The sequence below is a fragment of the Odontesthes bonariensis genome, chromosome 24 (assembly GCF_027942865.1).
Source record: "Odontesthes bonariensis isolate fOdoBon6 chromosome 24, fOdoBon6.hap1, whole genome shotgun sequence".
Lineage (NCBI taxonomy): Eukaryota > Metazoa > Chordata > Actinopteri > Atheriniformes > Atherinopsidae > Odontesthes > Odontesthes bonariensis.
Genome location: NC_134529.1, coordinates 24767656 through 24911834, shown reverse-complemented (window position 1 = coordinate 24911834; position 144179 = coordinate 24767656). Strand labels below are relative to the sequence as shown.

The 144179-nt window shown below is 43.0% G+C and overlaps 1 protein-coding gene and 1 pseudogene across 2 annotated transcripts; both read left to right on the top strand.

Moving 5' to 3' along the window:
* Window positions 1-30961: 30961 nt before the first annotated feature.
* On the top strand, window positions 30962-87822 carry LOC142375510 (uncharacterized; annotated as a pseudogene).
* Window positions 87823-89136: 1314 nt separating this feature from the next.
* Window positions 89137-108698, top strand: cfap206 (cilia and flagella associated protein 206). Of its 2 annotated transcripts, XR_012768964.1 has the most exons (13): window positions 89137-89493; window positions 89736-89819; window positions 94621-94711; window positions 95327-95515; window positions 95775-95942; window positions 96687-96901; window positions 99512-99631; window positions 101569-101767; window positions 101921-102061; window positions 102632-102825; window positions 103112-103255; window positions 103628-106992; window positions 107763-108698. XR_012768964.1 is itself a non-coding variant. In XM_075459498.1 (12 exons), the coding sequence occupies exons 1-12, from the start codon at window positions 89386-89388 to the stop codon at window positions 103844-103846; spliced, it is 1872 nt and encodes a 623-aa protein (XP_075315613.1). In that variant the 5' UTR covers window positions 89137-89385; the 3' UTR covers window positions 103847-108698. The 2 variants fall into 2 exon arrangements, 1 of the variants encoding a protein (XP_075315613.1); XM_075459498.1 differs by having other exon boundaries at window positions 103628-108698.
* The last annotated feature ends 35481 nt before the right edge of the window (window positions 108699-144179 follow it).

The following is a 144179-nucleotide window of genomic DNA, read 5'->3' as shown; positions in this document are numbered from 1 at the left end:
ACAAGCTGTCCCTCCTGCAGTGGCAACTTCCGCACACGTTGGGCATGAAGCCGCTGACGGTCCCGTGCCTCGCTAAAGGCAAGATTGAGTCGCCGTTGATGTTCCACTATCCAGTCATTAACGGTGCCTGGCACAGGATTGGCCACCCTACCCAACAGGAAGTCCACAGGCAGTTTGGGGTCTTGATCAAACATAAGGAAGTATGGTGACTCTCCATTGGACTGGTGAGGGGTCGTGTTATAACAAAACACCATTTGGGGCAGTGCAGTAATCCAATCGCCTTTCTGAGCAGCAGGCAAAGTCCGCAACAGGTTGTGCAGCATTCGATTGAACCTCTCGCACTGGCCGTTACCGGCCGGATGGTAAGGGGTTGTTCGGGACTTTGCAATGTCATACATCTGGCAGAGCTGCCGTATTAAAGCACTTTCGAAGTTTCGGCCCTGGTCGGAATGGACACGACTGGGGACCCCCAGCTTGTAAAACCATTCGTTGACCAGGACTTGGGCCACGGTGGCGGCGCGTTGGTCTCGGGTAGGGATGGCCAGGGTGTACTTGCTGAAGACGTCCGTCATCACCAGGACATTTTCAATGCCACCGCGGGTAGGCTCCAAGATGGTAAAATCTAGGGCCAAGATTTCATTGGGACGGGAAGCCAGCAGATGCCCCCTAAAGCTATGAGCCACTGGCTGTGTGTCCTTACTAACCTGGCAGCGCTCACACTCCTGACACCAGCGCTTAATATCGGCAAACATCCCCGGCCAATAACACCGCTGCTGCACCAACCGGCCAGTCCTCTCAATGCCTTGATGGCCATGATTCTGGTAGAGCTGAGTCAGTACCACCGAGTACAAAGGGGAGGGCAGAACTAGTTGGAAAACTTCCTCCCCGCCATCTGGCCGAAAGATCCGGCAGTGTAGCACGCCATCCTTTTGCACCAAGCGATCCCACTGGCGTAGCAATGCCAGTGCCTTAGGCGACAATGAACTCCGTTCATCCGCATTTGGGCGCTCCTTCCTCTCCCAGAAGGCCAATATCGGCCGAATGACAGGATCAGCCCTCTGCATTTCCTGCAAGTCAGAAGTGGAGTGATTGGGGAGGATTGAGATCGAGGATTGTGCTGCCACCACAGGATCTGGACCTACTTCCACTTCTTGCAAGGGGATGGGGAGGGGTGTTCCACGTACTCCCTCTGTGCCAGTGCCCGAATCCACATACTGCCGTGATAGCGCGTCAGCATTTCTGTTTGTCCGTGCCGACCTATGTTTGAGCTCATAATCAAAGGCAGCAAGCTGAGCGGCCCACCTTTGCTCTGTGGCACCAAGCTTAGCCTTGGACAGGTGACGGAGAGGATTGTTGTCCGTATACACGATACACTTCTGACCGAGAAGGTACTCGCGGAACTTCTCCGTCATAGCCCACTTGAGCGCTACAAATTCAAGCTTCATAGAGCTGTAGTTTGACATGTTTCGCTCAGTGGGCCTCAACCCACGACTCGCATACGCAATAGGCCGAACCTGTCCGCCATGTTCCTGGGACAGAACAGCGCCAAGGCCAGTATAACTGGCATCGGTCTCCAAAATAAAAGGCAACGAAAAGTCAGCATAAGCAAGCACAGGTGCCTGTACCAGCTTACTTTTCAAGCCTTCAAAACCAGCTTCACATTCTGCTGTCCACACCGATGACAAGCTCCGACCAGAGGCCTTCCGCGACTTGGTACCCGCCAGTTCCGCCACTACCTTATGCAAAGGGGCAGCCAGCTTGGCGAACCCCTCAACAAAACGTCGGTAATAGCTTGCAAAGCCCAAAAATGACCGGAGCTCGGAAACCTGGGTGGGGCGTCGCCAGTTAGCCACCACATCAACCTTTTTAGGGTCGGTGGAGACACCCATATCTGAGATCACATGACCGAGATATTCTACCTCCCTCTGGAAAAATGCGCACTTCTCCATCTTTGCTTTTAATCCCTCCTGCTGCAACCGTTCAAGCACCACTGTTAGCCACTGCAGATGCTGGTCGACAGAAGAGGAAAACACCATGACGTCATCTAAGTACAGCAAGAGTGATTGGCACTGCTGGTCCCCAAAGACCCTCTGCATGAGCCTTTGAAAAGTGCTCGGTGCGTTGCAGAGCCCGAATGGCATCCTGTTCCATTCAAACAAGCCAAATGGGGTACAGAAAGCAATTTTTTCCTTATCTGGCTCTGCAACGGGGACCTGGTTATACCCGCTGGCAAGATCTAAGGTTGAAAACCAACGGGCACCAGAAAGTGCATCCAAAGTTTCCTCGATACGTGGGAGTGGAAACGCGTCCTTGCGGGTTTTGCTGTTCAACTGGCGATAGTCCACACACAGTCGTGGGCTTCCATCTTTTTTTCGAACCAGGACGATGGGGGATGCATATGGGCTGCAGCTTTCGCGGATGATTTGAGTCTCCAGTAACTGCTGGATGTGTGACTTGACAACATCGTATTCCGAAGGAGGTAGTCGACGGTACCGCTGCCGGACCGGGACCTGGTCAAGCAAAGGAATCTCGTGGGAGATGAGGCTAGTACACCCTAGGTCTCCCTCATGGGCAGCAAACACGGAACGATGTTTCAGTAGGAGGGAGCGGACTTGGTTCTGTTCCTGGTCACTCAAAGCTGATAGGTCCAGGGCCTCGATTTTAGACAGAATAGGATCCACCAGATCCTGCGCCTGGACAGAGGTGCACGTTGCCCTAACCTCAGCAATGCCTGGAGGCATGGAAGTAACATTAACATCAGCTAGACTGCCCAAAACAGTCCGCGGATACAACAAGACATCGTTGGCGCCGACATTGACCACCGGAATGTATGCCGTGCCCTGGAACACAGAGACTAACGCTGGGGAGGCCAACAGCCCCCCGGGCAGTCCAGTGGACAGCGGCTCAAAGAGTGAAGACGGGCCAAGGCCAGAAGTAGAACATGTCGCCGCAACAAATTTAAGTGTGCCCCCCCTGATGCGATGCGCCCTTTTACCCCGCAGGCGAACAGTCCGGTCAGTTGTCATGGAATCGGTTACATGTGCTTGATGACATTGTTGCAGGGCCTCAAAGACGGGGCTTGGAACCTGGGCCGACGAGAGAGATTCAACCGAGAATGCAACGTCCCCACCAAATAATTCATGGTAACATTTGCCGATAATATTCATCCCCAGAACACCAGGGACCTCCAACATGGGCCCGCCAGGAGGGTCACTCACTACCAGCACCCCGCACCCCGGGATGACCTTGTTGCACAGTGTTACATCTAACTCCAAGTAGCCAAGGTATGGGATTGCCAACCCATTTGTGGCTTGTAGCTGCAACCACTGGCACTGTTGGAGGCGGTCCTGCCCCTAAGGTGCAAAATGCTGACGGAAGAAAGACTCTGTAATGGTTGATACCATTGAACCTGTGTCCAATAAGCATAACACTTTCACACCCCCCATGTCTACCTGTATATTCGGGCATGATGACAATAAATGTGACAAGACCCCAACTTCGCCCTTTACCCTCTTTGAGCCCTTAGGAGCCCCACCCGAACTGCGACTCGACAGATAGGTGGGTGTTAGTTTTCCTGCACCTGAGTGGAGGGTGTAGGACCAGAGCGTGGCATGGGAGAGCTGGAGGGGACGCTCTCCACCCGGGAACGCGGTGGGCGCCCCTGGCCACTGCAATCACGCGCAAAATGTCCTGGTTGCTGGCACCGCCTACAAATCAGGGGACCAGAGAAAGGCAGCCTAGTAGGGGCCTTAGCTTCCTGAAGGAGGCTAATGCTACGGGTAAGAAGGTCCAACTGTTCTTGCTGGCGCTTTAGAATCTCCTTCACGTCATCCCAATCAGGGGTTGGCGCTGGCCTAGTAGCTACCGGGCGGGGATCGCCCTGGACACCGTACACCAGGCCATACGCGGAAGGTACAGACTGACTTCTGGCCCTCATGGCCACTGGCATGCCTTCACGCTCCCACCTAATTGCCTCCCCTCGAACATCAAGCAATGTAGCAGTCGGGGTACCTCGAACGAACTGCTTCAAATTCCTGCGCAAGGCTCCATCCATGACGTACTCTATAAATTGGTCTCTCAACAGAACATCTGCGTTTGGTACTGCATTTGGTGCAACCTGCTTGATCTTCCCCATTAAGCTCATCAGCCCCAAAGAAAATTCCAGCAAGCTCTCACCCTCCTGTTGCTTTCTCGAAAAGAAAGCTTCCTGTAGTGCCACATGTGACTGTGAGCAGCTCACACAAAATTTCCAAAATCTTATCAGGGTCTTTCCTCTCACCTGCAGGCCTATACTTGATCTCCTCCCTTGCCTCCTCTTCGAAATGGTCGAATAAGAAGTACGCTTGATCAGCTGGAGCTAGATGGCGGGCCCTCATGCACGCCTGCACTTCCTCCCTCCACTCATCATACCTCATACCGCTCTTTCCCGAAAACATGGGGCACTTTTTATCACGAGGAATAAATACAAATCTTTCAGCTGACCCACTCGTGGGCTGAGACGCAGAAGCTGAACCTGACCCCCCATTCTGCTGTTGCTGCCAGCGATTTTTCTCAGCCTGAAGCTGTGCAATCTGGTCCCGCAGCTGCTGCATCTCGTCCACGGCTGCCACATTGCCGTCCTGATTCATGTTGCCAACACTTACCGGGACTTCCTAAGTGACCAGTGAATCACTTTTCTCCTCCAACAAGTATCTCCTTCTCAGACTGCTGCTGTTTTGTCCCACGGCCACTGAACTCAATCACACAAACACACATACAATCATACACCAACTGGGATGGAAAACAAAATAATTAAACAGAGAACAAAAAACAACAACAAACAAACAAAAAAAAAAAAGGAATCCACGTCTACTGTGCGGTCCTGCCGACAACGCCAAAATGTAACGGAGTGGTAAGGACCGGAAAAGTTTTAAACTTTAGCTTTCAACGTTCTTCTTGCTTCGAACCAGACAACGCCACCCTGGGATAAGATTGGGAACTACAGCCCAGGGACTGTACAAGAACCCCTTATTTGACCCCCACACAAGTTCTACTGCATTAAACAGGAAACGTGGATTCCATGACTTTTTATTAACAATATGCACATATAAATATTAAAATAGACACTTTAAAATGTTTCCCAACCACTGCACACACAAATCTGTAGACAGGTAAGGGTCCTCGACACAGGGCAGGTGCACCTGGGAGGGGGGGGAAGTTATACTAAGCCCCCTGTACAGGCCTTGGGTAAGTACACACAAACACGCGTGCTCATGCACACACTAAGTGAAGGTGAATTATGGCACTCACTGCTGGAACACTCACATGAAGGTAACACTGCAATTCACTGCACACCACGTGACCGGACCCACCACCAGGAGCTAAGAGGACCTCCCTCCGGGATTACCTGCACCTGTTAACAAAAGAACAAGGGTAAATGAAAGAAATAAAAGGCCTGCCACTTGACCAACAAATAAAGACAAACAAAATCAATAAAGAGACAATTGCGGGATCAACACAAAATACTTGCAACCACCACTGGCCATGCGAAGTTGCTACAGGCAAAAGCCACACTGGTGAACAGTGGCAACAGCAGCAAGCCAGGGACACTGGTGTGTGAGGTCTACACACCCACAGGGAAGTTACAGACAAAAGGAAAATAAGACAAATTAAAATACTCAACTCAATCAAAAGAAAATATCAAAACAAGGAAAGAACATCCCACAAAGAAATATACAAAATAAACAAATGACTCGTGCTCTCACCATTATATGCCAGGACACTCACTTGCACAGACTAATAGTTAGCATTCATACACACACATTGACACATTGAACTCGGCCACAGTCGAACACCACTAGCGCAGGTTGAGGCTAGAACTAGCCCCACAATGGGCCGCAACAGCCTCAGAGTGATAACGGGTGACCGGCACCGCGTCACGTGAAGTCGAAGCAATTGCCCGGGTGGGACAAAACAGCAACAATCCCGAGAGAACTTGGAATCAGCAGCTACACCCAGGCGCGTTCCCAAAGCAGCAGGAGGAGAGGAGGGAGACAATACAGGCCGACGAGCAGAGGGAAATTCATAAACCCCAGCTGAGCCAGAGGGAGAGAGGCTCGGAACCCCGGCAGCTGACAGGGCAGCCGACAAACAATTGATGGCACCGAGCCAGTAGCTACACCTGTACGAGGCGGGGAGCGGCAGCACGCCAAGTTAAGCTTCGCAACAGATTGCAGTGCAAAAAGCAGACCAAAGTGCATGCATGGATGAATGAGGAAAGGCACGTTGACCGTCGGTTCTTCCTCCTAGCTCGCCAAAGCCGGCATCTCAGCTTGAATGATATCAGCTGTGGGATCAGCTGATGGGTCAGCGTGACATGATGACGCACGTAACATGATGGAAAAGGAGCGTCTATGCCCACCTTGCTACAATCGTTCCACATCATACCATTATTGTCCACTGGGTGGCACCGTGATGTAATTGGGTTCACACCAATATATGGGGGAACCTTTGTTCAGGTGACAGGTGTTGCCTGACGGAGGGGAACACATACAGTTTTGACCGCTGCACTCTGCGTGTGCATAATAGACTTCAGTCGTGTTTAATATGCGTTTAATCGACAAAAGTAATGGATGATTATTTTGGATGTACTACTACTGGATACACTTCAACATTGCAGTGAGCCACAATAAATTACGCAAAGAAAAGAAGACGTCAAGTTGTTTATAGTGCATACAAGTGATTCCACCGGCAGAGCAAGCGCGTCTGATTGGTGTCAAGTCAAGCAATGCCTCAGGGGCTTCAAGAGTAGCCTTAGCCTCTACAGTCGTGTTTTATTTGGCAGCTTGTTCATGCTTGAACTATTTTCTTAGCCACCTCACAGCTGTGGATAAACTTCCGCTCAGCAGTTGAATCTGAATATCAACGTACATCCAGTCTTCAAAAGAACTCAATGGGATTTACAAAATGTCAAATAAAACACGACAGAAGCAACTTTTCGCAACTAAATTTTATATGGATTACCAGGGCACACCAGTAACCACTCCGGTGAGTTGATGATTTTGAAAACAGACGTTTATGGTGCTTTTACGGACCTTTTTGGACATGCACATGACTTGCCATTCTGAAGCAGGTTGAGATGAATCAAAATTAGGCAAATACCGGAGACAGCAGTAAACATCAAAAAAGCGGTGAGGGGGGTTCTAAAACATTGCAGACGACTCAGAAAAGAGGCTTAATGTTGAAAATACCGCAGTTATCCTTTAAGGTCATAGTATTTTAGGACAGGGTGCTGTGTGACTAGCTGTTTGATACAGCGCAATGCTTCTTCATGCTGTGAGAGCCAGGCCCATTCGACATCCTTGTCGGTCAGACGCCTAAGGGGCTCACAGACATCTGACAAGTGGGGCAAGAATTTGGAGAGGTAGTTTACAAATCCAAGCAGCCGCTGCGTTTGTGGCGTTTGCATGTTCTGAACAGCAGCTACCTTGTCTGGATCTGGGCATAATCCTTCAGTGGTGAGTAAGTGTCCCATGTATGTCACACTAGGGAGCTTTAGCCTGAGTTTTCTTTTGTTTAGCTTTAGTTTGACTTCCCTGGCTCGTTGGAAGAGGGCTGTTAGGTTGTTGTCATGATCCATCATCGCTTCTTCATTGGTGTCACCACATCCATAAACAAGAATGTCATCAGCTATCACCGCCACACCTTTGAGTCCCTGCAACACGTCATGTTGTCTTCTCTGATACTCTTCAGCCGCTGTTTTGATCCCAAAAGGCATCCTGAGCCACCTGTAGCGCCCTAAAGGTGTCCAGAATGTGGTGAGATAGCTGCTTGCCTCATCCAGCTGTATTTGCCAGTATCCATCTTTTGCATCTAAGACTGAAAATGTCTTTGCCTTGGCGATTTCAGGCAAAATCTCCTCCTAGTAGATCAACCCTCATCTTACATTGAAGCTCCCAGATCAAGGAAGTGACGTCGACGCAGCTTTAGCAGCAGAGAAGCTATTAGGCTTGTGTTGATAATAATAAACTCCTGGACTATGTACAAACTTCCAAATGCATCGTTTTGTGAGTACAGACCATATTTTTACTACAGTAGAAGTTTGGTGTCATGGCATGTGATTTTAGTGTGGTAATTTTGGAGATACTGCCAGGTTCCATTAGCGCTTGTACTAAGCTATTCGGGATAACTCAGTAACTCAGCTGATGTTCAGCCAAGATCGAAAAAACTTCGGGTGGGCTACTTGGCTGGATGTCACGGTTCAAATGACCCTAGGGTGAATCTACTCCGAACTATCACTTTAAGAAACGAAAAATGAAAAAAGTCATTTACAAAAACAAAATTTGGTCCGTTATTTGATTTTGGTTTTTTGGTTTTTGGTTTTTTTTTTAAGACAACAAAATCCGTTTTTTCGTTTTTCGTTTTGACAGAAAAACGGATAAAGGGTCTGGTTACATGGAAACGTTTTTCACTATAACCGATATTTTTGCGTATCGTTTGGCTGTCGTGGCCATATGGAGCCGGCGTTCTGGGTACCCCAAAACGATATTTTTGGAGAATGGGTTTGTTAGATTCACACAACAGCTATAATAGCAAAACACCAGAATAAACAGACAGAAACCAAAAGTTGGTATTAATGTGCTTTTGCAAAAGGGAGAAAGCAGAGAGTGTGCCCTGTTGTCAGCTCCACTCACGGATTCTCTCTGCCTTCCCGCCCCGCTCTAGCCTTCTTTATTGCATAGTTATTCAGCGGTTATGCGACAAGATGCAACAAAATGTTTCACTGGGCATGGGAAGACCAGAGCACCCTGTTTCCCACAGTTCCCTTGAATTACTTTGTATCACACTAAGCAAAGTTCACACACTACATGTCTGTCTATAAAATGTTGTTTAGTTCGAAAACAGCCCTGCCATCATATTGTTAGTCATTGATTTAAGACAAGGAATAATGCACATTGTAAATAGGCAAAGCAGAAACCAATGAAGAAATTCACAGAGTAAATATGCTTGATTTCCTGCTCAACTAGTTTGAGCAGAGTCAGCAAATAAACAGAGTAATTAAGCTTGTTTTATAAGCACACAATAATAATTATCCTTACATTTCTATCCTGTTGTGCCTCATAAAACATCAATATACATTCCTCCAGCAGGCTTTAAATGCATACATCATAGGGAGGCTACGACAGGGAGAGAAACAGCAACATTTTGTCAAGGAGAAGGCGAAAACCAAAGCGTTTGGGAAAATTCCTTCTCGACCCTCCGTAGGAGCGGTCACAGGGGTGCCAAGACAAAAGGGAGAAAAGTTACATAGATACATCATCATAGGAATATTTATCAGGAGCCTGTCTGTTCAGCTGTTGGTACTGGACGTGTGCATAGTTTGTAAGGGCCTTTTCCATGGGATTTTGTACCATGCTCCGAAGGCATGGAATACAACAACCTAGGACAAAAACAATAAACAGGAATGTAACAATAATGGGAGTCATAAGTTTGAGCAGTATCTGAAACCAAGTGCCACTAGTAAACCAAGAGAAAACGTCAGGGTTGGAGTGTGAGTCTTGGGTCATGGCCTGCTTAAGGTTCTGAACAGTGACCAAGGCATCTGAAACATTAGTGGAGACCTCATCGGGGATGAAAGTGCAGCAAGCGTCTCCCACCATTGCACAGACGCCGCCTCTCTCTGCAGTAATCAAATCTAGCACCATTCTTTTTTGCAGAACCATTTGCCTCAAAGCGGAAATCTCGCGGTTCTGACCTAATTCAATATCTATGGAGGCGTTAACAAAAGCCTGGAACCTGTAATCAATAGTTTCCAGTCTCAAAGCATTTTTAGCCTGGCCCAGCCAGGGAAACAGGGCTAACATTGCTTTGTTGAAGGCGTTATGGTGTTTATACTCCGCAGGGACGTCGGAGCCGAAAATAGAGTCATGAGGCTTGAACTGGATGCTTCTACGTCTCCTGTGGCTACGCGGGCTAGGGGCAGAGAGGATGTAGGTGTGATCTGACATCCGGGCGGGAGCGCACAGTCCTGAGGCGTTGGTTGGGATCTGCGGGTAGACCTTCCACTCACAGAGCCACCAAATGCCGTCCAGGACTGCTGGAGGGGGTGATGTAGAAAGTGGCACAATAGTCTTACACTTAACCGGGTTGACGCGACCCAAATCCATACCTGAACCTGAAATATTCACACACAAAGGGTAACACAATGTGGAATTACATCGGACTAAATTATGGGTGGTTGTAGATGCATGGAGACCAATGGCAGTATTTGTGGCAGACTTCCACAATGCTGGGAACTTAGTGGAATTCAGCAGACCTTGTGTAGCATTAAGTGCGAGCACAGAGTCTGAGAGGGTCAAAGGTGCAGCAAAGACACGGGGCTGGCCTACTGAGTGTGGCATGTAGGAGCAAACAAAACAGTTAGAAATGCTCTCACGTTGGGCCACCAACTTAGCATACCTGTACCATACATTACTCATGAAGGGATGGGAGTGTTCTTCATCTGCTTTCATCCACTGTCCGTAAAAGTCATCAGGATGATCTGTAGGGCTTGGAGCATAAATTTCAACCTTTTGTGCCAACATAACGTCTCATCTCTGAGAAAGAAAAGGGTTACGAGCATCTGCAACTGGAGCCACAGATGGGGAAGTAAAACAAACAGTTATAGCAAACCAAGGATCTTCTGAAATAACGTCAGGTCTGATAAACAAATGAAGGCAGCCAGGTTGGTCAGATTTAACAGTCAGTTTCAGTGTGGAAGAGGAGAAGTCTCTTTTGACTCCAGTGATGATGTGTCCGACAGTCTTCGCCGAGGAGGAGAGAGACCAATGTGGGGTAGTGGCAGAGTGGGACGGGTAACTGGTATGGAGAACCACCTGCTCCCAACCATTGGGCCATTGGTTATGTTTGTTAGGCGCCTGCACGTACCAGCCCTTTCCCGCAAAGGATGCCCCATTAGCACTACGGTGTCTGTCATGGAGGGCGGCAAAAGGCAAAAGGCACATGGAGAGTGGATGTCATATTGACATGAGTACAATATATAGGGCATTTACCCGCTCTGGGACATTCACCGGAGGTGGGAGTGAACATGGGGGCGGTGGGTGCCGGCTGGGCACCCCGGATACCCGCCCATGTTAGCAAAAGGAGCCACAGCCAACTCATAGCTGGTGAGTAGGTATCAGTAGAGATCTTCGGCGGACAAAGGTTTGATACCGTCCGGCTTCCAACCTACTCAGAGTTTAAGAACTGTGTCACCTTTTTGCAATGGGATTGGTGGATCCAAGTGGTTCTCTCCGCGATCTTTACAGCAGTGGGTGTGGTCAGCTGCACGGTGTAGGGACCATCCCACTTCGGCGACGCCCAGTGTTTCTTCTTGATGACTTTAACGAGGATCTGGTCACCTGGTTTCAGCTGTGCCTGTGTAGGATGAGACAGAGGGGACAACGGTAGATCACAAGCATTTTGCACCGATTTTTCATTAAACACTTTACACATCCATGCAGTAAGAGGATCAACTCCATCTTCTGCCTTTTCTGACCATGGTTCCCCCTCCCACAACGGGAGGAGGAAGGGTCTTCCGTGGACTACTTCAAAGGGGGTTAAACCCGTACTGTTTGGTGTGATTTGCATGAATAGTTTGACCAAATGCAGGCACTCAGGCCATGTTTTTTTTGTTTCCATCATGGTTTTCTTTAGTCTGTTTTTTACTGTGCCATTGGTTCTTTCAACCAGTCCTGCACTCTGGGGGTGGTAGGCACAGTGGTTTTTTAGGTTGATTCCTAAATGTTTTGCCATGTTTTGCACTATGGCATTCACAAAATGTGCTCCATTGTCACTCCATATTACCCTTGGAATGCCATGATTGGGGACAATGTTTTTGCATATGGCTTTTGCCACGGACAGTGCGTCAGCTGTTTTGGTTGGTACTATCTCCACCCATTTAGAGAAGAAGTCCACTAGTACCAAGCAAAACTTGTGGGGGCCGCTTCTGGACAGTTCAATGAAATCCATGTGTATTATTTCAAATGGGTATGTCCCTTTTGGACATTGGCCCCTCTGGGATCTCATGTTTCCTTGGGCGTTGTGCTTGCAGCATGTTAGGCAGCTTCTACAAAAATTTTTAAAGTAGAGATTTAGTCCTTTCGGTATATGGAATACTTGTTGGGCTATGGTCATCATCCCTCATGTTGAGACATGGGTTTTCCCATGACTCAATTTAGCGACCATTTGGAACAAGTTTCTGGGTAGGCATGGTAGGCCGTTAACAGTGTAAAGGCCGTCTTCTCTCTGTTCAGCATTGTCCTTGATCCAGTGATCTTTTTCAGAGAGGTGTGCTAGTCTTTGCATTTCAATGAGTACTGAGGTTGGTATGGTGTCTTGGCTGGTGGCTTGAGCTGCTAGGATGTTGGAACTTTTTGCTGCCTTCTTGGCTTCGTCGTCTGCTTTGGCATTTCCTTTGCTTATTCTGTCCGTGGCTTTTGTGTGAGCTGCACATTTACAAACGGACACTTGGTGAGGAAGTTGAATAGCTTGGATTAGTTGTTTGAGGAGTTTGGCGTGTACCACAGGTTTGCCCGTGGATGTGGTCATGCCTCGTCTTGCCCACTGAGCGGCAAAGCTATGGAGTGTAGAGAAGGCATATTGGCTGTCCGTGAAGATGGAGACTGTCTTGCCTTCCGAGAGTTTACATGCTTCTGTTAATGCTATAATTTCGGCTGCTTGGGCTGACAATTTGGAGGGGAGTGCTGCTGACTTCAGCACCTCAGTGTCGGACACCACGGCATATCCAACTTGGTTCTTTCCTTCAGGGGATTTGGAGGCGGATCTGTCAATTTACACATACCGACTGTCAAGTATTGGTGTGTCCAGTAGGTCGGGTCTTGGTTTGCAAGACTCATTTGTTCTTTCCACACATGCGTGAGGGTCTCCGTCTTCTTCTGTGGGCAGCAAGGTGGCTGGATTCAGTGTATTGCATCTCTGAATTGTCAGGTGTGGTTGGGATAGCAGGGTCGTCATAATGGAGAGGTGTCTTGCAGGTGACAGAAAGGACATCTTTGTCGTTGTGATCAGCATGTCCACTGCATGTGGTACCTTTAAGGTTAGTGAATGGAATAGGACCAGTTCTGCTGATGCTTGCACGGCCAGTGCAGCAGCGCAGACAGCACGCACACAGTGGGGGAGGGTGGCAGCCACGGGATCCAGATGCTTAGAATAGAAGGCTATTGGCTGAAGTTTTGCTCCTGACTGTTGAGACAGGACGGATGTCATGAAGTTTCCTTTGCAGTCCACTGATTGGATGAAGGGTTTTTGGTAGTTTGGTAGGGCAAGTACTCCTGAGCCGGACACTGTTTCTTTCAGGGCGACGAATGCTTTCTCTGCCTCGGGGTTCCACGTGATGGGGTCTTTCAGGGCCATGTCCTTCTCATAGATAAGTGTCAGCAGGGGTTGACTCATTTCTGCATAATTGGCAACCCAGGCCCTGCAGTAGTTGCACAGTCCCAGAAAGGCCATCATTTGCTTCTTGATAGTTGGTCTCGGGCATGCTAAGACAGCTTTCTTTCTGTCGTTGGTCAGTTCTCTTCCCTGGCCTGACACTTTGTGTCCCAAAAAGGTGACTTCCTCTTGGCAGAACTGGAGTTTTTTGAGAGATGCTTTGTTTCCGGTGTCTGCCAGATGCTTGAATATAGCCAGTGCCTGCTGTTTGTTCTCTTCCTCCATTGGGCTTGCAATGAGAATGTCATCCACATACACCGATATTTGCGGGGTGGCTATGCTTTTCAATGCAGGCCATTATTTCTTGGGAGAAAATAGTTGGACTGTCCGTAAATCCCTGAGGGAGTCTGGTGTAGGTGTATTTCTTTCCTTGGAAGGTGAAACCAAGCCAGTGCCTTGCTGACTGATGCAGGGGTATGGAGAAGAAAGCATTACTGAGATCTATAACGGTAAACCACTTCTTATCCGGTCTCAGCTCATTCAGCAAGGTGTGGGGGTCTGGCACGCAAGGTGCTCTGGTTTGCACCGCTGCGTTGACTTGTCTGAGGTTGTGCACTAGCCTCCATGCTCCAGTGTCAGTTTTCCTTACTGGGAAGATTGGGGTGTTGCACTCACAGGTGGGGTCTTCGATGAGGATTCCTGCAGTGATCATGTCCATGATGACTGGTCTTATGCCTTCTATTGCGTCCTGCTTCAGTGGGTATTGTCTGATTCGCGGTCTATAGGAGGTCTTTGGGTGGACTTCTACTTCTTTTGCAGTTTTTAGCAGACCAACATCTGTCTTGGCAGCTGACCAAAAGGTTTCGGGTACGCTAGGGAATTCAGCTGCGGTGAGTTGGGTTAGGAGAGATCAGGGAGCCAGGTGGATTGCTGGGGTTGCCAAAGTTGACCAAAACAAGGCTCTTCTGGTGACCTTGCCGTATTTTGGCAGTTTGCATGTGGATTCTCTAGTGGAGATTGGGATCCAGGAATCATCTGGGACGTAAGAGCAGTATGCTGCCATTCGTCCTAGGCTCTGCCAAGGTCTTCCTTCTTTCCTTGCAAGGGAGACGTGAGCCACCTCTCCCAGTTCCTGGATACGCAGCTTTTCGGTCTCCGGGGTGAGTTTTGCTGTCACCACTGCGTCTCCTTCTTCTGTCGAGTATAGGTGTTGCAGCACCACCTTCTGGGTGCCCAAACCTTGGAATTGTCTATCATATTCGGCATTTGGCTTCCCATCGAACACGAGGGTGACGTGCAATGGGCAGCGTGTTTGTCTTTGTCCTCTGGACATCTTGGCTTGGTCTCGGAGATCTTTTACTACGGTCCTGGGACCTTCCTCCACGAGGTCCAGGGAGTAGAATGTTTTAGATGTTTTAGATGTCCATCAAGCACCTTGTGCTTGATGGACATTAACCTCTATGTCCTCACATTCTACTGCATGTACGCTCTCATGTTTTACAGGCTGCATTCCTTTGCTTGTAGGAACTAGGGCAAGCCTCAGTTTGTAGAGCAAGTCACGTCCCAGCAGGTTGACGGGGCACTTTGGACTCAGTACAAACTCGGCTTGGTGTTGGTTCTTGTCTTCATCTAGGATCATAACATTTTTGGAGAACCTTAGTAGTTCTCTCTGTCCTCCAGCTGCCACCACTGTGATCCACTTCAGTCCTGGGGTCACTCCTGGTATTTTGTCCCTCAGGACTGATTTGTCCGCTCCGGTGTCACAAAGGAACTTTACTTGCTGTCCTCCAATCTGCAGGTAATAGTAGGGTTTCTCTTCTTCTTTCATGCTTAGGGAATATATCTGTGTCAAGTCCAATACTTCGGTCCTTTCAGGTGATTCATGGTCGTCCGATGGCAGGTCTTGAGTTGGTTGGCGTCATGTTTCATAATCATCCTCCTGGTGGTGTCCGGGGTTATAGGGAAGTGGTCTCTTCCTCTCTTTCGGGGGGTCCGGGCAGTCTCTGGCGAAGTGTCCAGGTTTGTCACAGTTGTAGCACCGGTCATGCCTTGGTTTTAAACCCGATCTCTGTCCCCCTGATTGGGGTCTTCTTCCTCTGCCCCTCCCTCTGTAACCACCTTGGTAATAGGTTCCAGCTGACTGGGGTGTACTGGGAAGGGCTGCCAGAGCTTCGGCTAGGGCGTGGACTTGCACTGTAGAGGACTTTTTCCGGTTGGAGACTTCCTGTGCGTGGACCGCCCATTCCATTAATTCATCCAGAGTCTGGGTTCTGTGAGTCACGCAGTGTTTTTTTTTAATGAAACCTGAGATTTCTGGCCTGAAATTGGACATCAGGTATTGTTTCAACTGGCTCCGGTAAGGTCCACCCTCATTCGGGTCTTCCGGGAGCCCGCTGTTTTGGTTGAAAACATCTTGAAGTCTGGCTTTGAACACATGGACGTCTTCCCCTGGACTTTGGCGGGTGCTTTGGATCTGCCCATAATCAGGCCTTCGGGTCCAAATTCGGGTGACGTTCTCGCTCACTGCTGCCACTTGCTGCCTTAGTTCGAGTGCTTCTGCTGGCCAGTAATCTCCATTTGCATTTTTTGGATTGAATGTTCCTCTGACCCTGGCCCAGTTGTGTCCGAGGCAACACTTCAGTGCCTTTTCGGTCTCGAATCCATTTAGATGGTATGACTCTCTTAGCTGGATGAAATTTTGTGCCCATAATGCAGGTGTTTTTACAGGGTCCCCCAGCCCTTTACATGCCTCATTACTTTCTGTCTCCGTCCAGGGTCTGAAAACCCTGATTGTCCTGCTTTGGTCCCCGTCCAGGTTGTAATGTATGGCGTGATCTTTGTGCCACCAGGTTGAGCGCGCAGTGACACTGATTTGAGGGCACAGATCTATCTGAAGGAACAATAATTTTAAGCGTGTGCGTATGAATCTCACACACGCTCGCTCATAGGTGCTTGGACACGCGCTCAACTCTGACAAACTGCTCGCTCGAACGGCTCACTCTGCTCGCGCTCGGCTCTATCTCTCTGCTCGCTCGCGGCTCTGTCTCTGCGCTCGCAACTCTGTTAGTTGTATGTAAATGAGCCACACCACCAGCCAATCACTGCAGAGTCTGCAGACTCAATTGAACTTCTACCATCACCCTAAAGGAATTAAACTAGATGTTATATTTTTTTGTCAAACCAGTAACCATTACAGATTAAACCAATAACACAATTGATCAGTTTAAAGTTTAAAAGTTTAAAAAACCCACTGTGGGTCAGCTGCTATAGTTCATAACTTACTAGGTAAAAACAACCACTTCAATACTTCAAACATTTAATTTCCTAAGCTGGTGTAGTTTTATTTTTCTACCGTTTTAGATTTTGATCAAATCAAAATCAAATCAAATTTATTTGTAGCACATTTCATGTACAAAACAATTAAAAGTGCTTTACATAAAATAAAAGCATTGCAGCAGGGAGTGGAAGAAGCATTAAAATACATAAAAGAATATAAAGAGAAACAAATAAAAAAGTTGATGTTAGGTTTCTTTCTCTAAAATATTTGTGACACCCTACAACAGTAATCAGTAGGCTAACTAGCTAGCACCCAACTACACCAGTTTTAACATGATTATTACAATTCTTCCTCTTTATTTTTTTATTATTTATCACACAAATACCAGTCTGTGAAAACTACGTTCAACCTGGTGGCACAAAGATCACGCCATAGTAATGTGGGTTGGCCACCTTCATCATAGGATACACTTGTGCGTTCACAGCTGCTGGTGGCACTTGGAATGGTGCCAGTGAGGGGTAAATTCCCCCAGCTGTTTTCTGGGGTGCTTCCAGTGAGGCATAGACTGTGGCGTTGTCTGGTGACATGTTGTAGCGAGGCACTGATCCTCTTGGGTTTCTGCTTCCCCTGGTGCCGTAAGCTACAGGGGTGCTGTAACTATTTCCCGTTCCTTCTTCTGTGTAGGCGAGCGGGCTATCCTCTCCTCCTTCTTCTTCTTGTGCTGCAGCTTCGGCAGCTGGAACAGGGAGAGGAGGCTGCACTGCAGCTGGTCGGCGCGTGCACGTGGTGGTTTTCCTCATCGGGCGCAGCGAGGGTGCACTTTTTTTTCCTCTTTCAGTCTCCTTTTCTTCTCAATCTCTTTTTCTCTTTTTTCAGCTTGACCAATCCATCTCTTTATTTCTTCAATCTCTTTTTCCAACTTTTCTCTTGCTTTCCCACTCTTCGTCCTTTCCTTCACTTCCAACTTTCTCAATATCTCCTTCAGTGGCTTTGTCCGGAGGCGCCCGTCGTACTCGTACTTTTCCATCCATTCTTTAAAGCCATAATGTGTAATATTTCACGTTGTCCATTAACAAATTTGAGTCTTATCATTCACAAGTATTACCTCAATCGTTATTAATTACCTCCATCACAAAAGTGCAGTGTTCTTAAATTCTTTATATTCAGCAAACGAATGTACATAAGAGTGTTACACTCCAATAAATGTCTCCATGTTGCTCCGCCATTTTAAAACTACGGGATTTGTAGAAGGACATGTCATCAGCTTCGCATTTTCCGTTTCCACATTGGAAACGGCATCTTGTTCAGTAAATCAGCTCTTACCGGTTTCTGCTAGTTGACCTGGGTCGCAGGGAGCCGTCACCGAAGAGTCCAGGGCAGGGCTGGATCAACCTATTGGCCCCGACCAGCGAAGGGTGGTCGGCTGTCGACAGATTCTTGCCTTGATCCCGCGCGGTCCTGGACGTCCTCAGTTGTTGGCTCCCGGGTTTCGGCACCAGAAAATGTTAGATTCACACAACAGCTATAATAGCAAAACACCAGAATAAACAGACAGAAACCAGAAGTTGGTATTAATGTGCTTTTGCAAAAGGGAGAAAGCAGAGAGTGTGCCCTGTTGTCAGCTCCACTCACGGACTCTCTCTGCCTTCCCGCCCCGCTCTAGCCTTCTTTATTGCATAGTTATTCAGCGGTTATGCGACAAGATGCAACAAAATGTTTCACATAATAATTATCCTTACAGGTTCCAGAGTGGTAAGATCTAGGAACGCCGCCGTTCGCGTTGCCATTGTTACAGCCAGAACGGATTTGTTTACATCTGCGTCACAGCCACATGACCAACGCCAGTGACGTATACACATACGTCAGTGACCAGAACAAAAAGCGGCTTTGCGTGCAACATCCATTCAAAATCCGGAAGAAGAAGACAACACAACAAGGACAGACAGCGATCATCATGGACCCCACAACATTGATAGTAGCACTGCTGCAGACACTGCTAACTATAGCGGCGTTGTTGAAAGAACATTTACAGGTGATGTGCCAATTAAACGTGGAGCAGGAACGGATTAACAACTTCGTGCGCCAGATTATGTTACACCCACAACGGCGTGTAACCAGACGGGCCACAAGAAGGAGATTTTGGGTGAGACCTGGAAGAACCAGTAGCTGGTGGGACAACTTTGTGAATGGCGTTGTTCTGGAGGAAGAATGGAAAGAGAACTTTCGCATGTCTAGGCCTTCGCTTGTGGCCCTGAGTGAAGAACTTCGTCCTCACATTGAAGGCCAAACAACCAACATGCGTGAAGCAATCTCGCCGTTAAAGAAGGTTTGTAGTGCCCTCAACACTCGTGGCATAATTCACTTTCCTATACGTGTTCCATTATGTATTGTGTTGTTTGTTCATTATCTACAATGTTGTACCTAACGTAATGTTTGCGGTCTCTTTGCAACGTCTACAGCTTGCTCTTACGCTATATTACCTTAGCGACATGGGGACGCAAAGGAAGACGGCTAACTCCTTCGGGTTGTCCAAGCAGACTGTCTCCGTCGTCGTGAGGTAGACATGCGAAGCCATAGCTCTCCACCTCGGTCCAAAGTACATCAAGCTGCCCTTCACAGAACCCGAGGCTGAGGAGCTTGTGTCTGGCTTTCACCGTGTCCATGGCATGCCACAGTGTGTGGGAACAGTAGACGGGACCCACATCGAAATCAAGCAGCCATCTTCCAACGCCACGGACTACATCAACAGAAAGGGTAAACATACCTTAAATGTACAAGCTGTGTGCGACTAGAAACACCGATTTATGGATGTAGTTGTGAAGTGGCCGGGCAGTACCCACGATGCCCGAGTGTTTGCCAACTCAAAGATCAGCACGTACTTTAAAACTGGCAAGATTCCAGCACTGCAAAAGCAGATCGTGGATGACGAGGGACCCATCCCCATATTTCTCCTTGGTGACCCAGCCTACCCACTTATGCCTTTCCTGATGAAGGAATACTCGAACGGTGGCTCCACGCCACAAGAACAGTACTTTGGGTTGAGTTTGTGTAGGGCACGCATGGTCATCGAGTGTGCTTTTGGTCGGCTGAAGGCCAGATTCAGATGTCTAAGAAGAGCAATGGACATTAACATGTGTGATTTGCCAGCTGTCATCTACGCCTGCTTTGTCCTGCACAACTACTGCGAAGAAAAAAGTGAGGCAGTGGATGAACTGTCTGTGGCGAGCGCTCTGCAAAGAGACCAGGAAGTACAGCCTCCCACACGAAACAACAGCTACCTGACTGACTGTAACGAGGCAGAGGGGAAAAGGGTTAGAAGGGTGCTTACAAAGTTCCTTGACCCTTGAACATTTTGTGTTGTATACACTGCCACTTGTCTTTTAATTCACCAATCATTTTGTATAACATATGTCCTGCCCAGCCCAGGGATACCTTAAGGTGTGTGTGTGTGTGTGTGTGTGTGTGTGTGTGTGGAAGCTTTTCAAATTGTTTGTACATTGCATTCAGTGTTGTCTACAGCTTTACATTTACTGTACAGAATTTTTAATACAGAAGTAACTGCAGCTTGTTTCCTGTCTTTTGTAACACATACAGTGTAGCACATACACAGCTATATATTCATCTCTTATAAACAGCTGTGTAGAGTTTTTTTTTTTTTAAATAGCTGTACAGTCATCTCATATATAAACACCTGTGTGTCTCATGTGTGTGCCTATCTTAAGTGTGGTGTTTTGCATGCAACACAAACAGGCATTCTTATAAACAGCCCCGAATATTAACACGTGGGGTGCTGGTGTGGTGAGATGTGGTGCGTGGTGTGCTAGCAGTGCATATGTATGTGGAGCAAGGACTTGCTGTTGCTGGAAAAGGGTTTTCACCATGTCAAACCCAGCCTCGAGGGTGTGTGAGAGTCTGTCAATGTTGGCGTTCAGCCGCTCCTTGGTCTCACGGACATGCATCTCAGAGCTCTCCATCAGCTCGAGCATTCGCCTCCTGATTTTGATGTCCTCCTCTGCTATTGCTTCTGCTGGAGCCTTCCTCTTCAGTCGGTCGGTCGGTCCTGTGGTTGTTAAGTTTGTCCTTAAAAACAAAGCAAATACATTTTAGAATGCATCACCACCCATCATGCACATTATTGCACAATATATTTAACATAGCACACACTTATATTTAGCCATAGGTAGCTAATTATAAATATTAGTTATATTATAATATAATATATTACATATACTATGTTTCTACTAGTGATGTTGGCTATGATTATGTCCTCGATTGTAAGTCGCTTTGGTTAAAACGCGTCTGCCAAATGCAATGTAATGTAAGTGGTAGCTCACTTTAAAGCATGATACAATGGTCTATGGAACCATGAAACCTTACCTGAAGCAAATTTCTCCTACGCACGATTTCTGCGTCTGAGTCTTCAGTGGGTGCAGGAGAGGCTGGCCGGTCTGTGGAGGACTGTGGGGACGCGGTAGAGGTCTCTTCCACCAGATCGCCGCTCTCGAAGCCGGATGGAACGGTGGTCGCTGCCGGCGATCCACCCCAGATCTCGCGGCAGAGCTCGTGGTACTTGTTCCTCACCGCCTTCAGCTTTGCGGTGATCTCCGTTTTAGTAATGGTGTTGGGCTCATGGGGAAAGTCCTTCCCTGCAGCCGCCGCGTCCCCAGTGGTGTATTGCTGCCGGAAAACTACAGCAACATCTTGGTACTTGTTTTGACAAGTCTCCCAGTCTACATTCTCCTGGTATCTTGTCGTTTTGTACTCCAAGGTTACCCGCAGGTAGTGATGTGACGTTTGAAGCAAGGCCTCGGAGCATGTGTCGAGCAAAAAGGGGTGAGCCAGATGAAGCGTTGGTTCGAGGCTTGTATCGTTTCCATAAAAATCACGTGACTGATGACAAACGAGGCCTCGGATTCAGTGTACACGTCACTGATTCATTTTGAGCGTCACTATCGCATAAAAAGGGTTTGAACCTTGCGGCACTTCGGGTTTTGAGTTGGCGTTTGGTATTGGTGAGAGGTAGAGTGTGCGTTGGTTGTATCAGAGTTAGTGGTTAAGTTCAGTTATCATATCAGTCATATCATCTATTATTATTATTATACTGCATTAGAATATATCGTAATTAGGTTAGAATAGTTATATAGGATATACAGTGAACCCTCGTTTTTCGCGGGGGTTATGTTCCAAAAAGAACCCGTGATAGGCGAAATCCGCGAAGTAGTAACCTTTATTTTTTTTTTACAAATAACTACTGTACTGTAAAATAATAATTTTAATCAATAAGAACTGAAGGCTTCAAATTGCGGAGATCAGCACCGCCCCACTGCGACCCGAGTCATTGGATTAGAACGGGAGAAAATGAAAAATGATTATGAAAAAAAATACAAATTACAGTGGGACAAATAGTGACTCACGTGTATTTCACTGCTCTTCTGACTGAGCCGCTGCATCCTGACTCCGCTAGCGGTTTTTTTCTTCTAAAGCCCGCGGTGCAGGTGTGTTTATTCGAAAGAAGAACATAGTTATCGGTAGTTGTTGTCGCTCTTTTTTCTTCTGGGCATATTAAACCGCAACGTTATTGACACACATTTTTTTAAATAAAAACCAATAACTTATATTTGTCTTGTTGCCCATACTGCTCGGTTGCAGTTTATTCCTGACTCCCGGTCCCATAAGCACTTTCATACTCCCAGTTCCATAAGCACTGTAGTCAGTGTACATCGTTGATATATTTCATTTGAGTGATCAACACCATAGCACCATAATACTTCCATATATGCAGTTTTCACACATTTATTTTCATTGAGACACAGTGACAACAATTGTTTATTTTATATTGCAGGATGCTCTAACTCAGGGTTAATTTAGTCTGTCATATATTCCTTTTGCACAGCAGGTGTCACTAGAGAGACCGTTTTCAATGAGGCTTCGGGTAATGAACCTTTTGGCGAATCATTGGTTCATGATAGGGTTGGGACTTTTCAGGAATTTTCATGTTCGAATATTGATAACGTTATCAAACAATTAATCGATTATTAACTAAAGCATGACGTCACTTGACCCTGCTCAGAGCCATCGACATGGTTTTGCCTTCACCATCACCCCGACACAAATTAAGGTCAAAACACGCACACGACAGGACTGATTTATCAAAAATAGGTTTATTAAGAAAATATGCCATTTAGTAGTCAACTTTAGTTTATCACAGTGCATTATGGCATTATGGATTTTTAACAAGTAGGCTATGCAAACGCATCACTGCCTGATCACTTTGAAAAAAAAAGTAGGCTACAGCCTAGACTAGACCTTTGAAAAATAATAATAACATTGGAAAATAATGACATTAAAAAATAACACGGTCTAATGACTGTATTCTGTAAAACTTCAGCTCAACGCTGGCGGCAATTAGCCTATTTGACAATTGAGTTTTAACTTAGATTACGTAACCGTAGGCTATGAACGAAATTGACGGTCATCAAACTGGACATAAATACACAATGATATCAAAACCTGGCTTATTGCCATATTATATCACTGAACTGTTATAACTGACTGTCGTGCCAACGTATTGGCGACATGCAGGCTACCTTACAGGCTACAGTAAGGTAAGAAATGGGCTAACAAACAACCGTAGGCTAACAAGCAACAGTAGGCTAACAAGCAACCGTAGGCTAATAAACAACTGCCTGCATACATTATATATCACAGACTCACCTATGTGTTTTTGTTCATAAAAATCAACATGTTGACATGTTCTGGGGTAAGGCGTGTGCGCAATCGATTTACTGTCAGTCCGGCAGCTGAAAAAACTATACACAGATTGTGCTGTGCCAATTTAGCCAGTCTTGGGTCCTGCGTTATTTTTCCACCAGTCTGTGGGATTTGTATCCAGGGGAGGTGGACGGTCTTTGAGATAGCCATCCAATTCCGTATCTTCATTTGGACTAGCAGTGTAATTGTCACCCAAAAGCGCAGCTATGGCACTTGCAGTAGCACTTCCCCGCGGCAGTGATCCTGCGCTGTCAGCCGCATCACTCTGCTCAACAGTAGTGGTGGCCGCGATATCCAGTACTGCATTCTTCAAAGTCAACCTTTGTGAAGGCTTGAGATATCCTAAATGTTTGTGGCGAGGATCTAAGATCATAGCAATCATTGCTGGTGACGTTGAAGGGAAGTTGTCCGAATCGACCTGCAGAGATACACAAAAAATAAGAACATTGGAGCTGGTCTATCAATAGCTATAGACAAATAGCTAGAACTAGTAGCAGCAACGTCAAACACAGGCCTACCTTCATTCGTTTGGCCAGCTGAGACCGCACTTCATTCTTGAACGGTTCAATCTTGGGGTGGCCTCCATCATCACTCTTAAGATGAGCATTTATCAGGCTGAAGGTAATGGGATATGTGCTGGAGATTGAGACCTCTGTCTCTGAAGATAATACCGTTGTAGCACATTTCAGCGCCTTCAACACAGGTAAAGAGTCTTCCATTAACTGCCAGTGTTCATCTTTCATCTCGAGAATTCTGGCATTTTGGATTTTAGTCACTGTACGATCGGACAGCACTGCAGTGACAGCCCATCGTTGTTCCATTAACCTCTCGAACATGTCACAGACCGAATTCCAACGGGTTTTGCAAGACTGTATCAGCCGGTGTTTTGGCAGTTGTAGTTGTTCTTGCTTTGCCTCCAGTGCGCGGGTAGCAGGTGTGCTGTGGTGGAAATGCTTAACTAACCTCCCAGCTGCTGCGATGACCCTATGCATGTCAAGAGCGAAGCCATCATTGATGGCTAACTGTAAAGTATGTGCAAAGCATAGGAGTGACTGCCAACTCACTCGAGTGGGATCGTTTGCCGCAACTATATTCCTGGCGTTGTCATGCACGCAAGCAGCTACTCGGCCAGCGAGCCCCCAATCATCCACAGATTCCTTTAATTTCTCAGCCAAATTGTCGGCAGTGTGTTTGTCTGAAAAACTCTCTGTGAGAAGGACTGCCGACTTCACTTGCCAGTCTTCCTCAATGTAGTGGCATGTCACTGTAATGTAGCTCTCCGTAGTCAAAGCAGTCCAGCAGTCAGTGGTCAAAGCGACGTCGGCAGAAGCAAGTTTCTCTTTTAACTCTGCCTTCTTCTCAGCATACTGTTGCTCCAAGCGGTTGGTGAACGTTTTTCTGGATGGAATATGGTATTCTGGCTCAATAAATCCCATAAGTTCCCGAAAACTCTCGCCGTCAGCCACACTTAAAGGCAACATATCTTTCACAATCATATTCACTATGCGTTTGGTGATTTCATTCGCTCGCTTGTCATCACACATCCTCCTAGCCAGTGTAGCCTGAATGGTTGGCTGCCCTCCGCTTGATCTGGCTTCGCCGGAATTAACGTTCGGATGTACATTTTTTAGATGATATATTAGTGGAGACGTTGCACTATGGTAGGTAAACAGGGCGTCACAACAATTACATTGGACTTTATCGTCTTTTCTAGAGAAATGGTCCCACACTGTACTTCTCCTAGCCCGCTTCATCACAGCTCTTCTGTTGTCTTCTTTTTCTTCTTTGAGTTATTGGCGGGTTACGCTGTGCTTGCGCATACCGCCACCTGCCGGTTTCATCTGTCGTCACGCAAGATACCGGAAGTTATAGCTGTTCTCATAATGCGCGCGATCAGAACGATTATTTATTAGGCTTAGAATTTTAGTCGAATAAATTCTTACAAACAAATAATCGATCATCGATTATTCATTACCAACCCTAGTTCATGAAGCCTCGTTTTGCCATCATTACCCGCAGGAGTAACTCCACCTCATCGTCGGTCCAGACGAGAGAGTCGTTTCTTCTTGCAGACGCGGACATCTTCCTTGTTGTTGTTGTTGTCGTTTGAGCTTCACGTGAGCTTCGCGCTGGTTGAAGTAGGGCCGTACACGCATGCGCATTGCTTCTTCTATTGTTCTGGTGTAACCGGTGGGGGTGGCTTACAGCGCACATAGAGGTGTGGCGTGTGTACTGCATCGTTTTCAGCAAGCGTGGCGTTGCCATGAGGGGGCACTGTAACACCATTCAGAGGATATCTGTTGGAACAGGGAAACACGAGTTAATGACCACAATAATGTCACATATACATAATATCATTTGAGAAATTAAACGGGGGGAAAAGAGAGTAAAGTGAGGAAAGGTGTGACAGATGAGCTCCCCCAGCAGTCTAGGCCTATAGCAGCTTAACTATGGGATGTTTCAGGATCACCTGAGCCATCCCTAACTATAAGCTTTATCAAAAAGGAAAGTTTTAAGCCTGGTCTTAAAAGTGGAAAGGGTGTCTGCTTCCCGGACATTTGCTGGCAGCTTGTTCCACAAGAGAGGGGCCTGATAACTGAAGGCCCTGCCTCCCATTCTACTTTTAAAAACTCTGGGAACCTCAAGTAAGTACTCTGTTAGGAAAATATCTTACAATGAGATCTTTAAGATATGATGGAGCTCGGTCATTAAGAGCTTTATATGTGAGGAGAAGAATCTTAAATTCTATTCTGAATTTAATAGGGAGCCAATGAAGAGAAGCTAAAACTGGAGAAATATGATCTCTCCTGTTAGTTCTCATCAGAACTCTGGCTGCAGCATTTTGGATCAACTGAAGGCTATTCAGAGAATATGTGGGACAGCCCAATAATAAAGAATTACAGTTGTCCAATCTTGAAGTAACAAATGCATGGACTAGTTTTTCTGCATCACTCTGAGACAAGATGTTCATGATTTTAACAATATTACGAAGATGAAAGAAGGCAGTCCTAGAAACCTGTTTTATTTGCGAGTCAAATGATAAATTCTGGTCAAAAATAACTCCAAGGTTCCTCACTGTAGAACTAGAAGCCAAGGAAATACCATCTTGAGTAACTATATAGCTAGACAATTTCTCCCTAGAGCACTCAGGTCCAAAGATAACGACTTCAGTTTTGTCTGAATTTAGAAGCAGACAGTTCTGAGTCATCCAGGTCTTTATGTCTTTAAGACATGCTTGTAGTCTGACCAACCTATTGGGTTCATCTGGTTTTATAGATAAGTACAACTGGGTATCATCAGCATAGCAATGGAAATTTATGCCATGCTGTCTAATAATGTTACCTAATGGAAGCATGTATAAAGTAAAAAGAATCAGTCCAAGCACAGAACCCTGAGGAACTCCATGACTTACTCTGGTGTATGAGAGAGATTCTTCATTTACAAGAACAAACTGAAATCTATCAGATAAATATGACTTAAACCAGCCTAATGCAGTTCCTTTAATCCCAATAACATGTCCAAGTCTCTTTAATAAGATACTGTGATCGACCGTATCAAATGCAGCACTGAGATCCAACAGGACAAGCACAGACACAAGTCCGCTATCAGAGGCTAAGAGGAGATCATTGGTAACTTTCAGCAGTGCTGTTTCTGTACTATGATGCACTCTGAATCCTGACTGAAACTCTTGAAACAGATTATTTCTGTGTAAATTATCACAAAGCTGAGCTGCAACTATTTTTTCAAGAACTTTAGACATAAAAGGGAGATTGGATATAGGTCTATAATGAGCTAACACTTCTGAATCAAGAGTCGGTTTTTTAAGTAAAGGTTTAATTACAACAACCTTAAAGCTGCAGTCTGCAACTTTTTTTCAAGCATAATGCCTGGAACTGTCCGGGGATTCTGAAAGTAGTACATTAAATACCCCAATACAAAAAAAAAAATAGTTCTCTAGGTCCCCTATTTGTCCCGCTGGGTCCCTTCAAAGCCAGCAGGTTTGTTTACAAAATTGCAGACCGGACCGGTAAAAGGTAACCAATCAGGTTTACGAGCTGGGCTCTGCTGCCTGTCAATCACCAATTGTGCACGCGCGATACAAGGTAGGCTCGTCCCCACGCTTATTTATCTAGACAATTGAACTTCATTACGGGCTTGTCTACTTACTGTGTCTTCCATGATCGCAAATGACAGGTGAGTTGATGAATGAGGAGTCGTGTAAGCGCATCTGGCGTGCACGTCTACGTGCACGAGTTCTCATGTGTTTTGATGGGGCGGGACAGGAAGTTGAATAACTTTTTATTTTTCGGTTAAAAAATAAGCATTTCTTGCATTTTGCGACTACGGAGGTCACCGTTTTCAACTTCAAGCGTTCTGATAGATCATGTAAACTCTTAAAATGCCAAAAAGTAGGACTTTACGTATGACAACAACAAATCCTGCAGACTGCAGCTTTAAAAGGCTGAGGTACATATCCTGTCAACAAAGACAGATTGATCAAATTCAATATGGAAGTGTCAATTAATGGGAAAACCTCCTTGAACAGTCTGGTTGGGATTGGGTCTAAAACACAAGTTGATGGTTTAGAAGAGACTATTGCTGTTGTTAGCTCAGAGAGATCAACTGGACAGAAGCCGTCTAAATACAAATCAGGTTCTAAAGTTACTTCTAAAGCTGCAGTACTTGATGATACATCACTGATAATAGTGGGAAGGACTCCATCAATCTTCTCTCTAATAGAAACAATTTTATTGATAAAGAAGCTCATGAAATCATCACTGGTGAGAGTTAAAGGAATACCTGGCTCAACAGAGCTCAGACTCTTTGTCAGACTGGCTACAGTGCTGAAAAGAAATCTGGGATTGTTCTTATTCTCTTCTATCAATGATGAATAATAAGCAGTTCTAGCTTTACGTTGAAGTGGGTTCAGGTTCTTGGTTAGCTTTCAGCTGTGTAATGTCCATTGGGTGTTCAAACTGATAAATCACTGTGCATTTAAAAACAATACAGGCATGAGAGTGTGGAGCATTCGGTTGGGGGAGTGAGGAAGGTGAGTCCTGTGGGGTGGCGGCTGGTGGGAGATGAGGATCTTCCTCACAGGTTCCAGGGTGAGACAGTCTGAAATTGGGCTGTCTGCTGAATTGTGCTGTTTTTTCCTCCTGCTGTCAATCAGCTTTTGACTTGTCCCTGAGTGAGCGGATGATTGATGTAGGTGGTGAAATGAGTCAAGGGAGGGAGTTTGGTTTGCCACTTGTTCAGGCAAATTCCATCTGTCTTAAAAAGCTGTCAGCTGTCCCAGGAACTATGAAATTATGAAAAGTTACATATGAACGGTGGAAGTAAGCCACTAATTAACAACTCAGCCTTTACAGAGCTACCCGTTTTCTTTTTTTGTTCGTTTTTTTAAAGATGAACAAATTCCTTTTCAATATTCACACTATTGTTTTATGGTGTCCATTGCTCCACACCGGCAATATGATACATTTTAACACTGGATTTGTAGCCACAATATTCAGAATTTTGGTGTGATAAATATAAGACTGTGTCCTTGGGAAATCAGACCACTTTGTGCTCCAGCTGCACACGCTGCTTACATCCTTTGCAGCTAAATCACCCAGAATTGGAGTTTGGGATGCAGTCTGCAGCTTTCCCTGTGGCCCTTGCTGTCTGATTTACTCTCGTGCCTCACTCTCTGGTTTGATGTTGAATGTCCGGGTCATCGGATGGGTGCAGGAACATGAGGGTGTTGCGGTGTCGGCAGGAGCAGATTGGTCCAAGTGATTTGTGGGTCTCCAGAAGTCACTACTGGCAGACCCATGTTGAAGAAGGAGAAAGTGTCAAGGATTGGTAGAGAGTTGGAAGCTAGGTGTGAAAGCGGGGTCTTCAGCTTAGGATCACTTGAGCAGTATCATCGTAAATAATGAATCATAAAGCTTAAAAGCTCTAAATATGTTTGCTTTCTGATGACAGATAACCTCCAAACCACCATAATGCTTCCAGTTTAAGTTTGTATTCATTCTTAGCATTTTAGCTGGTATTCTTAGCTTTGTCTCTTCAGTCCAATCTCCCGCCCTGAGCATGGATAAGGTGACTGTGGAGAGAAACGACTCGCTTTAAACAGGAAGAAACCTTGTTCCAGAGGAAACGTGTGTCATAGGAGGCCCCCCAACAGTCTAGGCCTATAACAGCTTAACTATGGGATAGCTCTCACCTCTGATGCATACGAGCCTGTGTACACAGTATTAAATGATATTCTCAGGATCAGCTGCCCAAGAAACCCTCCTTACACTATGTGATGTTTCAGGGTCACCTGAGCCATCCCTAACTATAAGTTTTATATTTAAAAAAAAGTTTTAAGCCTAATCTTAAACTTAGAGCGGGTCTTATTCCTGCATATATCCACAAGAAAGGGGCCTGATGACTGAAGGCTCTGCCTCCCATTCTACTTTTAGAAACTCTGGGAAACACAAGTAAACCTGCAGTCTGAGAGAAAAGTGCTCTGTTGGGAAAATATCTAACAATGAGATATTTAAGATATGATGGAGCTTGGTCATTAAGAGCTTTATATGTGTGGAGAAGAATTATAAATTATATCCTGAATGTAACTGAGACCAATGAAGAGAAGCTAAAACTGGAGAAATATGATCTCTCCTGTTAGTTCTCATCAGAACTCTGGCTGCAGCATTTTGGATCCGCTGGTGGTTTTTCATAGAATTTGTGGGACAGCCCAATAATAAAGAATAGTCGTAGTAAAGAATACTAGTAGTAGTAGTAGTCTAGTAGACTACAGTAGTCTAGTCTTGAAGAAACAAATGTATGGACCAGTTTTTCTGCATACACTGCATCACTGAGACAGGATGTTCCTAATTTTGGCAATATTAAGGAAATAAGCTCAAATGCTTCCTCAAATGATCTCTTTGAGCATAGGATACACTGGACCATCTTTTATGAAAGAAAAGAGATGATAATGTCCCAAAATTCCTTACTTTCATAACTAAGCCCAATTATTTTTATCCAGTCGTTCTAACTATGATTCATTTGGATAAATATAAGAACAGGAGGCTGAGAGTTAGCAGTTTGTGACAAAACTTTTTTTCACGTTTGTGAATTTTCCCCCCTTTTCTAATAACAATACCTGATTATATAGTTACATTTCATATTAACTCTATGTGAGACAATCTCTTTGTAACTATGTGATAAAGTGCATTAAAGCGTTTAGAAGTTTCCAGGATTTTATGTTTATTTTATGTTAATGTTTATTGAACAAATGTCGTCAGTGCTACCGTCGTCTTTTGCTAAATCCTTATGAATTTCTCTTTTTTTAATCCCATAATGTTTTACAGTGATGTCAAGGAGAAGAGTTTATGATAAGACGAAAGGAAGATTTTCTTTACTGTCAGATCCCTGGTCGTGGTGTACTTTATAAGGTCCTCCTCCTCAGTGTTTTCTCCGCCCCTCTTGAATTTATAAAGAGACATACGAAACAGGCATTCAATTGGGGTTGTTTGAAACAAGGGTAAAACATGGTGGAGCGAGAAAGCAACAGTTAGCAGAGGTGGTCCACCTGGTCGCGTTTTGTGTCCCCATTCAGTATGGGGTTAGGTGACTGAAAACGCGGGGATGAAAAGCGTGTTGTTACAGTACAGACGAAAACTTGCGGATATCAACCGTGGGTGAGGATATTCAAGATGAGCCACATAGTAAAAGGTAGGTGATAATAATGCTACAGTAGCCTACACGACAATAATGTCGTTATCCATAGGGTATGCTGTCGTGGTCTGTGTAACTACATCCCGGACTAGAAAAAATGTCATGGTGGACTCCTGTTAACTACTGAGTTGCCATTGGGCAACTTTTTCAAAGTCGCCGAGGAATTTGTTGGGCAGGTTACTCCAGTGGTCATTTAAAGGGGATTTGTGCAAATTCTTGTGTTTTTTTGGAAGAATAATGACTTGCTGTCAAACTTTTCAGTTGTTCAGGAGCCGGTGCAGGAGTGTACTCCTCCGCCATTGCCCACAGATGATGTGCTCAGCTCCGGAGCCGTGTTGTTCCCTGGTAGCTATTAATCCTCACCTGTTTGCCTTTTACACATGGATTTATATATTGTGGCTTATTGTGCAAGTTTGACCAGTGTAAATTTAAATTTAGCTGGTTTTAGCAACATTTGTATTTAAGTTATTCTGATATCACTCCTGAGCACAGCATTATTACATTTTAATTTCTCTGGCAAATACTGACATAACATAGATTAACTCAAAATGTCCCTTGTTTGGTATAAATGTTTGTTTCCTTTTTATAAAATCCCATGAATTTGAGACCACAGGTTATATTCTCTGTACAGGTGTTTTTGATCAACATGGCTGCCCTTTGATAATCTTCCCTGTGGATGGTCAAGCCAAACTCTCAGAACTCAGCAAACCAGAAATTGTGGACTTTATAAATTACTTTAAATTCCTGCAAAAGTACGTTGAATTGAGTTTTGTGTGTGTGTCTTAGTGTCTTAAAGGCAGTACAGGATGGACTGCTGATTTCCATGTTCTCTCTTCAGTCAGAATGAGGAAAAACAGATTTTGGTGTCGGCTGTAGCTGATCTGAGGCATGCCTCACTCCCTACGACCAGGTTCATTGCTGAGACTCTGCTTCTGCTTGAGGTATTGTTATGGCAGAGTGAACTGTGTGGATACTGACTTGCGTGTTCCCAGTATTTATTCTGAAACTAGATGAGGACTGTGCAGAAAGTGCACTGTAGTTGGTGTTATGTAGTTTCTAGCCTGATCCTGGATCTTTTAAGCTCAACTGGAAACCAAACTCAAAGGGTGTACATGTTCAAAGTGCTCATTGAGTGCAGAGGTCAAGAACCTCCCTCTGTTGTTGCAGAATTGGGTCTGACTGTGGAGAGGTCTTTGAGAAAATTACGCTATTTCAAACAGCTGCAAAATTACCTTTGGTAACACTTTAAGACCTACAATGTCTTGATAGACAAAAAATGATAATTCAACATTTTTACCTCAATAAGGTAAAAATGGGGGTAAGTTTCCATCTCATTTACCAGATCATAATGACAAATGCTTATTCAAAGAGGAAGGCTCGCCCTTCTCTACCATGAGCCAGAAATGTGCTGTGTGTTTGACGAAACTGGATTAATTGAATTAAATAACTTTTATTTATGGTGCTCCAAAATTCAGCACGTGATCCTAAGGCACCTAAAAGATGCAGTCTAATTCAAGCGAGTTGTACTCCAATTAATCATATCCAATTATAATCAAATAATATCTAATTATTTAAAATCCAGTTTAGTCCAACTGAATTTTCACTGTCACAGAGGTGGTTTGCTTCTTTCTATGCTAGAAACCAACCTGGTCTGGAGTAAATTATATTCTAGCTCCCAGTATCTAGTCTAGTAGAGGAGTTTAAATTTACTAAAGCTCCGTTTAGCTGGGACTAAAGATGTGGTAGTAAGTAAGGTGGTTCCAAACCCAACCAAGGGGAGGAAGTTGAATCCAAGAATGGCAGCTCAGGAGGCAGAAGCAACTCTTAGACATGCAGAGATTGTGGGTAATGTGCAAATAGGCTGGGGGGGCTTGGGGCTTGGCCCAGGCAAACCAGTGTGGAGTAGAGCAGGTCCCAAGGAGAAGAGAAAGCTAGTTGTTAAGCAGGTTCGTTGACGGGAGGAAATGTTAAGGGGTACAAAGGCAGTGGCTCAGGCTAAGCAGGGACGGTGGTTAAATTGGGAAGGTGTAGAGAAGAAAAAGCTTAGTTGGAAAGAGCTGTGGAGTATAGAGGAAAGGAGTATTAGATTTTTGATTGGGGCAACATATGATATATTGCCAACTCCCCAGAACCTAAAACTCTGGGTAAATGGAGACCTGTTATGTTCAGATACTGCAACTCTAAGGCATATTTTGTCAGTTTGTAAGGTTAGTCTGTCACAAGGCTGGTATACATGGCAACATGACCAAGTGTTAAGAAGCTTAGCTGCATGTATTGCAGGTAAACTTAGGAGGGTCTAAGATGAAGAGAGTGGCAATTCAGTTTGGTGGAGAAAGTTAATAAGACGATAAGGAGGCAAGGTAGCTTGGAGGATGCTTGTGATTGGGAGATGCAGGTAGATTTAGGAAATAAGCTTGTTGTTCCCCAGGAAATAGCCTTTACAAATCTAAGGCCTGATATAGTCTTGTGGTCTAGGAGTAGAATAAGTATTTCATAGAGCTGACTGTTCCTTTGGAGGAATTAGTAGCAGAAGCATATGAAAGGAAAAAGCTTAGGTATGTGGAGTTGGGGGCAGAATCAGAGCAGCGAGGATGGAAAGTTAGGATATGTAGTTAGTGGAAGTAGGATGTAGAGGATTTGGTGCAAAGTCTGTTGTCTCGTTGAGGGAGCTGGGTGTAAGTGGACAGTGTGAGGAAAATAGTGAAGGAAATGTCAGATGAGGCAGTAAAGTCCAGTCAGTGGATTTGGATTAGAAGAAGCAATAGTAGCTGGGGGCCCAGCAGGGGGAGCACCTAGGGAAAACAGACTCCTTGATGAAACAAAGCAGAAATTCAGGATATTTAAGTGGAGGGTGTGGCCCATGTGAGCCTTTTGAAACCAGGCGGCCATTTTAGGTGAGTTGGCCTGTATGGCTTTGTTTTTGCTGGCATTTTTAGTGATTATAGGACTGTTTAGGTGAGTTTGTCTGCTGAATCTGCTAATGTGTCTTGTCCTACCTCCACCTCTGGTACCTTCTGTACTTTCATTACCCCCTACCTGAACCAGGGTTTGAATCCCATTCCTACTTATCTTTACCTCATCTATTTCTACACCCAACCTGAACCAGGGTTTGTATCCCCACCCTGCTTTGACTGGTGTGTAGTTGGTGAGAGGCTGGGTACTTGTGGTTGTAAAAAAAAGATGGCTGTTGTGGTGTGAGGAGCAGTGTTGGCTGGCATTAGGGGAGTGACTCTGGGACGAAGCCATCATCATATCATTAGATTATTCCAAAACACCTCATAATGCTGGGCTGTGAGACATTTTGTATTTCTCAGTGTAACAGTTACAAGGCTGTCTAGGGAAATTGTTTTACATCATGGCCTAACAAGTCTTTGTGAATGGTGTTAATATGTAATGTTGTCATGTAGAGGCACACTGTGCTAAAGCAGCTGATTTTTAAATGTTTTTTTTTTTTTTTAAATATCATTAGTGCTTTAAAATTGTGTATATTATTATGGGGAAAAAAACATCTGGAAGGAACAATTCAATTCAGTTTAGATTAGATTTATTTGTATAGCGCCAAATCACAACACATGTCATCTCAAGGCACTTCAATAATACAGTCCAATTCAAGCCAATTAGAATCCAATTAATTGTAATCAAATCAAAATGATTAAATTCCAAATGAGTCTAATTCATACATACAGAGCCAATTCAAAAATTGATTGCGCCAAAACTTCTCTTCCGTCCAATCTCCTGTCCTGAGCATGCACATGGTGACTGTGTAAAGAAAAAAAAACTTCCTTTTAACAGGAAGAATCCTCTGGCAGAAACCAACTCAGGAATGGTGCCTGAGTTTCCTGTGGTTAAAGAGGACAGGAAAGAGGGGACAGCTGGAAGCTAAGAAAATATTAGTGAGAAATATATTAGATTGATGAGCTTAGGCAATTCAAAGAGCATAACTCTTGTGATTGAAGCTAGAATTTTAGCAATTTGGAAATGAAACTTGTGGGTGTGAACTTTGAAACATTGGAAGAGGGGTTAAGCAGTACTGGGCTGTTAGTTGATTTGTTGGAAGGAATGCCTGAACTTTCAACATACAAGTCATTAAAAGACAGGATGCCTTGGCCTGAATTTTTATTTTTATTTTTTTTTATATATTACTATTATACTGAATCCCGCAACTAGGTTTAAGCCAATTCCAACATTTTAATTCTGAGGCATGAGAAACTGTAATCATTTGGTTCAGTGTTGGTATTGATTAGTGGAGATTTTCTGGCCACATCTGTTTTCCAGCTGTATAAGCAGACAGTACACAGTGTGTACATAATTAAACCCAAAAAGAAGGATGTCTTGAAGCAATTGCTGAGACTTCTGGATCCATCAAGGTCACACACAGCTTCTTTCAGCGTAAGTTGGGCAAAATATGCTGTGCAGAACGATGTATTTAGTTTTGACTTGGCAAGTAATGCTAATCTTACTTTTGCAGAAAATACTTCTGAATGAAATCCCAGAACTCTTCAACTACATTGACCAAAGTCAGCTACCACTGTCACTTGGTGGATACCATAGGTACTGTCATCAGAGCTGGGTTGGCTTCATTAAGGTAATTAATTTCTTTATTTACTTTAATTTGTCTACATCCATCTTAAGTTTTTGATCTTGATTATGCTAATGAAATTAGTGACACAGCAAGTGTGGACTTGAACCTTGTAAATGAGGGTTACTTTCAATGGCAAAAAAAAGCATGACAGAACCTGTTGAATACTGTAATTTATTCTGTATTATCTGTTGACTGCAAAGAACGGGTTCAAGACTTTGCAATAGCTCTGAATAACCTGTCCACTGCTGTCAAAATTGGGTATGGTAGTCTGGTTTTGTCTTGAAAGTCCAAGAAGCTAGTTGGATTCAAAAGTCACTGTCAAGGTTGGAGATGTTGTATCCCAAATTTGGTTGGGTGGTTGCCACATAACATGTGTTCAAAATTGTATTATGGGTGCCAATGCCATCAAGTTGGATGGGTAGTTGCATTCTTATTTGCCTCTACTGGGGACTTGCTTATCAGTGCCAACTTATCATTGATCAAATCAGTAGCTGGCTTTACTAGGGATATAGCCTCCTGCTCATAGTATGCATCATATAGCATATGATGGTAAAGGAAGACTGGGATAATGGGTTTTGAACTGGGTTGTCTATTGATACATGTCATCAGTAGAGAATGTATGGAAATAATAATAATTTTTTTAAAATGGTAAAATGTTCCCACAAACACATCTTGAGGTGTGCAAAAGTATAGGGTTGTTGCAATGGGACAAAATCCCACCTGGAACACTTCATTGTTTGGTGTTCAATTCAAAAATACTTTATTTATCCCAGAGGGAAATTAAATGTTGATGTAGCTCAATTAAGTTCAAGGAGTTCTCAATGCCAAAACATATTGTCAGTCTTTGACAAGGAATGTGAACACTACCAAGTGGGGGAAAAAAGCTTTACTATCCCAACATTTTTTGGATTGTGTTGGAGGCCTGAAACTCAGAACTGAAGGCATGTTCACAAAGTAAATGAAGTTGATGGGGGGGGGGGATTAAATATCTTGATTTATACTCTAAAAAAAAAATGGGTCAAAGAAAAGGTGAACAAATACGTGTAAATAAAGACCAAAGAACATTTATAACTCTGTCCCATTTTACTATTTTTATTTTTTTTTTCATTATATATCACTTCATAATATCTATACCATGCACTGGTGTCATTTCTTTTTGTCATGTCATCAGTTCAGTCGATGCTATATCACAAACGCAACACCCATGTCAACCATGTCTCCCTTTACATGTTATGATGGTCTTTATTACTCACATGAGAAGCACATTACTCCAGGCAGATCTCATCCATCTCTGGGGCCTCACCTTGCTGAATTGTTTAACAGCTTCAAGAACTTCAGCCCTGATAATCGTCGAGTCCCCTTTGCTTCCACTGTGGAAGTCATATTCGCAGTTGGATGGAGATGATCATCAAAGTATTCTCCTCTGCCTGAGGCATGTCACAGTTTGCCAACATATTTTCAAGGCTATCTGAAAGTAATTTTCCATAGCCTCTACAAACTCCCCTTACATTAGAGTTTTTGCTTCAGCAACTAACCGAGCCGCATCCCATTAGGCTTCGGGTTCCTTCCCACCAGTAAAGTGAATTGGATTTCTAAGTAGCAAGTTTCAACAGCCAGGGATTATACCATCAAGGCGGTCTGATGTGTGGTCAGGAGTGAAAAAGATCACATCAAGAAGGGGAACAGACAGATGAAAGTCCCAGGAGAGCCATGGAAATAAAATTGTTTTTCAAAAAGTTCAGTTAAAAACAACTCTAAAAATTCTCCTCCCCTGCCTCACACCCTCCCCGGAACAAGTTGCACCTCTTCACTGTCGTCCTGCACCTCATTAATGGAGCCTAACCGCCATCTACCCTCCCATCGCACACTCCTCATCAAGACCTCATCTGCCATCCCTCCAGCTAGTCATTTCTCCAGCAGTCAAAGAATGAGGCAGCTGGAGAGATTGAACTAGAATAAGGCCCCATTTGTAGATATCCTCAGCATTTCCAGTCTTCTGCAGTCCAGGTAAACTTTCAGGTATCTGATTCCTTAACTAACTACACCTCTTCACCTTGGATGAAGACCATGTTTGGCTTAATTCCTAGTCCTCCTAAAATCCACAAACATCCCTTTTTGCTTGGGTTTTGTTATTTGGAAAGCACCTTACTGTTGTGGGAATGATACCCTCAACGCAGAAGTTAAAGGGATAATCCGGAGTAAAATGCACTTTAGATCAATTTACGGGATGTTGGGAGTACATACGTTGAGTTGACATCAAAATCATGTCATTCGGATGTGTTTTGAGAATTTCGATTTGACTGTTTTTAGCCAAAAGTCGTTAGCCTGGAAGTGATGAGGGCATATCGTATCGCCGCTACAAAACGCTATTTTTATACCTCTTCTACAGCTCCAAACAACATAACACTTACGTGGTAGTGAGTAGAGGGTCCCTGAAGCCAAACCGAAGTGTCCCGAGGTCTTCATGTGGTCGGAGAGAGAGTCCAGAATGAATTTAATCAAGCCAGTACCTTTCCGGAAATGTTGCTGCTGCACCTGCCGCTAAAGACCGTGGTGAAGTTGGTTTGATATTGGATATTCGACAGAAATGAATATAAAATGGTGTGCATTCAATTGGTGTACAAAAAGGCGTGTGTGGTTGGTACTACACTCACTAGGTCACAAGGCTTGGGAGGTATTGGAAAAAAAGACACCTTATTTCCTTATTGTGAATATCTGTCGAATATCCAATATCAAACCAACTTCAGCACGGTCTTTAGCGGCAGGTGCAGCAGCAACATTTCCGGAAAGGTACTGGCTTGATTAAATTAATTCTGGACTCACTACCACGTAAGTGTTATATTGTTTGGAGCTGTAGAAGAGGTATAAAAATAGCGTTTTGTAGCGGCGATACGATATGCCCTCATCACTTCCAGGCTAACGACTTTTGGCTAAAAACGGTCAAATCGAAATTCTCAAAACACATCCGAATGACATGATTTTGATGTCAACTCAACGTATGTACTCCCAACATCCCGTAAATTGATCTAAAGTGCATTTTACTCCGGATTATCCCTTTAATATAGTCTGTCAGACATAGTCATTGTACTAACAACATCGCTATAAAGCTCACAGAGTTCATTTCACACTGAAACTTTATTTTACTGTATTTTCATTTATTTCAATGTCATAAAAAAATTTTTTTTTCCATGATGAAAATACAGTTTTTACCTATACTTTAATCAGTTTTACGATCATCAGCTGCTAGACCATGCTAAAACAGAAATTGGGCTTCAAAATGTAGATGAAGTCACTCAGGTTTTATTTCTTTACTGGGTTCAGGAGTGTTGTTTTTTTTCTGTTGTTGTTTGTGGCTCTATTGCTCACTCTGGCTCACCCCTAGCACCAAATCTCTTCCTTTTTATAATATTTAAAACTGTAAAAATGATTATTTTTGTTGCAAAGTAATTTCCCTTTTTGGGATCTTTACAAAAACTGAACTTTATTACAGTTTTTTGTCTGACTATTGTCTAACTGCTTCTTTCCAGTTTCAAAACAAGGTGTATTTCTCTAAAAAGCTATGTGTGGACGGTTTTCGTCTCAGCCCTGGTTTTTCATAAAGGTATCATGGGTACTATTGGGTACCACGTTCCAATCTTCCAGATGCCATTTTGAAATGAACAACTGATGTTTAATTGGATCCCTTAAATAAATCATTGAGCATTGCTGCTTTTATGAACAATTTGGACTTGTGAAATGCATAACTTTGCTTTTCCCAATTAAAGCTTAACCAAGGAGGCTGTGTTACAATCAGAGGGTTTAACTCAAAGAAAATTTGTGCTGCTATTCTCAGCAGGCATAGGGTGCACACTTTATCTGTGATTCTGTTTGCATCTGTAGCACACAAAATGATTAAGTTATCTAATGTAAAAAACTGAATAGAATGAAGTAAGTTGTTTATTTTTGGTAAACATGACTGTTGTGATAAGAGTGCTCTGCTCACTTGCTCAGGAAATGTTTGAATTTTTTAATTAATTTATGAGATGTGCTCAAGCGGCCTGAATCTATTGTTTGCTACTTTGGTGAAGCTTGTACAGATGCCTTGCATAATCAGCTGACCTCATTAGCAAATGAAAGAAGCCCTTTTTCATCATCAGGCTATACTTTCTGTCGCATCCAGCTGGGCCATGACAGTATTTATTTGAAATGGCAGTTCCCTCTACAGGAGACCTATTTAGGAGGCAACAACACAATCCCAACTAGACCTAGATTCAGGCTGTGGATTGAGAGACTTACAATTAGTTCGCTATAATTTTCATATATGATTAAATCATATTGTATAAAAAGCATGAGATAAAAGTCGGTATAATGGATTAATCAAAAACCACATTGACGGCAACGTCACAAAAATAAAATGTGTATGCATTGTAATGACAGTGGAATTCTAAAGTTTTCTTTACCTGTTCCTGTAGGAGATTAATGCATTTGTCCAAGAGTTCCTGTCTGTGGTGGAGTGTCTGCCCTCGTGCATCTCCATGCTGGAGGCTTTGTCCAGGCTTCCGCTGCCGTCCAGTGTCAGTGAACTCCAGCATTTCTGCAGCACAAACGAAGAAAAGTTCCTGAAGCTCAGGAGGTCAGGTCAACTACTCGGTTTCCTCTTAGACCAATTTAACTTCAAAAGATGATATGATTGCACCTAACCATTTGCAAAAGTAAAGAAATTAAGCGAATTAAAGGGGAAGTTCGTTTTTTTTTTTTTTTTTTTTTTTTTTTTTATAAACCTGCACCTTATTTCTTGAATAAAATACGTTCATCTTCTCACCGATAAGTTTGGTGAGTGTCGGCATCCTTTGGAAGATTTTTTGATTACTTGAGATCCGCATATATCCATATTACTGGAGAGAACAGGCATAGACATTACAGCCTCTAAATAAGGCATTATCTGTCTTTATTGCACTGTTAGCTCATAGCTGCTGTGTTGTTGTTATTGGGGCTTATGGGGGGCTTTCTACACACGCGTCTAGTGGGATGACTTCATCGACGTGCACCGCTAATAAACATAATAAATATTTTCCTCTATCAGTACCCTTTTCTATATGAAAGCCTTCCCTATTCTCCATTGATAACAATTCATATTTCTCAAAAAGGAAAAGATTCTTTGGTACTGTTTTACGCACAAACTGAGTTGTCTGTACTATGCGCATGCTGTGTTGTACAGAGAATTGGGGTTGGATGAGCTGCTGAGACACTGCGACAATGTGGTGGAGAAGCTGTGTTATCCTGACAGGGAGCCATGCTATCAAGCCATGGCTGGCACTTCCCTCTTCACCCACACTGCCTTTGATATGCTCCAGAAACACAGCAGGTATTTTAGGCAGCTTTCGGAGTGCTCAGTTACAACTGTGCCTTTCTCAAATACCTCAGTCTAAGTCCTCCCATAAGGTTTATCCCCATACCAAACTGCTATGTTGCAATGGTCCTGATTTTCAAATGCTCATGTGCAGCACCAACATGGGTTTATCTCGGTTTAAATAAGGTATTAGTAAGTACTAACTCAAATTTGCACCAAGCACTTCAGGTTGATTTGAGAATGCGAGTGTGGACAACATGGCACGAAAGAACATTGCTTAGCGGAGGTGCCACTTTCAAATCTTGCTAGCTCTCTAGGATTACCAACCATGCCTTTAAATTTCAGTGATGGACAGGAGGCAGAGTAAAGGGAACTGGTCAATCAGTCTCCTTGATGGAGCATGATTAGAAATTGTATATGAATTGATCATGACTGGTATTAAAGGATGCTTTGTATTTTATAGAATAACTGCAGCAATGGAAAAAATGGAGTTGATGTGGCAGCAGGCTTTTTTTAAAGCCCATTTGCAGCTACAGGTGCTCCAGCTACGCAACAGCGCATTGCAGGTGGGTCCGATGGTGCTTTCACACCAATATGGTTTGGACTGGTTTATAAGCAAGCTGTAGTTTTTTTGTGGTTCCTGTTTAGATGGTGTTAAAGCTCACAAATTCTGAGAGCACTTAAAGAGTAGATTACCATATTATTTTATTAAATGGGGCTATCAAAGTTAAAACGACTCTAATAACACTGTGATAAAGAATAATGCTTTCAACGCTAGTAAATACGAACAGTGGTAAAGCACCAAAGCATTGCTTGACCGCTTCCAAAACCCAATCTCTGTCCGGCACTTCTGTCTCTGAGATTCATCTCTGTTATCGCCTTGACTGAGAATATTCGGACCCTAAATAATATGCAGGCAAGGCCCTGCTCTCTCCCACACCAACTAAATCATTGCAAAACTAATAGTAACAGTCCTTGTAATTAGTAACTGAATATGCTAAACACTGCTTCAAGGAAAAAAGGATGCATCAACCATCAGCGAATAACGTTAGTTACTTCAGCGACGACTACTATAATGCCAAAAACTGCTACTGTTTACTGTATCCTTGATTGTAGCTGATTATTTCCCTTCACCGTTTAAACCAGCTGTAGAAGAGTATCATCCAAGTCTTTATTTGTGCCTTTTTTTTCTTGCACCTGGATTCTATTAGACATATAATGGTTGAGTAATCCAAACACATGTCAGCATAATCTTTGCAGCAGCTTCTGATATGTCGCATCCCTCTGCCGATTATTCACTCATTTACCAAAGCATTTACAACTCAACCAGGTTACTCCTCATGCCATCTTCTTAAGTGATAAACCTCTCCCTACAATCATACATTTGCATTTCAAATTTGTTTACTGCCATGAACTAAATCTCTTTACAGATCACTGAGGAGATTGAAACTCTTCAAGAGAAGCTTCAGTGGTACAGAATAGAGATTGCCAAGGATTCTGCAAAGGCAGTGACATTGGTGTCTGATTTTGAGGCATCCATTCACACTCCAGCTATGGTACAGATGTTTTGAGAATTTACTTTTAACATATAGCCTAGGATATGTTAATTTTCTTCCACATGGATTAAATGCATTTCTACTTTAGTGCATGCAACCATGCTGATTGTCATATTCCCTAAGTCAATTTTAATAACTTGAATATTGCACCTCTCAGCTACTTGTCCGTTGTGGTGAAGATGTGATCCACACATTAGCGGAGATCCTGCCCTTGGAAGCTCAGACCAGGGAGGACTGGGCTCTTGATCTGGAGAGGTGTAAGGAGAGTCTGCATTCTGCTGTGCATTCTATTCTCCAAACCCTGAGAGCAGTTTCCCATTACCATCACTATTACAACAAGGCAAGTTCTCTTAATGGAAGGAAAAGAGGCAATGCCAAAAATCTGCTGCAGTTCAGAGATTGTATAGTGTAGGGATGTTTCGATCACGTGATCGGAAATCGGGGCCTATCACGTGGTTTCTGACTTGATTGGTATCGGACATTTCATCTATATATGTATATTTACTCTCATTATTTTTTTTTTTTTATCAGAACTATAATATTTCAAAACAAATGGGGAAAAAATAACAGCTTAGCATTTACTGTTATGTGGTGGTACAGAGTCAGACCGTCTCAACCATAGACATAGGCTGTGTTCGAAACCGCATACTTCTCCTACTACTCCTACTAACTTTTTGAGTTAGTATGCGAGTTTTAGTATGCGAGAAGTTCCCGGAAGCATACTAGATTCGCCGAAATGTTGGGTATGCATCATGAGGTTACTACTTGTACTCAAACTAACCAAGATGCAATGTGACGTGACGTCGCCGATCGTCATTTCCTGTCAAAACGGCAGTTTCAAGCTAACTACAACGAGGGTAGGTTCACTTCCTGTTTTCAAAACAAAAGCACCAATTGTATCGTAATGGCTTTCCCTATGATATAAGGCAATGGGTATTTTATTTTGTGAAAATAACCGGAAGTGCGTTGCTCACTACGGCTAGCTTTAGTAGCGCCGAATTCGTCGGAACAAAATTGTAAATAGCTGGTATTTTGTCAGATTTTCTACACGTTGGGGATCTAAATGACTACTTTCTCGCTTGAAAATGTTTCAAATGTTGCTAAAGTTTACAGACTTTAGAGCTAAAGCGAAATCGGCTTCAGGCTGGCTGACTTCAGCTTGAGCAGGAGCTAAATCCATTGAGGGTAAACGCTCTGCATACTGTCTGATTGATGAGTATGATATGGAAGTATGCAGTTTGTAAGTATGTAGTATGCGGTTTCAAACACAGCCAAAATATACGTTGACGCCTCATAGACTGACGTTGCCTATTGGAGCTGGCGTATCAGCGCGGTCGCCATTTTGGGTGGGTCTCCAATGCCTCCACATTGCATCTATTTGGACTGAGGAAGGTGTATATCCCCAACTACAATAATCATAACTCCCCGAATTGTTATGTCTATGGTCTCAACGACCCACAGAACAATGCATGCGGCATGACGTCACTTTGCTGCCAATCGTAAAGCGAAGCAGAACACGGCAGCAGCTTGAAGCTGGGAGCGTGAATGTCTGCGGTGTGGAAGTATTTTAAAGTGGATGACAAAAACGTTGCGATTGGAAACTGTGATATGCAAACTTAGGATTTAAAGAGGACATCGCTAACATCCTTGATGAGAACAGGAACAGGCTCAAACCTGACAAGGTAGAGATGTTGGTTTTCATCAAGAAAAACGTGCATTTCGTTCTGTGAAGCCAGAGGAGGAGAGTAAAAAATTAGGAGAGCAGTTCCGAAAAGCACATTACTGGCCTTACTTTATAACACTGTGGCACTTTTATTTGCTTATTTGTTTACATGCCTACCAGGTATTTCAAGTTGAGCTGCTGCTCGTTTTTATATTAGACATAATTGCACTAAACTACAATGTGAAGAATTTGTTTATTACTTGATTAAAAAAGGAAATTTAAATTTCAAACAATATAATTGGTATGAATTTTTATTTTTTTTTCTTCCTTTGTTTTCGCTATTGCTTTTATTTTTCAGTAGCTTTTTCTATTATCATTTCTGTATTGCTTTTGTATTTTCTCAGTTGTGTTTATAATTTCGTATTGTTTTTTTTTTTTTTCCCTTTGGCGATTTCCCCACTGTGTGCTATTCTAAACAATTAAAACAGTTTCTGGACATGGATTTGCCACCTTAAGCTTCTAAGTCCGTAAAGCTAATCACAAGGCTGTCTTTGCCACTTATTACCTGATCTATGAAGGGTATGAAATACCTATGTAAATAAATCATTCCATCTAGCGAGAAGCATCTTGGATTATGGATTCCACATTCTCAAGAGTTTTAAAAAAAAAAAAAAAAAAAAAAAAAAGGTTCATCCCTCACGCTTCATTTGATAGGTGTGCAACAACATTGGCAAAGTGGCTCTTAATTTCTTTCTGACACGTGCTGAGTGAACTTGGTGTGTAAAAACATGCATGCACAATACTCCCAGACTGTTTCAACAGCAATAGAATCTAGTATTTTTAGTGGCTAATGCTTGGCAATGGATCAAGCTGTGGAAACTTATAGATCGTGGGACTTTTTCCTAGATTTAACTGTTAAACCCCGGTTTTCCCCATAGATTGTTTTAGGGCGGATTGTTGGCGAGAGATAAAAGTCAACAGCTCTAAAAATGATCTGGGACTGTTGATGTTCTTAGACTGGTGAACATCTTCAATATATTGAACATAAACAATGAGCACGGATTTGTCTGACGCTGTTGTCATTTTCATAAGTTCAAAGGGAACATTACAAAACTTTTTGTGCAGCTGGTTTGACAATCTACTGTCACTCTATCAGTCCTGTCTGAAACGGTGTTGTCCAACTAGAACGGTTTTCACAAATAGACGCACAGTCTCCACAGTTTTCAGACACGCTATTGATTAGCCACTCTTTGATATTGTGTGGCTTTTTCACTTCTGCAGTTGATAAAGAGCACTCAAATGATGCCTCTGTGGCTCTGTTCTAATCACTGCCTTGTAATTTCAAATATACTAGTTCCAATTTTTTATTCAGTTTAAAAAAAAAAAAAAAAAAAAAAAAAAACGTAAACGAAAAAAAAAAATCCTTATGCTGCGTGTACACCAAGAGCGACCTACGCTACCTGGTAGCGGAGGTAGCTGGAGAAGCTTCGCTTGAGAATTTGCTTTGGAAGCTCGTGACGTCACATTTAGACTGTTCAATTTTTAAAGGCCCCGCGGCTGTGCAGCACCCCTGCGGAAAAAACATGAGGAAAGTGAGGGCAGGGACACGAATAAACGTGTTGTTATTTACAATTTGTTATACAAGATATACATCACGTTACAAATTACAAAAACTACATAAGGTACACCTGAGAAGAGCAGGAATAGCAGAGGCAACTGTGAAAAAGAAACTAAATTAGAAATAAAATCCAAAATAAAACTTAATTGCAGTGAGAAAGGTATGCGTGGGGTTACTACACTATTGTATTGAAGCACTCGAAAAGGCAATTGCAACAGTCTCAGGATTAAACGACTATTGTTTGGATGGGAACTAAAGTTTACACGTCTGTTTCCGCGAACCCCGCGGATTGTCGGACCCCTACAATCTGTGGCTTGTCATTGGTTTTCGCCGAAACGCGTCATAGCTCATTACCATAATGTTAGCTTGAGTTTAATCGCTTGAATCCGCTCTGGTAGCGCAGTTCTCTTCGCCACTGGAGCATCCGCCCTGGTAGCCTAGGTAGCTCACCCTCCATAGAGAAATAATGATTTCCGGCGCTGAGGTAGCGTAGGTCGCTCTTGGTGTACACGCAGCATTACTCTCACTTGTCTGTGTTTTGTCTTCTGGTGAAGTTTCATTTTGTTTGGTTTCCTGCTGTCATGACACATTTTGATCAGGTCTAGTTTCTCGATTAAAAACAAAGCTTAGGTAACTATGAACTAGGGGTGGGCGATATGGAAAAAATGTTGTATCACGATTTTTTTTTGCATAAAATCACATTACATTACATTACGGTCATTTTGCAGACGCTTTTATCCAAAGCGACTTACAATAAGTGTGTTCCAAATCGGTAGGCAAAAGAACTTCAGGTCACAAGAAATCATAAGTGCATTTCCTTCCAAAACCAAACAGCTAAGAGCACAACTAGTCCTAGAGTAAGTGCAGTAAGTTAGGTACCTAGACAAATGTAAGACAATTTAGAAAACAAAGACAATTTAGGAAAGAGGGCGGATCTGGGTAGTGTTTCCTGAAGAAATGAGTTTTCAGCCTGGGGCGAAAGATGGGCAGCGACTCAGCTGACCTGACATCAGTCGGGAGTTCGTTCCACCATCGGCGTGCCAGAACAGAGAAAAGCCATGACCGTGTCGATCATGCGCAGGGACCGCTGAGTGACGGGGCAGCCAGACGCCTGGAGGCCGCAGAGCGAAGTGGTCGGCGGGGGTTTAGGGCTTGACCATAGCCTGGAGGTATGAAGGAGCTGTTCCTTCCACTGCCCTGTAGGCTAGCACCAGAATCTTAAACTGGATGCGAGCAGCTACAGGGAGCCAGTGTAGAGAGCGGAGAAGGGGAGTCGTGTGGGAGAACTTGGGGAGGTTGAATACCAGACGAGCAGCAGCTTTCTGAACAAGCTCCAGAGGTCTGGAGGCAGAAGCCGTTTTTTTTTTTTTTTTTCACGATCTTCCATCCAAACAAAAAAAAAGAATTTTGGGGCTTCAAAGCTTTCTTTCTAAGCATATTTTAATGAAAGTAATTGCAATTTCCCATGTGCAAACATTGTAAACAAAATAAAATGTAAACAACACAGGATTAAGTAGCTAAACATCACTGATAAACTTAACATCTTCACTAATGAAGTAAACAATCTCACTCTTAAAAAATTAACATTACTCTGATAAAATGAACACTCACTCTGATAAAGTGCATTTTCTTATAATATAAAAAGTATGAAAATATGAAATGTTGAAAAACACAAACTGTTTTTGGCTATATTCACACGATTTAAATATCAATGGTCCAATGCAAACTGAGGTAACTGTATTAGTGCAACAGTCTTTAACAAAGACATAACAAACTGCTCCTGATTAAAAAAGGATGCATTCACAGTTTCCCCATCACAGATTTTTGGTCAGAAAAATCAATTTGTCCACCTTATCTGGCTTGAGAGTAGCCCTTTGGCAAGTTACGATGTTGCCACCTGTGCTGAAGACTCGTTCAGAGGGAGAACTTGTAGTTGGAATGCACAGGTATTTCTGAGCTAGTTGACTCACTCGTGGAAAGTTTCCCTCATGGACTTTCCACCATTCCACAGGATCCATCTCACTGTCTGTATGTGGGGTGGAAAGATAGGCCTTCATTTCCCCCTCGACTGCCTCTCTTATAGATGGGGTGGGGGAAGCTGTTGTGCCAGCTGCAGATGCAGCACCTGAAATTTTAAAAGGCTGCCTAATGTTTTTTTCTTTGGTGGGGGTTGGTCTGCACCAGGATCACTCTGCGAAGTGGAGGTGGGCAGTGAATGCTGTGCTGTGGTCAGTAAGACCTCAATCTCAGAAACAGCTCTGGCTTGTATTTCCTCTGTTTTGTCACTGTCAATGTACTGGCTCTTGAACCTTGGATCCAAAAGCGAAGCGATGTCGAGCAGGGCATCAGTGGTGGGGTCCTGATATTTGTCAGTGAGGTAGTTGAGGATTGTTGTCCTCATTGTGTTGGTGAGCTCAATGTCTTCTTCATTCTGCTCAAGGAGGTTGGCTTTCAGCAGGTGCAGGACTGGCTTGACATGTGAGACCCTCACATAGTCCTCCCCAGAAAGTGCATCAGTGAAATCTCTGAGGGCCTTCTTAACACACTCCATGACTTCGATATCTGCCGTGTCTTCTTGTCAGCTTTCAGGACCTGCGAGATGGCACTTTCTTGTTCCAACACTCTCTCGATCATGGCAAGTCTGGAACCCCATCTGGTTGGTGACTCTGTTTTGATTTATTTATTTTTTTTGTGGGAGTTTCAGCTCTGTTTGAGCTTGAGCCAAATCCCTCTTCTTCTTCTTCCAGCTGAAGGAGAATGCACTGACCACTTTTTTGCAGACAGATGTCACACGAACAACTCGATTGTCTTTGGCACTGTTTTCTATAAAAGAAGAGCACAGTAGTATTTCATTAGCTAGATGCATTGACAGAAATAAACCCATCCATCCATCCATCCATTATCTTCCGCTGGTCCGGGGATCGGGTCGCGGGGGCAGCAGCTTGAGCAAAGAGACCCAGACGTCCCTGTCCCCGGCCACTTCCTCCAGCTCTTCTGGGGGGACCCCGAGGCGTTCCCAGGCCAGCCGAGAGACATAGTCTCTCCAACGTGTCCTGGGTCTTCCCCGGGGTCTCCTCCCAGTGGGACGGGCCCGGAACACCTCACCGGGGAGGCGTCCAGGAGGCATTCTCACCAGATGCCCGAGCCACCTCATCTGACTCCTCTCGATGCGGAGGAGCAGCGGTTCTACTCCGAGCCCCTCCCGGATGACCGAGCTTCTCACCCTATCTCTAAGGGAGAGCCCAGACACCCTGCGGAGGAAACTCATTTCGGCCGCTTGTATTCGCGATCTCGTTCTTTCGGTCACTACCCACAGCTCGTGACCATAGGTGAGGGTAGGAACATAGATTGACCGGTAAATCGAGAGCTTCGCCTTCTGGCTCAGCTCCTTCTTCACCACGACGGGCCGGTGCAGAGCCCGCATCACTGCAGACGCCGCACCAATCCGTCTGTCAATCTCCTGTTCCATTCGTCCCTCACTCGTGAACAAGACCCCGAGATACTTGAACTCCTCCACTTGGGGAAGGATCTCATTCCCGACCCGAAGAGAGCATTCCACCCTTTTCCGGCCGAAGACCATGGTCTCAGATTTGGAGGTGCTGATGGTCATCCCAGCTGCTTCACACTCGGCTGCGAACCGCTCCAGTGAGAGCTGAAGGTCACGGCCTGACGACGCCAACAGAACCAAATCGTCCGCAAAAAGCAGAGACCCGATTCTGAGGTCGCCAAACCGGACCCCCTCGACGCCCTGGCTGCGCCTAGAAATTCTGTCCATAAAAATTATGAACAGAATCGGTGACAAAGGGCAGCCCTGACGGAGTCCAACCCTCACAGGAAACATGTCCGACTTACTGCCGGCAATGCGGACCAGACTCTGACACCGGTCATACAGGGACCGAACAGCCCATATCAAGGAGTCCGGCACTCCATACTCCCGGAGCACCCCCCACAAGAGTCCCCGAGGGACACGGTCGAACGCCTTCTCTAAGTCCACAAAACACATGTAGACAGGTTGGGCGAACTCCCATGCTCCCTCCAGGATCCTGCGGAGGGTGAAGAGCTGGTCCACTGTTCCACGGCCAGGACGAAAACCACACTGCACCTCCTGAATCCGAGATTCGACTATCCGGCAGATCCTCCTCTCCAGTACCCCCGAAAAGACCTTACCAGGGAGGCTGAGGAGTGTGATCCCCCTATAGTTGGAACACACCCTCCGGTCCCCCTTTTTAAAGAGGGGGACCACCACCCCGATCTGCCAGTCCAGAGGCACTGCCCCCGATGTCCACGCGATGCTGCAGAGGCGTGTCAACCAAGACAGCCCCACAACATCCAGAGCCTTGAGGAACTCAGGACGGACCTCATCCACCCCCGGGGCCTTGCCACCGAGGAGTTTTTTGACCACCTCGGCAACCTCAGCCCCAGAAATGGGAGGTCCCACGTCCGAGCTCCCCAACTCTGCTTCCTCATCGGAAGGCGTGTCGGTAGGATTGAGGAGGCCCTCGAAGTACTCCCCCCACCGACTCACGACGTCCCTAGTTGAAGTCAGCAGAGCCCCGCCCTCACCATACACGGTGTTGACGGTGCACCGCTTCCCCCCCCTGAGCCGCCGGATGGTGGACCAGAATCTCCTCGAGGCCGTCCGGAAATCGTTCTCCATGGCCTCCCCGAACTCCTCCCAAGCCTGAGTTTTTGCCTCAGCAACCGCCGAGGCTGCGTTCCGCTTGGCCTGTCGGTACCCATCAGCTGCTTCCAGAGTCCCACTGGCCAAAAAGGCCCGATAGGACTCCTTCTTCAGCTTGACGGCCTCCCTCACCACTGGGGTCCACCAGCGGGTTCGGGGATTGCCGCCACGACAGGCACCGACCACCTTGCGGCCACAGCTCCGGTCGGCCGCCTCAACAATGGAGGCACGGAACATGGCCCATTCGGGCTCAATGTCCCCCACCTCTCCCGGGACATGGTTGAAGCTCTGCCGGAGGTGGGAGTTGAAACTCCTCCTTACAGGGGATTCCGCCAGCCGTTCCCAGCAGACCCTCACAATACGTTTGGGCCTGCCAGGTCTGACCGGCTTCCTCCCCCACCAGCGGAGCCAACTCACCACCAGGTGGTGATCAGTTGACAGCTCCGCCCCTCTCTTCACCCGAGTGTCCAGGACATACGGCCGCAAGTCCGATGATACGACTACAAAGTCGATCATCGAGCTGCGGCCTAGGGTGTCCTGGTGCCAAGTGCACACATGGACACCCTTATGCCTGAACATGGTGTTCGTTATGGACAATCCGTGACGAGCACAGAAGTCCAACAACAAAACACCACTCTGATTCAGATCGGGGGGGCCGTTCCTCCCAATCACGCCCCTCCAGGTCTCACTGTCATTGCCCACGTGAGCATTGAAGTCCCCCAGCAGGACGAGGGAGTCTCCCGGAGGAGCACTCTCTAGTGCCTCCTCCAGGGACTCCAAAAAGGGTGGGTACTCTGAACTGCCGTTCGGTGCATAAGCACAAACAACAGTCAGGACCCGTCCCCCCACCCTAAGGCGGAGGGAGGCTACCCTCTCGTCTACCGGGGTGAACCCCAATGTACAGGCGCACAGCCGGGGGGCAATAAGTATGCCTACACCTGCTTTACGCCTCTCACCGCGGGCAACTCCAGAGTGGAAGAGAGTCCAACCCCTCTCGAGGAGGCTGGTTCCGGAGCCCAAGCCATGCGTCGAGGAGAGTCCGACTATATCTAGCCGGAACCGCTCAGCCTCGCGCACCAGCTCAGGCTCCTTCCCCAGCAGAGAGGTGACGTTCCACGTCCCAAGAGCCAGCTTCAGTAGCCGAGGATCAGACCGCCAAGGTCCCTGCCTTCGGCTGCCGCCCAGCTCACATTGCACCCGACCCCCATGGCCCTTAATCTGCCATTAATTATTAACCTTAAAAGTGTTGCATTGCTCATATTTTTTTCATTCAGTATTATTATTATTTGTTATCATTATAATACATATTATTGTTATATGTGAAGAAACATTTAATCATAGACCCCATCACTGATTTTTTTTTTTTTTTTTTTTTTTAAATAATCTGTTCGGGATAAGTACTGAAAACATCTTAACAGACAAGACACATGCATTATTAATTTATAAAGTTTACTCACCAATGGATAGGTGCAGCCTATGCCCAAAGCAGGGAAGATGAGTCCAGCTGTTAAGTTGGAGGGCCTTCACCATGTTGGTCCCACTGTCTGTGGTCATGCAGGTCATGTTCTCCTCACGGAGTCACCAACTTTCAAGTGCGTCTCATAGCCCTTGCGCGATGAGCTCCCCCGTGTGGTCTTCTGGGAAGTATGTTGCTTGCAGAGTCGCACTGCAGAGCTTCCAGTTGTCGATGTAGTGGATGGTCAAGCTCAAATAAGGCTCAGATGTGCGGCTAGACCACAGGTTGTTGCAAAGAACTGCACTTTTTGTATTTGATGTTCCAGCTTCACTCTGCACTCTGTGTACAGACGTGGCATTGCAGTGTTGGAAAAAAATTTCCTGCCTGGTACCTCGTAGCGGGGGTCAAGTACTTTCACTAGGCGTTTAATTCCCTCGTCCTCCACGGCCGAGAAAGGAACCATGTCCTTAGCTAGATAGTATGTGACAGCGTCCGTTACCTCTCTCCATCGCTTACTAGACTTCTCATACGGGGTGCCTTTTTGGAATGCCTGGGTAACTGTTGTTTGCTTCGGTTTTGCCACAGAGGCCGCAGGTTGTGAGGAGGTGGTGGAAGCCCCCGCTGCTTGCATCGTTTCACTCTCGGCATATTCCTTGGGATGCCTACGTCTCAGGTGGTTGAACAAATTTGTTGTACTGGCATCGGACGTTTTAACATGTTCTTTGCACACCTTACATATGGCTGAAGTTTGGTCTTGGTCAGTAGAAGAAAACCCGAACCAGTTCCAAATTACAGAGGTGGATTTCCTCTTCTTCACCAGCTCGTCGGCTTGGCTTTCAGCCATGGCTGTCCATGCGTTTTGTAAGTTTTTACAAACACAACATGGAGGCGTGTAAGAAAGTGTCACGACGCACAGTTCGCTATGATTGGTCGGTTAGGTTAAGGACGCCCTACGTCTGCTGCATCGGCGGGAACCAGCATTAAAAAAAAATAAAAATCATTGCGCTGATTGGCAAAGGCGATCTATACGGTTTCTCTAATTTGGTAGATCGCCTGCGATTCTCCACTCTTCCTCGCCAGTCACGATTTTATATCGTCAGATCGCACACCCCTACTATGAACATATTTCTGTTTATAGGAATATTTCATTTTCATATTTATGTAAAAATGGTATTCCACGCTCCCTTCTTGTGGGCTCTTCTGGACAGAGATGTCTGTTGTTCTAGTTGGCTATCACTCTGGATTACGATTTTAACTCTGTTGTTCTCCGTCACCTTTGGAAGATTCTCCCACTTTGACTTTGGAACTTCGAACCCATACCAATGTTCCCTCTAATTTTTCACATGTCTGGGCATACACACAAGCTCCCTGAGCACACTGAGGACCACTGTGAGCAACATCAGATGTGCATGCAGTATCACGCCTGTTCAAAACCTTGGATCATAGCAAGTTACATGGCTTATTTAGAGAATCAAATCACAGCAGCAATTTTCATTAGTTTACTTTTAATATAAGCGATTTGGCCCACTTAAAATGAAAAAGACAAATCTTGTTGTTCATGAGATGTGTCGAATGTAATATGTGAGCAGTGCATGCTGTCAGCTGAAGGATGCCACCAAACAGTTTTATAGTTAACATCATTTTCCTCCCTGTATTTAATATATATGTGTACTGATGTCTGTGCTCTCATCTACTGTCAGGGTATGCCAGGGTGCATTTTTAACACTGCACATAGTCTTAATCTCATTGATTGAGTTCACAAATTCAAAGGCATAGTTTTTGCTTCGCCAGCTTTCTGGTATACTCACATACTTTGCCATGTGAACTGACAGCATTGATGCATTCATTTTGATGGCAAGTAAAATATTGTCAATGAGAACTTTTACTTGCACGGGGTCAGATTTTGTTTAGTGTGACAGCTCGTTCCTTTTCTCTCTGTCTTTTGCGCTCTCCCGCAATAATGTACCAATCTTGAGTCTTCGTACAATTCCAACAGCTTTCAAATTACTTTTCTGCTGAATGTGATGCTCGAGGTAGTCCAACTTCCACCGCACTGTTATTAGCTAGCTAACCTGCACGGCGCGTATGGGCAGGGCACTATGAAAGCACTATCAATGCTATGATTGGCTGCATAGCGTAAGTAAATTGTATCGTATCATTGGCTGAACACCTGTCACTTACTGCGTTACATTGAAAAATGGTACAGAAAAACATTAGGTCTAGTATTAGATATTAATCAATACATTTATGCTGAATTTTATTTTATGCGCTGCATAGATTTTCTTGTGCGCTGAGAATGTGTGCACATTATTTCCAGCACTTGTATTATTATACGGTTCCATGCAGTGTTTCCCACAGATGTGAAAGTAATGTGTGGTGGTGGGCCGGGGGGGTAAAAAATAAAAATTCTTCAAAATAATTCCTTCGTTAATAATTGATCACGCAAAACTTTATTGTATTAATCCTTAAGAACCCAGACCCATTTCTACTTAAATGAAAATTAAAGGGGTTATAACACAGACCAAATAGACCACATAGAACCCATTTCAGAATTTTTTTTCCAAAATACCACCCCCCACTGTCAGAGATCTGTAATGTGACATATATGTCACATTGGGAGTTAAGAACCTGGATAATTTCTCCATCAAGGAAAATTATGGGGGACGTAAGGATGTGTGACACCTCACGGTGGGTGACACAGGTGCGGCTTATCTGCAGATATTCACATCTTCATTGTAAACAAATGAATAATATAGCTAATTACACTGGTCGGACTGTTCAGCTGTTTCAGACTGATACCTCCGGTTCAGGCTGGTCCTCATCCTCAACACGCACGTTTCTCTTTCAATCGCGGAAAATATATTTCAATACTCATCTGGATAGAAGCAGCAAACATTCAGTGTAAGAGTTTAAAAAAACTACTTTATTTGATTCACACCTGCTAGTATTTAGACCTTGACAACCCAAGGTTTTTTTTTTTTAACGGCAAACTTGCGACTAGTTAACTTTATAAAGAAGGCGTAATCGCTTGTTTGCTATGGGTCGGGACGGGACGGGACAACATTGTATTCAAAATATAAAATATTTTCATAGGACTTTTTAATGTGTGATTTTATAAAGGTGCACGTGATACCAACCTTTTGGGAATTCTTTCGGTTGAGCTAATCTAACGCGACGCTGAAGCTAGCAAGCTTCCACGCTTCCAGGGAAGCACGGAGGGGAGGGGCTGTGTGTGTGTGTGTGTGTGTGTAGGCTATGCGAGAGAGACGCGAGGGACAGAGAGACGGAGGTAGAGCAGGGAAAGGAAATGCAGCTTAACAAATACGAGTATTTTTTAAATAGCGTTAAAAAAAATAATAATAACGAAACGCAATATGTGGCGGCCGGTGTTGAATCTGTGGCGCACCGGCACGAATTAATCTATGTGTGGGAAACACTGCTTGGCCTCTGCATGTAGATGTTCCCTTGTTGCAACATGATTAACTGTCCTATGCTTTTGAATGTCAGACAATATTCCTGAGCAGTGTTTCCCCCAGGAAATTGCTTAGTCAAGGTGGTGAGTCGTTGGCCGGGGGGGGGGAGCTGTTAGAGCAATAACGAAGCTGTTTAAGAGCTGTAACACTTTTTTATTTACATTATTAACTATTTACATTAACAACCAGTAGGTGTCGCAATTCAATGTTATCAATGCTGTCTTTTAATGTCTGAGCCTGGCAAAGCATTATTACTTCGGTTTAAAAAAAAAAATTAAAAATTTTTTTTTTTTTTTGCGAACGTTGGCAAGGCGGCAGTGCGAGTGTGCTAAGGCGGCCGCCTTGACTATAATGCGCTGCGGGAAACACTGGTTCCATGTATGCCACACCAGCCTGCGTCTTACACCCAAAAATTATGCGCTTAACTGCTTGGATGTGCTTGGAGACCTCTTTGCACAGCCTTCATCTAGGGTCCTGCCTGTGTATTCCTGAATATTTGTTGTTTCATCCTGGATATTGGCTCTAATACTCACCAGTCCCTGGCCTCCCTCCTTCTGCTTGGCATACAGTCTCTGTTTGCTGGACTTGGGTTGAAACCTTCCTTGCCTTGTGAGGACATTTCTTGTCTTGATATCGCTTCCATCTCCTCTTTTGGCAACGTTATTCTACCATCACATTGCATCTCTTAGATATAATTTGGCTGCATTTATTTAGGTCCGATGACATTCCAATGTGCTTGCTGTTAATCTTGGAGAGACAGCTTTATGTTGTCCTTGTAGAGAAGATGACTGGTGGTTGCTCCACATAACTGGTATTCAAAGCCACTCTCTGATGTGGCTCAGGGGTTTCAGGCCTATGTAGATCAGCAGCAGGGACATAGAATCTCCTTGGCAGTCGATGGTAACTTGTTCAATTGGCTTGGAATTGGTTCCAGGGCTGTCTTTCACAGTCCTATTGAGTTGTTGATGAAGCATCTCAGTGTCCTGTAGAACGTGTCACATTGAGTCGTAAACTTTCTTGTAGTCAATCCAGGGAAAGATCTTAGTCTTGAGTGAGAGTTCTATCAATCAGTAGTTTGTGTTTAGCTCTTGTGGTGTCACTTCCAACTTCTGTTCGACTCTGGCTCATATATTGAGCCATGTGCCTACTCATCTTACCTGCTATAATGTCTGACAGGAGCTTCCATGTTGTACAGCTGCTCCTTGTGGTGTTCATCTTGTAGCCAAGCATCTCTAAGATCACTGCAGCTGTGATTATACATGATATACCTTATTGATCTCTGTGGTGGTCCTAGTAGGTATAGTATGTTGTGCTGCGTTCACATCTTCTAGTAGACTTTCAAAGATACTTGGTCCCTTAGCCTTAGCAAAAAGCCATGCAGGCTTCAAATATCCATGTTATCCATGATCTTCCATCTTAGATTGGCTGCCCTCATGTTAAGGTTATCTGGGCTTTCTAATAGAACTCAGAATGTCTCACTATGATTACAACAACAAACTACAAATACAACATGAAAAAAGTCAAGGACATGCATGCCAGCTTCCGCTCATCCCAGTATTAAGGCAAATATGGTCTTAATTGAAAATGTATTGGCTGTGTTTCTTTTTTTTTGTGGGATGTTTTATATGTAGAAATGCATATTTGCAAAAGGGGACTTAGTATGTTGTGAAAGTGGCTCTTCCCTTGATTTTGCTCTGCCAATGTGGCTCTTGTGAAAAAAATAGTGAGTATCACTGATCTAGAGTAACTATATAGCTAGACAATTTCTCCCTGAAGTGCTCAGGTTCAAAGATAACAACTTCAGTTTTGTCTGAATTTCTTTGAATTGAATTTCATAATTTGAAATGGTATCTCAAAGTTCATGTCATTTGAATGAAAATAATGGTGATGATGGGCTGATGTGTAAAGGGTGGTAGCAGGTTAAATTCATTGGAAGTAAAGAAATGCAATATGTAGTGCAAAGTTGAAACTTTTTTTTTCAAAAAACAACTTTATTACCTGTTTATGCATACTTGGTACTTATTTATGAATATACACCATTTAGAATATAGGTTGTTTACTTGTTGAACTTTTCTTTCCATATTTAGGCACACAGCTGGTACAGAGTTGTCCTCTGTGAGAACTTCCTACAAGAGCTCCTGTCAGGTGCTCAAAGAGACACTCGGCAACAAACAAACAACTGGGGGATGATTCCTGTATGGAGATGGAAGCTTTCCACTTTCCTGCAGAAAAATCCACCTCCTCACATGGAGGAGCTTCTTCATCTTGCTCATCTGTCCAGAGCCATTACAGATGATGAGCTTCAGCAGATGGGAAAGCAGATTTCTCAGAGGTAAGACATTCAGACATTTTTAGCAAAGGATGTAATCCTAAGAGTGCAACAAACATGACAGAATGTGTTTGTGTCCTGATGTACAATATTACCAGTAAACAATCCGAGCCATTTGATCATTTTATTATTTTTTTTAAGTGGGAGCCGTTAATGTTCGCACCCAGTGTTGAGATTATTGGTAAATTGTTGTTTTCTTTTTGTTTGTATTTTTTGTTGCCATGTCATTTTTCCAAAGGTGTTTTTAAATGTAATTATTTTTGATTTATCAGGTGCATGGCCCTGAGGAAGGTCCTAATGTCCTCTGGACCAGTGTCTGCTGAACAACTTCAACTGTCTTTGCAGTGGCAGAATGAATATTTAAAGAACAATCATCTAAATCAGTCCTCTCAAAGTGCTGTCAATGAAACGGTTAAAGAAGTTACCCACAGCCATTCAGAACTGAACCACACAAAATGTGAATGTAGACGGGAAGCAGCTCATCTTCTTGCAACACCTCACTTAACATGGACAATTCCAGAAATTGAGTGTAAACCCCCTTCCTTAAACTCATTCGACTCTGGTTTCACTGCAACTCGGAGCACCCAGCTGGAGGCATCTGGAGGTAGAGATGGAGTGGAGGGTCCATCTAGAATAATTAGGAACAAGAACTCTATGAGGCATACCCTGAGGCACCTTCAAATCCATAATATTTCCTGTATATCAGATTGTAAGGATCACAAAAAGGTTTGTGACTTGGAGTCCGCAGGAAACTCTTCCAGGGCTAGCATCCAGATCATGCCTCGAGTAGAAGTGGATTCCCTCAGCCTTGAGATCACAGTGAAGCGCTTGGCTTCTCTACCCTCTAATCCCTGGCTGAGCTTGCCTTTAGATCATTTGGAAGACTTGTATACTGTCACCATTACACAGAACTCATTGCCCGAAAAGAGAGACATTGTCTTCCCTGATGCCTCAGAACCCCATGCTGCAGTCAATCAGTCCTATAGGTGTCAAGATCAGCACACACAGACGGACATATTAAGCGGCATAGAGCCCAGATCGACACAGAGTATGGACTGGACACTAAATTCTCAAAGGGGTTTTGGCGATCCTGAACTAAGCCCCATTTGCAACATTCTCTCCAGCACAATTACAGATGGAATGGATGACAAGTCCATCTGTACCACTGAGGGGGTTCCTACTCTTCTCTGGGATTCGTATGACCTCCATGACGAAAAGCCAGATGCTGTTGTTGGGTAATGTTGGTCAAGTCACCCAGGTCATGATAGACTTAGGAACTTGGAAAAAGTCAATTAGACTTTGTCTTAGTACTTGAAATTTTACCTCTAATCCAAAAGGCTTTTTCAGCTCTAACCAACTGACAGGGAGATTCAGGCTTAGTGCGCATGCACACAGTGTAGTCGTTGAATGGCGACAGTCTCAATGGCCGCTTACTGTTCGACTTACTCGGAACACAGAAAACAAAGCTAAAATGGGGAAAAGCTGTCGTTCAGTCAATTGTACCAACGGATTCAGAGAGAAGTTGGATTTTTCTTTTTACAATCTTGTAAAAAGTGAAGCGCAGAGAGCCAAAATGGATTGCTGTACCTCAAAAAAGTGAGTTTGTATCAAACACTGTGTCGGCCATGTTTGATTTTTAGTGAAGGTCATTATTGTGGGCTTCCACATTTCAGCTGTAGAAGGGCTATTTTGCTTTCACAATTGAAATCTGTGTAACTGCAATATTTCTGCATTTGGTGTTGATCATGTGCTAAACTTTTGGTCTGCATATGCACAAGTTAAATGTCTGCTAGATTGCAAAGTTTCAATAACATTAATGGGTATATTCTGATCATTTAATTTTGCTCCAAATATTGTAAGATGAAGTTTATTATTGTCATTTTGATGGGATGTTAAACCACTCTCCTAACTTTAATTCTGATCACCTGGTTTACAATTCAAATGTTATAACTTGAAGGGTTTAAACAGGGATGGTTAATAGAGGGTTGATGGGTTATTTGGTCCACAAATATTTTGAAAGGTTGTAAAGATCCTTGTCAAGACCAACTATATTTGATTTAGGATTATATTCACTGATTGCATTCCCACAACTAGCAGTGGCAGCCATGTTGAATGTTTTGTCTGTCAGGCGTAGGCAACATTTTGACCTGAGAGTGCCACTTTGAAATTTTCTCCTCAACGAGTGTGCCATTAAAAATAATGCAAAGTTAAATTATGATACAAACACATTATCAACCTATCTGGAGTTTTATTCCGTCCATATAGTGCACATATTTTACAACATTTGCACATCTGCAGTGCAACATTTTTAAAGATATCTTTCACTTATTGAACACACATAAACATATTGCACTGGGAAGAGGCAAAAACTGAGACCATAGTACAACTATATCTGTACATCATAATAATACAACCATACCAGTACTGTAACATAACAAAGCAGACATAACGGTACTATATCTGTATTATAGCATAACAAAATAGACACATCAACATTTCAAGAACATGAACAAACAGCTGCACATTTAAACTAAAACCAAGTGTAGGCTGGCAGCATCAAATGAACAGTCAGTGTGATCCCTGGCCCTGCTTGGCTGAGCTCTGTGATCTGTGGCATGTAGTTTGTTACCTTGAGTTGTAAACATGCCTCAGAGTGCTCCGTTAACCGACTGTGAGTGGTGCTGAGCACATGTTTCATGTGTGAGAACACCTGCTCACAGAGATATGTTGACCCAAAGACTGACAGCAATGCCATTGCAATGTCCCGGAGACAGCTGAATTTCTCAGGTGTAGATGCCCAGGAGGTAAGGATGTGGGCTCCATGATCTTGCACTGGTGAGGAGTCTAGCTGTTTTCTGAGCTCCACAAACTTTGTCACCCACAGGGATGAGCTATTTAGCTCAATCAGCTGCAATTCCATGTCCTCTGTATCCATCAATTCAATCAGAGTAGCATCCAAATCATGTCCATCAAAGCTGTCGGGGTTGATCAAGAAAGAGGACATTTGTCCATACCTTTTGAAATCCACAAACTCCGCCTCCAGCTCGCGCATGTACGTGGTTATTTCAGTGGTGCTGATGTTGCGGCGAGAGGACAGCTCTCGCAGGTGTCGAAAGTAGCGGAAAGTGGACGTGGAAATGTCATCTGAGAATATCGCCAGCTTACCGACAAAAGCAGTCCATGTCTCAAACATGTCCAAAACAGTTTGTCCTGCACCTTGCAGTCTGAGATTGAGCCCGTTCAGAATAGAATAATACTTTATTTATCCCCCAATGGGGGAAATTCAAATTCGTTAAGTAGCTCAACATTTTTTTTAAATATTTACAATGATTGAATTGACAACAATAAAACAACAATAATAATTCTACTACTAACTAAACAATAATAAATGGCAAAATAAACAAATAAATAAAAATCAATCAATCAATTTGAGAAGAACTCAGCAGTCACTGTTATAAAGCCTTATGGCTGTGGGAAGAAAGGACCTGAACCTCTCAGTCCTGCAGCGCAGAGAGATGAGCCTCTCACTGCAGCTGCTCCTCTGTCCTGTCAGGATGCTGTGGAGAAGATGTTTATTATTCTCCATCACAGAATCTAACTTCCTCCTCATCCGTTTCTCCACCACAGCACCGAGAAGGTCCAGCCTTCTGCCTACAACAGAACCAGCCTTTTTCACCAGTTTGTCCAGGCGCCTACAGTTTCTGTCTGTTTCTGCAACACCCCCAGCAGACAGCAGCATAGAACAGTGCACTCTCAATGATAGTGTGATAAAACATGCACATCATATCACTGCAGACATTGAAGGACCTGAGCCATCTCAGGGAAAAGATACGGCTCTGGCCCCTCCTGTACACTGCGTCTATGTTGGCAGACCACTCCAGTTTATTATCCAGCACCACCCCCAGGTATTTGCAGGTCTGAACAGTCTCAATCTCCCCTCCATCAATGCAGACTGACTGGTATGGGGTTTTAGAAAAGCCACACTGTCAAACCTGTTGTAATAATGGTTGAAAGTGTTGGCTCTGTCCACATCACCTTCCACAGACTGAGAGTTCTTCAGTCTGTATCCAGTGATGGTCCTCATGCCCCTCCACACCTCCTTGGTGTTATTGTTCTCCAGCTGTCTCGCCACCTTTTTCTTGTACTCCATCTTAGCTCGAGGTAATGTCTTTTTAAGCTCCTGTTGTACACTCCTCCGCCTTTCTCTATCCCCATTCTGGAACGCCCTCTTTTTCTGGTTCAGGAGGTCTTTGATGTCACTGGTGCTCCATGGTTTGTTATTTGGATAGCACCTTACAGTCCTGACTGGAATCACAGTGTCCCTACAGAAGTTAATGTAGTCAGTGATGGTGCTGACCCTCCTGTCCATGTCAATGTCCATTTCATCTTCCTCCAGCAGTACAGCCCAGTCTGTGACATCAAAGCAGTCTCTCAATGCATCACTCGCCTCTGGTGAACACTTCCTGAAAGATCTGGTAGTAACAGGAAGTCTTTGTACAAACGGTCTGTATGTGGGTTGTAGATAGACCATGCTGTGATCAGATCTACCCAGTGGTGGAAGAGACACTGCCTTGTAAGCCTCCTTCACGTTAGCATAGAACAGATCTAATGTCTTTTCTCCACGTGTTGGACAGTCCACATACTGTACAAAGCCAGTCAGGCAGGAGGATAGAGAGACGTGGTTGAAATCCCCTGTGATTGCAATGAATGCCTCAGGATGCTGGGTCTGTATCCTAGCAACGGCGTCATGGATGACATCACACGCCGTTACAGGTGCCGCCCTCGGTGGAATGTAAACAACGATGACGACTGTGTATGGGAACTCTCTGGGCGCATAGAATGCACGGAAACCAACTGACAGCAGTTCGATGTCTGGACAACAAACCCTCTCCTTAACGGTCACATTGCGGGGGTTTACCCATCTCTGATTAAAGAACAGTATAACACCCCCGCCTTTCCGCTTACCGCCGCTCGTACTCAGGTCTCGATCCGCTCGTGCGGCTGTGAAGCCGGGTATGTCCACACATGAGTCTGGTGTGTTGTCGTTCAGCCAGGACTCAGACAGACAGATCAAACTGCTCTCTTTATACAGCCGTTGGTTCCGCACAAGCGCCTCTAACTCATCACACTTGTTTGGTAGTGAGTTGGCGTTTCCCATAATCACCGAGGGCAGAAAAGGTTTGTACCTCCACCTCCTGTTGTGCCTCTTTGCCTTAAGTTTCGCTCCAGCTCTGCATCCACAGTACAGCTTTTTAAGCTTGGTCGGAATTGGATGTTTAATTCCGTGTCCAATCCTTGACAGTGCCAACAGTTCTTCTCTTGTGTACACTGCTTTAGTAGTAGTGCACATTGTCAAAAAAATTAATTAAAACAAAAAAGCAGATCAATAAAAACTAACTAAAAATGTTTAGATAGAAACAAGAAATGAAAAATGACCAATAATCATATAAACGATGAGAAAAATTGAGAGCTACACAGACTTGCTGCCGATAAGGTCGGCGCATAGCAACCGAATGATGTCCCGTAATGTCCGCAAGAAACATAAGTTTCACAATCCACTTCTCATCCCCCAGTTCTGGATAATTTTGGCCCTTTTCAGACAAAAAGGCCTTGACGGCATCAAAGCAGCTGACAAATCGATCCAGAACTTTTCCACAGCTCAGCCATCTCACTGCTGTGTGGAGGGGGAGATCTGTGTATGCGCTGTCCAGCTCCTCCAGCAGGGCCTGAAACTGCCGGTGCGTCAGTGCGGCTCGTTTCACTATGAAGTTAATAATCTTTGCCACCGTGGCCATAACTTCATTGAGATCCGAATTTGACATTTTTGCACACAGATTTTCTTGATGTATTATGCAGTGGAGTTTCATGGTGGGGTGGCCGACTTTCTCTTCAATCAGTTTGACAGCTCCCTTTTGTCTCCCAACCATGGCGGGGGCACAGTCTGTGGTCACTGCAAACACTATGTCGATGCCAATCCCTCGTTCCTCAAAATGTTCAATTAATGTCCTGGCTATGTCTTCACCTTTTTGTTGTGTCAGGCATTGGCTTCAAGCAGCAAAGTTCCTCTCTGACAGTCGAATCACAGTACCTTGCCATGACTGCCAAACGCGGGACGTCATTCACGTCCACGCTTTCATCAAGTGCAATGCTAAAAACCGCAGCATCTCTTAATCCAGCTGTTTGCTGAACTCTGACATTTTCAGCCATTTCATCGATACGTCGCTGAACACTTCTTGCTGATATGGGAATGTCCTTTATTCGTGTCTTTATTTGGCAAGTTTTCAAAAAGAGCGTCAGAGCAACCGAGAATAGCCTCCTTAATAAATTCACCATCTGTATACGGCTTCCCATGCTTTGCAATGCAATGGGCAATGCGATAGCTTGCTTCTGTTCCGTGATCTTTAGCAGTGGCAAAAACTTTGCGGGAGCTAGCTTGTTTACCATACCTGGACACAGCACGTTTAATTGACTCTGTTTTGTCTACTTGGTCTTTGAAAGTCTTCTCGTGCTTCGTCTCAAAATGCCGCTTAACATTCTCACAGCATAAAGTGCACACAGCACGGTCCTTCAAAAATATAAAACCAAACTCTTGTGTCCATGAGGACTGGAATGCTCTAGTTTTGGCCTTCTTAGTAGCAGGTGTTGCTAATGTTTTAGGTGTCTAAATGATTCCCACGGAGGTTGGAGCGGGAAGATGCTGCACGGGACCATGCAGACTGAATGTGATTGTTCATTACGAAGGCGGGGTCTGCGCAGCCGCGGAAGCAATCTGCACCAATCTCGATGGGAATCGTTATTAGGACGCTGCGCTGCGGGGATTGGAGAGCTATCACTAAAATCCAAGAAATCAGGCGCACGTCATAAAGCAACAGTGTGCCAGTGTTTATGCCGCAGTGTGCTTGCCGACCCCTGGTCTATGTCTATCTCGTCTAGATAAATTAGGGATGTAGGTACATATCCTTTATAAATTATTAAAAGAACTTTAACTTTGAGTTGTCATGTATCACAGGCTCATCTGACCTTTTATGTGGATCATTTAGGCCATACCTGTAAGTTGTTTACTTGTCTGACCAAATAGGCTTCGGACACAACATCCAAGTGTTTGGTAGGAGATGTCTGACATCACCATCCTCATTAGTGTTCTTTATCCTCGGAAATAAAAACGGTCCACTTAAACATTGTCAACTCACAGGTGACAATGACCTAAATGACTCCCTAAAGAAGCGTTTTGGATGAGAGGTAAAACGTCTTTAAGTACCAAGAAACAAAGTCGTTCTTGGCCGTTATTCAATCTGTTAAAGTTGATGAGTAATGCTTTGGCAGCAGATAATTGGTCATTTAAAGCAAAGGTTATTAACTAATACAGTTAAAGAGCTCATACATCTTAGATCTGGGGAAATTTCAGTTTTCCCATATTTAAAAACTAATAGCATTGTAAATATTGATACTGTATTTAGTGTGATGGCTCAGTTGGTAAAAAACAGTCAGTTTTTTGGGTATATGGGAATTTATAGTATGGGGTTGTAGAATTTTTATGATGCATGTATTGGAGTACTAGCTTTGCTCAGAGTATTTTTTCACTTCTCTATCTCCAGTCTAATGGCTGTCTCACCAAAGGACTGGGATGTGAAGGAGCAGGAGGGTCTTTGGGAGGTGGAGAAAATCCTCGGCAGGGCTGATGAAATCCTGGCAGTAAGTAATCTACTGTTGGCTTCCTCTAAGTTGAAATGTAAAATGTAATTGGATTCTTCACAGAATTCAAAATAACCCCATGACATGTCTTGATCTGTCAGTAGATCTGAGGTCCGTTTCACAAAGCGGGTTTAGTGAAAACTGAGTTTATTAACCCTGAAATGAGGGAAACTCTTGAGTTTTCCGTTTCACAAAGGGAGGTAACTCAAACCCGAGAAAGAGGGGTAACTCTAGCCTGTTTCACAAAGAGAGGTAACTTAAGCTCTCAGTCAGTTACCGTAGTAACAGACTATGAACCTAACCTGGTCAGGACCAGGTTTTCCTCAAGAAACCTCAAGTTTCTCTGTCTCCGCCCTCTTTCAGCCACACGCCATTTGATTTCCTCATTCATTCAGTCAGCAGAGTGAATTCTTCTACTTCTAGAAGTCCATTAGGCACTAGGGATGGGAATCGAGAACCGGTTCTTGTTGAGAACCGGTTCCCAGTGTTTCAATTCTTTGGAATCGTTTGGCGATTTTGCAAACGATTCCCTTATCGATTCCAGTGGGCGCGAATGACGTCACCACGCAACGTTGCGTGGCGAGTCCAGTGCAGTCAACAGTAAACATGGCGCCCAAGCGGTACAAACGCTCGAAAGTTTGATTACACATCCCTAAAAAAGACGACAACAGGGCAACTTGCAAAGTGAATATTTCACCAAAGGGAGGAAATGCTACCAACATGCAATAACTATGAATGAATGTCGCGTTTTCGATCTGCTCCGGACTAACGTTGGTCAATCTGAACCCAGCAGCAGCAATGTTAGCATGTCCTCGGCTAACACTGCAGGTAACTAACAAACAAACCCTGCCTATCATGTTAGCGCCTTTGCCTCATTGTAAAACCTGCTATTAGTAACGGTTAAGGTTAAATGAATGCCTTCTCATGCATTACATTTAGATGAAATCATGAGACAGAGCCTGACTGGCTCAGAGCCAGAGGCTGGTGGTACTACCCCCAGTTCACGTCTACCTCCAGCTTCTCCTTTCACCAGAGCAGGGAAGAGTTAAATTACCCAGGCCATGATAGACGAATGTGGACCTCACCGTTGTTGGGTTTGTAAGGTCATGACTCGTGTTACTTCTAAACTAAACAAAGTTGATGCTAATCGACCGGTTTGTTGTCCTTTTTCTCCAAATGAGAATCGATAAGGGAACCGATAAAGAACCGAATCGTTAAGCAGAATCGAAAATGGAATTGGAATCGTAAAAATCTTATCAATTCCCATCCCTATTAGGCACAGTAGGAGACAACTTTTTTCACGAACATTTTGACGTGGAGAGAATTAAATATAAAAAGTATGCCAATGATCACCTCAAAGATGCACAAAGTGATTGGGAGAAAGTTCTGTGGTCAGACGAGACCAAAATTGAACTATTTGGCCTAAACTCTACCCGTCGTGTGGAGGAAGAAAAATGCTGCCTATGACCCCAAGAACACTGTGACCACCGTCAAGCATGGAGGTGGAAGCATTATGTTTTGGGGGTGTTTCTCTGCCAAGGGCACAGGGCTACTTCACCACTTCAGTGGGAAGATGAATGGAGCCATGTACTGTGCAGTCCTGAGGGACAACCTCCTCCCCTCTGCCAGGAAGCTGAAAATGGGCCGTGGTTGGGTCTTCCAACATGACAACGACCCAAAGCATACAGCAAAGGCAACAAAGGAGTGGTTCAAGAAGAATCACATTAAGGTCATGGAGTGGCCCAGCCAGTCTCCGGACCTCAATCCAATCGAAAATCTATGGAGGGAGCTGAAGGTCCGAGTCGCCAAGCGACAGCCCACCAACCTGAATGATTTAGAGAAGATCTGCAAAGAAGAGTGGGCCAAAATTCCCCCTGATATGTGTGCTAACCTTGTGGTTAACTACAACAAACGTCTGACCGCTGTGCTTGCAAACAAAGGCTTTGCTACCAAGCATTAAGTGCTTTTGACTAGAGGGGTCAAATACTTATTTCCCTCAATGAAAAACAAATGAATTAAAATATATTCTTTAAAGTTATTTTCTGGATTTTCTTTTTGATATTCTGTCTCCATGTTAGAATACATCTACCATTAAAAGTATAGAATGATCATGTCTTTATTAGTGGGCAAACCAACAAAATCAGCAAGGGATCAAATACTTTTTATTCTCACTGTGTGTATATGTGTGTATATATATATTTTATAAAGACACTTGGGGGTGGGCTCCCTCCAGGGATTCCCTCAGCCACTGGCCTTCCGTTAGAGGTGGCGGTGCTGGCCACCACCCGATTTACGGCCATCTGCCATCGTTCTGTTGGCTGAGTAGAAGTCTGTGTTAGTGTAAATAGGCTTAATTATTTAACAGCACATGATATAGATGAGAAGACATTTATGTTGGGGATAAAACAACTGCACAGTGAAATAGCCACTTAATATTTACTTTACAGTGTAAAACATGATCAAAATGAGGTACCTCCATGCCGAGGTCTCACCTGTTTGAACAATGTTTTTATATTTCATCTTAAACTGGTGCCAAGTGCGCTTCTCCCCTGCGGGATTGCACCTAAATGAATGGGTCAATTCAAGCAGTTTTCCCCTGTAATATTATTGTGATTGCAAAGGACTACATTTAAACTTACACTTTTGTAGTTGCAATGGTGTTGCACTAATTTCTAAAAACGTGTTGAAACTCACCGTATGAGCGCATTAAGATTTCCAATTCGAGGTTGGTGAAAAACGTAGCCCCTCTTCCCCGTTGCCATGGTGACTCGTCGAATCGGGGCGCCATTGATGCTGGCTTTTTAAAGTTGTGGCGCACACGCAAAACTCAAGGTGAAACTACTGAGTTGATTAAACTCACTCAAATCAGCGTTTCTGGAACCTAAAACTCAGGGTTTTCTATCTTTGAGTCTATTCCTGAACTCTTAGTTGATCTACTCTGAGTTTGTTGAACCTGCTTTGTGAAACGGACCCCTGATCGCTAGTGAAATCTTTTGCTTTGCAGGAGGAGGAAAATGTTTTGGTTCAAGAAGCTGTGGTGAATGACTTGCTGAGGTCGGAGGACAGAAGGGATATCTGGCCACTGTGGGGCAGTGAAGACCATCTTGCTGTTGTATGTTGAACACTCATCAAATGTAACAATCATCCAATTTCTTAACTGGAACTAAAAATTTAGCTTTTTTATTTTTAATCCTATCAGGAAACACAATATTGGTTAATTTACAAAATAGTTATCTAGATCTTTGGCATTTTTGGCAAATAATTCCATAATAACTTTTAAGCATATTGTAATTCACATAGTCTAAGAGGATTAGGATCTAGACTTGTGCTACTGGCTCATTCTTCAGGTTTTAGGCTAATGTGACTGGAGATTTTGGCCAAAGTCAAATACAGTTTTACATGAATTTTTAGAAGGTGGAAAAGCCTGATGCTCCAACATCTGCTGTCACTTCAAAGCAATCCAGAACAAGAAAACACTTTGTCAAAAAGACTTTTATTCTGAAAATGTTTCAGTATCAATGAAGCATGGGTATCCAGAGCTTCCCAAGCAGGCACTGAGGTGCTATGCTTTCTTCATATGCTACGTTAACTGTTGCCAAATGCTGGAGCCTGTGCTGGCACATTTTCATACATTTGATTTACAGATGGAAAGTTCAGTTGTAGTCGGCAAAGCTGTAAAACATTTTTGACTGGTTTTCGTTGTTCTTTTTTTGTCACTTGCACATTTCAGTTGTGTAAAAATTCTTTAGCTTGTTCCTTGTTTTTAATGGGCACATTTACTAAAAATTTTAGTTAATGGTTTCTTCTATTACAGTGCTGATTTTTAAGAAAGAAAAAAGATCAAATAAAAGTTTAAAAGAAGAAAAAAGAATCCATTGAATTGACACTCTTTTATAAAACATTTGAATACCAGTGCAAAGAATTTCTGTTGCAGAGATATTTCTTTCTTTTTTTTTTTATATATATACATTCCATAATTGAAAATATTACACCCACTGAAAGACAACAATGTTGTGAGCTACATTTAGTCTGCTTTTATTGCTAGAATTATCACTCTTAATCAAAATATGATAAATTGTGCAGACGTGCAACAAAGATTGTTTGTTTGAATTTAAATATATATATATATATATATATATTATTTTTTTTTTTTTTAAAGATGTCCTCTAGTGAGTTGGCTGATGCTGGTGTTCTTGGCCTTGAGGAATCCCCAACTCCTGGAAATTCAGACTGCCTCTGTAAACTTGGATCAGCTGAGTCTGCAGGAGAAAATACAGCCTGTGCAGATGAGCCCGACACTAAGACTGCAATGGGGACGCATGACGGCTCACTTCCCAACAGTCCAGATCTGCTGACTGAGCTAAGGAATGTCCACATCCTGGATCAGCTGATTACTGAGGAAAACCTGAAGATCCACAAGCTCCGGGACTGCAAAGAAAACCACAGCAATGAGCTCTCAGGGAGTACACCTTTGTATGAGCAGCGGCTATCAGCTGTAAAGGAGGAGAGGGAGGCTTACTGGTTACTATTCAAAAAGGAAAAAAGGGAGGTGGAGAAGCATGAGAAGAGTTTGAACAGAGCCCTTTATCTTAAAAAGAACAGGCATGAAGGCAGAGGGGTAACAGGAAGCTCTATAATAGGGAATTTGGAGGACCCATCATCTTGTAAGAAGCTTTTACCAGACAGTTGCAAAAGATCAAAAATTCGACACCTCACATTGTTGGTCCAGAACAATTCTCAGGCTCAGGATACAGTTTGTCAGACTGAAAACTTTCAAGCATTGTCAAGTTTTGAATTTGCCAAAGAGCACCTTCCATTTTTACAGAGTAAAGATGCTAATGAAACCAAAAACGGTACATCTGATGTGAAGGAACTATCTGAGATGGTTATCCAACCCAAACAATGCATCAATGTGAAAGAATTGAATGGATGTGGAGATAAAGCTAATGCATACATTGAAGTAGCATCATTAACCTCTGATTTGAGGCCCGATGAAGCATTTGATCCAGGTGTGAAACCGTCCTGTTCTCCTGTACTTAAACCAAGCAAGTCGTTGCACCCTGGGAACAGTAGCCTGGCAGAAGTAGAAACTTCTCATTCCACTGAAGTGTGGGATCAAGGTCCATCCTTTGTCGCTCAAGATCCTTGTTATGTGCTGCTTGATTCACTAGAAAAGGCACTTTTTGCTCCACCAGAGAATATTAATCCAGACCACAGTGACTGCATTGTTTCCGATCAAAATGTAAAACACAGTAATAACAACAACGATAACCATGTGCTCCCAAAAAAATGGAATGCATCATTCAAAAACTTGTCTGAAATTACCTGTAAAGATGGAGATGACACATCAGTAGAATCAACATGTTCGCTGCAGGTGAATGTGCAGCCAACAGAGGAAATTCCACAGTTGCTACCCCAGATACATCCTGATCAGCCACTGGAGTTTGACCCAGGTGGAGATGAACTAAATAAGGACTTGCGTGATAGGATTTTGAATTATGAGGCTATGAGAATATCCCACAGTGGGTCACAAGGGATGCGGACCCAGCTTGATGGCAGCATTGGAGAGGTACATTGCTTCAACTTTTTAGTCATTTTTATTTTTTAAGAGCTTGATTGGTTAAGTTATGATTTTACTTGAGGCCCAAATTTAAAAAGGTAAGTTATTTCAAGTGTATGGATCTACTCTTTTCTAGGGGTGGGAATCTTTGGGCACGATACGATTCGATAATAAAACGATTATTGATGGATCTTTATGTAAGTGCATAAAGTGCTTCAATTTAGGGTGGAATGGAGTTAACCCCTAAATTCCACCAGATGTGAGTGTTGCATCTGCGCTCCAGCACGGCAGCGGAGCTGATGCGTTTCAATTCTAATCAATGACTGTGCTTCCAACAGTTCTGTCTGCGCTCCGGAGCCTCCACATCAGATATAGAAAATAAAAGACAACGTTTTCATGGAGGATCATATTTTTCCTTCACACCTGGAAAACGTCATAATAACATGGCTCTTGTCAATTTCGCTTGCGCCGCCGACGTTGTAGAAGCCGAAGTGTTTCCACATGTCTGCTTTTCAATTAGAAGGAGCTGTTCGGATCTCATGGTGAGGTGGGTAGCTGTAGTCAGCCATGTTGGTTTTCCTCCGTGCGGGGTGTCCGCTCCTGATGCGCTCCCCATAGTGTCCTGGAGATGACGTGTACTGCGCTTCTTAGTTCCGTATTTTAGAACTGTCTGTATTTATTTAAATAATCGAAATTTGGACGTTTGTGAATCCATTCAGAATCGTCCACGTTCGAATAGCGATGCATCTAAGAATTGAAAATGTCCCCTACCCCTACTCTTTTCATAGTATCATGATTTTCATGAAGTGTTGAAAGAGAATCCATACTTATGGTAACGGCTTGTAAATAGATTAATAGAATGGCACCAAACCTGACAATCTCACTTTAAAGACCAAACTAAGATGCTACATACTGTAGTTGCTTACCAGGCAGTTGTTCCAATAAAGAACCATCTCTAAAATTACAAATGTTTCATCTCGATAGAGCATATATTAATTTGATATTGAAAGGATGTCTGTTGGTTTAGACAACAAAAACTTATCTTTTCTCACCCTACTTCCAGTCTTGACGCCAATCTAGGCTAACCAACTTCTAATCCCAGGACTGTAGATATTTTAGTGACATGAAACTGAATAATGTTCTTTTTCCTTGTTGAGCAAGATAGTCTATGGTATAACTCCTGGTAAACTGAAGGTGGTCATTGTTTAACATAGGACTGAACTGCAAACACTACTATTAGATACGGTTCTTTTAGTAGGAGGCTCAAGAACGGACCGAAGTAATTCAAGTGAAAATGAAGTGTTTATTTGTAGTCGCACATCAAAGCATATCAGCGCTGGGCTCAGTGGAACAGAGCTCCCGCAGGAAGTCTGTCAGACTGGGCCATGATTTCCGGTTATCATCTGTACTTATTGCATAGGTTGGACTCACATTCGACCGAGTATGATTGGACATGAGTAGGTTCAACATGCTTCGTCATATTCTCTGGATCAGCCCAAAACAATGTGTGTGTGTGTGTGTGTGTGTGTGTGTGTGTGTGTGTGTGTGTGTGTGTGTGTGTGTGTGTGTGAGAATCTGCCCTTGCTTTCCCAGGCTTTCCTAATTGTTTTGTCTTTCTACTCCTGGATCACTTTAGGTCTTCATGGAAAAGTACTGAGACTATTTCATTCATAATGTCTAAGAACAAAGCCAATTTTAACACTACTCTGGGAAATTACACTAGTTATCCTTAAAATGAAGAGAACGAAATTAATAGATGTTATCCCAAGAATCCTAAACAGTTTCAAATTCAATTTAAAAAAAAAAAAAAAAATTCTCTCTTGCTGTGATTGCAGGTTCCAGATTTCAAGACACCCATAGTACTAGATACTATGGGTTTGATGAAAGCAGGATTTGCAGATCAAGAGCGTCCAAATGCTATATTCCCAACCATAATTGGAATACCAAAATATGAGGTATGGATATTCATGAATAAACATTTATTTAGTTTCATTAATATTTAAAGTTATACAGATATTTAATGGTTCAAAACACTGTAGTTGTATGATGTTCTTAATGTATATTACCCGATGAAACATGCCCCCTCCAAAACGGTCTTGGTTGGGATGGAATACTTTGAGAGCCCCGGTAGTAGGGCTGGGTGATATAGGGAAAAGTCATACCACGATATATTTTCTTATATCAGTCGATATCGATATATATCACGATATAAAACAAATCACTATTTTGTGAATTTTAAATGGTCCCTGTTACTCTTATTTGAGATTTGATGATATCAGAAGGTTCATTTTTAATTAAATATTTATTTTCTGTCAAAGTTGAACATGATATGATAAAACTGTTTCAGATAAATACAGAACAGGTATTTTGAATTAAAATCCTATATCTGACCGGTCAACTGTTTGCTCTCTGGCAGCGGTTGTGTCTCGTGCTGTTCGGGAGCTCTCTCCCGACGTCTCAGCTGATGTACACACACCCCTCACACACGTAGTAAACTTACTCAGCTACTTGTATAAGAAACACACAGGAAACATGTTGCTCTGAACTCGGTGCGCTGCACTTGTTCGCTTGCTTCAGTGAAGAGGGAACACAACTACAATGCATATGTGCGTGTAAAGATTGTCTATAGGGACAGACATTACACTCTAACATCAACTAATCAAAAAAAGTTTGCATTCTCTGTGCTCAAACGGGTGGTGCTGCTTCAGGTGATGAAAAAGATTAGTGGTATTCCATCTTTGTCGGAACATGCGCTCGACATAACACACTACTGTTTCGTGTCGGACTCCCTGCTCATGGCTTAAGGCTCTAGCATGGTTGCCGCGTCTGCTAGTGTTGATGACGTCACGATTTCATGCCCGCAATATACAGTATATAGTGGTGCAAGTCGATGTGCCAGTAGTTGCAATCTTCTCCGTCACAGAGGTGGCGCTGCTACGTTAAGGTTACCGCTATTCTACAACCACGAAAGTCGAGAAGAAAACAATGCCCCTGTCAACAGCAAGAATACTGTAATTAATGATACTGCTGCAGTATTCGGATCATTTTAATTTTTTAATTCGGTTAAAAGAGGTGAAGGTCTGAAGCCCCCGGCATCCCCACTTGGAGTCTCTGCCCTCTTCTTTGCCTTCACGTATCTGTCCCATAGCTTCTTCCACACATTCTTACAGAACTCTCCCTCTTTCCCCAAAGTTCTGCCAATCTCTGTGCACCAGTTTTGGGAGTTTAGTGGTCCCTGTGCTGTTTCACTGCAGTGTCGTACAGGTGCCTGTATAAACGCATTTCCTCACTGAGCCTGGCCTCAAAATGGTCCATCCGGTCTGTCGTTGTTGGCGCCGCCAAGTTACAAAAATCGAGTGGTGCACGACACCGCGCTGCGCCGTCTTTTCAAGGGAAGCGCCAGGCCTGATACGTCATTTTGACATCACGGTCCGCCACCGCCGTGACAGACGCGTCAACTTTAACTCCAGCTTTAGTAGGCTGAGTTATGTGAGGATTTTATGCAAACTCAGGACCCAGCTACGTGGGGGGAGATTCCGGTAATCACCGACCTGCGTCTCCGTGTCCAATGCTGCGCGTCAATGCTGCGCGGTCCAATGCTGCGCGGTCCAATGCTGTGCGGTCCAGGCCACGGGAAAGGCGCTGAGGAATATGGTTCTGCGTTTCCTTTTTTATCGACAATTTAGTCGGATTCAGGTGTGGCTATGTCGTCGTCGCCGCCTTCGTACTCTGCATTATTCTCGCCTTCTTCGACCCCAGTTTCACTCATTTTCTCCTCCTTTTTCCAACTTGTTTTTTTCTCTTTCTCTTTCCCTCTTCCTCTCAATCTCTCTCTGCAACTGCAGCCATGCTGCTCACAACAGGGAAGTGGGCGTGTCCTACCTGCAGACTGCAGACGCTGATACTGTTGCTGTGTTTACTTTTGCTATGTGATAGCCTCGAAGCTATCGAATGTAGGTCACGAGCAGATTATCGAGATCGATCAGAATTTTATTGCAATGCCGATTCGAGATCAAATTATCGCCCAGCTTTAGTTTTATGTAGAGGCTTTCAGTGCAGAACATTTTTGTTTAGCTCATTCTTCCTAATCTATATTTCTGCTTTCCTTAATCATTACATGGTCAATCTCTGTTAAAAGGTATAAACATAGATTTGTCATTAAACTTTAAGTCTGCAGTCGGCAACCTGTCCTGTTCAAGCAGCAGTGAAGAAATGACTGAACAAGTTGGAAATTAATTGAGGATGAAAGCAGTGAATCAGAATTGTCACTTTAGCTGTTTTTACACATAAATTGCTGTTGAGGAGATTGCGCAGACGGTTTGATCAAGTCTTTTTCTGCAGTTCTCAAGCTGCCTGTTCTTTCCAAGATGTTGAGAATAAAATATGAGGCTCCTTATTGTGTTTGAGTGCTGCATGTATGTGTCCACAATAGTGGAGAGTGGGCAAAAAAGCAGAACCCACGTTAGCAGAAAGGACAAAATCCCAACACACACACACACATATTCAATGGCACAGCTGCCACAAATGCTCATTATCTGATGCACTGTTCCAGATATTTTACTTGGGTGCTGGGATTGAAAAGAAGTTCAGAGCAAACATGTGCATTCACACAAGCCACCACTCTGGAGCACCTTTAGAATATTTTAGGGCTCCGGTGTGTGCAGAGCGGCTGTGTTCTGGACCACAACAGAGCCAACAGCACAGGGGTTTTTTTTGTTTTTTTTTCTTTCTCCTTGCACTGCTGCATCGGTGCGCTGTAGTTTAGCTGTGGTCAAACGAAAGCCTAAACTTGTAATAGCACAACGGTTTCATATTATTTTTTTTAAATGGATAAACAAAGCTTGGATTTATATTATAAATCTTTACTTATATCTGTGCTTTGGTCCTGTTTATGGAAATTCATATCCTGATGTTTTGGAAGAAACATTTATCCTTGAAAAATTAAGAGATTTTTATTTTTTTTAAGAAATGAAAGTCATGGTTTCATAATGCCTAATACATCAACCATTCATGCAATCTCCCCTGCAGCAAGTAATTTATTGATTTATTTATATTTGGAAGGACTTTTCCTACCTTGTTAAACTCAATACAGATGGCATGCCTGATGGACACCTCCAAGAAGAATCGTACTTTTGGAAATGCATTTATCAACACTTCAGACAACAGCTATATTACAGCACTTGAAATGTCTATTAAAGTATGAGCACTTACTTTTTTTCTCTGTGCAGGAAATGATTCATGGTTATCTGGTAAAGGAAACCTATATTGGTCATGATGCTCAACATATAAGAGGGGTTCTGGCTCTAAAGCATCCTACAAGGAATGGGATTATTCGGAACTGGGATGGAATGGAAAAGGTAAATGGTAAAGCATGCAGTTTGTTCAGAGCTTTTTCATTGTTATTTGCAACTACAACTCGTCGATGAGAGGAATGGGTTTTACTTTGCATAAAGCAGAATTGACAGTCTCAATCAGAATTAATAAATTGCTTTCAGCGGATCAGAGGTAAAGATTTGGTGTCGGGTTATTCAGGGTAGCCGCGGGGTCTTAAAAGTCTTAAAAAAAATTCCCCCGATTCTAGGCCTTAAAAAGGTCTTAAATGTGTGTCATGGGTCTAAAATGTCATACATAGGTCTTAAATTTCTCTGGCAGTGTTTCCCACACATAGACTAATTCGTGGCGGTGTGCCACAGATTAAACACCGGCCGCCACATATGGCGTTTCGTTATTATTATTTTTTTTTAACGCTATTTAAAAAATACTCGTATTCGTTCAGCTGCATTTCCTTTCCCTGCTCACCCTCCGTCTCTCTGTCCCTCGCGTCTCTCTCGCATACCCTACTCACACACACAGCCCCTCCCCTCCGTGCTTCCCTGGAAGCTTGCTAGCTTCAGCGTCGCGTTAGATTAGCTCAACCGAAAGAAGACGGCTGGCGAAATTCACGAAAGGTTGGTATCACGTGCACCTTTATAAAATCACACATTAAAAAGTCCTATAAAAATATTTTATATTTTGAATACAATGTTGTCCCGTCCCGACCCGACCCATAGCAAACAAGCGATTACGCCTTCTTTATAAAGTTAACTAGTCGCAAAAAAAAAAATGTTGTTGGGTTGTCGAGGTCAAAACACTAGCAGCTGTGAGTCAAATAAAGTAGTTTTTTTTTTAAACTCTTACACTGAATGTTTGCTGCTTCAATCCAGATGAGTATTGAAAAATATTTTATATGTCACATTACAGATCTCTGACAGTGGGGGGTGGTATTTTGGAAAAAAATTCTGAAATGGGTTCTATGTGGTCTATTTAGTCTGTGTTATAACCCCCTTAATTTTCATTTAAGTAGAAATGGGTCTGGGTTCTTATGGGTTAATACAATAGTTCTGTGTGACCAATTATTAACGAAGGAATTATTTTGAAGAATTTTTATTTTTTACCCCCCCCCCCCCCCTGTGTTTTCAATTACTTGACCTATCCACAATATGTACCGTGACTGCTCTGCATGACCTGTGAAATAACATATTTTAAACTGATTTGTGTACGTGGTGTTTTGTGTCCTAGAGGGGATCGAACCCCCCAGGGTCGCGACCCCAGTCTTAATTTTCATTTTTTGTGGTCTTAAAAAGGTCTTAAAAAGGTCTTAAATTTCATGTGGTCAAACCTGGGGATACCCTGTTATTACAATGCTCACAAAATGTGTGATGGGATTACTGAATGCTTTGAAAGTATTTTTGATGTCCCATTACTATTGTTTCTGAAGGGTATTGTGAGAGCAGAATATTAGATCACAATTCCAGCATTCTCCCATTGAAGGCCCACAACAGAGATGCATTATGTTATCATTGTAGTTTCAGTAGATTAACGATCTCATTAATCTACTGGTTGCTATGCGTCGACCTTATCGGCAGCAAGTCTGTGTGGCTCTCAATTTTTCTCGTCGTTTATATGATTATTTGTTATTTTTCATTTTTAGTTTCTATCTAAACATTTTTAGTTATTTTTATTGATCTGCTTTTTTGTTTTATTTAAATTTTTTGACAATGTGCACTACTACTAAAGCAGTGTACACAAGAGAAGAACTGTTGGCACTGTCAAGGATTGGACGCGGAATTAAACATCCAATTCCGACCGAGCTTAAAAAGCTTTACTGTGGATGCAGAGCTGGAGCGAAACTAAAGGCAAAGAGGCACAACAGGAGGTGGAGGTACAAACCTTTTCTGCCCTCGGTGATTATGGGAAACGCCAACTCACTACCAAACAAGTGTGATGAGTTAGAGACGCTTGTGTGGAACCAACGGCTGTATAAGGAGAGCAGTTTGGTCTGTCTGAGTCCTGGCTAAACGACAGCACACCAGACTCATGTGTGGACATTCCCGGCTTCACAGCCGTACGGGCGGATCGTGACCTGAGTATGAAAGGCGGGGGTGTTACTCTGTTCTTTAATCAGAGATGGGTAAACCCCCGCAATGTGACCGTTAAGGAGAGGGTTTGTTGTCCAGACATCAAACTGCTGTCAGTTGGTTTCCGTGCGTTCTATGCGCCCAGAGAGTTCCCATACACAGTCGTCATCGTTGTTTACATTCCACCGAGGGCGGCACCTGTAACGGCGTGTGACGTCATCCATGACGCCGTTGCTAGGATACAGACCCAGCATCCTGAGGCATTCATTGCAATCACAGGGGATTTCAACCACGTCTCTCTATCCTCCTGCCTGACTGGCTTTGTACAGTATGTGGACTGTCCAACATGTGGAGAAAAGACATTAGATCTGTTCTATGCTAACGTGAAGGAGGCTTACAGGACAGTGTCTCTTCCACCACTGGGTAGATCTGATCACAGCATGGTCTATCTACAACCCACATACAAACCGTGTGTAAAAAGACTTCCTGTTACTACCAGATCTTTCAGGAAGTGTTCACCAGAGGCGAGTGATGCATTGAGAAACTGCTTTGATGTCACAGACTGGGCTGTACTGCTGGAGGAAGACGAAATTGACATGGACAGGAGGGTCAGCACCATCACTGACTACATTAACTTCTGTAGGGACACTGTGATTCTAGTCAGGACTGTAAGCTGCTATCAAATAATAAACCATGGATCACCAGTGACATCAAAGACCTCCTAAACCAGAAAAAGAGGGCGTTCCAGAATGGGGATGGAGAAAGGCGGAGGAGTGTACAACAGGAGCTTAAAAAGACATTACGTCGAGCTAAGATGGAGTACAAGAAAAAGGTAGAGACGGCTGGAGAACAATAACACCAAGGAGGTGTGGAGGGGTATGAGGACCATCACTGGATACAGACTGAAGAACTCTGTCTGTGGAAGGTGATGTGGACAGAGCCAATGCTTTCAACCAATACTACAACAGGTTTGACAGTGTGGCTTTTTCCACCTCTGCTGCTGCTCCCTCTACCCCCACCACTACAGCTGCTTCCTCTATACTGCTTCCACTGCCCTGCTGTACTTCCACCTCAATGGCAACCTGCATCGCCAAGCCTCCTCCTCCGCCTGACTGCACCTCCACCTCTGCAGCAACTGTCACCAACAAGCTTCTTCTGTCCAGCTGTACCTCCACCTGTGCGGCAGCTTCCACCACCAGGCCTTCTGACCCCTGCCACACCTCCACCTCTGCGGCAGCTTCCACTGCCAGGCCTTCTGAACCCAGCCACACATCCACCTCTGCGGCAGCTTCTACCTCCAGGCATCCTGAGCACAGCTGCATCTCCACATCAGTGGCTGCTCCCACCGCTAGCCCTCCTCAGTCCAGCTGCACCTCTACAGCAACTCCCACCACTAGCCCTCCTCTGTCCAGCTGCACCCCCACCCCCATCTCTATGGTTGATGGCAACATCACTCCTGTCGCCATCCCTCCGCAACAACCTCTGTATCTAACTGTAGGAGGTTGGAGCTGAGCTCAGGAGACTTAAGTCAGAGAGGGCTTCAGGCCCAGATGGAGTCTGTCCAAGGCTTCTGAGGGACTGTGCTGGTCAACTAGCAGTCCCTCTTCAGAGGGTCTTCAATATGAGCATTCAGATGGAAAGTCCCCTCCAGTTTGTCTACCAGAAACGCATAGGAGTGGAAGACGCAATTCTGTACATGTTGCATCGGACATATGCTTATCTGGATGTGCCTGGTTCATATGTGAGAGTCATGTTCTTTGACTTCTCCAGTGCCTTCAACACCATACAGCCTCCCATACTGAAAGACAAGCTGCTAGGTATGGGTGTGGCCCCCTCCCTGACATCATGGATTATAGACTATTTGTCTGCCAGACCACAGTATGTCAGGATGGGGAAATGTGTTTCTGGAACACTGGAATGCAGTACTGGGGCTCCGCAGGGTACTGTTTTTGCTCCTTTTCTTTTCACCTTGTACACATCGGACTTCAGGTACAACTCAGTCCTGCCACATTCAGAAGTATACTGATGATACGGCTGTTGTGGCATGTGTGCATGGTGGACAGAAGGAGTACAGGGACCTTGTGGAGGCCTTTACTAACTGGACCAAAAAGAACTGTTTGCTCCTGAACACCACCAAGACCAAAGAGCTGATGGTGGACTTCAGGACATCTAAAACCCCATACCAGTCAGTCTGCATTGATGGAGGGGAGATTGAGACTGTTCAGACCTGCAAATACCTGGGGGTGGTGCTCGATAATAAACTGGAGTGGTCTGCCAACATGAACGCAGTATACAGGAGGGGCCAGAGCCGTCTCCTGAGATGGCTCAGGTCCTTCAATGGCTGTAGTGATATGATGTGCATGTTTTATCACACTATCACTGAGAGTGCACTGTTCTATGCTGTTGTCTGCTGGGGGAGTTGCACTACAGACAAAAACTGTAGGAGTCAAACTGGTGAAAAAGGCTGGTTCTGTTGTAGGCAGAAGGCTGGACCTTCTCGGTGCTGTGGTGGAGAAACGGATGAGGAGGAAATTGTATTCTGTTTTGGAGAATGATAAACATCCTCTCCACAGCATCCTGACAGGACAGAGGAGCAGCTGCAGTGAGAGGCTCATCTCTCTGCGCTGCAGGACTGAGAGGTTCAGATGGTCCTTTGTTCCCACAGCCATAAGGCTTTATAACAGTGACTGATGACATGTTCTTCTCAGATTGATTTGATTTTTTATTTATTTTTTATTTTTTTATTATTATTTATTTATTTTTGTTTGTTTATTAAGTCATTTATCATTATTATTAGTTAGTAGTAGTATTTTTTTACTAGAATTGGTATTATTGTTGTTGATACAATCATTTTGTGTGTATATATATATATTTTAAATGAGCTACTTGACTAATTTGAATTTCCCCCATTGGGGGATGAATAAAGTATTTTTCTATTCTATTAACCATTAGTAGAAATAGGACTGGTATATTTCTTTCTTTTTTTTTTACTATGGGTAACTTGAGTCGGAGACATCATTTTCTTTTTTTTTTTTTTTTTTTTTTTTTTTTTTTTTTTTTTTTTTTTTTTTTTTCCCAATTTGTTCTAAATCTAATTTGATAGTTATAATATACTTGAGGCATTTACCAAAAAGAAACTGACAGTCCTGACCTTTACAAGCTAGCAGAAAGGCATGCATGACTCATAGATGGATTACAAAGGAGATGAGAGCTAGCCTGTGCTGCATGGAGGAGTGATGGTTAGCACTGCTGCCTCACAGCAGGAGTGGTCCCAGTTCTTACAGTAAGAGTGAGTGAGAGCATGCATGGTTGTCTGTGTTGGCTTAGTGATGGCAACATGTTCAGGATGCTGTCTGTCTCTCACCCAGTGACAGTTTTATGGTAACTTTCACTTTCTGAAAGTTTCTGCTGATTACCAACTGTGACAATTTCCAACGCCAACCTACAGTCGGACATCTTCGTCAACCATTGTTTAGACATTTGACATGATTCATCACACCATGACTGAGGTCATGCTTGAAGTCATATGTCAAGTTATATTTGTGCTTTCACCATGTTGGAAAGTCAGGGAACAGATGGCAGGATTTTCTTCATGCAGCAACTGTCTACTATGCCTTCCCAAATTTTTGTACAACCAGGATAGGACAAGTAGTAATTGTTGTTCATGACACTGCTTTCAGATCTGGTATCGCACATTCCAGCAGCTGTCTGTTGATCCTGAGGACCACCCTGTTTTGCTGACTGAGGCAGCCATGAACCCCCTGGAGAACCAGCAGCGCATGGTGGAGATCATGTTTGAGTGTTTCAATGTTCCTTTCACCTATGTGGCCATGCAGGCAGTTCTGGCGCTCTATGCAGCAGGGAGAACCACTGGTACTGTGAACATTTGATGTCTTTATGAATTTTAACCTACACACAGTTTGGGATTGACATGTGGATGGTTGTTCTTGACTTCATTATAAGGATTTGTTAGAACTTTCTAGTATGCTTGAATTCTAAAAATAAAGTTTCTTGAGTATTTAATGATAAAAATCAAACCTCAAATGCACTGCCTTTTTGTCTTAATGCTTTTTTTCTTTTAGGAGTGGTGTTTGACTCTGGGGATGGTATGAGCCACAGTGTGCCTGTGTTTGAGGGATACTGCCTAACTCATGCAGTGCAACGCTTCCCACTAGCGGGTGTAGATGTTACAATGTACCTTCAAAAGGTATGCATGACTTGTGTTGTGATTTACAGTTTATAAGCAGCAAGCTATGAATAACATCATCAATGGGCAGCTTGAATGGAATCTAGTAGCAAAGCTGTAAAATGGGAGCAAACGTCACTTGTTTGTGCTTGTTGGTGCAGATTAATATTGTTCATCCTGAAATGTTTGCATCTCTGGAAGTGTCTCAGTAATACAAAACCCAAAATATCAGTATTGGGTTGCTTTGTCAAATTTGGTCATTTTCTCCAACTGTCCTTGAAGCTTTTACAGGAACAGGGTGTGTTCATGCGCACCACAGCAGAGGAAGAGATAGTGAGGGAGATGGAGAGGTGCTGCTGCATTGCTCTCAACAATGAAGCTAATCTGAGGCAGGGGGGGTCGTCCTGCAGAGAGATTCATTACAATATGCCAGATGGACAGATTGTCACACTTCTCACAGAAAGGTTCAGGTAACAATCTGTACAGCATGTCCTGCTCGGGATGGATGCTCTATCTCAATCCTCTAAATGTTGGTCCACCACTTCACAGCAAACAGCCACTGCGTAAAAACATTAAAAATGTTCATCTTTCCAATTAACTTCTACATTTTAATATATAACATGACACACATTAATGGTTATTTTTCCTAATGGGTTTGAATAAAACGAGTACAAGAGTCATTCTCCCGTGTAAAGGAACTCTACTATCACTACTGTTTTGCATTCTAATATCTTAAATTCTAAATCTGCCAGCAAAACATGGCAAGGCTTAGTTTTTGGCTCAAACTATTGCTTTGCCTTGGTGCCCAGCAGAAATGCTGGCATGGCTGGAAACTTTTAAATAGGCCAGATGTTCTGTGTTATGTTGTGACATCTGTTTATTCATAATCTAGTGTTGTTACCTGATTATTAATCAGCCTTAAAGGGACACTATGTAATAAATTAAGTCATTTATTAGCTCAAATCAACATATTCATTCATAAATTAGTCCTCATTGGTGTAAAATTATCTCTGTCAACAATCTCACTTATCCTCCTGAGTGAAGAATAACTTGTCTGTATCTACATAGAGCGGGCAACCTCTATGGAGGCTGCCATGTCCTTCCGGTCTATGAAAAACAACGAAGTGCCGAGAGGGACATAAAGCACTTCGAATCGCGATTTCCCCGCCAGGCCTGCAAGCGGAAATGACGTCATTGTGACGTCATTTCCGCCGAATGGCTTATTACAGCCGCTAATGATAAATAGATTTTATCTCGTAAATTACCCCACTAATAATGAATTGATTGTTACCAAACTTCTGCCGTAGTACACATAGGCTCTTAAAGCTGCAGTCTGCAACTCTTTTTCAAGCATAATGCCTGGAACTGTCCGGGGATTCTGAAAGTAGTACATTAAATACCCCAATACAAAAAAAAAATTGTTCTCTTGGTCCCCTATATGTCCCGCTAGGTCCCTCCAAAGCCAGCAGGTTTGTTTACAAAATTGCAGACCGGACCGGTAAAAGGTAACCAATCAGGTCACGAGCTGGGCTCTGCTGTCTGTCAATCACCGATTGTGCACGCGCGATACAAGGTAGGCTCGTCCCCACGCTTATTTATCTAGACTATTGAACTTCATTACGGGCTAGTCTACTTACTGTGTCTTCCATGATCGCAAATGACAGGTGAGTTGATGAATGAGGAGTCGTGAACACGCATCTGGCGTGCACGTAGACGTGCACGAGTTCTCATGTGTTTTGATGGGGCGGGACAGGAAGTTGAATAACTTTTTATTTTTCGGTTAAAAAAAGAAGCATTTCTTGCATTTTGCGACTACGGAGGTCACCGTTTTCAACTTCAAGCGTTATGATAGATCATGTAAACTCTTAAAATGCCAAAAATTAGGACTTTGCAGGATTTGTTGTTGTCATACGTAGACTGCAGCTTTAACTCACAAAACGAGGCATTAGAAAGTTTGTAAGTTTACCGGGAGTTTATTTAAAGGGATAATCCAGCGTAAAATGCACTTTAGATCAATTTACGGGATGTTGGGAGTAGATACGTTGAGTTGACATCAAAATCATGTCATTCGGATGTGTTTTGAGAATTTCGATTTGACCGTTTTTAGCCAAAAGTCGTTAGCCTGGAAGTGATGAGGGCATCGAGTATCGCCGCTACAAAACGCTATTTTTATACCTCTTCTACAGCTCCAAACAACATAACACTTACGTGGTAGTGAGTAGAGGGTCGCTAAAGCCAAACCGAAGTGTCCCGAGGTCTTCATGTGGTCGGAGAGAGAGTCCAGAATGAATTTAATCAAGCCAGTACCTTTCCGGAAATGTTGCTGCTGCAGCTGCCACTTAAGACCGTGGTGAAGTTGGTTTGATATTGGCCGCTTAAGACCACGGTCTTAAGCGGCAGCTGCGGCAGCAACATTTCCGGAAAGGTACTGGCTTGATTAAATTAATTCTGGACTCTATATCCGACCACATGAAGACCTCGGGACACTTCGGTTTGGCTTTAGGGACCCTCTACTCACTACCACGTAAGTGTTATGTTGTTTGGAGCTGTAGAAGAGGTATAAAAATAGCGTTTTGTAGCGGCGATACTCGATGCCCTCATCACTTCCAGGCTAACGACTTTTGGCTAAAAACGGTCAAATCGAAATTCTCAAAACACATCCGAATGTCATGATTTTGATGTCAACTCAACGTTTGTACTCCCAACATCCCGTAAATTGATCTAAAGTGCATTTTACGCCGGATTATCCCTTTAAAAGAACACTTTCCAGCAACTACACACTGCTGCTAACGCTACCGCTGCGTCGACGTCATTTCCGGTAACTTCCGGAATATGAGTAATTGCATTGCTTGCACACCAAAGGCTATGTCAACTTATGTTATCTGACATTTATCTGTCATCTGTATTTATAGTGTTATTGTATGTGTGTTATGTAATCCTTTGTAATGTGTGTCTTGATTTCTTTTTATTTGTATGGACCTTGAGTCTGAAGCTATAACTTCTTGAATCTTGACACATTCCGCCTGCCGTAGTTTAAGAAGTTGCAACGCACATTTGAAAACGCGAGGCGCTAGAGAGCAAATTCATTCGACTTTGCAAAATAAAATTGCACCACTAGATGGGGGAAGAAATTACAGTGTCCCTTTAAGTGTTTACATTGCAGAGAGCTTGGGCAGACACAGTGAGACTTAGGTTTAATATTTCCAATGTCTACCTGTCTGTAGTCCTGATGACTGATATTAGATGCCTGTTTACGATTTGTCAAGCTGATGCAACATGAGATGGTCTAACTGCATCTTTCCATGTATAATGGAACGCTCAGATGAATGTACCACTTTCACTGTTCATCCAGGGCTCCTGAGAATCTGTTTAAACCACAGCTGATTGGACGTGATCATTATGGGATGCACGAGAGCATTTTCAAGTCAATCCTCAGCTCAGACATCGACCTGCGGCGTTGCTTCTTTGAAAACATTGTACTGTCAGGTAACACTTGGTTTGTGCTGGTGTTGCACAGCAGTACTGAAATATCAAAAAGCTCAATATGTTTTAATCTCTTATGTTCTTCTTTGGTTGATGTTTCTTCCTTTTGCTGAATGTTTTTGTCATCCGACTAAAGGTGGGAACACACTACTACCTGGCCTGCCTGAGCGGCTCCAGGATGAAATCGAAAGACTGGTGCCTGCAGACATGGGGTGAAGGTTTGTGTCACAAGCCCCAAAGACGGAGACTTCTTGGTGTGGATTGGAGGAGCAGTGCTGGTCAACTTGCCCACCTTCAGCTCTGCATGGATCAGTCGGCATGAATATGAGAAGTGTGGACCACAGATTGTCTTCAGCAAGTGTTTCTGATATGGACGACTGTATGTCCTTATTTCATCAAATGCAAAATACACAGAACTGGATTGTCTGTAAAAGGGCTGAGCCATTATGAACCCTCCTAAATATTTATCTCTTATGTGTTTTTCTGTGGAGTCTTTTTCCGTTTTCCTCTGGTAATCAGAGTGGATCATGTTAGCTCCTCCCTGATGCCGGCAGGTCCCCTTCCGGCCTGTTTACTTCTGTTTTATTGAATCCAGAGATTTATGCGAAGGTGTCTGAGATAATTGGGTTCATTATAAGATTCTTTTTATTGTTCTGGTCCTTCAAGAATCTCTTAAGTTTCATTTTTGGAAATTAATCTGTCCCAAAAGTTCAAGTTTAAATATTTTATTGTTTGTTTGTTCAGATATCTTCCTTCCAAAGGTTTCTTTTTTCCATGCAACATTACACAACTCCTTCCTCCAAAATAGGTTTTTTACCACATCAACATTTTTTTTTTTTCCTTTTTTATGGATTTAAAGTGTTGATCAAATCTCCCTTCATTGTCAAAATCCTAAATTAATTTCCCAAAACAAGACATCCCAATAAGTGGATGTTTGCTGAACTGAAGAGGAGAAAGGTGTTGGATGTTAAGTTGGTGCCAATTCCTCACCTGGGCTGATTTGGTTCTTTGAGGTTTGTATACAGTGGGTTAGTGATGGAGTGCAGGTTTTGGTCTGGTAATGTTGAATAATCAGATGATGTAAAACACTACTGCTGCATGTAAACTGGAGATTTGATATTATGTGTGCTGTGACTTGTCACTGAATTTGTTGTAGGTGTTTTTTCTTTCAAATTTGATGTGTGAAACTATTCTCCACACTTGTGTGCACTTCAGTGTTTTGCGAGTGGTGTTCCAGTAGTGCCGAATTGCTGCACTCCCTCTAACCCTGAAAAGCCCCGTCAGGCCTGTGTATTGATTGTTCCCCTCCATTTTCTCCTTTGAATGGCATGATATAGTTTTTTTTTAAAACATAATTGCATTCTTCACATATATTCTATTGCAAGTCTTGAACTCCCTCTCTAAAAGCACAGGTTTGTCATGTGACCTAAAGCGCAGCTTTTTTATGGAATTTTAACTGTACTGTTTGAACTGCAGTGTGAGCCTTTGTTGTGAACTGATTAATCTGCTTTTTTGTCACTGGCTAATATGTCTCTTGGATTGTGTATTCCCCTGAATGGACTGAATTATTTATCTAAATCATGCCATAGTGTTTTTTTTTTGTTTTTTTTTGTTGTTACAAATAAATATTTTGATCATTCTCTTTTTGACCTAAGGTTTAAGAGTCATTTTTTTCAATGTAATGTGAAGTTATGCTCAAGTATTTTCAGTTGCGGAAGCTAGCTGTGCTGTAGCATCTAGTGTCTCATGTTGCACATAACAAACTGTTCTCAATGCCAAACATTTAAGTCTCAGAACTAAATCACTACAGCAATCGTGTAGTAAGATGAGCACAGGCTGATTTTTAAAGGAAAAATCTGACGACTGAGAATTGAGTGCCCCATTTAAAAAGGAATGCATGAAAGTAATGGTATTGGCAGAAAATGGGAATTAAAACCTGACAAACCAACTAAGTGCTGGAACTTTCCAATTTCAGGAGTAACCTCAGGTAGATGGAGGTATGGAACTCTGAACTGTGTAATTTCAACAAGATAACTGGTTGATCAGCTGCTTTTAAAACTTTGTACCTTTCAGTGTCAGGTAGACTACGATTTTCTAGTGCTTCAACATTTTCAGCCCAAGGATCAATTGATGGATATCTCACTGATTTCTTATTTCATATAATTTATTTTATGGTGCTTCCCATCACCATTGAGACAGAACATGTTTGTTTTTTGGTAAAATATAAGGAGTGATTACCTCACTTGAACAGTTCCATATAAGGTAAAAGATTTTAAGCTGCAGCTATGACTTTTAAAACAAGATTTTATTCTGTTGCAATAATCGGCGCAGTATTGATACTAAATCGCGTAGGATTACCTTTCACAAGTAAGATTAAACAATCATTTTGGTTATTTTACCATATATAACATGTCATCGTAACTAACGTTACTTACGTGTAACGTTATTACAACGTAAGTCTTGCTGTTTTTTTTTTCTTTTTCTTCTTCATATTTTGAAGGTTTCCCAGTGATACAGGCTTGAGGAGGCAATGAGAAGTTGCTAGGCGAGAGGTCTTTGTTGCGACTGAGTCGTCAAAGTAGTGCGCCTACTTCAAGCTTGATGATTTTGACAGGACGGGTGAGATTATGTATTGGGTCGTGTGTGTGTGAGAGAGAAATAAATTCAAATGAACGATCAAACTTGTCTCTATTAAAATTCTTTATTACATTTATCAATATGCCATAGCCTACCGTATGTCATTGTTAAAGAGCATAATACAAAGTGATCCAGAATGAAAGCACGTATTTTTAATGTGTAACAGCGTCGTAACTGCCGTTTGTAACAAACCAAACCGTGCGAAAATCAGGTAAAAATTCGGGGAGTTATGATTATTGTAGTTGGAGATATACACCGTCCTCAGTCGAAATAAATGCAATGTGGGGGCATTGGAGACCCATCCAAGATGCTCAAGATGACATGGCGGCAGCGTCAGTCTATTAGGCGTCTACGTAGGCTATATTATGTCTATGGTGGCAACCAGGTGGCAACTATACTGGACCCTAAAGACGGCGCACTCTAGGGGAGGGCGAGATCAGAGCTAGAATACATTACAGAGTAATAGCTCTGGTCGTGATATAACGCATTCTTTTTAGACGTTACCCTGGCAACCGCGTATCAGTAGGATACTTGTTCGTATCAACATTATTATCGAGCACTGTACTCTTGTCAGTATGCCTCGGACTCACGCAGAAAGCGTGATTAAAAACATTATTAGTAAAATAGTGCAGGCGTGTGCTGAGAAGGGACATGCTGTGTCGGACACTCTGGCAGCTTTCATGGTCAGTAAACCCAAGTAACCAAGTGATCGCCAAGTTGACGCTAGCTAGTTTATGGGCAGTCTTTCTTACTGATTCTTAACGAGTTATATTTTAATTAAACCAGCATAGCCATATGCGATACAAATGTGTAAAATATATTTTTCTTCTGGCTATTTAGTTTGTCTCAAACAGATACTCGACTCCTTTCTAGATTTTGAAACCAGCGCTTTATCTAAGATTGAATGATTTTTGTCCCTCCTTAGGTGAAAGCTGTGGTATTGGACCCAAGAAATGGATTTAATGTTGATCGCACTCTGACCAAACAAGATGTCCAAAAACTTGAAGAGGTTAGTTACTTTAATGTAGTTTTTAATAGCTGTGCATTTTAATGTTACAATCTTATATTCTCAATTATTGTAGTTGTAGGCTATATATAGATTTTAAATTTTTTTGTAGAAATGTGAGGAATTTTTTATATTTACGATGTCTTTTTTTCCCAACCCAGTCTCACAGAAAAGCGTGTAATAGCTACGTTAGTCAACAAGGGAAAACGTGGTAGGCTACTGTATTGTCACAATTTGGCCCCCAAAATTGTGACAAATACCACGTTTTATTTGGCCTATTCATTTACATTGCTTCGCAACCAGGTCACTTGACTATCAAGTTTCCCTCAGCTAAAAAAAGAAAATGGCCGATTGTCAGCCTTTTTTTCTGTGAAAAACACAACATTTTAAGAAAGCATCTGCATTTGTATGCATTTCGATGGCATTTATAGCGAGAACTATGCATAATATTTTCATAATATTTGTTCAGAGAATGTAGATGATCTTTCGTTTATAAGTTTATAAAACAATAACAATATAAAATAACAATAAAACGTTTTGTACCGTTGTTAAGGTGGTTGCTATGGACGCTGCTATCTCTACGTCACCAACCTGCGCCGACATTCCCCATACTTTCTGTTTATAAATAAAATAATTTAAAAAATGTGTATACATATATATATATATATATATACATATATATAAAGATATAGCCACATAACAATAGTGACCTTATCATAGAAATGGTTTATAATACATTTTCAAACATTTCTATCAGTGGGCCATTATTTCAGTGGAGAATAGAGAGAGAAAGCCTGTTTTTTTTTGTTTTTCAACTTTATTGACCAAACGTGTATCTCTCATAATATATTCATCATAAATATATTATACGCACAAAATATATACGTATAATCTGTCTTTATGCAGCTATAAATAACCCTTGCAAACCGGAAGTACTACGAGTACGTTGTTGATTTTGTATGATGTTACATGGTGCGGCTCTAAAAGTATCTGAAGTAAATTTATTTAATTTTTCTTTGTATTGATCAACGAGATCAAGTGTAATTACTAGTGCGGCTGTACTTGGTATTTGATATATTTAGTAGATGTATGTTTTTCCAACCCTACTTTGCAAAACGGAAGAAGCTGCTAACCCAAAAGCACATTTCGACAATAACAGTTAGAATATCTAACATATACCAACATTTTGACTTTTTTCAAACCCCAATCATATAGATGAAGTATAATTACTAATTTGGCTGCACTAGATATTTGATAATTTCAGTATATATATGTTTTTAAAACCCTACTTTGCAAACTGGAAAGAACTACCAATATGGCGCTAATTTGGATCAGATACATAGGGCACAAGGAAATTGTAGTTTATTTTAAAAATGGGTGTATTTCTTATAATTTGGAGTGGTAAATACTAAATTGAGAGTACAAGGAGATATTTAAAGGGGTGGAAAACACATTTATGTGATCAGATTTTAAATATATTGTGAAATTGGTGAAAATGATTTTTTACCATATTTGATAGTGCCCCCACTTGGTGGCCATACCCATATAGGTATACTGTAGTCACATAGCTGAAGTCAAGAGCTCTCTATAACAGTTAGTCCCATATCCGTAGCCTCTTCTGTTAATGATTAACAAGCCTTCCAAATTGCACTGAGGTCAACGTTCAGAGGTCAATATTTCAAGGCAGGACTAATTTATAATCTTCACACTGACATATGTTACTCACCAGGTCAAGGTCTTTTAAAAAATGTCTTTCATTTCGTTCTACAACAAAGTTTCATTTTCACCTCTGTTTGGTGTCAGCCTCTTTCAGGTGTAGTTTCTAAGACCATTTGATTGTCCAGCCTGGATGAAATCAAGTCTTTGGATTTTTTTTTCATTTTTGGTCAGAAAGAACCTTCAAGGTATTGATGATTTTCCTAATCATGTTCATAATTTTGGATTTGGGCTAGTGTAGACTTATTTTACTCATAGGTGGGTGACAATGGGCCCCTGGGCATGGGTATGTCAACATCCCATACCCCCACGGTAGGGCACTCACTTCACAAAATTTATAAATAATAACAATAAAGATCATTCTTCAACAGGTAGCCCTCTCAGCACCTCAAATATCATGCCCTGCCCCTGCAATACATCTTCTGTAAAGACAGACACATATGTGTGTGTGTATGTTATTTGTCCGCTATATTCACCCTACTACTCTTTCATCCCTATATTAATCAGCCCAACTTCTTCCATCAAATCAGATACACATATAACCAAATAGACATATGTATGTGTAGAGGCAGGGATATGTTTCTCACTTGTCACTGGGGGTAATAGGTGTGTGTGTGTGGGCGGAGCTATGCATGTGTGTGTGGCTGTGGGTGCATCACTGGGGCTGAGTGATTGCCTAATGAATATCACCTGCATCTATCTGAATCTTTTTTGTTTGTTTGAGACAGGGAGAGAGGAGGCAGGGTGCTGACATTTCGCTAAATCGCTAAACTGCTAAACTCTTTCCAACATAGTCAAGTACAGCAAGTAACTCAACAATAAAATGTGTGTTGGCGCATATGTTTTATTGTAAAGGAAATAAAACATCTTCAATTGCAGTACAGCTTCAAGTTTCCTCCTTGGATTCAGCGAGTCAGGCAGAGCCCTGTTCCCCTCTCTGTGACTACTTTAGGGCTTGATAGTCACTGAACAGTATGTTTATGTCGGCATACATACATACATAAATAGGAGTCATGTTTTTTGGTAAGTAGCTCTTTAACCAGCTCGGAGTGGTTGCCAGGTTCGCTAGTACCTGCGTTTTTTACGCATTACGTGACCAGTCCGCCTCTTTTGGGACAACAACCAAACTGCTACAATAGCTACCAGGCAAGCATAAAAACATAAAAGACGAGATCTGGGAACCTGATTTAAAAAAAAACAAAAAAACACAGCAGGACTGATGTGTGCTGATAACGTCTATTGAATAGACTGATAACAGTCAAATAGGTTGCATAGATATACTTATATTATTATCTATGATCAAAAAATGATCTTTTGCTTTTTGTGAATACATATTCCAAAAAATGTAAAATGAACAGACTAAAGCATATTATAATGCATACACAACAGAAGTTCTGTTGTGTCATATGTAACTACACACAATAGAATCGTTGTTCCTTCACGTTAGCCTAAAATTCCTTTGCATTGTCCTGGTCGGGCTGCCGTGCCTCAGCCACTGGCGCATGCGCCACGAAGATATAGTGTGGCTATATAAAAAAACACACCAAAAAACCAAACCAAATATATATATATATATATATATATATATATATATATTTCTTTTTTTAAACAGAAAGTACGGGGAATGTCGGTGCAGGTCGGTAATAGCAACGTCCATAGCAACCACCTTAACAACGGTACAAAACGTTTTATTGTTACGTTTTTTTCAAGGACATACTAAAATCTTCGCTGAAACTAATAAACAAAAGATCGTCTACATTCTCTGAACTAAGATTCTGAAAATATTATGCATAGTTCTTGCTAGAAATATCATCGAAATGCATACAAATGCAGATGCTTTCTTAAAATGTTATGTTTTTTACAGAAAAAAGGTTGACAGTCGGCCATTTTCCTTTTTTAGCTGAGGGAAACTTGATAGTCACGTGACCTGTAATGTAAATGTAAATGTAAATGAATAGGCCAAATAAAACGTGGTATTGTCACAATTTTGGGGGCCAAATTGTGACAATCCCATGTTTTCCCTTGTGGACCAACGTAGCTATTACATGTTTTTCTGTGAGACTGGGTTGTTTTTCCATATACAAGTTAAGTAGGGTTAAGAGGGTTCCTGGTTCAAATACCGGCTGAGGCTTTTCTGTGTGGAGTTTGCATGTTCTCCCCGTGTATGCGTGGGTTCTCTTCACCATCTAAAAACATACATGTTAGATAAATTGGTGTCTCTAAATTGTCACTAGGAGTGAGTGTATTTGTGCGGTCCTGTGATGGACTGGCCTCTCACCCATTGACAGATGGAAAAGGCTCCAGCCCCTTTTAAAAAGTGGTTTAAAAATTAAAGAAAAAGTTTCAAAGAATTTTGGAATATCAGGACATAATATCATTAAAGATTCAGAGACTTTACAAATCTGTACAGAAAACCAAACCAAAACAATTACTGAATGGCCATAATATGCGCTATAATATAATAAAGTGCGCTGGCCCACTGCGGTTGGCTGTCTGGGGCGCCTGGCCCTCTCGGATGTTGGACGGGGCCCCTGCCGGGGGGTTTGGTGGTGCTCGGGCTCGCGGGGGCCGGTTCCGACGCGCAGCCCATGTCTGGGTTGCGGGGGCCTGGCGGGGCTTGTAGGCTGCCACCTCTGGTCACTGGGGGGGCTCTGCCCGATGCTTGTGGGGGCTCTGTCCTGGGGCTTCCTCTGCTGTCTTCTGGGGGGATGCGTGGTTGTCCCTATGGTGGGCTTCCAAAAATGGTTTCTTAAGTTTTTCAAATGAAGTGGCACCAAAAGTAGAGACAATGCAGTAATCCAAAAACAGTTTCTGGCAACGATTTCAAAACAAGCATAAATTTGTAAAAAAAATATATATATATATCTGATATCTTGTATTTGCACTGTTTTCAACTTTCAACCTTACTTATTTCTTATGCTGCATCCAAACTTTTTTTGAAACAGGGTAAGATGCAGTAACACCAAAACAGGTGTTATTGGAGAATGTAAACTGTTCATTATGGCTGGTATAGCTTAGAGTTCAGTGATATCAGCTCTGTTTCTTGTCTTGCTCTGTTTCTTGTCTTTCTCTGCTACCTGTCTTACAGCTCTGTCTCAGTAAACTAATGGAAAAGTGCAGCCCATCACTTGACACAATCAAAATGCAAGAGTATTTTGATATGAATTATACTTCTCAACGTAAGTAATTTAAAAACTTTTTTTTTACATTAAATGAATAGGTTTCTTGGGTTTTGTCTACTCCAGATTTTTAGTGTAGAGCATGCACTTATTGTTTTAGCCGTTTGAGAGTAGTACTGGCTAAAAGTATTTTTGAATAGCTGCCATGATACTCACTTGTGACCATATTAAGCTTACTGGCTTACTGGTTTCTGTAGAAGATTATGTATAAAATTTATTTTATTAATTTAGAAAAAATCCTTGTCCTCCACCAAACATGGATTTCCAAACATACATTGAAAATGTTTAACTGACTTTAAATCCAATGTGGTTTACATAGTAAACTACATCTGTATCTACACCTATCTATGATATATATCTCATATGTGTATACCTGTGGAATAGTGTGACACCGCTGGTAGGACTGAGTCCCTCACATCGCTGTGTCAATTAAATCTCTGCATGGACATAAACAAAATGCCGACCCCCTCACAGAAAAACTTCTGAGGTCAAAATTGAGGTCAAAAACTCCAAAACAAATCTTGTTGAAGTACTGCATAGTTCTAAGTTTATTTTATAGAAGAACATTTCTCTTATTATTCAACTCTCATGACCTATTTGTCAATGTTTTTGCAGGTGAGTATGTAGAGGAAATCCATCGCATGCTTGAGACCAAGCTGAGCCCATTGAGCCGAGAGATCACAGACGATAGACTGAAAATCAGGAGTGACTTAGACGTTCTGTACCATAAAATTATCACCTATATTCTGCTGCGATCTTCTATGGGCTCACCTTCTGATGTCAACGCTGTGCAGGAAGCTACAGGTTTCACTTCCACTTTCATTATTTTGAGTCAGTATAGTTATGGTCAAAGTGCAAGTGACTGAATTATACTACAGTTCTACATCACCCATTTTAAGAAATCATAAATTATATTCCAGTGTGTCAGGCAAGATTTCTAACATATCTTTAAGACTCTTCTAAAGGAAATAAGTAAAATTTGTAAACTAAATGTTTTACTACCTGGCAATTACATATTGTCATTATGATAATGGTAAACTATCTGAACCTTCTCTTGTCCCAGCTGCTCTCCAGAGCATCTTCCCCCAGACTGAACTTGGAGCCTTCATGGTACTGGTAAAGAAAGATAAGGAACTTCAGCTTAATGAGCTCACTATGCTTGTCACCGGGATCCGACTCTTCAATAAAGCAAACAAAAAAGGAGAGGAGAAGTTCAACGTCCATGAATTAAGTAAACATTTTTTCTATTTTATGTTGAAATAGTAGTTGAGGAAAGGTTGTTTACTTTTGCTACATACTGGTACATTGATCATCCAGCTTGACAACATTCAGTTAAAAGTTTCTTAAATTACCTGAAGAAAAGATTAAACTAATCAGTTACTTTTTTTTAATTTCTTTTTATTAAAAATGTGTCACCTAAAGCTATAATATTTGAAAATATTTTGAATGATTCAATTATTTATTATCTTAATTCATTTTTTTTTCTGCGGAAGGAAAGATAGTTTTCATGTCACCTGTTTCTAGTAATATTTTCATAAACAACTTAACAGTTAGTTGATGGTTTGGTCAACAGAAAAGATAATGGAGCAACTATGTTGTCAAACAATTTGTAAATTTACTGGCTGTGCATTTTCTCAAAATCACAGTTCCATACCTAGCAAACCTAAGGAATTATTGCAGAAACTTGCAGGGCCAGGCTAACTTTTTAGGACTGGAGTTCAGGAACAAGATGTATTTAAGCATTAGTGTTCAGACATTAAGCATTATTTTGGGTTAAGATTATGGGAAACTTTAGGTCACAGTTATTGATTACAAAGTAGAGAAGAGAAGTTATTGGTGTCTTTATAATTTGACAATTCAGTCAGTTAAACTTGTGTTTGTACTCCACTAAGTGTAAAGTAAACACTATCAGCCTTTATTATCCTTCTTCACTTATGATCAATACTTTTTATTCCATTTTACATTCTCTTGGCAGTGCCTTCATTACTTACAGAAGTGCTTCCAGTCACCAGTAAAAGCATCAAAAATGAAATGAGTGTTACACAGAGTTTGGCATTGAAATACACAGCTGTGCTGGAGAATCTAACGGACTCTGACAATCAGCCAGGACCTTATGATGAGTGCATCATCTTGCTCAAAGAGGCTCTCTACAACGTCCGGCAGCATGAAGTTTTCCTCAAAATCTTACTGGTGAGGTAGCTAATAATTATGACAATTAACTGTAATTTTCTCTTGCACTGGAGCAATCAAATATAACTGTGATGATAATAATAATAATAATAATAATAATAATAATAATAATAATAATAATAATAATAATAATAATAATAATCAATAATAAGTTTGTGTCTTAACTGCTTTTCAAAACTCAAAGCATCGCCTTTCAGTACAGCTCCCTCTTTATCACAACAGACTGGAGCAGCGCCCTCTTTTCAGCTGATTAAAGGCTCTAGCATGGTCTGCTAGCGCGAGCGGTGACGTCACGATTTTGTGCCGACTATATACAATGGCGCAAGTTGATGCGCCAGTAGTTGCAATTTTCTCTGTCACAGAGGTGTCGCTGCTACATGAAGGTTATCGCTATTCTACAACGAAGAAAACAATGCCAGTGTCAAGAGCTGGAATACTGTCATCAATGATATTGCTGCAGTATCTGGAAGATGAAATGCTTAGTGTGTTTCTGTGTTTCACGAAGTTTGTGAGCCAAGACAATTCAGTCAATAGAGGTGAAGGTCTGAAGCCCCCGGCATCACCACTTCGAGTCACTGCCCTCTTCTTTGCCTTCACGTATCTGTCCCGTAGCTTCTTCCACACATTCTTACAGAACTCTCCCTCTTTCCCCAAAGTTCTGCCAATCTCTGTCCACGAGTTTTGGGAGTTTACGTGGTCCCTGTGCTGTTTCACTGCAGTTTCGTACAGGTGCCTGTACAAACGCACCTCCTGACTGAGCCTGGTCTCAAATGGGTCCATCCGGTTTGTCGTTCTCGGCGCAGCCAAGTTACAAAAATCGAGTGGTGCACGACAACGCGCTGTGCCGTCTTTTCAAGGCAAGCGCCAGGCCTGAAACACCATTGTGACGTCACGGGTCGGCTGCGGATGAGGGTTGATCTACTACTGTAGACAACAAAGTATATACTATATTCTACATGATTTTTTATGAATTTTTATGTTGTAGAGTTGTGAATTTATTTTATCAATGGAAAAATTGAGCAGCCTTGCTTTGTTGTCTACAGTAGTAGATCAACCCTCATCTTACATTGAAGCTCCCAGATCAAGGAAGTGACGTCGACGCAGCTTTAGCAGCAGAGAAGCTATTAGGCTTGTGTTGATAATAATAAACTCCTGGACAATGTACAAACTTCAAAATGCATCGTTTTGTGAGTACAGACCATATTTGTACTACTGTAGAAGTTTGGTGTCATGGCATGTGATTTTAGTGTGGTAATTTTGGAGATACTGCCTAGGTTCCATTAGCGCTTGTACTAAGCTATTCGGGATAACTCAGTAACTCAGCTGATGTTCAGCCAAGATCGAAAAAACTTCGGGTGGGCTACTTGGCTGGATGTCACGGTTCAAATGACCCTAGGGTGAATCTACTCCGAACTATCACTTTAAGTCCATCCCCTTTTCAGGAGTTTGGTTTCAGTGCCAACGCTATATCTAGTTGGTACCGCTTCATTTCAGACTCTTTCCCCACCAGTGAAGTGACGTACCACGTCCCAATGCTGCCTTTGCCTACTGCCCAACTGGGCTCTCGTTCTCTGATACTGCTCTATCAAGGTCTTTGAATTGCTCTTATTCTGACCCCTCCCCTGAGACCAATTTGACATGGGAGACCCTACCCAACCTGACTACACAGGTCTCAGGATCATGGGGATACTCAAACCCCTCCAACATGTTAAGGTGGCGATTCTACAGCTTTGTTCCAACCCTTACCTACGGTCACGAGATCTGAGTAGTGACTGCAAGAACGAAATAGCGGATACAAGCAGATGAAATGGGTTTCCTTTGGAGGGTGGCCAGCCTCAGCCTTCGAGATAGTTTGAGGAGCACGGCCATCTGGAGGGATCTCAGAGTAGAGCCACTGTTCCTGCATTTCAAAAGGGGCCAGCTGACGTGGTTTTTGATAAGATGACATCTGGCGATTGTGAGGTCTGACTTTTTCCTGGAGAACGATTTTGTGATGCAAATGTATTACTCTTTTGAAAACATCGTTGTAAATAAAGCAAAACGCTTTATTTTTTAAACCCCAGCCAACTAGCTACTTTTGTCAACGCCAAAACGAGGCTGGAACTCGGCTCACAGTACGCAGCAAGGGGGAAAGTCAATGTTCATAAATGATATTGCTAGTATGGGATGCCATACAGCTTCATGTCAAAAGAGGTGAACTATCCCCTTAATTAAGTAAACTCCTACATTTACACAAGTGTTTAATGAAGATGTCATCGCGATTTTGAATTTACTGACTTATGTGGCCTAGTGTAAATAAGAGCATGTAACTATAAGCATAACTAAGCTCAGAGCTCCTACCTGATTCTTTGAAAAATTCAAGTTTGAGAGAAAAAAAAAATGACTTGCCCTCATTTTATCTGTTTGTTATTATTATTATTTTTTCATTCACTTTGCTTCTAGTGATGATTTTCTGTTTGGAGAAGATTTCCCAGCTCAGTGTAAAATTAAAGAGATGCTTTTTTCCCTATTTGCAGCCTATTAAACAAAAGAGGGCAGACTAATTAACGTCTTATCTTGTTTTATAAAATGTTGAGCAAAGGCTAAATATGTTTTTTTCTTATCCTCCAGACTGATGCATGTTTATGTGTCAAGCATGTCGAAATCCTACAAACTGAGCTCTCATCTCAGTTGAAAATGCTTAAAGACACTATAAAGCCACAGACAGCTGTACCAACTGCAACAATCTATGTAAGTGTGTTGATTATGGAATCATTTCAACTATTGTCATGTCTTGTTCCTTTTAAAGGAATAGTTTTATGGAAAATTTTAGAATGGTGCCATTCTAGAGGCAGGCAGCTTGCTACAGTAGCTCTGGACATACTGTCTCCTTTTTGCAACTTGTTGATTATCAGATTTTCACATGATTCCTGTAGAATTTTTCTTTGTTGGTTTTTGATATTGTGCTACCGGAAGGACTTCTACTAGTAACTGACCATTTTTTTTTCATCTGTTATGACACATAACCGGGAGTTAACTTGTGTTACCTGCCGATGCTGTGTGCTAAATTGACGGCGACCTCTGAAGATTTCTGCCACACCTCTTTCTGCTACACTTCAACTTTCTAAATGTTTGTCAGCTGTTTCTATATTTAATATATTTTGTTATCTGTCTATAACTATTTTTGTTATCTATCATATCCATCCATCCATTTTCTATACCGCTGAATCCGTCGGTCGGTCGCGGGGGGGCTGGAGCCTATCCCAGCGGTCAATGGGTGAGAGGCAGCGTACACAGTTATCTATCATATGTAATACAAATTAATACTGAAGTAGTATAATTTCCCTTTGGGGATTAATTAAAGCATAATTGAATTGAAGATAAAATGGATGAGCTTGGAGCCCTGATGAAGATGCAGCAGGAATATCAAAGGCAATATTATTTTTTCACCAAGATTTAATAATAATAATAATACATTTAATTTTAAAAAAGCGCCTTTCTCAACGCTCAAGGACACTTTACAACACATTAAAAAACACAATAAATAAAATAACACAAGTTAAAAAAGAGGCTAGAGGGAGAATGCAGCTTGAAACAGATGGGTTTTGAGTTTTGATTTGAAGAGGGGTAAAGCGTCAATGTTGCGGATATCTGGTGGGAGTTAGTTTGACTGCAGAACAACTCTAACACCTCTGCATTCAGCTTCAAGACCATATGGTCTGACAGACTGCAGACAGAGGTAACAGTAAAGGAGGAGGGATTACATCTTGTCAACAACAGATGGTGTAAATCTGGACATGTCAATTGAGTTCACCTTTCTTTCCCGTCAACACTGTGTGTGACATCATCATTTAAGTTGTTTCCAAGTTACAAAAACAACACCCTAACCCATTGATGGCACTCTTTTTAGACATCTATCACACCTCTCACTGCAGTACAATTTTACCCTCACTACCCTCACTAAAACAAAACCTGACACACAGCATGAGTGACGGTGGCATGGATCACGGTGAGGATCTGGCATGGGCATGAACCTGGAGACTAAATACTGAGGAGGGTGATTAGTGAGTCAGTGCAGCTGAAGGGAGAAACACAGAGGAGATGGGTGAAGGTGATGGCAGGGTAGAGGAAACTGAGGAAAACATGGGGAAAAACTAAAGACTAACCAGGAACATAAAACATGACAAACTGATAGACATGACAGGCTGTAGCTTATCCCAGCAGTCATTGGGCAAGAGGCGGTGTACAGCCTGGACGGGTCACCAGTCCATCACAGGGCCACACAGGGACAAACGAGACACAAAACTATGCACACTCACACTCATTCCAAGGGACAATTTAGACTCAACAAGTAACCTGACAGGTGGTGGGAGGAAAAGAGGAGTACCCGAAGAGAACCACGTATACATGGGGACAACTTATAAACTCCAAAAGGCCCCAGCTGGAAGAAATAACAAATTTTGAATAATACTTTAACAGGGTTTTACCGTAGATACTAGAAGTAAGAGTTGGTAAGTCTTTATTTTCACTGATAAGACACTCTTCTTGAGTCTTTATTGTAAGGTAACATAACACATTCTTCATTGAAATTCTATACTAAACACACCGATAACATCGAAAGTCTAATTTTACTCCTAGAAATGAAGTAATCACTCATTTTCTTTTTATTTCTTTTAATTTTCTTTTAGCCTATATTTAAGGTTCTGTCAAAATTGTGGTCTGGACTCCAGGATGAGACTGAACTGCTTAATATCCTTGGTAACATCAGACTCAATCTTCAGCCTTTCCTTGCCTCTCAGAAAAAAGTTTTTTCTGAGGCATATCTGGACAGCCTGTTGGAGACAGCAGAAGTAAAGACAGATGAACAGAGAATATCAGAGTCCTCAGGTATGGCTGATGTCACCCAGAAAAACACTACAGTATATTATCTAAAGTTTCAGTTTTTTAATAAGTCTTGCAAAACTACATGGAGAGATTGTTTTTTTGAGATTATGTGAGTACTGAGCAAAATTATGTTGCTGTTCTTCACTCTGCTTTCAGATGAGCAGATTGATCAAACTCTGTGGAACACACAGGAATGGCTCATGCCTGAAACAGCAGCGAGCTTTAATGGGTTGCCGCTTCAGTATAATGGATTCTGTGGTTACATGCTTGTGAACAGAGATGGCCTTCTGCTTCCAGGTAGTACTCACATGGAAAACCAATGCAATATCATTAATAGCTAATTGATGTTTCCTCCTTGTTTAGAGATGAATTTTATTCTTATGTCATATAAGTGATGGCTTTTACCCATTTGGCATATGAGTATCTTTATCCATTTTAGTTTGCCATCCATAAGATTAGGCTACATCCCTTATTGATCTCCTGCTCTATGGGGCAGACCACGGGTCACATTCAAAGAATGTGCCTATGTTAATCTTGTGTCAAAAATTTTTTAGCATTAAGAGGAATTTTCATTAACTTGTTATTTAATAGAAAATCTTTTTTTGAATTATGAATGTGTTCAATTAGAAATGACTTAAGAACAAATCTGTGCGTACGAACGGTTGTTGCATGAGGCCCAATGAATCTGTAACGGGGTATTGGAGGATTTGTTTTAGTAAGCCTGACCCATGATGTTTCTACTTAAAACTTGCAGGACTGAAAGGATATAAAGGGAATTTTTGCTCACCTGCAATGGACTAGCCATGTGTTTATCAAAAATAAAGTTTTGTCATGTTTTGAATATTTGACATCATTTATCTTTTGTAGGTAATCCAGATATTGGAGTCCTGAAACACAAGGACAAGCTCTATGCTTTTAGCTCCAAAGAAGCTGCTTTGAAATTTTCCTCCTGTCCAGATTACTTTGTTGCTAAAGTGGAAGAAAAAACTAAATACTTTCCCGAACTCATTCAGCTTCTTCAACAACATCAACAGTTTTCCTGTGTCAGTCCGTATTCTGAGGTTAGCAGCATCCTTTGGTCAACATCATTCCATGCTCTGTATTTTATAAGGGTTCCCGAGTGCAGCTTGCTAAAAAATTCAGAATAGATTTGATGTAACTAGCAGTTTGTAGGATGTAAAACATCTGTGATGTGTGACCTTCACGGAATGTGATGGTTATATCAAGAATAAAATTCATTCAAACTGTCAGATTATAGTAAATGCACCACAACCTTTCAGAAACTTCATTGTACTTTACTGATGTCATAACAGTAGAAAATTGATTTGTTTCTATGTGGTTTTGTAGATAAATCAAAACGGAAAAACATGGGAGGAGCCTGTCACCAAGTGTGACAATGCCACTCAAACTGTCATCCACCCTATGGAGACAAACATCAACAAGACATATGAGTGGAATGAGTGGGAGCTTCGACGAAAAGCTCTGAAACGAGTGAGCCACATCAATTCCAATGTGACTTTTTTTTTTTTGTTATGTCAAGAGTAAGAGTACATACTTACGTACAATATGTATGTATGTATCTGTACATATATATATGTACGTGTGTGTATATACTCTACCAGTCAAAAGTTTGGACAGGCTTTCTCATTTAATGTTTTTTTTTCATTTTCATGACTATTTACATTGTAGATTCTCATTAAAGGCATCAAAACTTGTAACTTAACACATGGAGTTATGTAGTAATCAAAAAAGTGTGGAAGGATAGGTTGGAAGGTGTATGTATTTATATGTGTGTTTATATATATTTTGTATATACATTGTCTGTTTTTGGTTAACAAACACTTTTGTGTTCTTTAATCTTAGGCCGATCTTCAGACCAAAGCCACACATTCTGTGCAGACTGATCTGAGCCGAATGAGACAGCAAAATAGCACTCAAACGTTTCATCCAAAGAATGCTGCCTGTCAGGTCAAGAGAGACTGTGGGAGCAATGTGCCCAAACCTCAGATCTATTTGGCATGTCTGAGAGGACAAAAAGAGTCACGCATGGTCAAAGCAAACCTGACAAGGTCTGTCGATTAATAATGTGTTCAGAAACGTTTAAGAAATTACATCTTTTCTCAAGCAAGTTACTGTTTCATATTATTTTGTTCCAATGTTTCTTGACAGAATCTGCAGAAGCCTTAACGCTGCTTTGAGCAGTACAACAAAATTTGTTTAGGATCTCATACCAACCATATATAATGATCACAATGGTCAATAAAGATATCAACAATTGTTAACATACATAATTTACATTATCAATGCATGGAGAAATCTGTATAGAAATTGTGAGGTAATTGTTTTTATGATAATCCACTACAGCATGAAGAACATAATTTACCAAACACATGGCATGTCTTTTGAAGTCCCACTTTGGCAGTTATTAATCCCCCAAAAGCACATGTATTCCTCATAATTTAATAATTTGAAGATTTTGATAAACCTTGGACAACAAACAAAACAACTCATGTCTTGAACATGACATGGGACATGACTGCACTTTGCTCCACACTCAGTAAATTAGGATTTGTGAATATGCTAATGTTGCCCTGTCCTCCACCCATCAGTTCTGCTAAGTCTGAGGATAAAATGGCAAAAAAATTGTGATAATATTACTTTATTAATTCCTGAAGGGATTTTATATTTCTGCAGCAAAAATGATTGTAATTGATAACAAAATATAATAATATCCACAGAGGGGTAGATAGGTAAATACCTGTTGTCTGTTATATCTGTTGTTGTTTATCAGTGGCAGTGTGTTATTAGTGAAATAAATGGCTCCTTTCTGTACTTTGCTCTCTCTGCTGCTGTTCACACATCGGTGGTGCAGAAAATGCAAAGACTGCAGTGGCTACTTTTCACCTATTCTTGTTATTCATGTTATTAAAATAGGAATAATAATCATTGGTAAAACTAAGTGCTTTATACATGCTGCTGTTTCTGACCTCAGAAAAGAGAAACACAAGTGAATTCCCCAAAAGTCATAATACAGTTGGCACGAGACCATGCGTGGCACAGTTTGGCACGTGAACACCTGGATTACGTGCATGCTGAAAGTAAACTTGCAGTGTAACCCAGTCTTCTTACACAGGAGATGCTGAGTAAAGAAAACTATTCGAGTAATGTAGTAACAAATTTTACTTTGAGAGACAAAAAAAAGAACACAAAGAACGTTGCCTCATTTCAATAATACATTTCATAAACTGGATTAATCATAAATTGGATAACAAGTATTCACTGACGTCATCCCAGCATGCGCTGCTCACGTGAACAGGCAACAGGCAGAGAGACGGGTGAGAAGCCAATTAAGAACACAAATTTTTTAAATAACTGAAAATATTCCTTTCTAAAACACTTGGAACACAACAACGACTTCACTGAAGAAGAACTGATTGCCTCGTCCCTGGGCTGCCAGCATATCCGCAATTGTGGACACCTTTGAGACCGGAGTAATGGGTCTGTCAGCAGACCTGTTGTGTGCCTGCAGTAGGGCTGGAACCATTGACAGCTTGGTGGAGAGCCGTTCCATGTCAACTTCACCGCTGTACATAGCCGCTTTCGGACAGAGCAGTTCTAAGAACGGTCCTCCTCGAATTTCGTTCTGATAACTGTCCTTCCCAAGCGGAACTGTTTCAGTCTGCATTCGCACATGAGTCGGGACCAGGTCGGGACTGATGCGACGCAACCGTCTGCGACAGTGACGTGTTACTTTAGCGCCACATTCAACAACAAAACTAAACTAAACAAAACCCACGAAAAGTAAGGAGAGAAGAAAAAAACACCACAAAGAAGCTAATATAGAGAGCGGGGAGGCCACCGTGTTCATGGTCTGCATGATGGTAATATTAATCATGGATGATCACATCGTCTAACATCGAGGCTGGAAGAGCACACACAGAAAGTCAGGATCGAGCGCAGGCGATACTTCTTAGTTTCATGAAGGAAGAAAGGAGAGCAGAGCGCCACAGACAAAGGAGATTACGTGTAAGTTTAACTTATTGGTGGTCGGTGGCGTAGTGGGTTAAGCAGCCGCCCCATGTACAGAGGCTACAGTCCTCGCTGCAGCTGGCCCCAGTTCGAGTCTCGCACCGAGCGGCCCTTTGCTGCATGTCTTCCCCCTCTCTCTGCCCCCTGCTTCCTGTCTCTCTCCAACTGTCCTATCATTAAAGGCATAAAAAGCCCCAAAAATATATATATATATAAAAAAAAAAAGTTTAACTTATTAAACACGGGCAGGTTGTGTCTGTGTCGTATGAGTAAACATTTCAGCCGTGACAGCATGACATGGGGCGTAGCTACCGACCACCAAACACCTACGTCAGATGTGTTCCTGTAGAACCCAGAAAAGACCCAGCCTCGGAGAAGGAGCTAAAATGGTTATAGGAACTGAGGGCCATGGTCCCGAGTTCCTGTATGTGCGAATGCGGGAGAAAATGGCCCCATTCCTTAAAAGGTTATAGGAACTGCCAAAGGTTCCTACAGTCTGAATGCGGCTCATGTCAGCCACATTCTGGGGATGCTGATGCTGCCTGGGGCTTCGTTGATCGCTGTGAGGAGAACCTGCTTGATCCCCATCAGCAGATCAGCAGATGAAGAGTTGGCTGGTTAAACCTCCACGTCAGCTCAGTGGCGAAGAGGTCAATTATCTCAACGAACTGACTTCCAAGGCACTCCTCTGGACTTTGCCACTAATTGAGGTGCATCACCGTCATCGTAACGCTGTGGAGCGCGTCGCCTCGGAGGGAGTGTGGGCCCCTGAACCAGGCCGTCAATGGCTGAATTTTGGGCTTCTTCAAATATGTCCTGAAATGGCTCAGTGGATCTCATGCCTCTATGGTGACTCTGGAGCATCTGCACCGCTGACTCAATTGTCTCTAGTGACACATCTGTGGACTGGAGCACTCTCGCCACCTCCTCCACAGATGAGAACAATTTTAGACACACTTTGAGTCCAAAGAAAACACTGAACTGTGTCATCAAAGCTTGCAGTCCTGGTGCAGTTTTGCATGCCTCTGTGTTTCCCCCATGCAGATTATTTGGTCCTAGGTGTCAGAGACACCTAAATTATCCAGCAAGGATTTTATTGCCCTGGTTCTGGCTGTCCAGCGAGTGGGGCAGAGCGGTTTCAGGCTGGTGGTGGATGTGGCAGAAGAAGCGGATCACATTGAAGATGGCAAGTTGTTTTGGTAAATTTTTTATTACATCATGTATGTCACAAATTAAACTGAAAGCACCACATACAATATTGCACTTTGAAGCAGCGTCTTGGAGGATTAAATTCAGACTGTGGTTCGTGTAATGGACTTATACGGCCTTGGGATTAATGTCTTCAATACGTTTGGAACACCTGCAGAATAGATTTGCCCTCTCATTTTATTAATGTCAATTAATAACATGTTCATTTATTGTTAATTTACTGCATTGCAAGTTAATTTATTGTTTCTTGAGATGCATATTTTCCGGTGAGCGTGAAATTTTTCAGAGAGGAGTATTGCTCTCTTTATCTGTATGGCCCCTGATAGCAAGTCCTTGTCTGGCCTGGAACTGTAGACAGCGCAGCTGCTCCATCAGCCCATCTCTCCTTTTGATCTGCTCAGTGCGCACTTGTTTGTCAAGCTGTATATTGATGGGTGTTTGGCTGAAGCAAGCACACTTTTTTGGACACACTCTTTATGAAAAAGTCAATTTTCATTGCTGTGTAGAAGGCCTGGGCACTTCTTCCAGTTGTTTATCCCCTTTACAAAGCCGTCACCTCCACATTTGGAGAAAGTGAGCTGTTTGACAGCAGCAAATCTGCATATTTCACAAAATGCACAGAAGTGCACAAAATCAACCACTCTGCCTTTGTACCATTCAGGATGAAAATATTGTTCTCTCTTGCCAAATGTTCTGGCAGTTTCCTTTTTGTCAATTATTAATTGTTGCGCTTTTCCCATCTCTATATCCCGACAACAAGCGTCCACACAGCTGGAGCTGGGATTAGCTACGGAACCGGCATTTGTGGCTGTCTCACCGGTCCTAGAGCCGCTGCTTGGGGTTTCTGGCTGTACTGCTCCTTGATCTGAAGGGCCTTGCTCCAAAAGTGTTGCCTCTGGGATGTCGGTGTTCAATCTTGTTTGATTGTATTTTGTTTTTTTATCTTCGGTTCTTCTGTAATGTTTGCTTTTTTATTTTTTTGCTCGCTTGGTTATGTTCAAAATAACCCCTAACTTTGCTCAAAAGAGGTATACAAGAAATAATGAAACTATGTAATTGGCTGTGCTGTACATAATGCACATAAAAGAGTTTTAATTTTTGATTGGTTTATGCGTCATTTATTGTCAAAGGGCGGGAATAATTGAAACGGGATCGAGTTTATGGCAGGATTGGGGAGCAACACCCACCCAGATATATGGTGATGTGCGACTGGTGGAACCGTGTGTGAGTACCCCCCCTCGTTCCGGCGCCATTGGTGTGCATCCTCTTTGTGTGTTGTGTGCCCTTTCTAATGGACATGATAATACTGGGAGATACAGACAAATATGGAGCAATGGACACATTTCACACACACTCAAACGCATGTACATTACATCATCATGATGGAAGTCAATCAAAGCATGCAGTATCTGTGGCACCACCCTTTCACAGTTCCTCAGGGTAGGTGCAGGCTCTTATGCCATTATCTGTAGCTCACAGTGTTAGTTGAGGGTTTTTCTACTTCCAAATTGATATCCTCAATTTTCAATCTGTCACATGGTGACAGACCGGTGAGGTCAAGAGGGTTTTTGTCTCGTCTCATGTCATGTTTTGTCATTTCCTGTTTTATTTTGAAAGGTTAACTCTCCGCTCGTTTCAGGTCACTTGCCCTTCCTTTTTAGGAGAGGTGATTTGTTTTTTCCTCTGTAGCAGGAGTGACTTTTAGTTAAAGATAAAGTTTGATAGACCCTTTAGTTTTTTTTACTCCGCATAGTGGAGTGATTTTGATTTCCTTGATAAATTTTCATAGAAATACTTCTCTAATTTTGGAGAAGTGTATAACTATATATATCATAATGCTATAGCCTGTTTTGTTTCTCTCTCTGGAGAGACTTGTTAACATCTGCTTCTACAATAAAAGCTTTGGATATAACGTCTCCTGCTCCTGCGTCCTCCATTCCCTCGGTGTGGCACAATCTCTACAGACTCTCCTTGAAAATTGCAACATACTACAGAACTTAAGCACGTCCGGAAAAAAAATCTGTACTGCTGTTTACAGTGACAATATCATAATAATTGATTTCTAGTGTCATAGTCTGTCTTGAAGATGGCGGTGTGTGTACATGCAGCGGCATAGTTCTCTGTATCGATGCTCTCCTTTAGTATTGATAGCAGTCTCTTTTTTAGCTAATTCATCGCATGCATATGCAAACATCAAGTATAGATGAGACGAAAAAATAGGCAGAATAGACCAGTTTTCAACCAGCACGACATTCAAGGTGAGATTGTGAGACCACCAGAGGCTCCATATTACTCACCCAGTGAGGAAGCGAAGGAGAGAAAGAAAACAGAAGTGAGGCCACAGAGCCGGGCTACGTGCTATAGGCAGACCTCCACTGCCAAGTATTCATGTTGCAAATGTAAGAGCACCTCCCAACAAAATGGACGCATTAAAGTTAACTTTCACAAGACAGAAGAACATTCAGGACTACTGTGTCACAGTTATTACAGAGACGGGGCTACTCCAACAAAAGCTATACGGCTACAAGGCCATGCTATCCACTGGACCGACAGGAGGAGGGCTGTGTGTATTTATACAAGCTAGACTTGGTGTAAGGACACTAAAATAAGATATTCACTGCTGCTCAGACCTGGAATATTTAACAATTAAATGCTGTCCTTTCCAGCTTTTCTAGTCACAGTAAACTGTCTAGTAAACCAACAGTCCTGGGCTACTTGCTAAAACCTACCAGAAAGCAGGAGAAGAACTATCCAGACGGGATTTTTATATTAGCTGGCGTTTTTAACAGGGCAAACCAGAAAAGAGTTCTCCCAAGTTCCACCAGCACATCCAGTGTCCCATAAAAGGGCAAAATACTCTTGAACGTATTTACAGTAACATCAAACATGGCTTCAAGGCATTGCCTCTGTGATAGGTTGTCCCCTTCCTGCCCACCTGCAGCACTGTCCCAAGTTGATGTGCACCCTAATTAAGGGGTGGCGCACGTGCCTGCACCCATATCTATGGGAGTGGCAGCACCGGTGCGCCTCTCTCTGGCTGCACTTCCGTCTCCGCCATTGATTGTTGGCATGGTCAGTGGAATTGTTGGCGTATCTGTGTGTAGAGCCTCCCTCATTCATGTAAAGTACTTTTGTCAGTCCTCCATTGTGCATGGGTTAATTGAATTTATGATCTCTGTCTTGCAGTGGAGCAAGTCCTCGCCTTTCAACCGGCCGGTGTCTTGCCACCTCCCAGTGCTCTGACGCACTGCTGTTTTGGTTCTTCGTTTCTTTTTCCACACATAATTTCTTATAATTTTCGACTCGCACAGTGCAACATTGTCACAGTCCTCCATCAGGACAATATCAATGACATTTTGATACTGTTGCAACAGTTGATTTTTATCATTGTTTCATATCGTTGTCATGTGACGTCATGTAGTTCTAGGAATGTTTGTTTAACTTTTGTTTGTTAGATTTGTTGAACAGGTGCTGTGGGCCTCCGGCGGCAGTCCTGTCCTGGTGGTGATTTTATCTCACCGTGTGAGTGTGGAAGTGTGAGTGCAGTGGCACGGGTCTTTTCTTCGTAGACTTTTTTGCTTGGTTTTCCCCTGCCGCCCGGTAAGCTCCAGCTCTGTTTGTATTTATTTTGTTTTGCTGCCTAGTACTACTTTTAACTGAGTTTTCTTGTAGTTTTTGGTACATCATTAGGTTATTTTCCCTTTTTCTTTTTTCCTTTAATAAATTGTCATTTTTATATACCTACTGTCTCTTGCCCTGCAGGATTTATGTGGAACCTGTGTGTCTGTTATTGTGTGTTACTTTCCACATTAATTTCCTGGAGGGTGAAACTCCCCAAGTGGCGTTGTCGGTTGATCTCCCTCCCCATAACCGCATGGTAATTCCGCCACACCTCTTTCCCACGTGGACCAGTCCGACCACATCTCTCTGTTTTTATACCCAGCATACAGACCACTCATTAACTCAGTGAAACCAGTTAACAGAGTGGCTAGACTATGGCTGGAGGGAGAATCCGAACAACTGCCAGACTTTTTCAAGCAAACTGATTGGAATATATATACGGACAGTGACATTAATGCATACATCAGGGGTTCTTAACCTTTTTGACCTGAGGCCCAATTTTTACAGTACAAAGTGGCCTGGAGCCCATTAAATATTTACACTGTATAGGTTTAATTGACCTCACTCACAGTTTGATTTGTATTCAATAATAAACCAAATCCACCTACAGTTTGACAAGTGAAAACCTTGTCAAATAAAATGACATGATAAAATGGGATCATCACAAAGACTTTTATTAGACATGTGTATGTAAACCTGCACACACATCAAGCCACTGAACAGGCTGATAATTCCTGGCACAAATCAAGCTGGGACAGGAAATTTTTTTATAGGGGACATATTATGCAAAACTCACTTTTTGCGGGTCTTTGTGTTCATATTTGGGTCTCTACTGTTCCTTTAAACACTCCAAGCGCGAAAAAACCCCATCCATCCATTTTCTGTAGGTCAGTAGAAAGACTTTGGTGTCAAGAAAAAAATGCTGCTGTGAGCCATTTGGATGGCTCCCCTATTGTGACGTCACAATAGGGGAATTTGCATATTGACCCATCCCACGTGACGTCACAACAAAAGCGTCAGCCATTTTGGACCTGAAAACAAGTAGTCTACCACAGCCAACAACGGAGGAGCGAGGAACATTCAAAGGAAAATATCGATTAGATCAGTAAGGTTTACATCATGCCGGCATATTGTTGCGCGCCTGGGTGTACCAACAGTCAGCAGACGAGGAAAGATTTGTCTTTTTACCGGATCCCCACTGATCTTGAGCGACGGAGAAGATGAGTCGCGGCGATCAATAGGAAAGACTGGCAACCTTCAGTATACCAGCGGTTGTGTAGTGACCACTTTGTTGGAGGTAAGTGTCGAATAAAGCTATATAACATATACATATACATGCAAAATAAAGATAAAGCCTGAGAGGGATTTTCCACGGCACACCAGATGATCTCTCACGGCACACTAGTGTTCCCCCGTGCCATTTCAGGGTTGCCTTTCTACTAGATAAAACATAACACAGCGCCTTTAGTAAAGCACTACGACTTGGTCATTGCAATTCTCGTAATAGCAAGATTATAACACCGTGTCAACGGGTTTACATGTCGTTTATCCTGGTGAACAACGTTAAATGAAAAATGTAAACAAACCTTAGCTGTAAAAAGATGGCGCCCACCGGCTCCAGGGACGATCCACTCGTAAAAGGCAGGTCACATAGCCCGACACAAAATATTTGTAGGCATCCAAACTCTTGTATGCCTTTAGATCCTTTCCCGTGTATGGCGATGGGTTTTTTACAACATAAATATAAAGGTCGTGGGGGCCGAAGTCGGGTAAAGACGAGGCGGTGGCATGCTGTCGGACGTCTGTAAACAGCCCTAGTGGAAGCAAGTACACGTCGTTTTCTAAATCTCCAATTTTCAGCTTCTCCAAATACCTCTCCCTCTGCTGGCCCACTAAATGCCCGACCTCGCTGGATAGTGGAGTCTTTTTTTCTGCATCTTGTTCTTTCTTCTTTTATTCAATTTTCAGTCTGTCTGTAGCGTTACTCGCAAATCGTTGTCTTCTATACGTCCAAAATGGCGGTTGCTTTACGAAAGTCACGTGACTGGGAAGGGTCAATACCTGTCGAGTTCCCACCCACTCCACACCCTCTACATTAGTTTAAGATCCGCCATCTTGTATTGAGCATCGAGCATACGAGCGCAATGGCTACGAAAGGAAAATCACACATGAAGTGTTGTGTTGTTGGCTCACACAGGCTGACCTGTTCGTGGCTGTGAAAACCACCGGGAGGTATCACCGGCAGAGACTGGAGCTGCTGCTGGACACCTGTGTCTCCAGAAACGCACCACAGGTGAGTCAGGCTGGAGACTGCAGAAGCTCTGCACTGAAAACAAATGAACCCTTAATTCATAGGGAATAGATAGATAGATAGATAGATAGATAGATAGATAGATAGATAGATAGATAGATAGATAGATAGATAGATAGATAGATAGATAGATAGATAGATAGATACTTTATTGATCCCGAAAGAGATTCAAGCATCCAGTAGCAAGACATAATAAAGCAATAAAAATGTTTATACAATTATAAACACTTTAAAAACAATCTAAGAATTTAAAAAAACAGTTTAAAAATACACTCTCAGAAAATAAAGTACAGAATTGTACCTTTAGGGGTACGATGGCTTGTCACTGGGGCAGTACCCTCTGAAGGTATAGTTTTGTACCCTTATACTGAAGTAGCCTAACACAGACTGTCTATTGTACCCCAGCATGTAGAAAAAAAGGTACATATATGTACCTTTTGGAGGGTCGTGTAGAGGGAGAAAAGAAGACAGAACGTTGCAGAACCCCAGTGGTGAGCCTACGTGGCTCGACACAGACCCTCTCAGTGTTACCTGGTAGGAGCGACCTGTCAGGTAGAATGAGAACATGGAGAGTGCAGAGCCAGAGACACCCATTCCCTCCAGGGTAGAAAGAAGTGTGTGGTGGTTCACTGTGTCAAATGCTGCAGACAGGTCCAGGAGAATCAGGAGAGAGGAGAGAGAGTTAGCTCGAGCAGTTTGGAGTGACTCAGTTACTGCTAGGAGGGCCGTCTCAGTTGAGTGGCACACCTTGAACCCGGACTGGTGGGGGTCAAAGAAATTGTTCTGGTGGAGGTAAGAGGACAGTTGTTTAAAGCACGTTCAAGAGTTTTGGACAGGAAGGGTAGAAGGGATACCGGTCTGTAGTTCTTGATCTCTGAAGGGTCAAGAGTTTGTTTCTTTAGAAGAGGAGTGACTCTGGCAGTCTTGAAAGCAGAAGGAAGAGAGCCTGATGTCAAAGACGTGTGAAATTGGTGGGTCAGGTAAGGAAGAAGATTAGGTGCAGCACAATGAAGGAACATGTGGTGGGGCGGCTAGATGTTACAACCTAGATAGCAGTGGACTCCGGGGCGAATCCGCCCTCAAGCCGGGCAGGTCCGCCGTCCTGATCAACCGCTCGCCCCGCCTCCCCACAGTGTTATAGGACCTGTTGTGGACTCTAGGCAGATCCGCACATTGTACGCACTCCCCAGATAGCAGTGGACTCCGGGGCGGAACCGCCGTCCTGATCAACCGCTCACCCCGCCTCCACACAGTGTTCAGCGGACCCGTTGCTGACTCTAGGCGGATCCGCACCATTCTTTGTTACACTGTCATTGGAAGTTGGAAAGCAACAGTGAAACGTCTCCTTCGGCAGACCGTACACTGTAAGTGAACTTCCTACACTGTAAGTAAACTGTTAAAACTGTTAATATGTGCTTGTTTATGCAGATGGAAAGCGAGTGAATCTGTCTCTATGATTTAACTTTTAACTTTGTAATATAGAATAGCGATATAGCATACAATAGCGATATAGTGTGCAGCGCTTCCGCTGTTTCCCAGTACATTGTTTGGAGGCGCAACTCCGAATTCAGCTGAAGCCGAGGTTTGAAAAGAGCATGCACAATGTGCGGATCCGCCTAGAGTCTGTAACGGGTCCGATGAACACTGTGTGGGGGCGGGGTGAGCGGTTGATCAGGACGGCGGATCCGCCCCGGAGTCCACTGCTATCTGGGGAGCGTGTACAATGTGCGGATCCGCCTAAAGTCCGCAACGGGTCCGCTGATGAGATATAATACTGTGTGGAAGCGGTTGATCAGGACGGCGGACCTGCCCGGCTTAAGGGCGGATCCGCCCCGGAGTCCACTGCTATCTGGGCTGATTCTGGTCCTGGTTCTGTTGGACCTCAGCGCTGGGTTTGATACTGTAGATCACAGAATCCTGTTGCACAGGCTGGAAAACTGGGTAGGACTTTCTGGAGCGGTCCTTAACTGGTTCAGGTCCTACTTAGAAGGCCAGAGTTATTTTGTTACAATTGGCAGCTATGAATCTGAGCGAGTGGCCAGCCATGACTTGTGGAGTCCCCCAGGGGTCAATTCTTCGACCTCTTCTGTTTAACTTGTATATGCTCCCTTTGGGTCAGATATTGCAGAACTTTAACAATTATCGCAGTTATGCAGACGATACACAACTTTATGTGTCTCTGTCACAGGACGACTGCAGCCCAGCAGACGTACTGTGTCAGTGTCTGGAGGAAGTAAACACCTGGATGAGAGGGAATTTTCAACAATTAAACAAAGACAAAACTGAGATCATTCTGTTTGGTAGCAAAGAGAAGAGGGTCAGCGTTGGTAACTATCTTGAGACTCGGGCCCTTACAATCACTGACCAAGTTCCTAACCTCGGAGTGTTGATAGACTCAGATCTGACTTTCAGCAGCCACATCAAAGCTGTCACCAAGGCAGCTTTTTACCATCTCAGAAACATCAACAGAATTAAAGGTTTCCTCTCCCAAAAAGACCAGGAGAAACTCATCCATGCATTCATCTCCAGTAGACTCGATTACCGTAAGTCTCTTTTAACTGGACTTCCCAAAAAGAGCATTAAACATCTGCAGCTCATCCAGAACGCTGCTGCTAGAGTTTTAACCAGGACTAAGAGATCTGAACACATCACACCAGTTTTAAAATCTTTATACTGGCTTCCAGTCAGTCACAGAATAGATTTTAAAAGCTTGCTGATGGTTTACAAATCCCAAAATACATCTGTGATATGTTCAGAGAATATAAACCTAGCAGAGCTCTTAGATCCAAGGACTCAGGTCAGCTGGTCCAGTCCAGAGTCCAGACTAAATATGGAGAAGCAGCATTTAACTGTTATGCTGCAAACAAGTGGAACAAACTGCCAGTGGAGATTAAACTTTCACCAAATGTAGACATTTTTAAATCCAGGTTAAAAACATTTCTTTTCTCATGTGTCTATGCATGAAATCTGCACGATATCTTTTAATTTATCTGGACTGTTGCTTGTTTTTAAATTCATTTAAATTATTTTATTTGTTTCTCTTTATTATATTTTATGTATTTTTAATGCTTCTTACACTCCCTGCTGCAATGCTTTTATTTTATGTGAAGCACTTTGAATTGTTTTGTACATGAAATGTGCTATACAAATAAATTTGATTTGATTTTGATTTAGAACATCCCATTTTTGCCATGTGGCCTAGAAACCCTCCGGTCTTGTGAGATGCTGGAATATCACTTGACAAACACAGTTGAGCAGCTCTGTATTGTTGCTTTCCTAAAGCGCAAGAGTCTAACAAGTAAACCCCCTTCCATAGGTCATAACGGTCACTCGAGATCCCAAGATTAATATGCCCTTTAGGCTCATGTGGGCCAAGAATGATTCCTGCGATGATAATATTCTCTTTCCAAATATTTCCATCATACACGTCAGCATATACATTGTCACGCATTTCTTGTTCTCACCACTTCTCACAGACTTCATCAAAACCTGGTCTGTGTGCTAAGTTACAACTTAACTTATAACTTACAAATAAATCCCAGGACTTAAAGCAATACTATGTAACATTTCTACCTTAAAATAACAGCTTGAAAAAATTTGTGTGGCTAGAATGAGTTTTAATATTACGATTGGCCTGTCTCCTATGCCCTTCGGGGGTCTGAGTTGGAAAAACTGCGCTATGTAACTTTGCTGCAGCGGCCCGGTGGCGGCCTGGGAGCTGAGCGGAAGTACTTTGACTTGCTTTCTGGCACACCTACCGCAAAAACAAATAGACCCCTCTCACGCTCCCAGGTACATTTGATTACTCTTACCTTCTTGGTCGACATAGCTTGCACCTTCTAACTCCTCGCCGGTTCGTCAACAAACGTGAAAAGTGAAAGTGAAAGGGTGTTGTATTTACGACAGTGTAACCGTACATTACCTCCAAGCCTGTAGGGGGAGCTCCAGAGTGGGCTTTTTGAGAAGTTACATTGTATCGCTTTAAGTATTTATTAAGTCCTGCAAACTTTTTGTAACATTTCTGTGGCAAAAGCTACGTTTAGAATATAAATATGTTAACCCTTTGTTTCCAATGAAAGTTCCACATTCCTTACGATGATGCTTTTGTGTATGTTTTGGACGAGTTTGTCATTTTCAAACATGACAACATCTTGCAGATTTTTTACTTATGCCTTGCCATCGTTTACAATTATTGTTGCCTCCTCAAGTGTATATACTTTGTTACAAACTGGGCATGCCACATAGTGAATTAAGTATTTTTCTGACCATTGTTATAAGGACTCGTTCAAGAAGCTTCTACACAGGGTCTAAAACACCTGTGCGCTTGATCGCTGTTTTTTTTTTCCCAGTCCACATACTCGTTTTAATTCACCAATCTCTGTAACACCCTATCTAACTTTCCCTTTTTTTCTATTCCAATGCTTCTTTTTGTGCAGAACCACTTGAGATCTGTGTTATATCACAGTAAAATATCAATCAAGTAGCGAACTACCCCACAGTTTCATGAAAAATAACAAAACTAGCCCTGTGTCCTTCTGCCGAATTCTCATGAGGAAAACACTTTATTATTTTTTTTTTTAACAGTCGACCACCACACGCGGTTCATTTACAGACCCTTCTCATGAGGAAAACACTTTATTTATTTATTTTTTTAACAGTCGACCACCACACGTGTTCATTTACAGACTCTTCAAATGAGGATATCAATTTAGAAGACAACCTCTCACAGGGTTTCTTTTATTTGTTCGAATTAAACCAGGACACTCGTATTCTTTCCCTATGTGAGACTATGTGTTTTTATACTTTTACATGTGACCATTCAATAAAACAAACAAACATTAAATTTATACATTGATTTTTACTGATCAGAGGACATCTTAATTCAAACAACTTAATTTAGCATGTCCAATGTGCAGAAATTTCACATACAAGAGGTTTTCTTCTCACCTTATGTTCGGGCGCCTCGAATTGTCTGAAAAAAGGGTCCCCTTCGATCGGCTCCAGCAGTCCTCCCTCAGAGTCAGCCAATCTGGGTCACGGCACCAAATTGTTGGAAGGAGTCTTGATGACTGTAGATGAAGGACAGCTGTGGCAGCAGGCAGCAACCAGACTCCGCCCCGGTGTTCTGTGAAGCCTGCTCAGCCCAACCTACAACCCAGAACACAGAACAACTCCACAGCCAAACCAGACTGTATAGGGCGATTACCAGCATATCACGCAGACTAAACTACTGCCGTATACGTCACATATACGGACAATATACGGTAAAATCCGCATCGCATACCTGGCGTATTCTGTTTTCAGATATCCCCGTATATCCCCGTACAGCAACAGATCCGGAAAATCCTCAAAACCGTATACCCATCTGCGGCATATCCAGAAAATACTCAAAGGGCCGTCCGGTGCGGGACTCGAACCGGGGTCAGCTGCAGTGAGGACTGTAGCCTCTTGTACATGGGGTGGCTAATTAACCCACTACGCCACTGTAGTGAATACAAGGGAAGGTCGCCGAGCCGATGTAGAAATGAGTGGTGAAGAAGTCTGCTGACACGGACTTAGTCGAACAAAGAAATCTTTATTTCTGTCGTCAGGTCCGTCTCAAATTTACAAGAAAGATGCATCTCCCTGGAGCGAGTATGTGTCAATTAGCCAGATGAAAAACCCTCTCCCTGTCCTGAAGGGAAGCCTCTCTTTTAAGAGCGCGCCTAGCTCAAGGCCACTGTCTTGGTCCAGGCATTTAGCCAAGAGATATGGTCTAACTTAAGGATGTCTCCGTTCAAATCTTTCCTTATTTGGTTGTGTTAAGTGTTTATTTCTCAGTCTATGTCTGTGCCTTACACGGAGGCGCGTGCAACAATTATGCAATTGGTGAACCTATGCAGCTGCGTACCCAAATGAACCTGATTCGGCCTACTTCATGCGCCTTGTGCTCCATTTTGTCTGCTGCGTCCATACTCTTCATTCCCCCCGTCGGGACTACTTAGAGTCCCGAAACACAAAATGGTCATGATAGATGGTCAACCCCATGAACCTGCATCAACAAAGACTTCACTGTTCGACATTATTGGTTGCTAAATCTCTTAATATATCATAAGACCTCAATTTCTGAGTCCACTGATTAGTTAAACTCCTATTTACATGTCAATGCGCACATTATTTTAACTATTTTAGACTAGGTAAGCTAAATCTATCATATAATTAATCCAAATTCGGCTACAGTAAACCAGCCTACCGATCTCCCTCCAGTCACACAGCTCATCAGTCTCCTGACATGACTAAACATTCATGTCCTGCTCTCCCATGCAATCTGTGTGTCCCTGTGGGGAACCAGCAGGTCAGTTGTCATCCAGTCGATAAAAAACCACCCTACCTAAAAGATGGGGAAAAAGATTGGATGACCCAAGGGAATCTCACTCTTGTGCCAATCTAAGCAAGCAATCCCTGTTTCATATTAACAATTACCATTACCATTAACGTCTAATTTCAGGACCTTTATGGTCAATTTGGTCTAATTTCGTCCTATTATGTCCACAAAGCGTGGCTCCTACTGTATTACAGAGAATAGGCTATATCAAAAGCATTATGACAACAATATCACACGTAACATAGAAGTTCACACTCCATTATGGCATACAATGCAGATTGAAATGGTTCATAACAGCAACCAAGATTATAACATCAACAATTACAATTTTCCTGATTATAATTCAATCCAAACAATTCTAAAGTTTTAGCAAACTAGTACTACTGAAAAATATCAATGCATTTGCAGTGGAGTAGCCATGCAGCTTAGTTTCCATCTTTTGTTATCCAACGTCCGTTTTCCTTTATCGTATTCTCCTGTCCAGGGTCCCACAGTCCGTTTTCATCATCCCGTCTTGAGTCTCTGAGTCCATTCCATGGGGGTCCCTGGACAGCCAGTGTCTCTCAGTTCGTTTCCCATTTCCCAGAATGTCATCCTGAGAAGAAAGAAAAGAAAACACCCACCAGTATCTTGCCGGAAAATTAACTTATGCTACAGTATATTGTATGATTACATAATTGTCGCACGATGTGTCCAAACTCCGCTTCCAGAGTCCTACTTACTATACCTGTATATGTTGTTTACTAATTCCCCTTATTTCTATATTAGTGTGTATGTGACATGTGTATCTACCAGGGGTGGAAAGTAACGAATTACATTTACTCACGTTACTGTAATTGAGTACTTTTTATGAGTAATTTGTAATTAGTAGTTTTTGAAATGTGCAATTTTTACTTTTACTCGAGTACATTTTGACCCAAGTACTTTTACTTCGCTACATTTGAAACCCCTCATGTTACTGAGTAAAACAAATATTGATGGTGAAAAATTAAATGCGGGCGGAAATTTAAACAGCTGTCCCGGAACTGAAAGTCAATTGCGTGGCCTTGCCTTGCGCGCGGCCTTTTTCATCTGGTGTGGTGGATCTAGTTGCGCTTTGGAAGATGGCAGTTGCTAACGTAGACGTCGTGGAGACTTTGGAGGAGGAAAGGTCCGAAGAAGACAATGAGGTTACACATTCTGGAGGAGACGAAAGCCAGAAAAATCCGTGACCATATTTAGAGAAATTTTTCGTTTTCAAGCGCATGAAAGGCAACACTGATTATGCAGTGCAAGATGTGCCTGCCAGCCAAAACGGAGCTTTCGGCTTTCAGAACATCGACATCAAACCTACGAAAGCATGTGGTGGTAAGTTAGCGCATGTGTTTTTCTCTCTTACATCCCAAACGGTTTATTTATTGTTTTTTTGTGCTTCCCATGTAAGCACAATGTGCCTTCATGATATTATTATTTTCCACCCTGATCAAGTGAAGCAGACGAAGGAATAGCTAGCTCGCCTCACATTTTAAAAACCTGCTTTAGTGATCAGCCTGAAATTATAAGGATGCAGAACTTTTAGTTTTCAAGTGGTCTCTTAAAGATGCACTGAAACGAATGTTCATCTATCATTCAAATGAAATTTTTGTCTTTTTCTAAAACCATCAATCCAACTTGAACTAAATTTTCCGGGCATAACTGGTTAAAACGGCCATTTAAAAGTGTGAATTATGTGGCCTTTGGTGCGAAATTGGCCACGTGACCGTGACGTCATAGGGTTGACTCCCTTATTTGCTAGTATGGCTGGCTGCGAAAATAACATACATTTGATGGACCCATATCTCATAAAGGAACCAAAATTCTGATACAAACATCAGCAGGTCGAAAGAACACACCTCTAACATTATGTGGAAAAACTTTCGTTGAATTTAAGCCACACAAATCGATTTAATATCTATATTGAAGAGGCTCTCTGCACCTCCCGTATGGGTAATGGAAATTAAAGAAAGTTACCATTTTCGGCACAGGATCGGCGGCACAAAACAGCCATCGCTCCTACTACACGCTGATTATTATTAAGATGTTATCAATCAAATGACACAATAGTGTATGTTTGCTGTGGTAAACTGGAAAAGATTTGAACATGCCGGTTTCGCAGATATGGCATTCTGCTGCGCTGTCTTTGACACGTTGAAACCTAACCAAGTGGCACTTTGAAATCCAGCCACTTAAAAAAAACGTATGTGATAATAACATGGTTTTAATATAAGCTTAATAAACAATGGCGTGGATTAACGGGTCGGAGATCCTCCAGTGCGCGGCCCCGTCTGCGGATCCTCACGGGTCGGCGGCAGGGAGATGGGCACCCGGCCTCGGCACGACTGACAGCAGCCATCGGTAGGAGTAATCCACGGAGCCTCGGATGTCGTAGCCGGCGCAATCACCGGAGAGACCAGACAGCAATTCTAGCTGGATATGTGTGTAGACCGAAGAGCAAAGCGAGCAGTCCCCTGCTTCCGAGCAGCAATTCAGGTGCAGCTATCGGCAGGCGGCAGCACGCAGTGATACGATCCACCGTGCTCTCAGCCAATAGCAGTGGTCGACACTTGCCTCTCAGAAGCGAACAGTAAGCGAACATTATTATATATAAAAAAAACAAGTCCAGTAATGTCCGATCTGGAAATTTCAGACTCACCTGTCTTCGCGCCCGAGCAGTAGTTCGAGCAGGGACAGTCTCCGTCGGCACACCAGGTCCAGCGATGTCAATAGTTGGAACAGCTTCAGCTAAAAGACGTCTCCTATTCCCAACCATTCCCGCGATCTCCACATTTTTAGTGAAACAGTTGTGATGGAAATGTACGGAGCACAACACGGATGTTGAGGACACTTCAAAATCACGACGATGCCTCCGTACAAACTGTATCCACCGTGCTCTCGTCTTTGCCTTCTCCTTGTCAGCCTCAGTTCCAGTAGTTTTTGGTTTGGGAAACATGTGCAGAGAGATCCCTTCAGTGAAGCTGCTATTTTTGCAACTAACACCATTTGGCCCTCCAGCAACACAATATTTTCTGCCGTGCTTTGATGTCTTAGCCATAGATGCCGCCATTACAGTTAGACTACGAGAACTTCTGTGTCAACCCTATGACGTCACGCATTAAAAAATGAATTCGCACAAAAAGACAAAATGTGGCTCCTTTTGAGCCCGTTTTAACATGACTTCCCGGATAAATTATTATCCAGACAATATCTCATTTTAATCGCAAGGCTTGGAACCTTTAGAATCAGCAGCAAAAACTGTGAAATTCCAACAATTAAAATTCGTTTCATAACCACTTTAATAAATCAGCTTGTATGTTGGGTATAAGTACGCTCTTTGGTTGTTAGCCGTTGTCAAGAAATTGGCTTGTTTGGAGTGGATATAGCTCATCAAAAGTATGGGTGGATTGGGAATGCAAGCGTTGCAGGTATTGATGTTTGCTAAATGTGACAATAAATTAAATGGGGTGATGGTTTTGAATATTTGGAGTGAGGGGAAATAATAGACTACACCACATCAAGTAATTTTATTTGGCGAGAATTTGGCGAGCGATCACCTAGCTATTCTCTTCTTTACTCCTTTCCATCAGCCCACAGAACGTTAGCTCCCTCTAGAGGAAGCTAACGTGTAGCCCTGTCACATTCAGTTTGAAGGAGTTCATCTTTTTACCTGAGACTGCATTTATGCAGCAATTGACCGACCCCCTTCTGAACAACTCAGCTTTGCTGTAGTTTTTTTTCAAAAAGACGGAATTGCTGTATTTAATTTAATAATTTAATAATTAAATTAATTTAATGCCTAGCTAACTGCAGCAATCCTACAGTAGGCCTATTACAATCTGCATTTTGTTTAAGATAACCGTGACAGTAAAGCACTTTTTTTTCAAAAGGATGAGATTGTTCTATCTTAAAAAATGTATTTAAAAAATAGTATTTTCTAAATATGAATGTGCCTACGAATACATAACTATTCTGCACCCTCTTGTATTGTGTGTTCACAGAGAAAGCATCCATCAAAGCTTGCAGTTTATAGTGCATGTTCACGGAAGTTACCACAGAAACAAGGAGGCAAAAGTCTGCAGAGCAAGTTCCCAGACAACCAGGCCAAACTTGCAGTGAGTGGTGCCATCCGTGTGTCTCAAGGGACAGTTGATCGGTTTCTCATCAAGCTCATTTGTGAAGGTCACCATCCCTTCTCTTTGGTGGAACAGCCAGCATTTAAAGAGTTTGCTGCTGCACTCAATCCTCAGTATAAAATACTCTCCAGACCCACAGTCAAAAGCAGAATCGCTGAAGCTGCTGCTGAAATGAAGACGACGTTGATATCGCATCTTAGTAACACCAATCATGTCGCTACCACCACAGATTGTTGGTCTGCCCACCAAAAAAGCTACATAGGTGTCACATGCCATTGGATCGACGAGGAGACTTTCGAGAGAAGATCTGTCGTGTTGGCATGCAAGAGGTTAAAAGGCTCACACACCTTTGATGTGCTTGCAGGTGTCCTGGATGATATCCACTGCCAATACAGAATAAGAGGAAAAGTGGTTAGAACCACCACAGATAGTGGCTCAAATTTTGTGAAGGCCTTCTCTGTTTTTGGTGAGCAGAGCCAGTCGGAGGATGAGGATGGCAGGTCAGACTCAGACCAAGAAGGTTCAGATTCAGATGATGACGTTGAGTTTCAAGACACATTCAGAATCCTAGAGCAAGACAATGGCCTTGAGTACCAGCTCCCCAAACACCAGAGATGTGCATGCCACCTACTCAACTTAGTTGCCACGACAGATGCTGACCTTGCTGAAAAGAAGAATGACACCTACAAGAGGATTTCACGTGCCGCCTTTGGCAAATGCCAAGGTCTCTGGAATAAGTCAGGACGCTCGCACACTGCAGCAGAAGCTGTAGAAGACAAATGTGGTCTTCAGCTCATTCGACCCAACAAGACACGGTGGAATTCAACATACATGGCTGTGGAGAGAATCCTACGCATCATTAAAGAACAAGGGGAAGATGCCATCAGGCGTGTCTGCGAAGAACTGAAACTGAAAATGTGAGTGTTTTTTGTTTTTACATTTTAAAATATTTAATTAGCATACGGTCTATAACTTTACAATTGTCATAATTCATGATGAATAAACTCAAGAGTATGATTCAAGAGTATAAAATACACAAACATATAATACATTACAATTAAGATAAAGATTATATGATGTAAATACTTTTAAAATATATAATTGCCATATATAACTTAACATTGTCACAATTCATGATGAATAAGCAGTGCTGATTCAAGAGTATAAAATACACAACATATAATATAATGCAAATTCCATATGATGTAAATGCTGTTTTGTTATTTATGATTACCCTTCTATGTTACTGAAAAAAACTTAATTATTGTTTTTTCATTTATTTATCTTGTGCAGGTTGAGTCAGGCAGAAATTGCCTTTCTGGATGAGTTCTGCTGTGTGATGAGACCAGTGGTAAGGGCCTTGAATATTCTTCAGTCAGAGACCAACACACACCTTGGGTGGCTGCTCCCAGTGATCTCTGAATTACAATCCAAACTGAGAAGGCATGAAGCGTCGGTCAAGATGTGCCTCCCTCTCATCTTGGCACTACAGCAAGGGGTTCAAAGGCACTTCAGAGTCATGATGGAGGACCGAGAGCTCATCTCAGCAGCAATCCTTCTACCCAAATTTAAGACGGGCTGGACTGACAAAGCTGTAGTCATTGAAGCAGGTATGATATTTACTTTAGTCTTGTTAATTTGTTTTCTATTAGCATATACATATTTTACTTGTCACATTCATAGAAATACTAAAAATGATGTCATTTGGTGAAATTAGTTGACCATCTCCACTGTGCAGGTGGGGTATTAAAGTGTAATAGTGCCAAAGTGCTCCAATATGTTATCTGATTTAGCTATCCATAGAACTCTTTAAGAACAAATAGCTCAGTACTTAATTTCCCTACGGCGTCTGTCATTAAACAGGACTACTGTATCTGAGGCATCACCTTGACCAGATGGCCGAGGCTGAGGTGGAGCGGGGTATGCTCAGGCAGAATTCGTCAGATGAAGAGGACTACTTCTCCACAATGAGGTCCTGCAGGTCAGAGGGTTCTGGGGAATTGGAGGGGTACCTTGCCTGTGTCTCGGAGAGCATGGACCTGCTGAACTCCTTCCCAAACATTAAGAAGCTGTCTCTGAAACTTAACACAGGCCTTCCAGCCTCAGCTGCCTGTGAGAGGCTTTTTAGTTCAGCCGGGTTGCTCTTCACAGAAAAGAGAGCAAGACTTACAGCAAAACACTTTGAAAATCAGCTGCTGCTGAAATTGAACAAGAGCTTTTCCGGTCTGAAGTTATAGATTAGGGCAGATTTGTGGGATCCTGTGGGCACTTTATTTTGAGATATCTGAGATGTGGGATCCTGTGAGCATTTTGTTTTATTTTGGAGATATTTGAGATGTGGGATCCTGTGAGCATTTTGTTTTATTTTGGAGATATTTGAGATGTGGGATCCTGTAAGCACTTTATTTTGAGATATTTGAGATGTGGGATCTTGTGGCATTTTGTTTTATTTTGGAGATATTTGAGATGTGGGATCCTGTGGCATTTTGTTTTATTTTGGAGATATTTGAGATGTGGGATCCTGTGAGCATTTTGTTTTATTTTGGAGATATTTGAGATGTGGGATCCTGTAAGCACTTTATTTTGAGACATTTGAGATGTGTGATCCTGTGGCATTTTGTTTTATTTTGGAGATATTTGAGATGTGGGATCCTGTGAGCATTTTGTTTTATTTTGGAGATATTTGAGATGTGGGATCCTGTGGCATTTTGTTTTATTTTGGAGATATTTGAGATGTGGGATCCTGTGAGCATTTTGTTTTATTTTGGAGATATTTGAGATGTGGGATCCTGTGAGCATTTTGTTTTATTTTGGAGATATTTGAGATGTGGGATCCTGTGGCATTTTGTTTTATTTTGGAGATATTTGAGATGTGGGATCCTGTGAGCATTTTGTTTTATTTTGGAGATATTTGAGATGTGGGATCCTGTGGCATTTTGTTTTATTTTGGAGATATTTGAGATGTGGGATCCTGTGGCATTTTGTTTTATTTTGGAGATATTTGAGATGTGGGATCCTGTGGCATTTTGTTTTATTTTGGAGATATTTGAGATGTGGGATCCTGTAAGCACTTTATTTTGAGATATTTGAGATGTGGGATCCTGTGAGCATTTTGTTTTATTTTGGAGATATTTGAGATGTGGGATCCTGTGGCATTTTGTTTTATTTTGGAGATATTTGAGATGTGGGATCCTGTGAGCATTTTGTTTTATTTTGGAGATATGAGATGTGGGATCCTGTGGCATTTTGTTTTATTTTGGAGATATTTGAGATGTGGGATCCTGTAAGCACTTTATTTTGAGATATTTGAGATGTGGGATCCTGTGAGCATTTTGTTTTATTTTGGAGATATTTGAGATGTGGGATCCTGTGGGCACTTTATTTTGAGATATCTGAGATGTGGGATCCTGTGGCATTTTGTTTCATTTTAAGATCTGGGATCCTGTGAGCATTTTGTTTTATTTTGGAGATATTTGAGATGTGGGATCCTGTGGCATTTTGTTTTATTTTCGAGATTTGAGATGTGGGATCCTGTGGCATTTTGTTTTATTGTGGAGATATTTGAGATGTGGGATCCTGTAAGCACTTTATTTTGATATATTTGAGATGTGGGATCCTGTGAGCATTTTGTTTTATTTTGGAGATATTTGAGATGTGGGATCTGTCATGGTTTTGTTCAGACTTCTGACCCACATACAGAGAAAGCACTCAGAAGATACAGGATTCGGTAAAGTAAGTTTATTGGAAGCGTAAAGGGCTTGTCCGGAACGGTGAGGCGGATCTGGGCTTGATCCTCTGTAACACAGGACACAGGGTTAGGAAAGCAGGTGTGAGGAGGAAGTTTAATGTAGCAGTCAGCCGACTTACTTCGGGGCAAGTTTCCTCCGCCAGGGAGAGGTGGACGGGTTTCAGGGATGGCTGTTAGGGAGTGGGCTTGTAGGTTCCTTCCAGGTGGTAATGAATAGTAGAGGACGGCTGCTTCAGGGCAGGCAGGTATGTGCAATAGGAGCGGTTCCAGCTGTGTCTTCCAGAAGGTCCTTTCTCGGGGGGAATGACTTCTGGCTCGAAAAGGTCACGAGCAGAACTTCCTGGGAAAAGCATTCACAAGTTATTAGTATTACGGTGATCAAAAAGTCACAGGAGGGCTTGAGAGTTACCGTGTTAGAGTAACAATCCGGCGGCGTGTAGCTGGCCTCCGGCTCCTTATATATTCTCCGGTGATGAGGCTGACGATCTGCAGGTGTGGAAGCAGAGCACCTGCAGCAGATGACCAGCCTAAGCAGCCCGTCCAAATATGCACTCTGGAGGAAGGAAAACTAAAAACCCAGCCATAAATCCTACTCCCTGACACCACCTCCCCCTCTACGGTCGCCACCTGGCGGCCAGGAAGAGGTGGATGGTCTGGCAGATTCAAAATCAGAAATTAGTCGAGAGTCCAAAATAAAAGAGCGGGGCACCCAGGACCTCTCCTCGGGGCCGTAGCCCTCCCAGTCAACGAGATACTGGTGACCCCGACCCCGTGGGCGGGAGGCCACAATCCTACGGACATTGTAGGCGGGGTGCCCGTCAATGTCTCGGGTGGGAGGAGGGGGCTCGGGAGGAGGGCACAAAGCACTGGTCTGAACTGGCTTAATCTGGGAGACATGAAACGTGGGATGTATCCTGAGATTAGAAGGTAGGTGAAGACGGACTGATGTGGGACTAATGATGGACTCAACTTCATATGGACCAATATAGCGGGGTGCAAGTTTCTTGGAGACAGATTTTAAGGGAATGTCACGGGAGGAAAGCCAAACCTTCTGACCGGGTGAGTACTGTGGTGCAGGAATGCGTCTTCGGTCTGCAAATCTTTTGTTCTGAGCGGCAGTGCGGTGAAGGGCAGTAATGGTGTCGGTCCAGATCCTCTGACAGCGGTGGATGTGATGGTGGACTGAGGTTGCCGAGATGGCTCTCTCATCAGATGGAAAGATGGGTGGTTGATAACCTAGGGAGACTTTGAAAGGGGACAAACCAGTAGCTGAGGAGATATGGGAGTTATGGGCATTTTCTACCCAGGGTAAATACTGGTTCCAGTCGGACGGGCTAGAGGATGTTACACAGCGTAAAGTGGCTTCAAGTTCTTGGTTCATGCGTTCCGTTTGACCGTTTGATTGTGGGTGGTAACCAGAAGACAGACTGACCTTAGCCCCGAGAGCTGAGCAGAACTGTTTCCACACTTGGGAGATGAATTGTGGACCACGGTCTGAGAGGATGTTGACGGGGATTCCATGGAGTCGGAAGACATGTTTACTCAGTAGGCGGGCGGTCTGGAAGGCTGAAGGAAGTTTCCTGAGGGAAATCAAATGGCAAGACTTGGAAAAACGGTCAATGATTGTGAATATGGTGGTCATACCTTGCGAAGTGGGGAGTCCAGTGACCAAATCAATTGCTATGTGGGACCAAGGGCGTTTCGGAATCTCCAGGGGGTGGAGAAGCCCTGAGGAAGGTCGATTATTGGACTTGTTACGTGCGCAGGTGGGGCAGGCTTGAACATATTCTCTGACATCTTTATGGATACTGGGCCACCAAAACTTGCGGGTAATGAGAGCGGTGGTTCGACTGGAACCGGGATGACAGGAAAACTTGGAAGTATGAAACCAGTGGATGACTTGGGAACGGACAGTCGACGGGACATAGCTGGTGGTCTGAGGCTGGGGTCTGGGATCGGGTTCTTGTGTTAAAGCTTGATTAACTCTTTCCTCAATCTCCCAGGTAACAGAGGCAACGATACAGCTGGACGGCAAGATGGTTGTGGGTTCTGGTGGAGTGTCATCGGAAGAGAACTGGCGGGACAGGGCATCTGGTTTGACATTCTTGGACCCAGGACGGTAGGAAATGGATAGATTGAATCTAGAGAAGAATAGGGACCAGCGAGACTGTCTAGGGTTGAGACGTTTAGCAGACTGAAGATACGAAAGGTTTTTGTGATCTGTCCAAACCAGCACCGGATATTCTGCACCCTCCAGCCAATGCCTCCACTCCTCCAGGGCAAGCTTGATAGCCAGTAGTTCTCTGTCTCCAACATCATAGTTCCGTTCAGGGGGTGATAATCTTCTAGAAAAAAAGGCACAGGGATGAGTCTTATTGTCTGATCCCCCTCGCTGGGAAAGTACAGCACCAACCCCCAAGTCAGATGCATCAACCTCTAAAATAAACTGCCGCTTGGGGTCGGGCTGTACCAGAACAGGGGCTTGGGAAAACAAGGTCTTGAGCCTGAGAAAAGCCTCCTCGGCCTGCGAGGTCCAGGTAAAAGGAATCTTAGTAGAAGTGAGAGCTGTGAGGGGTGCAGCGATTCGACTGTAATCTCGGATAAATCTGCGATAAAAATTGGCAAAACCAAGAAAGCGTTGGAGTTGTCTTCGGGTCTCTGGGGTCGTCCACTCTGTAACTGCCTTGATCTTAGCTGGGTCTGCACAAACCTGCCCGCCCTCGAAAATGTATCCAAAAAGGAAACGGATGCTTCATGAAACTCACACTTCTCCACCTTGACGTAGAGGCGGTTTTGGAGGAGGCGCTGGAGAACGAGGCGAACATGCTGCTTATGTTCGGAGAGGGTCTTGGAAAAGATCAGAATGTCATCTAAGTAGACAAAAACAAAAGTATTCAAAAAATCTCGCAGAACATCATTAATAAGGGCCTGAAAAACAGAGGGAGCGTTACACAGGCCAAAAGGCATTACCAGATACTCGAAGTGTCCGAGTGGAGTCTTGAAGGCTGTCTTCCATTCGTCTCCTTGGCGAATGCGCACGAGGTGGTAAGCGTTGCGGAGGTCCAACTTAGTGAAAATCTGGGCTTCATGCAAGGGTTCGAAGGCAGCGGAAAGGAGTGGTAATGGGTACCGGTTCTTGATAGTGATCTGATTGAGTCCACGGTAATCAATGCAGGGTCGAAGGGAAGCATCCTTCTTGGAAACAAAGAAAAACCCTGCACCCAAGGGGGAAGAAGACGGGCGGATTATACCTGCAGCTAGTGACTCATTAATATAACTCTCCATTGACTCCCGTTCTCGGTTTGAGATGTTATAAAGTCTACTGGTGGGTAGTGGAGCTCCGGGAAGGAGGTTGATGGCACAATCGTACGGACGATGAGGTGGAAGTGAAGAAGCCTTACTCTTGTTAAAAACCTGTTTAAGGTCCATGTACTCCTCAGGGATGTTGCTGAGGTCTTGGGAGTCGATGAAGAGCTCATTCTCAGGACTAGAATGGGCAGGAACAGCTGCTCTGAGGCAGGAGGAGAGGCAGACCGAAGACCAGGTTTCAATCTCCCCACTCATCCAGTTGATGTGGGGATTGTGGACCCTGAGCCAGTCAAAACCTAGAACCAAAATCGGTTGAGAGGAGGAAAAAACAAAAAAGGATATTTCTTCATGATGGTTTCCTGAGACTATGAGTCTTAAAGGTTTGGTTTGATGAGTGATACTAGGGAGAGGCTTACCATCCAAAGCAGTAACATGAACAGATCTGTTAAATGGCAAAATTTTCAGGTTACATTGTTCCACTAGGGACTGAGCAATTAAAGAACGCTCACAACCAGAATCAACAAGGGCACTGAGTCTTATAGAGTCATTACCAAAGCAAAGGGTGACTGGAAGGAGAAGTCGGGGATTGTTCTTGGAGGGAATCTGGTCCGTCAGTCTCCCCGAGTCTACTGGCGGACCCTTCCGGGGACCTTCTCCCTTGTTCTAAGGGGACATGCAGAAATGAAGTGTCCAGGGTCTCCGCAGTAAAGGCACAGACGTGAATCCATTCTCTTCTGTCTTTCCTCAGGTGTTAAGCGGGTTCGTCCAATCTGCATGGGCTCAGGTTCTGGGTTAGCGGGAACAGGTGGTCTGCTTGTGAGAGAAGAGGAAGTCAAAAATGGTTTATAGGAAAAACTTTCTCTGGATCTCCCCCTCAGACGGCCATCAATACGAATTGCCAGAGTTATGAGTTCATCCAGAGTCTTGGGTTCATCCACTAAAACTGGTTCATCTCTCACAGAACTATTAAGTGCCTGAAAAAAGGCACTCTTTAAGGCACCCGAATCCCATCCGAGAGCTGCCGCATGCGTGCGGAACTCAATAGAAAAGTCTGCAACTGATCTCTGTCCCTGCTTGAGCCTCCACAAACCTCGGGATAAGGAGGTGGAATCAGAGTCTTGGCAAAAAATCATCCTGAATTCATCTACGAATACTTGGAAAGAGACACCAAACCTTGGGTAATCTTGAAAACGGGCCTCGGCCCACCTTAATGCTCTGCCGGTGAGTAAACTTATAACATAAGCTATCTTATTGTCATCTTGAGAAAAGGAGTTAGGAGAACTATTAAAAACTAAACTGCACTGAAGGAGAAAGCCCCTGCAAGTACCCCCATCACCTGCATATTTCTCTGGGGCTGGAACAGGTGCAGCCCGACTGATAGGATCCTGTGGAGGAGAGGGAAATCGAGGTGTGGCTCCCTCTTGTGGCGGAATGTCGTCGGTTCGGTCTCTGGATAGCAATTGCCGTACCATAGCCATTAGCTGTTCGTTTGCCAGGGAATTCGCTGCCTGCTGGTCAGAGAGGGAACGAAGAACTGCTTCGTGAGACTGAGTTTGAGTGGTTAGTTCAGTAATGTGTCTTCTGAGAATCTCTGTGGGGTCAGTTTTATGGCCGGATTGTTCTGTCATGGTTTTGTTCAGACTTCTGACCCACATACAGAGAAAGCACTCAGAAGATACAGGATTCGGTAAAGTAAGTTTATTGGAAGCGTAAAGGGCTTGTCCGGAACGGTGAGGCGGATCTGGGCTTGATCCTCTGTAACACAGGACACAGGGTTAGGAAAGCAGGTGTGAGGAGGAAGTTTAATGTAGCAGTCAGCCGACTTACTTCGGGGCAAGTTTCCTCCGCCAGGGAGAGGTGGACGGGTTTCAGGGATGGCTGTTAGGGAGTGGGCTTGTAGGTTCCTTCCAGGTGGTAATGAATAGTAGAGGACGGCTGCTTCAGGGCAGGCAGGTATGTGCAATAGGAGCGGTTCCAGCTGTGTCTTCCAGAAGGTCCTTTCTCGGGGGGAATGACTTCTGGCTCGAAAAGGTCACGGGCAGAACTTCCTGGGAAAAGCATTCACAAGTTATTAGTATTACGGTGATCAAAAAGTCACAGGAGGGCTTGAGAGTTACCGTGTTAGAGTAACAATCCGGCGGCGTGTAGCTGGCCTCCGGCTCCTTATATATTCTCCGGTGATGAGGCTGACGATCTGCAGGTGTGGAAGCAGAGCACCTTCAGCAGATGACCAGCCTAAGCAGCCCGTCCAAATATGCACTCTGGAGGAAGGAAAACTAAAAACCCAGCCATAAATCCTACTCCCTTACAGGATCCTGTGGCATTTTGTTTTATTTTGGAGATATTTGAGATGTGGGATCCTGTAAGCACTTTATTTTGAGATATTTGAGATGTGGGATCCTGTGAGCATTTTGTTTTATTTTGGAGATATTTGAGATGTGGGATCCTGTGGCATTTTGTTTTATTTTGGAGATATTTGAGATGTGGGATCCTGTGAGCATTTTGTTTGATTTTGGAGATATTTGAGATGTGGGATCCTGTGGCATTTTGTTTTATTTTGGAGATATTTGAGATGTGGGATCCTGTGGCATTTTGTTTTATTTTGGAGATATTTGAGATGTGGGATCCTGTGGCATTTTGTTTTATTTTGGAGATTTGAGATGTGGGATCCTGTGGCATTTTGTTTTATTTTGGAGATATTTGAGATGTGGGATCCTGTGGCATTTTGTCTTATTTTGGAGATATTTGAGATGTGGGATCCTGTAAGCATTTTATTTTGAGATATTTGAGATGTGGGATCCTGTGAGCATTTTGTTTGATTTTGGAGATATTTGAGATGTGGGATCCTGTGGCATTTTGTTTTATTTTGGAGATATTTGAGATGTGGGATCCTGTGAGCATTTTGTTTTATTTTGGAGATATTTGAGATGTGGGATCCTGTGGCATTTTGTTTTATTTTGGAGATATTTGAGATGTGGGATCCTGTGGCATTTTGTTTTATTTTGGAGATATTTGAGATGTGGGATCCTGTGGCATTTTGTTTTATTTTGGAGATTTGAGATGTGGGATCCTGTGGCATTTTGTTTTATTTTGGAGATATTTGAGATGTGGGATCCTGTGGCATTTTGTCTCATTTTGGAGATATTTGAGATGTGGGATCCTGTAAGCACTTTATTTTGAGATATTTGAGATGTGGGATCCTCTGAGCATTTTGTTTTATTTTGGAGATATTTGAGATGTGGGATCCTGTGGCATTTTGTTTTATTTTGGAGATATTTGAGATGTGGGATCCTGTGAGCATTTTGTTTGATTTTGGAGATATTTGAGATGTGGGATCCTGTGGCATTTTGTTTTATTTTGGAGATATTTGAGATGTGGGATCCTGTGGCATTTTGTTTTATTTTGGAGATATTTGAGATGTGGGATCCTGTGGCATTTTGTTTTATTTTGGAGATTTGAGATGTGGGATCCTGTGGCATTTTGTTTTATTTTGGAGATATTTGAGATGTGGGATCCTGTGGCATTTTGTCTTATTTTGGAGATATTTGAGATGTGGGATCCTGTGGCATTTTGTTTTATTTTGAGATCTGGGATCCTGTGAGCATTTTGTTTTATTGTGAGATGTGAGATTTGGAGATATTTGAGATGTGGGATCCTGTGGCATTTTGTCTCATTTTGGAGATATTTGAGATGTGGGATCCTGTAAGCACTTTATTTTGAGATATTTGAGATGTGGGATCCTCTGAGCATTTTGTTTTATTTTGGAGATATTTGAGATGTGGGATCCTGTGGCATTTTGTTTTATTTTGGAGATATTTGAGATGTGGGATCCTGTGAGCATTTTGTTTGATTTTGGAGATATTTGAGATGTGGGATCCTGTGGCATTTTGTTTTATTTTGGAGATATTTGAGATGTGGGATCCTGTGGCATTTTGTTTTATTTTGAGATCTGGGATCCTGTGAGCATTTTGTTTTATTGTGAGATGTGAGATTTGGAGATATTTGAGATGTGGGATCCTGTGGCATTTTGTCTCATTTTGGAGATATTTGAGATGTGGGATCCTGTAAGCACTTTATTTTGAGATATTTGAGATGTGGGATCCTCTGAGCATTTTGTTTTATTTTGGAGATATTTGAGATGTGGGATCCTGTGGCATTTTGTTTTATTTTGGAGATATTTGAGATGTGGGATCCTGTGAGCATTTTGTTTGATTTTGGAGATATTTGAGATGTGGGATCCTGTGGCATTTTGTTTTATTTTGGAGATATTTGAGATGTGGGATCCTGTGGCATTTTGTTTTATTTTGAGATCTGGGATCCTGTGAGCATTTTGTTTTATTGTGAGATGTGAGATTTGGAGATATTTGAGATGTGGGATCCTGTGGCATTTTGTCTCATTTTGGAGATATTTGAGATGTGGGATCCTGTAAGCACTTTATTTTGAGATATTTGAGATGTGGGATCCTCTGAGCATTTTGTTTTATTTTGGAGATATTTGAGATGTGGGATCCTGTGGCATTTTGTTTTATTTTGGAGATATTTGAGATGTGGGATCCTGTGAGCATTTTGTTTGATTTTGGAGATATTTGAGATGTGGGATCCTGTGGCATTTTGTTTTATTTTGGAGATATTTGAGATGTGGGATCCTGTGGCATTTTGTTTTATTGTGATTTTATTGTTTAGTTTGATTTGTGGTATCCTGTGGGATGTGCTCTTTAATACACCTCGAAATTTATTAAAACAACTTGTACTGAATTTGATTCATGACTCATCCTTTTTTGCATTAAGAAACTGAAAGTAATTAAGTAACTTTTACTCAAATTACATTTTAAATTAAGTAATTTTGTACTTTTACTCAAGTAAATTTTGAGATGGGTAATTTTACTTTTACTCTGAGTAGAATTTAGGCAAAGTAAAGATACTTTTACTTAATTACAATTTTTCAGTATTCTTTCCACCTCTGGTATCTATTTGTGTCCACCCATCTTATCCTGTTAGCCGCAGCATAGTCATTCCCCCCTTACACCTGTCAAAACTCCCGTACAGAGTTGGAACACCTCTGCGTCTGGCCACGCCACTGCAATAGCAGATTGTTAAGTAAAACACTGTATCCAAAACGTGTAACGATATTGACCAATAAATGTAGACAAGGTTAATAAGACTGAACACTGTCAGAAATAAGTGATAAACCATGTAAAAACGTCACACTCAGTATAAAACTATAAAATAGGTTTGTGGTAATAACAGCTAAGCCTTCCATCCCAGGAGTGGAGTGCTTCTCATGGTGCTAGGAACAGAAACTCTTTCCTAGTCTGGTTAAAACCTTTCCTCACTCAACTGACAACTCCGCAATGAGCACATTTCTTAGGAACACGAGTTGGAGTGGACCCTGGCCAAAATAACAAACAAAACAGGTCTATCTTAAATATAGTTGACTTTCCTGACAAAATTAATGCAAACCAAAAATACAGTCATCTTACCTCCCTAGAGTAATATAAACAGGAGAAAACTGGGTTAACAAAATGGCTGTCCACTCCTACTGCATTATTGTCTTAGTTGTATCTTTAAAGTGGATACATATCCATGATATCATCCTCTGCTTGCACCTCCTCCGTGTCTTCATTCCACCTTCCCCTTTCCAATAATGGCATTTGTGTTTGGTTCTCCGGCATCACCACCCCAACCCATCTTAATATCATGGCTTTAGCGAACGTCAGTAGCAGTGTACAGAAACAAAACATCACGCACAACGACAGAACGAGTGCCCCCAGAATCTGCACCAACAATGCTCCCATTGGTCCCAATTTCTGTTGTAACCACGCATTTGCAGACCAGCCTGAAGCTTCTGACGGACCAAAAGCATATTTTATGAGTTTTAATGCGTCTATTACATTAGTCATGTTGTCAGAGGTATCGGGGATCAGCGTATAACAAGCGTCACCTGTTAGGTTCAGGGCCACGCACAGGCCACCCTGTTTGGCCAGAACATAATCCAATGCCATATCATGCTTCAATAACGTCAAACGGTGACTCCTCTGGGTATTAGACAGCAACTCAAAACCTTTGATAGTCTCATTGGCAAAACCCTGCATCGTATAAGTCACATTATCAATATGATCAGCCAGAAATGTTACGCCATACCACGGAAATATCCCCATTCCCCATTTCTCACCCAGGGTTATCCTCCAGTGATACGATTCCAGGTTATGAAATTGTGCCAGTTCCCTTTTCTTCCTGTTCGCAGAACCGTCAATGGGGTAAATCTCCTCAGCTGGTGGTTCTTGTTAGGATTGTAACGACCTCGTACAGCAGTTTTAGACTAGCCATAAAACAACAACCTGTCCATCCATATGGTAAAAATAGATATACCTTATTACCACACACCCACCAGATGTCTTTAAAGGTTCCAATGGTCACATTTACAGGGAGGAGTTCATGTTTAACCCACAGGGTCCTACTCTTTCGTTTATCCGGGGCATGGAAAGTTACCCTTGTCTGGCCTTCAACCTTGTTGTTTGCTTCTCTCCTGACTTGCATCTTATAGCTGTCACACTCTGATATTCCTACGAACATCCCTACAGCACCGTGAGTGTTGTTTGAACAAAAACAGACTTTGGCCTTAACGGCCACTTCCATCGGATCAGGCCATGCTGCTGCCCCCTTCTCCTGTTGATCTTGTAAATTAAGATATGGCAAATCGCTTAACCACGTACATTCCTTTTTGGGTGTAAATAGATGTTTTGACAGAGCCAACCACCTATCCGTTGTTGCTTATATAACAACCAAGATAACGCATACTCCTGACACAAGGGACTAAGTGGCTCAGGTATTGTCTCCAGAATTGACGGCCATGTGTTTGGTGCTGGAACCTTTACAAAGCAGGGGCAGTTATCAAGTGTGGCTCGCCGTACGTAATGAGTCAGCTGTTGGAACCACATATTCCATGTTAGCCCATGGGTCAGTAATTTGCAATACCGAAGAATCAAACCCAAATGCCCTCCATTTATTTTCTCTTTTATAAATTGTCTGCTCATCAGCAGCTACGTCATTTTGTTGCTGTTCAAAATCTAGTGTCTCTTTGTCTAATTCCCTTATGACATGGTAAATGGTGTCCGATGGTACCACCTTTTTCTCCACCACGCTTGTTGGCAGAGCGGATTTCACCGTGGTACTCCCTATCCCGTTATTGTTATTGGAAGTAGTGTTCATTTTTGCTACAGTCCCCTGAGAAATACTAGTGGTTGCAGGTTCTATGTCCATCCCCTTACTAGAAGGCTTGTCCCTTCCTAACATGACGACTTTGATATTATCTGTTGGTGTTGCCTTAATTTTTTCAATTGTTTCTCCTTTGGATGTGTGTACGAGTGGAGGGAGTAGTGTTGCGATGTTTGAGACGGGTGTTGCTTCAGGAATTATCGTCTTTGTGTCCGCCCCTCCATTTCTTAACACTAAGTCACAAATTTGACTTCAGGTTCAGCTCTATTACGCCCTTCGTTCCCCTGGGTTGGGGGCACAAAATATATACACGTATACATTCTTTGATCCCTTTTTTGAACATGACGCACAAAAAGACTACAGTCTCCTTCTTTTTTCACCCTCCTTGCCTCATTAACCAGTACATACTTTGGTAGTGCGTTGATGGTGGCGTTTGAGTAGGTTATCAGTTTTCCGTAGTTGTCTTTCCACTGTGGTCGATGGGGTCCTCCCACGTTCACCACTTTGCACTCGCATGGAAGCTGACCCTCGGCCACTATTACCTTAATCGTCGTATCTCTCGGGTTTGGTCTTTCTGCGGCCGGACTTTTGCCTCCTTGGTACGGATGACTCTGTGCTACTTCTCGAAGAGTCATTGTTGCTCTCTTTGATCCTTGTTGGATTGGTTTCTGGAGAGGAGGCCCCCGTTGTCTCTGGCACGTGTTGCAAATTGATGACCCCAAATCTTTGTACTAGTGGGCCCCGGTCGGTGTCATCAGGAACAGGTACAGCAGGATCATAGCTGTTTGCAACATTATCAGTCTCCTCTCTCGGACCTTGATATTCAGGTGTTTCGAATCTGTCCGTGCTCCCTCCGTTGGACCCTTTGTCTTGCGAACCTTTAGTTTGAGTCTCTTCTTCTTTTGCTGCCTTGACACAGTGTGACAGGTGGTACCACGTGGGAGACCCTTTCACTTGGACCGCTGTCCCTGTACTGCGCACAACTTCAAATGGTCCTTCCCGGCGTGCGTTGAACCACTTTCTCCTAAAGACCTTCACGAACACTTTGTCCCCTGGCTGGAAAATGTCTCTCTTTTGCTCTGCAAGCTTCTCCTGCTCGTGGTCCTGTTTTTGCCTGTCAATGACATACGTGGATATGTTCCTATGTAAAGTAACCATATACTTAACGTATGTCTTAATTTCATCTTCCAACAGAGACAAACTTGGACCTTTCCCTTTTGTTCGCAAAAAGGGCGTGGGCATTCGTGTGCACGTCACCAACTCATGTGGTGTCATTTGTAAATCGCGGAGTGCGCCTGAACGGCATGCCATTAGAGCAAGTGGAAGCGCTGCCACCCAATTCAGTCCCGTATGTTGACAGATTTTTACAAGACGGTTTTTCAACATGCCGTACATTTTCTCACACGTCTTGGCTCTGTGGATGATAAACCGCTCCAAGACGTTGCTTGATTCCTAGTTTCTGTAGGATCAGTTTTACAGTTCTATCAACAAATTCTCGCCCGTTATCTGATGATATTCTATCTGGAAGCCCCCATCTGGGTATGAATTCACGACACAGGAACTTAGCGACAGATTGAGCGTCTTTTCGCCTAGTTGGGACAGGCCTCTGGCCATCGTGAGAACCTGTCCACTACCACCAACATGTACCTTTTACCTTCCACTGGTTTTATCATGTCAACAAAATCCATTATCAACTCCCGCATAGGGCGGAGTTGGAATGTGCCCTGGAGGAATTGTCATACCTCTCCTAACATTATTTTTCAACCAAATGGCACATCTTCCAATGACGTGATCAGCCTGTTCAAGCAGGTACGGTGCCCAAAAACCGTACTCTTGTGTGATCTTCCTCCTGACTTCCCCCCTTGCAACATGGGCTTGCCCGTGTGCTTCCTGAAACCCTCATGGTTTCTCCAAAGACCCGTAGGGTCTTGACTGGCACCCCTCTCAGCCCACAGCTGCTTGTCAATTGCAGAGGCTGCTTCCTGCATTAAGATCACATCTTTAAGTGTGATTTTGTCTTCTAGGTCCACCTCATGGGTGACCAGGAAGATCTGACCCGTTCTGTGAGCTTTCGCTGCCTTGTCCGCCGCTGTGTTACCTTGTGTAACTCTCGACGTATCTGTTTTGTGGGCCGCGCACTTTGCTATTGCTATTGCTTTGGGTTTCATCATAGCATGCAACAGTTTAATTATTTGTTCATGGTGGTGTATGGGAGAACCGTCTGTTTTCTTAAATCCCCGGTTCTTCCACACCGCACCAAACAAATGACATACATTGTGAGCATATGCCGAGTCTGTGTAGATCGTAACCCGTTTGTTTTCTGCCATCAGGCAGGCTTCCGTCAGGCCAATAAGCTCTGCCAACTGTGCTGATGCAGGTTGCGGTATTAACTGAGCCTTCTCAACAACAAAATCCGTTCTGTGTGCTTTCACTATCGCATAGCCGGCTACCAACTCACTACCTACCCGATAACAGGATCCATCGGTCCAAAGTTCCAGATCTGCTTCTGGTAATGGTAGGGCTTGCAGATCCGATCTCAACTTAGAGTATCTCTCTGCTTCTTTCACACAATCGTGTGGCTCCCCATCCTCAAGAGTAGGGAGACTTTCAGCTGGGTTCACTGTAGTACATCTTGCCAGACTAACATCCTCCTGCTCCAGGAGTCTGTGGTAGTTTCTCAATCTGGACATGGTAGGTGAAGGTGATGTCCTCTGCTTCAGCCATCATTTCTGTTCATATCCATCTGCTATCCTTAGAGTCACATGTGGGATGCTATGTTCGACTTCATGTTCTTTGTTGAGATAATTGCTTCGATCGATCTTCATAGCCGCCCCTTGTGGTTCCAAAATTATACAGCTTGAGCTAAGCTGGACTTGCTGTGGCTGGTGGCTCAGCCAGTCATCAGGGTTTGGTGTGGCCACCGTTTTGAAATATTTGAGTGTACAGTGAGGTGGGTATTCGGGGGTTGTCGTGTCAGGCATGTTTGCGGTGATGAACTTTTCCCACACTCTGGCTGGTTCCATTAGATCTTGACTCAAATCTCCGATCCAAAACACAGAGGATGCTTCAGTCTCTGTTGTCATTGTTAGTTGTTGGTACTCCTTATAGGGCACTTCAACCTGACAGCCGTCAGGCGTACATCGTATGGTACAGTTTAGTCTGCATAGAGCGTCTCTTCCCAAGAGACTAATTGGTGTGTTTTCTGACACTAGTATGGGTATGGTTGTCCTTTGGGTCCCATAGCTAATCTCGACGGGTTTTGTGAAAGGAATCAGCTGTTTGACACCCTCAAACACGATCGTCCGCACAAATTTGCCAGACATGGGGAGGTGCATAGCATCTTCGGACTTAACACATGTAAAGGCAGCTCCACTATCCGCCATCATGATTAATGGTTGCTTATTTATTCTTACCATTATTGTTGGATCTTGTTCCAGTCCTGACACTACCAGCTGACACCCCCCACTCAGGTTCTCCGGGCCTCCGGGCCTCCCTAGAACCCAGGTTCCGGGCCCCTGTTGGGGTTTACCGGTCCCCAAGGTGGCTGTGGTTGCCCCCTGTAACCTCCTCTGTAACCTTGACCGCAAAATCCTCCACAGGTTTTGTTACATTCACGAATTAAGTGTCCAAACTGTCCGCAATTATGACAGCGTCCTAGAGATTGTTGAAAACCTGGATTGAAAGATCCCCTTCCTACGTTTCCTCAGTTTCCTCTGCCTCTTCCTCTCCAAGTCTGTGACTGATCAACGACTGGGGGTGCCAAAAAGGTCGTTGAATTTTCTGGTAGCTGTGGTCTTTTCTGGTCGTACGATGGTTGTGGTTTATCCCATTGTTGTGGTGTAGACTGGCCCTGTATGATCACGGCTTGTGTCATCTCCTTTCTCCTGTTCTCCGTGAGTTGTATCTGAGTGAGCTTCCTAATAGTGTCTTCATCTTGCTGTTTTTGAGCCTGCTCCTTTTTCCGGTGTAGCTCCACCTGGTGTGCTACATAATCAGTGTAAATGCTCTTTGTCATACTCCCAAGTCCTACCTTCTCAGCCAGTTTGCTTCTTACTGATGGTGGCAGTCCCTCTTGTAGCTTGGCTCGGAGGATTGATTGTTCCATTTGGTTTATATCCGGATCGTTTCCAGTGAGATTTCTCCAAGATTGATGAGCTCTCGCCACGTAGGCTCTCGGATTTTCCTGGTCTCCCATTGGCTCGATGAGAATATTGTCCGGATGTACATTAGTAGGGAACGTTTCTCTCAGCGCTCTCCAAATTTGTCCTCGACTTGCTGCAAACAGATCAGCATCATTTATTGTGCTAATAGCATATCTGCGCAAACCTGCTTTTTCAAAGATTTCTTCCATGGCTGGGACTCCAAGGAGATTAGCCAGAAGCCTCTTTATGTCCCCTAGGGCTGCTTGTGTCCCCACCAAAGTTTCTTCTAGTTTTTAGATCCATGGATGCGCGCCATCTTGAAGGATGGGCAGTTTCTCAATTTTGCTTGTCATATCGGTTGTCTGCCAAGGTTTATACTCCAGATTCTGTCCCTGGGCCAACACTGGGGCCATTTTCTTTGAGCCTTTCGAACGCAAGTAATATCTTTTAGGATCTTTGAGGAAGGTCTTTTGTTTTTTCAGTTCTTTTTCTGTTACCTTCAATGTATGCAGTTTTTCTTCCAGGCGTTGCTGATTTTCCAGACTGTTAGCTTGGCTTAGGTCTGCAGGACATTGTTTTATTTCTGACCCGATTGTTATCAAATCTCGTCGAATCTCCCGACCTTCAGGTGACCACAAGGTGTAGGGCGAACCCCGTTCTTCCGAGCTGTCGTCACTGTCTCCAGACTCAGGTTCACTGGTGTCAAGGTCCACTGTGAGTGGCTTCTTTGAATGTGCACATCCCTTTGTTTCAGCTTTTTCCAATATCTTTTTGATCTTTGGGTCGTATCCTCCTACCTCTTCATCTGTGTCACTCTGATCACTGCCTCTTCCATCCGTTGTCTTCTGGGATCCTTTTTTCCTGTCCTTTGGTGTTTTTTCCTTCTTGCTTCTGGGCGTGGGGTACATTGTGATGGTTGTTTGTGCCTTCCCTGTTTCTATTACACGCTCTTGATCATCTTCGATATGATACTTGCCTTCTTGGTTGATCATTGGGAGCTGAGGATAGATTTCCACGTACGGAATGTCCATATCGTACGGTGGGGGACACCGTACTGGTGATGTGTGTGAGAAAGGTTTATCAGTCTCCATCCTCAGTTTATCTGCTCTTGCTGACTTCTTGTCAATGGTTTCTTTGAAGTCCCTCTGTTTATCGATATCTGCCTTCAGACGTTTCTGTCCTTCTTTCAGAAACAGCTGTAGGATTCCAAGTTCCATGTCCCGTTTCTCTGTACGCTTCTTCCCCTTCTTACCTTTCTTCTGTTTGGCCTTATATGAGGACACCAGCACTCGCATTGTCCCAATCACTCCAGGGTTAAGAGTCCCTTCCTCTTGCCAGGGTTGGTCTATTTCTGGCCAGCGCTTGCTCCATTTCTTTGACACTTTGTCAATATTTTTAACAAGAGGATTATTCCTCTGGACTAGCTCGACTGGGGTAGCCCCCTGTAAAACTTTGGAAATCTGTTTTGGCATTATGTAAAAGATTTGCTACAAGCAATCACTATATCTGAATTAATACAAAATGCAAAACTATATTTCTGATACGTCTGTGAACTCAAACCAAATAATTTGCAAAACTATATTTCTGATACGTCTGTGAACTCAAACCAAATAATTATCGAAAAGAAGTACAAAGCAACGTGTAAATACGGCAGACCAACTGAAAGTATAAAAAGACAAAGACTAGATCACCTCCCAGGGTCTTTTAAAAACAATAATTCTATATGACGCCCAGTCTGTCACCAAGTTATCCGTTTCATTTATGCAATTTATCTATGTGTGTATGGAACAGTATGGATGTCTGATATCAATGTCCTTGTTCTTGTGTTTTTCTCACTTGTTCCTCATTAAGTATCCAATACAGGAACGTGTGTGTGTGTAACTCTGTTATATGTCTTAATGTGGGAGTGTTAGTGTACGTGTATGTGTGTGTGTGTGTGTGTGTACGTTTGTACGTGTGTGTTGGTGTATGTGTATGTGTATGTGTGGGCGTGTGTGTGTGGGCGTTTGTGTGTGTCTTGTGTGTGGGCATGTGTCTTGTGTGTGTGGGTGTGTGTGTGTCTGGTATGTGTGTACGTGTGTACGTCGTGTGTGTGTGGGCGTGTGTCTTGTGGGTGTGTGTGTGTGGGGGGGTGTCTTGTGGGTGTGTGTGTGTGTGTGCCTGTGTCTCTCTGTGTGTGTATGTTAAAAGAACTTATGGATAAATCACACTGGCCTTTTTTAGAAGACGGGTCTGAATCGGGATGGCACGAATCCAGTTGGTCCTTTATCGACTTATATGGAGGGTCCTGAGTTTTGGGTGTTGGCCATCCTTCGGTTC

Bases quoted from the DNA above. Each gene is read 5' to 3' on its own strand.
- cfap206 (XM_075459498.1), top strand. From the start codon at position 89,386: ATGCCTCGGACTCACGCAGAAAGCGTGATTAAAAACATTATTAGTAAA. The intron at 94,712-95,326 runs GTAAGTAATTTA...ATGTTTTTGCAG, and splicing joins TATGAATTATACTTCTCAAC to GTGAGTATGTAGAGGAAATC. The intron at 96,902-99,511 runs GTGAGGTAGCTA...CTTATCCTCCAG, and splicing joins TTTTCCTCAAAATCTTACTG to ACTGATGCATGTTTATGTGT.